This window comes from Coregonus lavaretus (genome assembly GCF_964263955.1).
Source record: "Coregonus lavaretus genome assembly, chromosome: 34".
NCBI classification, from domain to species: Eukaryota; Metazoa; Chordata; class Actinopteri; order Salmoniformes; family Salmonidae; genus Coregonus; species Coregonus lavaretus.
Window position 1 is genome coordinate 4,515,369 of NC_140021.1, and position 143,101 is coordinate 4,658,469.

The window sequence follows — 143,101 nt, forward strand, 5'->3', positions numbered from 1 at the left end:
TGTATTTTGTATTTTTCTGTACTCTTTTATTTACACGCTGCTATTTCCCTGTTTTGCCTTCTTGCCAGGTCGCCCTCGCAAAATAGGTTTTTAACCTCAATGGGTCTTACCTGGTTAAATAAAGGTAAAATAAAATAAAATCTCCCTCTCCCCTATCTCCCAGGCGTGAATGGGAATGTGTGTGGTATTTTAACAAATATGTAGCTCAATCTTAAACCAAAATCCATCCAACTTGCCTAGTTTAATTTGAGTTCAGTAAATTATACCCGGTTCTCACATTATCTTTCAACACGTAAAATAGACTTTGTCAGAGACAGAGTAACTGTAATTGTAGCTGACGGATTATCACACACTCCTCAATTTCTCCTGCACACACTTCCTCTTTCATTGCTTCACTTCTATCTGCCAGGAAGAGCATGGTGGGCTGGGAGCCACAGGAGGGAGCCATCGACCTGCAGGGCCTGGTCAGCAAGGTGGACATGGGCACCCTCTTCAACGGTCATGTCTAGATGGGAAACAGCTTTTGTCAAATTGACGTCAAAAGTTGATTACATGTTTTATTTTAGCTAACCATGAACCTTATCCTTACATTAATTTAATTATCCAAACTACTACGTTAATTATCCTAACCTGCTAAACAAGTTCTACGATTATTCTACTATTTCAAGTTGTGTACGAGTCGTTTAATTGGCGTCACGGCGTGTTTGTGGGAGCCTCTATGAGGTCTGAGGCCACAGCAGCTGCTGAGTACAAAGGTACAGTACCTCATAAACCACATTAAAGAGCTTGTCATATAATTAAATATAACATATTTACATTTTAGTAATTTAGCAGACGCTCTTATCCAGAGCGACTTACAGTTAGTGAGTGCATACATTTTTCATACTGGCCCCCCCGTGGGAAACGAACCCACAACCCTGGCGTTGCAAGCGCCATGCTCTACCAACTGAGCTACAGGAGGGCCTAATTAAAGTGGATATGAGCTGTCTATAGAGTAGAATAGAACAGTAAAAACATCTCGAAGGTTAATATCACCTGATATGATGGCATACTGTTTTCCCTCATTCCTCTCCAGTGATAATGAATAAAACGATGACCTTTTGAATAAAATGTATTTTTTCTCTCCAGGCAAGGTCATAATGCACAACCCCTTCGCCATGCGCCCCTTCTTCGGCTACAACTTCGGGGACTACCTGGCCCACTGGCTGAGCATGGAGACCCGCAAGGGCCCCACCCACCTGCCCAAGATCTTCCATGTCAACTGGTTCCGCAAGGACCCCACGTCGGGTTCCTTCCTCTGGCCGGGCTTTGGCGACAACGCCCGCGTTCTGGAGTGGATCTTCAAGCGCTGCAGCCGCGAGAGGGAGGATGAGGCGGCCAGGAAGAGCATGGTGGGCTGTGTGCCACAGGAGGGAGCCATCAACCTGCAGGGACTGGGCAGCAAGGTGGACATGGGTGCCCTCTTTGACCTGCCCAAGGCCTTCTGGGAGAAGGAGACCCAGGAGCCGAGGGCGTACTTTACCCTGCAGTTGAGAGCCGACCTCCCCCAACAGGTGGAGGGAGAGCTGAAGGCTCTGGAGGACAGGGTCAGGAATGAGAGGTGGAGGGACCAGATGATTCAGAGAGAGAAGAGAGAAAGTATGGACTACTGGACACTACACTATGCTGATGCTGCAATATGGTGGGGATGGGGATATGGTGGGACTGACAGAAAAGGGACTAACAAGCTAATTGCAGTTTGGTGGAAACTGCTTTTCCTATATGTGGGTACATGTAAACCAACGTTTCTAAATTGTAAGAAAATACAATGATATGATGCGACTGCATCACTGACGAATGCAGTTCGGCCGCCACTCACTGTCAGTGGCTATATGAGTAGATATTAGGTGATATTAGCAGAATCAGTGTTTAGCAGTACCTTACTGACATCTTGCAATAAAGGCATTGCATGTTTTCTAGCTATAGCCCAAAGAATCATCTAATCATGACAAGCTTTAATATCCATATTAATTTCAAAATTTTTGCAGAATGTTACCTCAATATCCTTTTATTTGCTCACTAGTCCCTGGGATTACTGAATGGCCATTGGCTACGAACATGTGGAGGAAATACATCTGGTTGGCTCAGGGGGAAAGATTAATTAGCATTTTTTCTCACTTTTATATTAATAAATATGATTATAATCTAATGTTTACACACAAGATATGCAAACTGTTGGACCAATAAAACAGAGATTTAATGGAAATTGAACGTAAAGGTTTTTATTACAGTGCAATTAATAAACATCAAATTCAGCCTCAATTGTGTCTCTTGATCAACACTCAACATAAAAACTGACATAACTCCCCAAAATATGTACATTTAAAATATATATGTAATGGGAATATTTAAGATGAATAAAGTTCACATTCCCAGTCCTAGATGTAGGAGGAGCTGGAGCAGTTTTGCCTTGATGAATGAGCAAAAATCCCAGTGGCTAGATGTGCCAAGCTTATAGAGACAAACCCCAAGAGACTTGCAGCTGTAATTGCTGCCAAAGGTGGCTCTACAAAGTATTGACTTTGGGGCGGGGGGAATAGTTACGCACGCTCAAGTTTTCTGTTTTCTTGTCTTATTTTTTGTTTGTTTTTCAAGAAAAAACATTTTGCATCTTCAAAGTGGTAGGCATGTTGTGTAAATCAAATGATACAAACCCCCCAAAAATCAATTTTAATTCCAGGTTGTAAGGCAACAAAATAGGAAAAATGCCAAGGGGGTTGAATACTTTATCAAGCTACTGTAAAGGGCCGGTCTCCAAGAGGCCAGTTAGACATTTTCTCTGCTTCTATGCTGGATGTTGTCTCCCTGTTGCAACTTGTATTAATCCAGATTGATTTATGATTGACTTTATCTGCGACTGCTCTTTTTTGTTCACCTGGTAATTCCTATTACAGATAATATTGTTATTCTGGTAACTGCACAAAAGATGCAGAGAAACAGTGACTAGTAGATGTTAACACCATTCTAGTGTCATGTTGACTTACTTCACCAACTTCCTGTCTTGTATCAGCCAAATAATTGTGTCATATATCCTCTGTCATCATTGACTTTATATGGCCTTAAACTACATTTGAACTATCAGGTGGCACGGCACTTTTAAACAGTTAAACAATTTTCATACCAGAAAATTCTACAAATATGCAGACAATTGAGGTTCACAAACTTAAGAATACGAAATCAAAAATAACAATAGAAAGCAAATTCACAAGACATACTGTATATATCCAAAATACTTAAAATGCACGTTTTTCATTCACTTGTGCATAAAGCCCATCTATGTAGTTAAGGTGTGGTTCCTGGGGCCCTCTCCTGGTCACATTGACTTCAGCGTACTCACTCTCCTGCCCCTGGACCCTGTTCCTGTCCTGGGCTGCAGCTGGGGTCTCTTTGGGCCGTAGTTTGGAGAAGTCTATGTCACCATAGTGGATCTCTTCAGGCTGGTCTTCTGCAGGTTCCTCTGGTTTCTCTCCGGCTGTGGTCTGGTTAACACACACCGTCCCAACCGGGGAGTTCTGTGGAGAGAACACAGAGAGAGGAACAGGTGTAAAGTTCTAAGCTCAGTCATTTGTAAAACTCTAAAGTCAGCAGGTTACACAACACATACTGAGGGGATGTCAATGACAATGTCAATTAAACTGACAGAAGAAAATTATTACATTTTGACAACAAATGAGCTCCAATCTACAGAAAATACTGTCAAAGTCCAACAGCTATTCTGTTATCATTCAATGTTCTTACAGGATGTGGCATTGCTATCAGTGTGTTCATCTCCCCCTAAACTTCCTCTAAAATTATGTTAACTTCATGGCTTTGGATAGTTTCATCATTAATTCAGTACTTCCTTAGATACACTTTGTAGATGGTTTTTGAAAGTTGAGCCTTATTCCCACCTGTCCCTGTGGATTGTCCGTCCTTTCAAGTCCATCGGGGAGCCTAGAGTTTCTCCTCCTGGAAGACATTTAGAAAGGTATTCTGAATGCACTGAGATGGTTTTCATATGCAAAAGCACAAACACAACATAAATAAATAGTTTTGCATTGATGCCAGGAATAGTTTTTACCATCCATAAAGACTGATCAGGCTGATAAGAAAAAAGGCCCCCAGAGTTCCTGCTGCAACCCCAAACACCATTGGGTTAACAGGCTCTTCTTGCCCTGAAAATACAGCACATATTATGGTCATTTCTCACAAAAAGATCACTAAAGTACACTACATGAACAAAGGTATGTGGACACCTGCTCGTCGAACATCTCATTCCAATATCATGGGCATTAATATGGAATATAGAATGTCATTGTATGCTGTAGCATTAAGATTTCCCTTCACTGGAACTAAGGGTTCTAGCCAGAACCATGAAAAACAGCTCCAGACCATTTGTCCTCCTCCACCAAACTTTACAGTTTGCACTATGCATTGGGGAAGGTAGCATTCTCCTGGCATCCGTCAAACCCAGATTTGTCCGTTGGACTGCCAGATGGTGAAGCGGGATTCATCACTCCAGAGAACGGGTTTCCACTTCTCCAGAGTCCAATGGCAGCGAGCTTTACACCATTCCAGACGATTCTTGGCATTGCACATGTTGATCTTAGGCTTGTGTGCGGCTGCTCGACCATGGAAACCAATTTCGTGAAGCTCCCGACGAACAGTTCTTGTTGCTTCCAGAGTCAGTTTGGAATGGTAGAAAATGCTGCAACTGAAGTCAGATGACTTTTACGCGCTTCGCGCTTCAGCACTCAGCTGTCCCGTTCTGAGAGCGTGTGTGGCCTACCACTTCGCGGCTGAGCCATTGTTGCTCCTAGAGGATTCCACTTCATAATAACAGCACTTACAGTTGACAGGGGCAGCTCTAGCAGAGCAGAAATTTGACAAACTGACTTGTTGGAAAGGTGGCATCCTATGATGGTTCCACGTTGAAAGTCACTGAGCTCTTCAGTAAGACCATTCTACTGCCAATGTTTGTCTATGGAGATTTCATGGCTGTGTGCTCAATTTTATACACCTGTCAGCAACGGGTGTGGCTGAAATAGCCAAATCTACTAATTTGAAGGGGTGTCCACATAATCTAACATTGTGCCCAACGTGCCCGTTTTACCTTTAATAGCCAGCTTCTCTTCCTCTGACTTCCCAAGGCCGTGACTATTTCTTGCATCACAGTAGTACAGTCCTCCATCACCAACAGTCACATTGAGGGTGTAACTCTGTCCAGATGCTACCTGTGTTGTTTTACCCCCACTGATCTGGAACCAGGTGAAGTTTGTCACAGGAGGGTTGGCTGTACTGCTGCAGGTCAGATTAACACAGCTGCCCACTAATACTGGACCAGCTGGACTGATGGAGGCTGAGGTGTCCTTAGGAGAGACTGAGGGAGAAGGGTTCATTTAGAATGTAAATGGATGTGGTATATTGAACAGTCTAATCAAAACCACTCTAGAATAGAATTATCTATTCTACAGGAAACTGGGACTAAATCTTACATGAAACGTTAAACATCATGGTATGTTCAGCTGTCTTGTTGCTTGTCCCTACTGGGTAGACTGCAGTACAAGTGATGTTCTTCTCATGATGAAGGTATGACGGAGTGAAGGTCACCGTGGAGAGAACTGATTTGGTTTGGTCTGGATTCTCCTGCAGTTGGTTCTCAGGTGTGAACTGTGTTGGGAGAGTCCATATCAGCTCAGGGGGGTGTTCGGGACAGGGAGCGACAGCAGAGCAGTTCAAACTGATAGGGGTCCCTTCCTTCACCTCACCTGAGACAGTAATGATGGGACTGGGAGGCAAATCTGTAATACATTAAAAATAAATATATTTTACTCTGACAGGCACACTGCCTACTTGGACGTATTCTACTCATATCATTTTAGAAAAGTTGATAAAAGTTAAATAGTCTCTGTCTCTTCTTACCCCTGACATCTATATTAACAGACTTTTCAGGGTCTGTTGCGCGGAATGGTTGACTTTCAATCCTGAAGAAGTATTTATCAGAGTAACTTGTGGTTACATTGAAGAAGACTGTGGTGCAGTTCTTCTGGGAAATGTTTCCAGTTATCTTCCCTTGATATCTGTTGACCTTCTTACTACTGTTAAATACAACATTGTCCGGACTCTGAGCAAACTGTGGTGATTCTTTAATCCACACTCCAGAGGTAAGTATTGTGCTGTTAAATTTATAGTCATTTTGGTCAGGAATATCAAATGCACATGGGATTTGCACACAGGAGCCAGTCAGTACATCCAGTCTATCTGGCATTGTGGCGATCAAATCTCGTTTGCCAAAACAGGCCAAAACACCTGCAACATAAAGGACAACATCAGGGAGGTTATGTGATCTTTTCAGGTCAGTCACTCTCTCCCAATATTCTGCCTCTGTATCAAAACATATTAATTAATTTCAATGTACAGGTGATTCCTGATGTCGTGACTCCATGCCCTAAACTGGAGCATGGACATATCTGGAGCAAAGAATGTTTGAATCCAGAATATTAAACTGTACTTATCAGGAGTCAACTGTACACTTTTCTACACATTGAGACAGATGGGAATATAGCTCATACCATGAAATATCATCACTTGTGCTTATTCCTCCGTCTGATTCATAACTAGTTGTTGCTGTGTGGAAGACTCACCTGACATAAAGAGGCCAATGAGAAAAAACATGTTCTCAGGACAAGCCATGTGAGAACTCACACACTACTGATCACCTGAAACAGGACAAACACACACTTACTGGTAGAGTAGCTTAACTCACACAACACATTGCATTGAACAATCCCCATATCAAATACACTATATACACATAAGTATGTGGACACCCCAACAAATTAGTGGATTTTGCTATAAATTGAGCACACAACCATGCAATCTCCATAGACAAACATTGGCAGTAGAATGGCAATGCTGAAGAGCTCAGTGTCTTTCAACGTGGCACCGTCATAGGTCCAATTTCTGCCCTGCTAGAGCTGCCCCAGTCAACTGTAAGTGCTGTTATTGTGAAGTGGAAATGTCTAGGAGCAACAACGGCTGAGCCGCGAAGTGGTAGGCCACACAAGCTCACAGAACAGGACCGCTGAGTGCTGAAGTGGGTAGCTCGTAAAAATCGTCTGTCCTCGGTTGCAACACTCACTAACGAGTTCCAAACTGCCTCTGGAAGCAACGTCAGCACAAGAACTGTTCGTCGGGAACTTCATGAAATGAGTTTTCATGGCCGAGCAGCCGCCCACAAGCCTAAGATCACCATGCGCAATGCCAAGAATCGTCTGGAGTGGTCTGAAGCTCGTCGCCGTTGGACTCTGGAGCAGTGGAAATGCGTTCTCTGGAGTGATGAATCACGCTTCACCATCTGGCAGTCTGACGGACGAATCTGGGTTTGACGGATGCCAGGAGAACGCTACCTGACCAAATGCCTAGTGCCAACTGTAAAGTTTGGTGGAGGAGTAATAAAGGTCTGGGGCTGTTTTTCATGGTTCGGGCTAGGCCCCTTAGTTCCAGTGAACAGAAATCTTAAAGCTACAGCATACAATGACGACTCTGTGCTTCCAACTTTGTGGCAACAGTTTGGGAAAGGCCCTTTCCTTTTCAGCATGACAATGCCCCCGTGCACAAAGCGAGGTCCATACAGAAATGGTTTGTTGAGATCGGTGTGGAAGAACTTGACTGACCTGCACAAAGCCCTAACCTCAAACCCATTGAAACCCTTTGGGATGAATTGGAACGCCGACTGCGAGCCAGGCCTAATTGCCCAACATCAATGCCCGACATCACTAATGATGTTGTTGCTGAATGGAAGCAAGTCCCCGCAACAATGTTCCAACATCTACTGGAAAGCCTTCCTAGAAGAGTGGAGGTTGTTATAACAGCAAAGGGGGGACCAACTCCATATTAATGCCCATGATTTTGGAATGAGATGTTTGATGAGCAGGTGTCCACATACTTTTGGTCATGTTGTGTATGTCTTTCAGTTGTGAAGCTAAAACATGAACGGATAACAGTACTTTGAACATATTGAATCTCATTACTTGTAATTCATTTCCTAAATTTAATCTGAACATTAAAATGTAAAGATAAGACAGTGAAGAAGTCGACACTTGCCTTCCAATGATGTAAACGGTCCACAGGAGAGACTATCACACACCCATAGTGTGGTCTGACAAACTAAAGTGATGAAATTTATGTGACACATCTCACATCTCATCAGTGACGTACTTCCTAATAAGTGTGAGAAATTATTTTAAAAGAATACTACAGTATTTATATAACAGGATGCTTGAATAGTCTATGTACTGGGTGTCCTCATCAGTTGTGAAAACACTGTATGCATAAATAAGTGCTCAGAACATTTCCATTTTCTAATGAACCTTCTGCTCTGCTAATGAACCTTCTGTTTCTGTCACTTGAGACATTGCAGAGGTGGCCTTAATCATGTTCCACCAGTTTCAAATGAAATGGGCCTTAGTTGTCCACTGACTGATTCTAAAGACAAATTATGTTTTATCCACTGATTCAACAGCTTTATATGGCCTATACATTTAATTAAATGTGACTTAATGGGGGTAGAAGAACACCTCAACAGCATTTTGAAACAGTCCCCCAAATTGCTAAGTCCGCCCCTGGTACATCAATAAATAAAGGAAACTTTAGGTAATATAACCATCTCCCTCTCCCCTGTCTCCCAGGCTTCAATGGGAATGTATGTGGGATTAAAACATATAGTTAAATCATGAACCAAAATCCACTATTAATTTCTTTAAGACAAAAAAAAAAGTTACAATTGAGTTCGATACAAAACATATGGTTCTCACATATTTTTTTAACATGAAAAACAGACTTGGTATGTAACAGAGTAACTATAATTGTATCTGACTGATTCTCACACACCACTCAACTTCTACTGCACTAACTTCCTGTTTTTCTTGTTTCACTTCCTCTTTGAGGTCTATTTCCCCCCAGGAGTTTACTTACTACATTTAAACCCATTTTGCCATGGTGCAGAGAGAAAAATGTATAGTTTTATAATGCTATTCCACACATTTTGTCCTGAAGCTGATCAGAAATGTTGCTGTTTTTAAGCAAATGTCCTGATATTCAACACATTTTGCTATCATATGCTATCTGGGGCCGTTCGGTAATCGGGCCCTACTCCCAAAATGACTTCTTATTGAAATTTCATGAAAAGAGCATGGCCGTGGTGCCACAGGAAGGAGCCAGTGACCTGCAGGGCCTGGGCGGCAAGGTGTACATGGGCACCCTCTTCGACGATGATGTGTAGATGGGATACAGCTTTTGTCAAATTAATGTCAAAAGTTGAATTTTTTTAGCATTTCAGCTAACCCTAACCCTTTTCTTTACATCAGTCTAATTTTCCTAACCTGCTACGTTAATTATCCGAACCTGCTGCATAAATTGCTTTAAACCTGCTAGCAAAAGTCAATTTTGTCAAAAGCTGTATCCCTTCTAGAATGAAAAAACCTCTTCGACCTACCCAAGGCCTTCTGGGAGAAGGAGACCCAGGAGCCGAGGGTGTACTTTACCCAGCAGTTGAGAGCCGACCTCCCCCAACAGGTGGAGGGAGAGCTGAAGGCTCCGGAGGAAAGGGTCAGGAATTGAGAGGTGGAGGGACCTGATGATTCAGAGAGAGAAGAGAGAAAGTATGGACTATTGGACACTACACTATGCTGATGCTGCAATATGGTGGGATGGGGATATGGTGGGACTGACAGAAAAGGGACTAACAAGCTCATTTCAGTTTGGTGGAAACTGCTTCTCCTATATGTGGGTAAAATGTATGAAATGACAATGAAACGACTTGTCTGCATGCAGTTCAGGCAACCACTCACTGTCAATGGATATATGAGTAGGTATTAGGTGATAGAGCAGAACCAACATTTAGAAGTATCTTACTGCGCTTTTCATGACATAGACTGACAAGGTGAATCCAGGTTACATCTATGATGCCTTATTGATGTCACTTGTTAAATCCACTTCAATCAGTGTAGATGAAGGGGAGGAGACAAGTTCAAGAAGGATTTTTAAGCCTTGAGACAACTGAGACATGGATTGTGTATGTGTGCCATTTATAGGGTGATCGGGCAAGACAAAAAAAATGTAAGTGCCTTTGAACAAGGTGTGGTAGTAGGTGCAAGGCGCACCGGTTTGTATCTAGAACTGCAACACCGCTGGGTTTTTTCGCACTTAACAGTTTCCTGTGTGTATCAACAATGATCCTCCATCTAAAGGACATCCAGCCAACTTGACACAACTGTGGGAAGCATTGGAGTCAACATGGGCCAGCATCCCTGTGGAACGCTTTCGACACCTTGTTGAGTCCATGCCCCGATGAATTGAGGCTGTTCTGAAGGCAAAAGGGGGTGCAACTCAATATTAGGAAGGTGTTCCTAATGTTTGGTATACTCAGGGCCTTCAGAAAGTATTCATACCCCTTGACTTATTCCACATTTTGTTGTGTTAATGCCTGAATAAAACATTGATTATGTATTTGTTTTCTCACCCATTTACACACAATAACCCATAATAACAAAGTGAAAATATGTTTTTAAAAAAGTTTGGAGTTTTATTGAAAATGAAATACAGAAATATTTAATTTGCTTAAGCATTCACACCCCTGAGTCAATGCACTTTTTGCAGCGATTACAGCTGTGAGTCTTTCTGGGTAAGTCTCTAAGAGCTTTGCACACCTGGATTGTACAACATTTGCACATCATTCTTAAAACAATTCTTCAAACTCTTTCAATTTGGTTGTTAATCATTGCTAGACAGCCATTTTCAAGTCTTGCAATAGATTTTCATGCCGATCGAAACTGTAACAATGCCACTTAGGAACATTCAATGTTGTCTTAGTAAGCAACTCTGGTGTATATTTGGCCTTGTGTTTTAGGTTATTGTCCTGCTGAAAAGTGAATTTGTCTCCCAGTGTCTTTTGAAAAGCAGACTGAACCAGGTTGTAACTGCCTCTGTCGCCAGTTTATTTCATGTATTAGCACTTTAGTTATTTCATGTATATGCACTTTTTATTATTTAATTTCTTCTGAATTGTACGTTTACAGCAAGACGGAACTAATTATTGGTTCCGCCCGAGTGTTGTCACCCGAGCGCCTTTAGCGACGCACCGAGGAAACTTTACCGCAAAAAAAAGCGAATTATTTTTCCACTGTTATCGTGTTTAAGTGCATACTTACAAAGAAAGTATACAGAAGAAGATAAAGGACATTTAAAAGGATGTTTAGCACCTCTGTGTGATAAGCAGCAATGAGTTCTCACGGGTTGACCAGCATTAAAGCCCTGTATTCAAATCAAGACCTCTTGCCTCATGCCTGTCACTGGAGGAGCTACAGTGAGAACTCATCTGCTCTGCATGAGTAGACGAGGAAGACAGTACCAAAGAGCCGTGATCCATGGACAAGAAGGGACATCTCTACATCCAAGAGTGTGCATCTGCTCCTGACATTTACACAGCCGCAGCATCCACAAAAGAATCCAGGCGCCTTACCATGAATGCAAAGAAGCTTAAACTATTTCCCACAAGAGACTGACACATTTTTGCCTTCATATTCATACGGTATAGTTGTGTGTATGTTTAAGTGTTAACTAAGCTACAACCAAGAGACTGAATTTTGCATTTCATAGAACAACGTGATATTGATTTGTGTGAAGTAGATGTGAATATGTTCTAAAAAATAATATTAGTGGTAAAAATAGTATAAATGTGAATAGTTAATGGGAGCTGTATCACTTAGCTACAGGCCAAATTAGATTTAACCCAAATTTACACCAAGTAACAATGTCAGAGCCTAGTCTTACCTCTGGGAGAAAGCAGGTTAATGTAGGTGAAAGTATAGAGCAGCAGTGCATAGACATGCAACCACAGGCTACTAAAGGCACAAGAGCTAATGACCACACTTCCTCACAAGAACCACGAAGAAGCCAAAGAGACCGAAAGTTAACAGAAAAGGGCCAAGAACTGTACAATGAGCAAATAAGAAGATTTGCTAACCGTTTCACTGTGAGCTATGAGGAGTGGAAGGCTATTGCTAAAGATGCCAAGCAAGCTTTGAGTGGACAATGCTCAAACAACCTGCTACATGAACACATAAGCAAAATAAGTGCTGCCTCAGAGAATCTGAACATTGCTTATGATGAGTTAAGGCGCATAGACAACCCTGACCATGACACACGTCGCAGAATTGACACCTGTGATGCAGTAACCAGGAAGATCATCCAAACTGCAAAAGATTGTTTGGAGACAGCAGATAACGGTGGAGGAGATGAACAATGTGTCACGGTTTCGGCCGAGGCTGCTCCTCCTCCTTGTTCGGGCAGGCTTCGGCGGTCGTCGTCCCCGGAGTACTAGCTACCACCGTTCGATGTTTCATGTTTGTTTGGTTTTGTCTGTTTGTACACCTGTCCCTTGTTAGTGTTTGATTTGGTTTCCTATTTAGTTATCGTGTGTTGGGTCAGGTGTTATGTGTGATTGGTTATTGTCTAGCTGTTGCTCTCGTTATTACTCTCGTGTTTTGTTGTTTTCGAGAGTCCGCACTGTGTGCGCTATTGTCCTTTTACGCACGTTGTTGTTTGTGCGTAATTTGTATTTTGCCTCCCGGTTGGGTTGGCTGTTCGCCTGTTTGGTGCTGCCTTTATTTTACTAAAGTCTGTTCACGAACGCCCGTGTTTCCTGCGCTTGATTTCCACACCGCATCTACACTCAGCTACTGACAGAATCACACATCCACCCATGGAATCAGCAGGAGCAACCGCGCCAACGGACATCATGGAGGACCGTCTGCGTGGGCAGGAGGACAGGATCAACCAGATCGGTCACGCCCTGGATCGGGTGATGAACACTCTCCACCGATGGGAAAGCAGCGGGGTACCCATGCCCCCACCTACCGGACCATCCCCATCGGTCAGTCCTCCTGTCCCCCTTCCGGAACCCAGCGGGATTCGGCTCTCGCTCCCGAGGGCGTACGACGGCTCCGCTGCCGGGTGTCAAGGGTTCCTGCTGCAAGTGGAGCTCTACCTCGCCACCGTACACCCGGCGCCCTCGGGACACGAGAGCGTCTCCGCCCTCATCTCCTGTCTCACCGGCAAGGCGTTGGAGTGGGCCAACGCCGAATGGAGGAGAATAGACGCCGCTACTATTACCTACGCGGAGTTCTCCCGCCACTTCCGTGCCGTGTTTGACCATCCACCAGAAGGGAAGGCGGCGGGGGAGCGTCTATTCTACCTCCGACAGGGGATGAGGAGCGCACAGGATTTTGCTTTGGAGTTCCGGACTCTAGCGGCAGATGCAGGGTGGAATGAGCGGGCCCTCATAGACCACTTCCGCTGCAGCCTCCGGGAGGACGTCCAGAGAGAGTTGGCGTGCAGGGATACCACGTTGTCGTTTGACAAACTGGTCGACATGGCCATTCGGCTGGACACCCTGCTCGCCACCCGTGGACGTCCCGGGTGGGGGTTGCCCATTCCACCTTCCGGCACCTCCGAGCCGAGCCCTATGGAGCTCGGCGGTGCTGGCGCTAGAGAACGGAGGAGTAGGAACCCGAGGGGGGCCGTTCCCTGCACCAACTGTGGCCGTGGAGGGCACACCGCGGCTAGGTGTTGGGGAAGGTTCCCCGGTGGAGGTAAAGGCAGGCCACGCATTGGGGAGTCCTCCCAGGTGAGTAGGCGCCCTACTTACCCAGAGCTATCTGTCGTTCACATAACCTTGCCTGTTTGTTTTCCACAGGTTGCACCTCGTTCCCAGCATAAGGCGCTAGTAGATTCAGGCGCAGCTGGGAATTTTGTAGATCGCCAGTTCTGTGTAGAGTTAGGGATTCCTCTCCTTCCCGTTGATAAGCCTTTCCCTGTACATGCCCTAGATAGCCGTCCGTTAGGATCTGGGTTAATTAGGGAGGTCACAGCGCCCCTTAGGATGAAGACGCAGGGGGGTCATGAGGAGACGATTCAGCTCTATCTGATTGACTCTCCTGCGTATCCGGTGGTGCTGGGACTTCCCTGGTTGATTACCCATGATCCTACTATTTCGTGGCGAGAGAAAGCTCTTAAAGGGTGGTCTGTTCAGTGTGAGGGGCTATGTCTGGGTGTTTCCATAGGGGCGACCTCGGTGGAGAGTCCAAATCAAATGCCCGCACTGCATATTCCCCCCGAGTATGAGGATTTGACACTGGTGTTTAGTAAGACAAGGGCGGCGCAGCTGCCGCCTCATAGACAGGGGGATTGTGCGATAGATCTCCAGTTAGGAGCAGCACTCCCGCGGAGCCATGTGTATCCCTTGTCTCAAGAGGAGAGGAAGGCGATGGAAACTTACATCGCTGAGTCTCTGAGACAGGGATACATACGGGCCTCCACTTCACCCGCTTCCTCGAGCTTCTTTTTTGTGAAAAAAAAAGATGGAGGTTTGCGCCCGTGTATTGATTACCGCGGTCTCAATCAGATTACGGTGAAGTACAGTTATCCACTTCCTCTGATTGCGACTATGACGGAGTCATTACACGGTGCTCAGTTCTTCACAAAATTGGATCTCAGGAGCGCATATAACTTGGTGCGCATTAGAGAGGGCGATGAATGGAAGACAGCATTTAGCACGACCTCCGGTCATTACGAGTATCTCGTCATGCCATATGGGTTAATGAATGCTCCCTCAGTCTTCCAATCCTTTGTAGATGAGATTTTCCGGGACATGCAGGGGCAGGGAGTAGTCGTGTACATAGACGATATTCTGGTGTACAGTTCTACCCGAGCTGAGCATGTAGCCCTGGTGCGCCGAGTGTTGAGGAGACTGTTGGAGCATGACCTATATGTCAAGGCAGAGAAATGTCTGTTCTTTCAGAAGTCGGTCTCCTTTTTGGGTTATCAGTTGTCTGCGTCAGGGGTGAAGATGGAGGTTGACCGGGTGTCAGCTGTGCGTAATTGGCAAACCCCAACCACTGTGAAAGAGGTGCAACAGTTCTTGGGTTTTGCGAATTATTACCGGAGGTTTATCCGGGGTTTTGGACAGGTGGCAGCTCCCATAACGTCTCTGTTGAAGGGGGTCCGGTGCGCTTGCGGTGGTCAGCTGAGGCGGACAGGGCTTTTGGGAGACTGAAGGACCTGTTTACCTCGGCGCCGGTGTTGGCGCATCCGGATCCCGCTTTACCATTCCAGGTAGAGGTAGACGCGTCCGAGGCCGGTATTGGGGCCGTCCTCTCACAACGGTCTGGCACACCACCTAAGCTCCGCCCCTGTGCTTTTTATTCTAAGAAGCTCAGTCCGGCGGAGCGGAATTATGATGTAGGGGACAGGGAGCTGTTAGCCGTGGTACAGGCCCTAAAGGTGTGGAGGCATTGGCTTGAGGGGGCTCAACACCCTTTCCTCATTTTGACGGACCACCGTAACCTGGAGTACATCCGGGCAGCTAGGAGACTGAATCCTCGCCAGGCCCGCTGGACTATGTTTCTAGCCCGGTTTGTGTTTAAAATCACTTACATCCCTGGGTCCCAGAACGGGAAGGCAGATGCCCTGTCTCGGCGGTATGATACGGAGGAGAGGTCCGTTGAGCCCACTCCCATACTACCAAAGTCTTGTCTGGTGGCACCGGTGGTATGGGAGGTCGATGCAGAGATCGAGCGGGCGTTACGCACCGACCCAAGTCCTCCACAGTGTCCAGTGGGTCGGACGTACGTTCCGCTCGAGGTAAGCGATCGCCTCATTTATTGGGCTCATACGTCCCCCTCCTCTGGACATCCAGGTATCGGCCGGACAGTTCACTGCCTTAGCACTAAGTACTGGTGGCCAACGTTAGCCAGGGATGTGAGGGTTTATATCTCCTCCTGTTCGGTGTGTGCACTGTGTAAGGCGCCCAGACATTTGCCCAGGGGTAAGCTACAACCCCTGCCCGTTCCACAACGACCCTGGTCCCACCTCTCGGTGGACTTTGTTACAGACCTTCCCCCCTCACAGGGGAATACTACCATCCTGGTCGTTGTGGATCGGTTCTCGAAGGCCTGTCGTCTCCTTCCCATGCCGGGTCTCCCTACTGCCCTACAGACCGCTGAGGCTCTGTTTACCCATGTCTTCCGGCATTACGGGGTACCCGAGGATCTAGTGTCTGATCGAGGCCCCCAGTTCACCTCCAGAGTGTGGAGAGCCTTTATGGAACGGTTGGGGGTTTCAGTGAGCCTTACCTCGGGTTACCACCCGGAGAGTAATGGGCAGGTTGAACGTGTCAACCAGGATGTGGGTAGGTTTCTGAGGTCTTATTGCCAGGGCCGGCCGGAAGAGTGGGCGAGATACGTTCCGTGGGCCGAGATGGCACAGAACTCTTTCCGCCACTCCTCCACCCAACTAACCCCTTTCCAGTGTGTGTTAGGGTACCAGCCGGTTCTGGCACCTTGGCACGAGAGCCAGATCGAGGCCCCTGCGGTGGATGAGTGGGTGCGGCGCTCGGAAGAGACATGGAACGCTGCCCACGTTCATCTGCAGCGGGCCATCCGTCGGCATAAGACGAGCGCCGATCTCCACCGCAGTGAGGGGCCTGTATACGCACCTGGAGATCGAGTCTGGCTCTCGACCAGAAACCTGCCCCTCCGCCTGCCCTGCCGGAAGCTGGGTCGGCGGTTTGTGGGGCCATTCAAAGTCCTGAGGAGGTTGAACGAGGTGTGTTACAGGTTAGAACTGCCTATTGATTACAGAAATATTAACCCCTTGTTCCATGTGTCTCTCCTCAGGCCGGTGGTGGCTGGTCCACTCCAGGACTATGAGATAGAGGAGACTCCTCCGCCCCCGTTGGACATCGAGGGGGCTCCGGCGTACACTGTGAGGTCCATCCTTGATTCGAGACGCCGGATGGGGGGTCTCCAATATCTCGTGGAGTGGGAGGGGTACGGCCCGGAGGAGCGGTGCTGGGTGCCGAGGAGGGACATATTAGACCTGTCCCTGCTGACCGAGGTCCATCGGGGTCATCCTACGCGCCCTGCTCCGCGTCGTCCTGGTCGTCCCCGAGGCCGGGATCGGCGCACGGCTGCAGCCGCGCGTCAAGGGGGGGGTACTGTCACGGTTTCGGCCGAGGCTGCTCCTCCTCCTTGTTCGGGCAGGCTTCGGCGGTCGTCGTCCCCGGAGTACTAGCTACCACCGTTCGATGTTTCATGTTTGTTTGGTTTTGTCTGTTTTTACACCTGTCCCTTGTTAGTGTTTGATTTGGTTTCCTATTTTGTTATCGTGTGTTGGGTCAGGTGTTATGTGTGATTGGTTATTGTCTAGCTGTTGCTCTCGTTATTACTCTCGTGTTTTGTTGTTTTCGAGAGTCCGCACTGTGTGCGCTATTGTCCTTTTACGCACGTTGTTGTTTGTGCGTAATTTGTATTTTGCCTCCCGGTTGGGTTGGCTGTTCGCCTGTTTGGTGCTGCCTTTATTTTACTAAAGTCTGTTCACGAACGCCCGTGTTTCCTGCGCTTGATTTCCACACCGCATCTACACTCAGCTACTGACACAATGAGGCAACAGGGCGACATCGTCTATATTCAAGTCTGTAGCCTCAGACAAGATAAGTATCAAATCCCAATGCACTAAGTCCTCTCATGCTCAAAGCAGCTCCAGACATTCAAGTCGGATTTCTGTTAGCAGACAAGATGCCGCTGCTGAAGTTGCTGCCAATGAAGCTACTCTAGAAGTACTACTAGAACAAGAGTGTTGCATTGAGGAATTGGAAAGGCTTGAAGCTGAAGCTGCATAGAGACAAAATGTGCTAGATGCAAAGCGGAGACAACTGGAGCGACTAGAGACAGTTAAAAGGTTAAAGGCTGCTAAGGCACGTCAGCGAGTGTATGATCAGAGTGAGTGCTCAGATAAAGAAATAAGCAGTCTACTCCATCAAAGTGTCTGTATGAAGGAAAAGGAAGAAGTTAAACATGAAAATAATCTGTTGCAGCACCATTCTTCACCACAAGACCGGGCACATTCAAAGCAGGATGACAGCACAGCAGCTGTTGTTAGAGCACTTGCAGAGTCCATCAGTGCAGGTCGTCTTCCTATACCTGAACCAACAATATTCAATGGCGACCCACTCAGATTCAATGACTGGAAGGTTTCATTTCAGACACTCATTGATCGGAAAAACATTCCAGCCGAAGAAAATATATATTACTTGCGAAAGTATGTGGGTGGACCTGCTAAAAAGGCTATAGAGAGCTACTTCCTGCTTGGTTCAGAGTCAGCCTATCACGCAGCATGGAGGATTCTCGAGGAAAGATATGGAAATCCATTCCTCATAGCCAAAGCATTCAGAGATAAGCTGGAGGCATGGCCCAAGATAAGCTCCAAAGGCAGTATCGAACTTCAAGAGTTTGCTGATTTTCTTCGGAGCTGTGAGGCTGCTATGACTCACATCAGAGGCCTCGAAGTACTTAATGACTGCAATGAGAACCAGAAGTTACTTGCAAAGCTTCCAGACTGGCTGACCTCGAGATGGAACAGAAAGGTCATAGAAGTGGAGGAAGAAAGTCACACATTCCCAAGCTTCCAGCAGTTTGTAAAGTTTCTCACACGTGAAGCTAAGCTTGCTAATAACCCAATAACATCTCTCCATGCTCTGAAACCTGCTGAAGGTGAGCAGATCAAGGTTTTAAAGAACAGAGCTCTCGGAGCAAAGGTACTAGCAACTAACTCAGATGAAAAAGCTTCCTCCACAAGCTGTGTTTTTTGTGAGAAGTCAGGTCACAGTCTACACAAGTGTTGGAAATTTATGAATAAAACCATCTCTGAGCGAGTCAAGTTTGTTCAAGGGATGAAGTTGTGCTTTGGCTGTCTGAAGCCTGGCCATCGCTCAAAGGAGTGTGAAAATAGAAGGATCTGTGATACTTGTGAGAAAGGACATCCAACCTGCCTACACGATAATTGCAGCAAAGAAAGAGGAATGTGAACAAGGACTGATGGAGAAATGGAGAGTGACAAGTCAAGAGAAGGAACGACAGATCGTTCACAAGAGAGGGTGACAAAACCACCACGCGAGGTAACATCTAACAGAGTTATCCAGAATGTTAAAGGCACCCATACATCCTCAGTCATTCCTGTGTGGTTGTCCACTACAAGTAAGCCAAATCATGAAGTTCTTGTGTACGCTCTTCTAGATACACAGAGTGACACTACCTTCATCCTTGAAGAGACAGCAAAGGTGCTTCACACTAAAAATGAACCAGTCCAGTTAAAGCTCTCCACAATGGCTTCAAGAAATACAGTGGTGCCTAGCAGAAGGCTGACTGATCTACAAATAAAAGGATTCTACTCCGATAAGATAATCTACCTGCCAGTAACTTACTCAAGAGAATTCATCCCTGCAAACAGAGATCATATTCCCACACCAGAGACTGCCAAGGCATGGTCTCATCTTGAGCACATTGCAGATGAAATTGCTCCTCTGCAGAGCTGTGACATCGGCCTACTAATTGGCTACAACTGTCCTCAAGCTCTTGTACCAAGACAAGTGGTTGCTGGAGAAGAAAATGAGCCCTTTGCTCAGAGAACAGACTTGGGTTGGAGTGTAGTCGGCTATGGCAACCCATGTCTTGACTTTGGAGATGCCTTTGGAATAAGCCATCAAGTCATTGTGAAGCAAGTGACATCAGTTCTTCCAAATCTCCCAAACGAAGTGCACTATGTCTGTAGAACACAGATCAAAGAAGTAGTCCTTCCAACAGACGTCATCAAGGTGTTGGAATCTGATTTTGTAGAAAGGCTTCAGAAGATGAACACCTTTCTCAAGAGGATCTCCAGTTCATGTCAGTTATGGAGAGTGGCATCAGACTCAAGGATGATGGGCACTATGAAATGCCACTTCCCTTCAAGAAAGGAAGACCAAACTTACCAGATAACAAGGTATGTGGCATCCACCGTCTCAGATGTCTGGAGAAGAAGTTAAAGGGAAATGAGCAGTACTGCAGAGACTATAAGACCTTTATGGATGAGACAATAGCTTGTGGAGACGCCGAGCTTGTCCCTGAAGAGGATATTAGCAAGACCCCAGCGTGGTACATCCCCCACCATGGGGTGTATCATCCCCAAAAGCCCGGTAAGATCCGTGTCGTTTTTGACTGCTCTGTAAGGTTTCAAGGGACAGCCTTGAATGACCATCTCCTGACTGGCCCAGAGTTAACAAACACCTTGGTGGGAGTTTTGTGTCGGTTCAGAAAGGGTCGTGTGGCAGTTATGTGTGACATAGAACGTATGTTCCACCAGTTCCATGTTAAGCCAGAGGACCAAGATGACCTCAGATTCTTGTGGTGGAAGGATGGAGATCTTAAAGCCCAGCCCTCCATCTATCGAATGAAGGTCCACTTGTTCGGTGCAGCTTCATCACCTGGATGTGCTAACTATGGCCTGAAGCACCTTGCCGCTCAAGGACAAGGACGCTTTAGAGAAGAAACCATCAGGTTCATCCAGAAGAACTTCTACGTCGATGATGGATTGGCAAGTGTAGAATCTGAAAACCAAGCAATCCAACTAGTGAAGGAAGCAAGAGAGCTTTGTCGCACAGGCAAACTTCGATTGCACAAGTTCATCTCCAACAGCAAAGAAGTCTTAGCCACAATTCCTGAGGAAGAGTGTGCTAAAGCCGTCAAGGACCTGACCATGATGTTGGGAGAACCACACATGGAAAGAGCACTAGGAGTACAGTGGTGTGTAACTTCTGATGAGCTGCAGTTCAGAGTGGTTGTCAAAGAAAATCCACAATCATTCTCCCTCCTCCTGGAAAGTTTGTCAAGGAGGATCTCTACCTCCGCAAAAGATGGCGCAGAGTTCAACTCTTAACCAACAACTTTTGGGTACGATGGAAAAAGAAGTATCTCTTGAATCTCCAACACAGACAGAAGTGGACCAAAGATCGCAGAAATGCAAAGGTCGGTGACATTGTTCTGTTACAAGATGCTGCCACACCACGAAACCAATGGAAGCTAGCAAGAGTCATCGAGGTGTATCCTGGAAGTGATGAAAGAGTGAGGAGACTCAAGTTACTCATCAGTGACTCCTCCCTGGATGGAAGAGGATAGCGTACAGCCAAACCTGTTTACCTGGAGAGACCCATTCAGAAAACAGTTACATTGCTAGAAGCAGACTGATGGTTCTATCATACACTCACACACAGTTTATTAGTTGTTTATTAGGACAGAGTTTCATTTAATTTATTCATGCAGTAGGTTTGTCTCCAAGTTTTAAGAAATCACTTGTGATTTGGTGGGAGTGTAACTGCCTCTGTCGCCAGTTTATTTCATGTATTAGCACTTTAGTTATTTCATGTATTTGCACTTTTTATTATTTAATTTGTTCTGAATTGTACGTTTACAGCAAGACGGAACTAATTATTGGTTCCGCCCGAGTGTTGTCACCCGAGCGCCTTTAGCGACGCACCGAGGAAACTTTACCGCAAAAAAAAGCGAATTATTTTTCCACTGTTATCGTGTTTAAGTGCATACTTACAAAGAAAGTATACAGAAGAAGATAAAGGACATTTAAAAGGATGTTTAGCACCTCTGTGTGATAAGCAGCAATGAGTTCTCACGGGTTGACCAGCATTAAAGCCCTGTATTCAAATCAAGACCTCTCAAGACCTCAAGACCGCCTGTCACTGGAGGAGCTACACAGGTTTTCCTCTTGCGTTTTGCATGTGCAAAAGTGTAATTAATAACTTCACCATGCTCAAAGGGATATTAAATGTCAGATTTGTTTTCTTTTTACCAATCTACCATTGGTGTCCTTTTTTGCGAGGCATTGGAAAAGCTCCCTGGTCTTTGTGGTTGAATCTGTTTGAAATTCGCTGCTCTACTGAGGGACCTTTAAGATAATTGTATGTGTGGGGTACAGAGATGAGGTAGTCATTCAAAAATCATGTTAAACACTATTATTGCACAGAGAGTGAGTGCATAAAACTTATTATGTGACTTGTTAAGCAAATCTTTACTCCGGAAAGAATTTAGGCTTGCCATAAGAAAGGGGTAGAGGAAAGGGGTTGAATACTTATTGACTTGTAAAAATGTTTTAAAACATAATTCCACATTATGGGGTATTGTGTGTAGGCCAGTGACACAAAATCTCAATTTAATCAATTTAAATTAGATATGTAAAAAGGTTGGACCAATAAAATCCAAAAGATTTAATTGAAGTTGAATGTTAAGTTTTTATTTTTATGAATTAACAATATTAAAATCAGCTTAAATTGTTTGTCTTGTTTAAAACTCAACATAAAACTGACACAATAACTTCTAAATAGATATAAAGTTAAAATAGATAATATTATTATTCTGGTAACTGCACAAAAGATGCAGAGAAACAGTGACTAGTAGATGTTAACACCATTCTGCCGTCATGTAGACATACTTCACCAACTTCCTGTCTTGTATCAGACCACTGTCTCTCCAACTAACTGTGTCTTCTCTCCTCAGTCATCATTGACTTTATATGGTCTTAAACTGCCTTCTGTAAGATAGTTGAACTCAGCAGTTCCTCTATACTGGAACCCATTAAACAGATGCTCTGTGAACGCAACACTCAAAATGAATTGGCTCAAAATAAATTATACAAATATGCAGATAATCAAAGAGCACACAAATATAAAGTAACTAAAGTACCAATAGAAAACAGATACAATAATGACATTAATCTACATACACACTTAATACCCATTGGCAAAATACTTAAAATGCACCTCTTTTATTCACTTGTGCATAAAGCCCATCTAGGCAGTTAAGTGGTGGTTCCTGGTCCCCTCTCCCGACTGTGGCCTGGTTAGAGAACACCGTCCGAACCGGGGAGTTCTGAGGAGAGAACACAGAGAAAGGAACAGGTGTCAGGACAGACACTTCAGAAGAAGAATGACTTCATAGTTACAGTTGGTTATACAACACAGTATTCAATCAATTATTCCTTAAATGCACATTCTAGATGGGTTTTAAAAGATGACTCTTTATTTTTATTTTTTTCACCTTTATTTAACCAGGTAAACCAGTTGAGAACAAGTTCTCATTTACAACTGCGACCTGGCCAAGATAAAGCAAAGCAGTGCGATAAAAACAACAACACAGAGTTACATATGGGGTAAAACAAAACAATGTCAAAAAAAATACAACAGAAATACATATATATACAGTGTGTGCAAATTTAGCAAGTTATGGAGGTAAGGCAATAAAATAGGCTATAGTGCTCTAACATTCCCACCTGTCCCTATGAACTCTCTGTTGTTTCAAACCCATTGGAGAGTCTAGATGTTGTCCTCCTCCTGGAAGACAAGAATGAAGGTATTTTGACATCATTTAGGTTTTCATATACAAAAGTACAAATAGCATGATATATATGTTTGCAATGAGACTGGGAATAGCTTATTACCATGCAAAGAACACGATCAGGCTGAAAAGGAAAAACAACGGCAAGGTTTTTCCTATAATCTCATAAACCTTTGGGTTAACAGGCTCATCTTGCCCTGTAAATAAAGCACATATTATGGTCATCTGTTCCAAAAAGAGGAAACATTTTGCACATTGTCTAATATTACAAATTACACGTGTACTGTAGATGTACAGATGTAAGATCTTAATTTGACCAGTATTGTTGCAGCAAAATAATCCTGCAGCAAAAGTATTTTAACTTTTAGTCCATAATGTTGTTCCATTGGTGGTTAGGCTATTAGCTCTCCAAAATAAGGCTACATGAAAAGTGCAATACTATTAATATAACCACTTTTTTGGTGCAGGTGTTTAGTGAATTTATGTAAATCACAAAGCTTATCTGCATTTCCCGCGGTGCAAGAAACTTCTCAGCAACAAAATAGTGATCAAATTAAGATCCTACAACTGTATCATACCTAGATACATATACAGTGGGGAGAACAAGTTTTTGATACACTGCCGATTTTGCAGGTTTTCCTACTTACAAAGCATGTAGAGGTCTGTAATTTTTGAAAATCACATTGTATGATTTTTAAGTAATTAATTTGCATTTTATTGCATGACATAAGTATTTGATCACCTACCAACCAGTAAGAATTCCAGCTCTCACAGACCTGTTAGTTTTTCTTTAAGAAGCCCTCCTGTTCTCCACTCATTACCTGTATTAACTGCACCTGTTTGAACTTGTTACCTGTATAAAAGACACCTGTCCACACACTCAATCAAACAGACTCCAACCTCTCCACAATGGCCAAGACCAGAGAGCTGTGTAAGGACATCAGGGATAACATTGTAGACCTGCACAAGGCTGGGATGGGCTACAGGACAATAGGCAAGCAGCTTGGTGAGAAGGAAACAACTGTTGGCGCAATTATTAGAAAATGGAAGAAGTTCAAGATGACGGTCAATCACCCTCAGTCTGGGGCTCCATGCAAGATCTCACCTCGTGGGGCATCAATGATCATGAGGAAGGTGAGGGATCAGCCCAGAACTACACGGCAGGACCTGGTCAATGACCTGAAGAGAGCTGGGACCACAGTCTCAAAGAAAACCATTAGTAACACATTACGCCGTCATGGATTAAAATCCTGCAGCGCACGCAACGTCCCCCTGCTCAAGCCAGCGCATGTCCAGGCCCGTCTGAAGTTTGCCAATGACCATCTGGATGATCCAGAGGAGGAATGGGAGAAGGTCATGTGGTCTGATGAGACAAAAATAGAGCTTTTTGGTCTAAACTCCACTCGCCGTGATTGGAGGAAGAAGAAGGATGAGTACAACCCCAAGAACACCATCCCAACCGTGAAGCATGGAGGTGGAAACATCATTCTTTGGGGATGCTTTTCTGCAAAGGGGACAGGACGACTGCACCGTATTGAGGGGAGGATGGATGGGGCCATGTATCGCGAGATCTTGGCCAACAACCTCCTTCCCTCAGTAAGAGCATTGAAGATGGGTCGTGGCTGGGTCTTCCAGCATGACAACGACCCAAAACACACAGCCAGGGCAACTAAGGAGTGGCTCCGTAAGAAGCATCTCAAGGTCCTGGAGTGGCCTAGCCAGTCTCCAGACCTGAACCCAATAGAAAATCTTTGGAGGGAGCTGGAAGTCCGTATTGCCCAGCGACAGCCCCGAAACCTGAAGGATCTGGAGAAGGTCTGTATGGAGGAGTGGGCCAAAATCCCTGCTGCAGTGTGTGCAAACCTGGTCAAGACCTACAGGAAACGTATGATCTCTGTAATTGCAAACAAAGGTTTCTGTACCAAATATTAAGTTCTGCTTTTCTGATGTATCAAATACTTATGTCATGCAATAAAATGCAAATTAATTACTTAAAAATCATACAATGGGATTTTCTGGATTTTTGTTTTAGATTCCGTCTCTCACAGTTGAAGTGTACCTATGATAAAAATGACAGACCTCTACATGCTTTGTAAGTAGGAAAACCTGCAAAATCGGCAGTGTATCAAATACTTGTTCTCCCCACTGTAGCAGCCATGCTTTATCTGGTCTGTTCCACAAAAACAAGTATATCTCTTCTTCATTATATATACAGTGGGGGAAAAAAGTATTTAGTCAGCCATCAATTGTGCAAGTTCTCCCACTTAAAAAGATGAGAGAGGCCTGTAATTTTCATCATAGGTACACGTCAACTATGACAGACAAAATTAGATTTTTTTTCTCCAGAATATCACATTGTAGGATTTTTTATGAATTTATTTGCAAATTATGGTGGAAAATAAGTATTTGGTCAATAACAAAAGTTTCTCAATAATTTGTTATATACCCTTTGTTGGCAATGACACAGGTCAAACGTTTTCTGTAAGTCTTCACAAGGTTTTCACACACTGTTGCTGGTATTTTGGCCCATTCCTCCATGCATATCTCCTCTATAGCAGTGATGTTTTGGGGCTGTTGCTGGGCAACATGGACTTTCAACTCCCTCCAAAGATTTTCTATGGGGTTGAGATCTGGAGACTGGTTAGGCCACTCCAGGACCTTGAAATGCTTCTTACGAAGCCACTCCTTCGTTGCCCGGGCGGTGTGTTTGGGATCATTGTCATGCTGAAAGACCCAGCCACGTTTCATCTTCAATGCCCTTGCTGATGGAAGGAGGTTTTCAGTCCCTTTTCCTGGTCCCTTTGCAGAAAAACAGCCCCAAAGCATGATGTTTCCACCCCCATGCTTCACAGTAGGTATGGTGTTCTTTGGATGCAACTCAGCATTCTTTGTCCTCCAAACACGACGAGTTGAGTTTTTACCAAAAAGTTCTATTTTGGTTTCATCTGACCATATGACATTCTCCCAATCCTCTTCTGGATCATCCAAATGCACTCTAGCAAACTTCAGACGGGCCTGGACATGTACTGGCTTAAGCAGGGGAACACCTCTGGCACTGCAGGATTTGAGTCCCTGGCGGCGTAGTGTGTTACTGATGGTAGGCTTTGTTACTTTGGTCCCAGCTCTCTGCAGGTCATTCACTAGGTCCCCCCGTGTGGTTCTGGGATTTTTGCTCACCGTTCTTGTGATCATTTTGACCCCACGGGGTGAGATCTTGCGTGGAGCCCCAGATCGAGGGAGATTATCAGTGGTCTTGTATGTCTTCAATTTCCTAATAATTGCTCCCACAGTTGATTTCTTCAAACCAAGCTGCTTACCTATTGCAGATTCAGTCTTCCCAGCCTGGTGCAGGTCTACAATTTTGTTTCTGGTGTCCTTTGACAGCTCTTTGGTCTTGGCCATAGTGGAGTTTGGAGTGTTACTGTTTGAGGTTGTGGACAGGTGTCTTTTATACTGATAACAAGTTCAAACAGGTGCCATTAATACAGGTAACGAGTGGAGGACAGAGGAGCCTCTTAAAGAAGAAGTTACAGGTCTGTGAGAGCCAGAAATCTTGCTTGTTTGTAGGTGACCAAATACTTATTTTCCACCATAATTTGCAAATAAATTCATTAAAAATCCTACAATGTGATTTTCTGGATTTCTTTCCCTCAATTTGTCTGTCATAGTTGACGTGTACCTATGATGAAAATTACTGGCCTCTCTCATCTTTTTAAGTGGGAGAACTTGCACAATTGGTGTCTGACTAAATACTTTTTTTCCCCACTGTATCTATCTCTATATTGTTCTTAATGTTGTGCCATTGGTGATGATGTCAGATATTGTAAATTCCATTTATATGCAGATGACACAGTGATGTACTCTATTGCTCCAACAGCGGACCAAGCTTTAATGCAGTTGGAGTCTGATTTTAGGATACTACAGGGGTCTCTTTTACAGCTTAAACTTGTTTTTAACGCTAAGAAAACAAATGTCATGTTTTTTTCTAGGTCTAAACTCTCAATTAGAAACACTTTTGTAATCACTAGCTTGGATGGTACTCAAATCAAACAGGTCACTGCATATAAATACTTAGGGGTATGGTTAGATGATAGGCTTTCTTTTAAAAAACATGTTACTGAATTGGGAAAAAAGCTCAAATTCAAGATAGGGTTCCTTTACAGAAACAGGGCTTGTCTGTCCTCCGTAAATAGAAAACAAATTGTGCAGGGTACTTTTATGTCCGTTTTAGATTATGGTGATATTATCTATATGCATGCATCGGCAAACACATTAAAACCACTGGATGCTATTTACCATTGTGCACTCAGGTTTATCACGGGTGATAGTTACAAAACTCATCACTGTATCCTATATCAACATGTGGGCCTCTCTATCTGTGAGGCGAGAGCAACATGCTCTCTTGTTTATTTATAAAGCACTTCTTTTAAAATTACCTTCATATATATCATCATTAATTTCCACTAGATATACTAATTTTAAAACCAGATCACAGATGTGGATTACATTAGAGACTTCTGTGGTCTCCACAGAGTTGGGTAGGACTGCCTTCAGTTCCTTTGCACCTTATTTATGGAACAAACTGCAGATCCAACTTAAGTTAGACACTCTGGTGTCCCTTGCCCATTTAAAAAATGTTATGGAGGATCAATATGATGTTGTCTGTGATTGTTTCTGTTGAATTGTGTTTTTCATTTTGTATGTTTGAAATGTTCTTGTCTGTATGTCTAAAACTGTACATGTCAACATGTTTACACAGGGCACAGCCGTAAAAGAGATCCACGTCTCAGTCTGTTTTTCCCTGTTAAAATAAAGATAAAAATATATATATATATTGAATGTGCCACTGCTTCTACCTTTAATTGCCAGCTGCACTTCCGTTGACTTCCCAAGGCCGTGACTATTTCTTGCTTCACAGTAGTACAGTCCTCCATCACCAACAGTCACATTGAGGGTGTAACTCAGTCCAGATGCTTCCTGTGTTGGTTTACCCCCACTGATCTGGAACCAGGTGAAGTTTGTCACAGGAGGGTTGGCTGTACTGCTGCAGGTCAGATTAACACAGCTGCCCACTAATAGTGGATCAGCTGGACTGATGTAGGCTGAGGTGTCCTTAGGAGAGACTGAGGGGCTCATTTAGAATGTACAGTGAGGGAAAAAAGTATTTGATCCCCTGCTGGTTCTTATAAATGAATATATTCTTTCTACAGCTTGTCAGCGTACACCCAATATGTTCCCCCTGTTGATGATGCTTATTATGCATTATGGTTGAACCAAAAGATTACATGTAACAACATTTAATGAAATTGGAAACAATTACATATATGTGAAATTAAATTAAACAATAATGTATGTTGATGCTAATGTTATGCTAAAGTTAATGATAACAATAGCCTAATATATTCAATATGCTGTAAACTATTGTCTTTTAACAGTTTCACTCAATTCATTCTATTTAACCTCATAATTATGACACACCCCTCACTATTGTCAATGGTTGCACTAATTGCGCTGTTTGTCTACATCACCTGGTTCAAACATTCATGACATTACCCTGAAGAAGGCACAGTAATGCTTTTAGAACTATTCAGACCCTTTACTCAGTACTTTGTTGAAGCACCTTTGGCAGCGATTACAGCATTGAGTTATCTTGGGTATGACGCTACAAGTTTGGCACATCTGTATTTGGGGAGTGTCTCCCATTCTTCTCTGCAGATCCTCTCAAGCTCTGTCATGTTGGATGGGGAGCGTTGCTGCACAGCTATTTTCAGGTCTCTCCAGAGATGTTCAATCGGGTTCAAGTCTCTAGAACCCTAACTCTAGAGCTCTGTCAGAGTGACCATTGGGTTCTTGGTCACCTCCCTGACCAAGGCCCTTCTCCCCCGATCGCTCAGGTTGGCCGGGCGGCCAGCTCTAGGAAGAGTCTTGGTGGTTCCAAACTTCTTCCATTTAAGAATGAAGGAGGCCACTGTGTTCTTGGGGACCTTGAATGCTGCAGACATTTTTCTTACCCTTCCCCAGATCTGTGCCTCGACACAATCTCGTCTTGGAGCTCTATGGACAATTACTTCGACCTCATAGCTTGGTTTTTGCTATGACATGCACTGTCAACTGTGGGACCTTATATAGGCAGGTGTGTGTGCCTTTCCAAATCATGTCCAATGAAATGAATTTACCACAGGTGGACTCCAATCAAGTTGTAGAAACATCTCAAGGATGATCAATGGAAACAGGATGCACCTGAGCTCAATTTCGAGTCTCATAGCAAAGGGTCTGAATTCTTATGTACATAAGGTATTTCTGTTTTTAATTTTTAATACATTTGCTAAAATTTCTTAAAAACTGTTTCCGCTTTCTCATTATGGGGTATTGTTGTAACGTAACAAAATGTGAAAAAGTCAAAGGGTCTGAATCCTTTTCGAAGGCACTGTATGTATAGTGTGAAACTCTATTTGTTTTTGTATCTTCCAGTTTATTCTCTGTTAGTCAGCACCTCAGTAATTCTCTCTGGGTGTGACAGCTCATGCTTTTTATATGACCTGAACATTAAAAATAAAAAAATAAACATGTAAATACATTAAAGTATTTTTTTTATAGAGTACTAATTTTACCGTCCCCTCTACAACAAAATACTTAAATACATGTAATTTTGTCCTTGAAACATATGATTTAAATAGTGTAGAATTTCATTAATTCTTATGGAGGATGCTTCTTCTGGGGGTACCAATATAGCGACCGGTGGTTTCAAAGCCTCTCATTGGCTGTTACATAGCATCAGCGATCCAGGTTTTTTATTTTTTATTTTTTTTATTTCACCTTTATTTAACCAGGTAGGCCAGATGAAAACAAGTTCTCATTTACAACTGCGACCTGGCCAAGATAAAGCAAAGCAGTGCAATACACATCATTGCTACAGTTTCTCCCAATAATAATAACATTAACTTATTTCAATGTACAGGTGATTTTTCAATTGGTTGGTATGTTGTCAAGGAGTGCGATGACGTGTGTTTGGGAGCAGATGACCACTAGGTTGATCCCGGTATGGGGATAGGGACAGTGGAGGAAGCTATACTGTTAGCAGCATACTGACGTTGGTTTCACGTGTAGAATTTCATTAATTCTTATGGAGGATGCATAATATTAATATGATAATAATATTAACTTATTTCAATGTACAGGTGATTTTTCAATTGGTTAGTATGTTGTCAATTAGTGCGATGAATGCTAAGGTGCAATGGACCTCTCTCTCCAGCAGGAGGCTAAAGCACTGGTACACTTTTGTGTACAAAGTATTGATAGGACAACTCCCTTTGTATTTCTGTTCCTTACTGACCAGATCAGTCACTCAATACAGTCTTCGTTCACAGTCGCTGCTGTCCTTGTCTGTTCCTAAGGCTAGAACTGAGATGGGGAAACAGTATTTTTCCCATAATGCCCCTTCATCCTGGAACATGCTTCAAAAGATATTAAAGTTCAGGGAGTTAGTGTCCTTGCCTGTTTTTAAGACTCTGATCGACAACACTGTTTGTGATAGCTGCAGTTGTTTCTAATCTTCAATTGTATCTGGAACTTGTGACACTTTGTCTTTTGTGTGTATTTTGTATTTTTCTGTAATATTTTATGCACACGCTGCTATTTCCCTGTTTTGCCTTCTTGCCAAGCCGCCCTCGCAAAATAGGTTTTTAACCTCAATGGGTCTTACCTGGTTAAATAAAGGTAAAATAAAATAAAATAAAATCTCCCTCTCCTCTATCTCCCAGGCGTGAATGGGAATGTGTGTGGGATTTTAACAAATGTAGCTAAATCATAAACCAAAATCCATCCAACTTGCCTAGTTAAATTTGAGTTCAGTAAATGATACCCGGTTCTCACATTATCTTTCAACACGTAAAATAGACTTTGTCAGAGACAGAGTAACTGTAATTGTAGCTGACGGATTATCACACACTCCTCAATTTCTCCTGCACACACTTCCTCTTTCATTGCTTCACTTCTATCTGCCAGGAAGAGCATGGTGGGCTGGGAGCCACAGGAGGGAGCCATCGACCTGCAGGGCCTGGTCAGCAAGGTGGACATGGGCACCCTCTTCAACGGTCATGTCTAGATGGGAAACAGCTTTTGTCAAATTGACGTCAAAAGTTGATTACATTTTTTATTTTAGCTAACCATGAACCTTTTCCTTACCTTAATCTAAGTATCCTAACCTGCCACATAAATTATCCTAACCTGCTAAACAAGTTCTCCTAAATTTGCTAGGAAAAGTCAATTTTCACAAAAGCTGTATCCCTTCTATAAATAAACCCTCTTCAACCTGCCCAAGGCCTTTTGGGAGAAGGAGACCCAGGAGCTGAGGGCATACTTTCCCCAGCATGTGGGAGCTGACCTCCCCCAACAGGAGGAGGGAGAGCTGAAGACTCTGGAGGACAAGGTCAGGATTGAATTGAATCAGAAGGGAATGTTTGAAGAGAGAAAGCTATGACTATTGGACACTACATTACACACTGATGCTGCAATATGTTGGGGATGGGGATAGGGTGGGACTGATAAAAACAATCACTGACAAGCACATTGCAATTTTGCATTGAGTATATGTGGGTATGTAACCCAAAGGTTCTAAAATGTAAGAACATACAATGAAACGAGGTGTCTGCATGCAGTTCATGCTACCACACACTGTCAGTGGCTATATGAGTAGATATTAGGTGATAGAGCAGAATCAGTGTTTAGCAGTACCTTAATGACATCGTGCAATGAAGTATAACGGCATTGGATGTTTACAAGCTATAGCCCAAAGAATCATATCTAATCATGACAAGCTTTAATATCCATATTAATTTCAACATTTCTTGCAGAATGTTACCTCAATATCTTTTTATTTGCTCACATGTCCCTGGGATTACTAAATGGCCATTGGCTACGAACATGTGGAGGAAATACATCTGGTTGGCTCAGGGGGAAAGATTCATTAGCATTTCTTCTCACTTTTGTATTATTTCCAATAAAAATCATTATGATCTAATGAGACATGCAACATGTTGGACCAATAAAACTGAGACTTCATGGAAATGTAATGTAAAGTTTTTATTACAGTGCAATTAATAAACAAACATCAATTTCAGCCTCAATTGTGTCTCTTGATCAACACAACATAAAAACTGACATAACTCCCCAAAATATATACATTAAAAATATATATGTAATGGAATATTTAAGATGAATAAAGTTCACATTCAGGTTAGAGTAATTAACATAATGTTTGCAATATTTATATAGTTTCCCTTTCTGTAACACATGATTTCCAGTATTCTGTTTCTAACACTTGGGATGATGGTCACTAGAATCAATGCTGTATGTTATGGATTAAACTCATAACTGTTGATAGTGATTGACTCCAGACTGGAGGTCCAAGGACCGAGGACACACTGATTATTATTGTATTCTGTGAAACACTGATTCTGTAGTAGCTGACAAAGCCACTGCCTTTTCTTTTGACTTCCTACAAGCCTCTCAGGCTGGTGTTGACAGAACATTTGTGTGTCTGATTAGGATATAAAGGGCCGGTCTCCAAGAGGCTAGTTAGACATTTTCTCTGCTTCTATGCTGGAAGTTGTCTCCCTGTTGCAACTTATATTAATCCAGATTGATTTATGATTGACTTTATCAATGATTTCTCTTCTCTTTTGTTCAGAGAGGCACAAATATCATACACCCAAGACATGCTAACCTTTCACCATTGCAATAACATGGGAGGTTAGCATTTTGGGGGGGGGGGGGGGGGGGGGGGGGAGTATGATATTTTCTCACTCATCATTTTTCACAATTCATTTAGGATTATCCGTCCTCGTGGTAGCATCCACATTAATGTACAGTAGAAGTGTTTAGAAACATATTCTATTCTTATTTGCAAAAAAAGTGACTGGAAAATGACACAATACATTATTTACCATTCATTTCTATTGGGCACAAAATAATCTGAAACAAAGCCAAAACAAACAGCAAATGCATCCAACGAGTGTGTACAGTCACAAGCTTGATGTTGTCATTGTGTGCTAATATGGGACTAAATACTACACTTTTTACTACTTTAATACACATAAGTGAATTTGTCCCAATACTTTAGGTCCCCTAAAATGGGGTGACTATGTACAAAACGTGCTGTAATTTCTAAACAGTTCACCCGATATGGATGAAAATACCCTGGAATTAAAGCTGACAGTCTGCATTTTAACTTCATAGTAACTGTTTCATTTCATATCAAAAGTTCTGGAGAACAGAGACTAAAAAGTTAAATAAATGGCACTGTCCCAGTACTGTTGGAGCTCAGTGCACACAATACATACTGTATATACCCCAAATACTTAAAATGCACCTCTTTCATCTCTTAAAGACCATCTAGGAAGTTAAGGTGTGGTTCCTGGGGCCCTCTCCTGGTCACATTGACTTCAGCGTACTCACTCTCCTGCCCCTGGACCCTGTTCCTGTCCTGGGCTGCAGCTGGGGTCTCTTTGGGCTGTAGTTTGGAGAAGTCTATGTCACCATAGTGGATCTCTTCAGGCTGGTCTTCTGCAGGTTCCTCTGGTTTCTCTCCGGCTGTGGTCTGGTTAACACACACCGTCCCAACCGGGGAGTTCTGTGGAGAGAACACAGAGAGAGGAACAGGTGTAAAGTTCTAAGCTCAGTCATTTGTAAAACTCTAAAGTCAGCAGGTTACACAACACATACTGAGGGGATGTCAATGACAATGTCAATTAAACTGACAGAAGAAAATAATTACATTTTGACAACAAATGAGCTCCAATCTACAGAAAATACTGTCAAAGTCCAACAGCTATTCTGTTATCATTCAATGTTCTTACAGGATGTGGAACTGCTTTCAGTGTGGTCATCTCACCCTAAACATTCTCTAAAATGATGTTAACCTCATGGCTTTGGGTAGTTTCATCATTAATTCAGTAATTGCTTAGATACACTTTGTAGATGGTTTTTGAATGTTGAGCCTTATTCCCACCTGTCCCTGTGGATTGTCCGTCCTTTCAAGTCCATCGGGGAGCCTAGAGTTTCTCCTCCTGGAAGACATTTAGAAAGGTATTCTGAATGCACTGAGAGGGTTTTCATATGCAAAAGCACAAACACAACATAAATAAATAGTTTTGCATTGATGCCAGGAATAGTTTTTACCATCCAAAAAGACAGACCAGGCTGATAAGCAGAAAGACCCCCAGAGTTCCTGCTACAATCCCAGAAAACATTGTGTTATCAGGCTCTTCTTGTCCTGAAAATACAGCACATATTATGGTCATTTCTCACAAAAAGATCTCTAAAGGACAGTACATGAACAAAAGTATGTGGACACCTGCTCGTCGAACATCTCATTCCAATATCATGGGCATTAATATGGAATATAGAATGTAATTGTATGCTGTAGCGTTAAGATTTCCCTTCACTGGAACTAAGGGTTCTAGCCAGAACCATGAAAATCAGCTCCAGACCATTATTCCTCCTCCACCAAACTTTACAGTTGGCACTATGCGTTGGGGAAGGTAGCGTTCTCCTGGCATCCGTCAAACCCAGATTCGTCCGTCGGACTGCCAGATGGTGAAGCGTGATTCATCACTCCAGAGATCCGGTTTCCTCCTCTCCAGAGTCCAATGGCGGTGAGCTTTACACCACTCCAGACGATTATTGTCATTGCGCATGGTGATCTTAGGCTTGTGTGCGGCTGCTCGGCCATGGAAACCCATTTCATGAAGCTCCCGACAAACAGTTCTAGTGCTGACGTTGCTTCCAGAGGCAGATTGGAACTGGGTAGTGAATGTTGCAACTGAGGTCAGATGATATTTACGAACTATGTGCTTCAGCACTCGGCAGTCCCATTCTCTGAGCTTGTGTGGCATACCACTTCGCGGCTAAGATGTTGTTGCTTCTAGAAGATTCCACTTCAGAATAACAGCACTTACAATTGACCGGGTTAGCTCAAGCAGGGCAGAAATTTGACGAACTGACTTGTTGGAAAGGTGGAATCCTACGACAGTGCCACGTTGAAAGTCCCTGAGCTCTTGAGTAAGGCCATTCTACTGCCAATGTTTGTCTATGGAGATTGCGTGGCTGTGTGCTCGATTGTATACACCTGTCAGCAACGGGTGTGGCTGAAATAACCAAATCTACTACTTTGAAGGGGTGTCCACATACTTTTGTATATACAGTGATTGTGTACTAAGATTGTGCCCGACGTGCCCGTTTCACCTTTAATAGCCAGCTTCACTTCCTTTGACTTCCCACGGCCGTGACTATTTCTTGCTTCACAGTAGTACTGTCCTCCATCACCAACAGTGAGGGTGTAACTCTGTCCAGATGCTACCTGTGTTAGTTTACCCCCACTGATCTGGAACCAGGTGAAGTTTGTCACAGGAGGGTTGGCTGTACTGCTGCAGGTCAGATTAACACAGCTGCCCACTAATACTGGACCAGCTGGACTGATGGAGGCCGAGGTGTCCTTAGGAGAGACTGAGGGAGAGGGGCTCATTTAGAATGTATCTGGATGTGGTATATTGAACAGTCTAATCAAAACCACTATATGACAATCATCAGTGAGAACATGATAGAATGATCTATTCTACAGGAAACTGGGACTAAATCTTACATGAAACATTAAGCATCATGGTATGTTCAGCTGTCTTGTTGATTGTCCCTACTGGGTAGACTGCAATACAAGTGATGTTCTTCTCATGATGAAGGTATGACGGAGTGAAGTTCACTATGGAGAGAACTGATTTGGTTTGGTCTGGATTCTCCTGCAGTTGGTTCTCAGGTGTGAACTGTGTTGGGAGGGTCCATGTCAGCTCAGGGGGGTGTTTGGGACAGGGAGCGACAGCAGAGCAGTTCAAACTGACAGGGGTCTCTTCCTTCACCTCACCTGAGACAGTAATGATGGGGCTGGGAGGCAAATCTGTAATACATTGCAGATAAAGATATTTTACACTGACAGGCACACTGCCTACTTGGTCGTATTCTACTCAAATCATTTTAGAAAAGTTTATAAAAGTTACATAGTCTCTGTCTTCTTACCCCTGACATCTATATTACTAATAGCTAAACTGTCCACTTGTTCTACTCTTATCTTTGATGCAAGGAATCTAAACTGGATGAAATAGTTGGTAAACAGTGAAATAGTCTCTTACCCCTGACAGTTATATTAACAGACTTTTCTGGGTCTGTTGCACGGTATGGTTGACTTTCAATCCTGAAGAAGTATTTATCAGAGTAACTGGTGGTTACATTGAAGAAGACTGTGGTGCAGTTCTTCTGGGACATGTTTCCAGTTATGTTCCCTTGATAGCTGTTGACCATCTTACTAGTGTTAAATATCACATTGGCCGGATTGTCACCAAACTGTGGTGATTCTTTAATCCACACTCCAAAGGTAAGTATTGTGCTGTTAAATTTATAGTCCTTTTTGACAGGAATTTCAAATGCACATGGGATTTGCACACAGGAGCCAGTCAGTACATCCAGTCTATCTGGCATTGTGGCGTTCAAATCTCGTTGGCCAAAACAGGCCAAAACACCTGCAACATAAAGGACAACATCAGGGAGGTTCTGTGATCTTTTCAGCACAGTCACTCTCTCCCAAAATTCTGCCTAGCACACAAAACACAAAGAAACAACACACCCTGGCTCAACATAACAGAGTCCCAGAGCCAGGGCGTGACACTCCCCCAATATTCTGCCTCTGCAGCAAAACATATGAACTCATTTCAATGTACAGGTGATTCTTGATGTCGTGACTCCATGCCCTGAACTGGATCATTCATCCAGCATTGAATCCAGACTATTAAACTATACTTATTAATGGGGAATATATTATCTATTATGCTGTGAGAGAAAGATCACGTATTTACCTGATTTGTTTAATATTAATAGTTAACAATTAATATGCTTAACAATAGCAGAGACATTTCTTAACTACCAATGCTGTGCTTTTCGTAAGGATGGTTCCCTCCAGCTCCCTGCAGCTGGTCTGGGCGTGTAGTCAAGGACATGGGATAGAGATAAACTTGAGGAACAGAGACCTGTATTGATTCAATTTCTCGTTGCTTACACATAGCCACAAGAAGAAAACAAGGTGGCTCCTGATCTGCCAGGGAGGGGCGTGCATGTACGAAAAGCAGAGATTGTTTTGGACACTTTGCAGAACTTATGAAGAGCTACATTTCGCTGTTGACTCAATATTAACGTCTGCCTACAATTGCATAACTAAATATATTTTACATATACTCAGTGTCTGTGTCATTTTCTAAAGTTTAAAGTTTGTTTAAGAATAAGAGAATATCAGCACTGTGCAAAGAACCCTCTACATTATCAGGAGTCAACTTTACACTTTTCTACACATTGACACAGATGGGAATATAGCTCATACCATGAAATATCATGACTTGTGCTTATTCCTCTGTCTGATTCATAACTAGTTGTTGCTGTGTGGAAGACTCACCTGACATAAAGAGGCCAATGAGAAAAAACATGTTCTCAGGACAAGCCATGTGAGAACTCACACACTACTGATCACCTGAAACAGGACAAACACACACTTACTGGTAGAATATCTTAACTCACACAACACATTGCATTGAACAATCCCCATATCAAATACACTATGTGTACAAAAGTATGTGGACACCCCAACAAATGAGTGGATTTGGCTATAAATTGAGCACACAACCATGCAATCTCCATAGACAACAATTGGCAGTAGAATGGCAATGCTGAAGAGCTCAGTGTCTTTCAACGTGGCACCGTCATAGGTCCAATTTCTGCCCTGCTAGAGCTGCCCCGGTCAACTGTAAGTGCTGTTATTGTGAAGTGGAAACGTCTAGGAGCAACAACGGCTGAGCCGCGAAGTGGTAGGCCACACAAGCTCACAGAACAGGACCGCCGAGTGCTGAAGTGGGTAGCTGGTAAAAATTGTCTGTCCTCGGTTGCAACACTCACTAACGAGTTCCAAACTGCCTCTGGAAGCAACGTCAGCACAAGAACTGTTCGTCGGGAACTTCATGAAATGAGTTTTCATGGCCGAGCAGCCGCCCACAAGCCTAAGATCACCATGCGCAATGCCAAGAATCGTCTGGAGTGGTCTGAAGCTCGTCGCCGTTGGACTCTGGAGCGGTGGAAACGCGTTCTCTGGAGTGATGAATCACGCTTCACCATCTGGCAGTCTGACGGACGAATCTGGGTTTGACGGATGCCAGGAGAACGCTACCTGACCAAATGACTAGTGCCAACTGTAAAGTTTGGTGGAGGAGTAATAAAGGTCTGGGGCTGTTTTTCATGGTTCGGGCTAGGCCCCTGCCGTGTAGTTCTGGGCTGATCCCTCACCTTCCTCATGATCATTGATGCCCCACGAGGTGAGATCTTGCATGGAGCCCCAGACCGAGGGTGATTGACCGTCACCTTGAACTTCTTCCATTTTCGAATAATTGCGCCAACAGTTGTTGCCTTCTCACCAAGCTGCTTGCCTATTGTCCTGTAGCCCATCCCAGCCTTGTGCAGGTCTACAATGTTATCCCTGATGTCCTTACACAGCTCTCTGGTCTTGGCCATTGTGGAGAGGTTGGAGTCTGTTTGATTGAGTGTGTGGACAGGTGTCTTTTATACAGGTAACGAGTTCAAACAGGTAGAGTTAATACAGGTAATGAGTGGAGAACAGGAGTGCTTCTTAAAGAAAAACTAACAGGTCTGTGAGAGCCGGAATTCTTAATGGTTGGTAGGTGATCAAATACGTATGTCATGCAATACAATGCAAATTAATTACTTAAAAATCATACAATGTGATTTTCTGGATTTTTGTTTTAGATTCCGTCTCTCACAGTTGAAGTGTACCTATGATAAAAATTACAGACCTCTATATGCTTTGTAAGTAGGAAAACCTGCAAAATCGGCAGTGTATCAAATACTTGTTCTCCCCACTGTACTTTTGGTCATGTTGTGTATGTCTTTCAGTTGTGAAGCTAAAACATGAACGGATAACAGTACTTTGAACATATTGAATCTCATTACTTGTAATTCATTTCCTAAATTTAATCTGAACATTAAAATGTAAAGATAAAATAGTGAAGAAGTCGACACTTGCCTTCCAATGATGTAAACGGTCCACAGGAGAGACTATCACAGACCCATAGTGTGGTCTGACAAACTAAAGTGATGAAATTTATGTGACACATCTCACATCTCATCAGTGACGTACTTCCTAATAAGAGTGTGAGAAATTATTTTAAAAGAATACTACAGTATTTGTATAACAGGATGCTTGAATAGTCTATGTACTGGGTGTCATCATCAGTTGTGAAAACACTGTATGCATAAATAAGTGCTAAGAACATTTCCATTTTCTAATGAACCTTCTGCTCTGCTAATGAACCTTCTGTTTCTGTCACTTGAGACATTGCAGGGTGGCCTTAATCATGTTCCACCAGTTTCAAATGAAATGGGCCTTAGTTGTCCACTGACTGATTCTAAAGACAAATTATGTTTTATCCACTGATTCAACAGCTTTATGTGGCCTATACATTTAATGAAATGTGACTTAATGGGGGTAGAAGAACACCTCAACAGCATTTTGAAACAGGCCCCCAAATTGCTAAGTCCGCCCCTGGTACATCAATAAATATAATAAAGGAAACTTTAGGTAATATAACCATCTCCCTCTCCCCTGTCTCCCAGGCTTCAATGGGAATGTATGTGGGATTAAAACATATAGTTAAATCATGAACCAAAATCCACTATTAATTTCTTTAAGACAAAAAAAAAAGTTACATTTGAGTTCGATACAAAACATATGGTTCTCACATAATTTTTTAACATGAAAAACAGACTTGGTATGTAACAGAGTAACTATAATTGTATCTGACTGATTCTCACACACTACTCAACTTCTACTGCACTAACTTCCTGTTTTTCTTGCTTCACTTCCTCTTTGAGGTCTATTTCCCCCCAGGAGTTTACTTACTACATTTAAACCCATTTTGCCATGGTGCAGAGAGAAAAATGTAGAGTTTTATAATGCTATTCCACACATTTTGTCATGAAGCTGATCAGAAATGTTGCTGTTTTTAAGCAAATGTCCTGATATTCAACACATTTTGCTATCATATGCTATCTGGGGCCGTTCGGTAATCGGGCCCTACTCCCAAAATGACTTCTTATTGAAATTTCATGAAAAGAGCATGGCCGTGGTGCCAAAGGAAGGAGCCAGCGACCTGCAGGGCCTGGGCGGCAAGGTGTAAATGGGCACCCTCTTCGACGATGATGTGTAGATGGGATACAGCTTTTGTCAAATTAATGTCAAAAGTTGCATTTTTTTTATCATTTCAGCTAACCCTAACCCTTTTCTTTACATCAATCTAATTTTCCTAACCTGCTACGTTAATTATCCGAACCTGCTGCATAAATTGCTTTAAACCAACCTGCTAGGAAAAGTCAATTTTGTCAAAAGCTGTATCCCTTCTAGAAAAAAAAAACCTCTTCGACCTACCCAAGGCCTTCTGGGAGAAGGAGACCCAGGAGCCGAGGGTGTACTTTACCCAGCAGTTGAGAGCCGACCTCCCCCAACAGGTGGAGGGAGAGCTGAAGGCTCTGGAGGACAGGGTCAGGAATTGAGAGGTGGAGGGACCAGATGATTCAGAGAGAGAAGAGAGAAAGTATGGACTATTGGACACTACACTATGCTGATGCTGCAATATGGTGGGGATGGGGATATGGTGGGACTGACAGAAAAGGGACTAACAAGCTCATTTCAGTTTTGTGGAAACTGCTTTGCCTATATGTTGGTAAAATGTAAAATAATACGATGAAAAGACGTGTCTGTATGCAGTTCAGGCTACCACTCACTGTCAATGGATATATGAGTAGGTATTAGGTGATAGATCAGAACCAACGTTTAGCAGTATCTTACTGCGCTTTTCATGACATAGACTGACAAGGTGAATCCAGGTTAAATCTATGATGCCTTATTGATGTCACTTGTTTAATCCACTTCAATCAGTGTAGATGAAGGGGAGGAGACAAGTTCAAGAAGGATTTTTAAGCCTTGAGACAACTGAGACATGGATTGTGTATGTGTGCCATTTATAGGGTGATCGGGCAAGACAAAAAAATGTAAGTGCCTTTGAACGACGTGTGGTAGTAGGTGCAAGGCGCACCGGTTTGTATCAAGAACTGCAACACTGTTGTTTTTTTTCGCACTAAACAGTTTCCTGTGTGTATCAACAATGATCCTCCATCTAAAGGACATCCAGCCAACTTGACACAACTGTGGGAAGCATTGGAGTCAACATGGGCCAGCAACCCTGTGGAACGCTTTCGACACCTTGTTGAGGCCATGCCCCAATGAATTGAGGCTGTTCTGAAGGCAAAAGGGGGTGCAACTCAATATTAGGAAGGTGTTCCTAATGTTTGGTATACTCAGTGCCTTCAGAAAGTATTCATACCCCTTGACTTATTCCACATTTTGTTGTGTTAATGCCTGAATAAAACATTGATTAAATGGATTGGTTTTCTCACCCATTTACACACAATAACCCATAATAACAAAGTGAAAATATGTTTTTAGAAAAGTTTGGAGTTTTATTGAAAATGAAATACAGAAATATTTCATTTGCATAAGCATTCACACCCCTGAGTCAATGCACTTTTTGCAGCGATTACAGCTGTGAGTCTTTCTGGGTAAGTCTCTAAGAGCTTTGCACACCTGGATTGTACAACATTTGCACATCATTCTTAAAACAATTCTTCAAGCTCTTTCAATTTGGTTGTTAATCATTGCTAGACAGCCATTTTCAAGTCTTGCAATAGATTTTCATGCCGATCGAAACTGTAACAATGCCACTTAGGAACATTCAATGTTGTCTTAGTAAGCAACTCTGGTGTATATTTGGCCTTGTGTTTTAGGTTATTGTCCTGCTGAAAAGTGAATTTGTCTCCCAGTGTCTTTTGAAAAGCAGACTGAACCAGGTTTTCCTCTTGCGTTTTGCATGTGCAAAAGTGTAATTAATAACTTCACCATGCTCAAAGGGATATTAAATGTCAGATTTGTTTTCTTTTTACCAATCTACCATTGGTGCCCTTTTTTGCGAGGCATTGGAAAAGCTCCCTGGTCTTTGTGGTTGAATCTGTTTGAAATTCGCTGCTCTACTGAGGGACCTTTAAGATAATTGTATGTGTGGGGTACAGAGATGAGGTAGTCATTCAAAAATCATGTTAAACACTATTATTGCACAGAGAGTGAGTGCATGCAACTTATTATGTGACTTGTTAAGCAAATCTTTACTCCGGAAAGAATTTAGGCTTGCCATAAGAAAGGGGTTGAGGAAAGGGGTTGAATACTTATTGACTTGTAAAAATGTTTTAAAACATAATTCCACATTATGGGGTATTGTGTGTAGGCCAGTGACACAAAATCTCAATTTAATCAATTTAAATTAGATATGTAAAAGGTTGGACCAATAAAATCCAAAAGATTTAATTGAAGTTGAATGTTAACTTTTATTTGTATGAATTAACAATATTAAAATCAGCCTAAATTGTTTGTCTTGTTTAAAACTCAACATAAAACTGACACAATAACTTCTAAATAGATATAAAGTTAAAATAGATAATATTATTATTCTGGTAACTGCACAAAAGATGCAGAGAAACAGTGACTAGTAGATGTTAACACCATTCTGCCGTCATGTAGACATACTTCACCAACTTCCTGTCTTGTATCAGACCACTGTCTCTCCAACTAACTGTGTCTTCTCTCCTCAGTCATCATTTACTTTATATGGTCTTAAACTGCCTTCAGTAAGATAGTTGAACTCAGCAGTTCCTCTATACTGGAACCCATTAAACGGATGCTCTGTGAACTCAACACTCAAAATGAATTGGCTCAAAATAAAGAGTAGCCTACATCATCGTATCACCACTATAGTAGCAGTTAAACTATTTTCATCCCAGCAAATTCTACAAATATGCAGATAATCAAAGAGCACACAATTATAAATGTATCAAAAGTACAAACAGAAAACAAATACACAACGACGATACTGTACGTAAAAACATTTACTACCCATTGGCAAAATACTTAAAATGCACCTCTTTTATCTCTTAAAGCCCATCTATGTAGTTAAGGTGTGGTTCCTGGGGCCCTCTCCTGGTCACATTGACTTCAGCGTACTCACTCTCCTGCCCCTGGACCCTGTTCCTGTCCTGGGCTGCAGCTGGGGTCTCTTTGGGCTTTAGTTTGGAGAAGTCTATGTCACCATAGTGGATCTCTTCAGGCTGGTCTTCTGCAGGTTCCTCTGGTTTCTCTCCGGCTGTGGTCTGGTTAACACACACCGTCCCAACCGGGGAGTTCTGTGGAGAGAACACAGAGAGAGGAACAGGTGTAAAGTTCTAAGCTCAGTCATTTGTAAAACTCTAAAGTCAGCAGGTTACACAACACATACTGAGGGGATGTCAATGACAATGTCAATTAAACTGACAGAAGAAAATAATTACATTTTGACAACAAATGAGCTCTAATCTACAGAAAACATTGTCAAAGTCCAACAGCTATTCTGTTATCATTCAATGTTCTCACAAGACGTAGCATTGCTATCAGTGTGGTCATCTCACCGTGAACTTCCTCTAAAATGATGTTAACCTCATGGCTTTGGATAGTTTCATCATTAATTCAGTACTTCCTTAGATACACTTTGTAGATGTGTTTTGAAAGTTGAGCCTTATTCCCACCTGTCCCTGTGGATTGTCCGTCCTTTCAAGTCCATCGGGGAGCCTAGAGTTTCTCCTCCTGGAAGACATTTAGAAAGGTATTCTGAATCCACTGAGAGGGTTTTCATATGCAAAAGCACAAACACAACATAAATAAATAGTTTTGCATTGATGCCAGGAATAGATTTTACCATCCAAAAAGACTGATCAGGCTGATAAGCAGAAAGACTGCAACCCCAAAAACCATTGGGTTAACAGGCTCTTCTTGTCCTGAAAATACAGCACATATTATGGTCATTTCTCACAAATAGATCTCTAAAGTACACTACATGAACAAAGGTATGTGGACACCTGCTCGTCGAACATCTCATTCCAAAATCATGGGCATTAATATGGAGTTGGTCCCCCCTTTGCTGTTATAACAGCCTCCACTGTGGCATTAAGATGTTCCTTCACTGGAACTAAGGGTTCTAGCCCGAACCATGAAAATCAGCTCCAGACCATTATTCCTCCTCCACCAAACTTTACAGTTGGCACTATGCATTGGGGAAGGTAGCGTTCTCCTGGCATCCGTCAAACCCAGATTTGTCCGTCGGACTGCCAGATGGTGAAGCAGGATTCATCACTCCAGAGAACCGGTTTCCTATTCTCCAGAGTCCAATTGAGCTAAGCCTTACACCACTCCAGACGATTCTTGGCATTGCGCTTGTTGATCTTCGGCTTGTGTGCGGCTGCTCGGCCATGGAAACCCATTTCATGAAGCTCCCGACAAACAGTTATTGTGCTGACGTTGCTTCCAGAGGCAATTTGGAACTCGGTAGTGAGTGTTGCAACTGAGGTCAGATGATATTTACGAACTATGTGCTTCAGCACTCGGCAGTCCTGTTCTCCGAGCTTGTGTGGCTTATCGCTTCGCGGCTGAGATGTTGTTGCTCCTAGAAGATTCCACTTCACAATAACAGCACTTACAGTTGACCGAGTTAGCTCTAGCAGGGCAGAAATTTGACAATCTGACTTGTTGGAAAGTTGGCATCCTATGACACACGTGGCACACGTTGAAAGTCAATGAGCTCTTCAGTAAGGCCATTCTACTGTCTATGGAGATTGCATGACAGTGTGCTCGATTTTCTACACCTGTCAGCAACGGGTGTGGCTGAAATAGCCAAATCAACTAACTTGAAGGGGTGTCCACATACTTTCGTAGATATAGCGTATGTCTAATCTAAGATTGTGCCCGACACATGCGTTTTACCTTTAACAGCCAGCCACACTTCCTTTGACTTCCCACGGCCGTGACTATTTCTTGCTTCCCAGTAGTACAGTCCTCCATCACCAACAGTCACATTGAGGGTGTAACTCTGTCCAGATGCTTCCTGTGTTGTTTTACCCCCACTGATCTGGAACCAGGTGAAGTTTGTCACAGGAGGGTTGGCTGTACTGCTGCAGGTCAGATTAACACAGCTGCCCACTAATACTGGATCAGCTGGACTGATGGAGGCTGAGGTGTCCTTAGGAGAGACTGAGGGAGAAGGGTTCATTTAGAATGTATCTGGATGTGGTATATTGAATAGTCTAATCAAAACCACTCTATGACAATCATCAGTGAAAACATGATAGAATTATCTATTCTACAGGAAATTGTGACTAAATCTTACATGAAACGTTAAGCATCAGGGTATTTTCAGCTGTCTTGTTGCTTGTCCCTACTGGGTAGACTGCCGTACAAGTGATGTTCTTCTCATGATGAAGGTATGACGGAGTGAAGGTCACCGTGGAGAGAACTGATTTGGTTTGGTCTGGATTCTCCTGCAGTTGGTTCTCAGGTGTGAACTGTGTTGGGAGAGTCCATATCAACTCAGGGGGGTGTTTGGGACAGGGAGCGACAGCAGAGCAGTTCAAACTGACAGGGGTCCCTTCCTTCACCTCACCTGAGTCAGTAATGATGGGGCTGGGAGGCAAATCTGTAATACATTAAAAATAAAGATATTTTACACTAATAGCTCAACTGTCCATTAGTTCAACTCTTATCTTTGATGCAAGGAATCTAAACTGGAAAAAAATAGTTGGTAAACAGTTAAATTGTCTCTTACCCCTGACATCTACAGGTAAAAGTCAGTAAATTAGAATATTTTGAAAAACTTGATTTATTTCAGTAATTGCATTCAAAAGGTGTAACTTGTACATTATATTTATTCATTGCACACAGACTGATGCATTCAAATGTTTATTTCATTTAATTTTGATGATTTGAAGTGGCAACAAATGAAAATCCAAAATTCCGTGTGTCACAAAATTAGAATATTGTGTAAGGGTTACATTTTGAAGACACCTGGTGCCACAAAATAATCAGCTGATTAACTCAAAACACCTGCAAAGGGCTTTAAATGGTCTCTCAGTCCAGTTCTGAAGCCTACACAAACATGGGGAAGACTTCAGATTTGACAGCTGTCCAAAAGGCGACCATCGACACATTGCACAAGGAGGGAAAGACACAAAAGGTTATTGCAGAAGAGGCTGGCTGTTCTCAGAGCTCTGTGTCCAAACACATTAATAGAGAGGCAAAGGGAAGGAAAAACTGTGGTCAGAAAAAGTGTACAAGCGATAGGGATCACCGCGCCCTAGTCAAGATTGTGAAAAAAAACCCATTCAAAAATGTGGGGGAGATTCACAAGGAGTGGACAGCTGCTGGAGTCAGGGCTTCAAGATCCACCACCAAGAGACGCTTGAAAGACATGGGTTTCAACTGCCGCATACCTCGTGTCAAGCCACTGTTGACCAAGAAACAGCGCGAAAAGCGTCTCACCTGGGCTAAGGAAAAAAAGAGCTGGACTGCTGCTGAGTGGTCTAAAGTCATGTTTTCTGACGAAAGCAAATTTTGCATTTCCTTTGGAAATCGAGGTCCCAGAGTCTGGAGGAAGACAGGAGAGGCACAGGATCCACGTTGCCTGAAGTCTAGTGTAAAGTTTCCACCATCAGTGATGGTTTGGGGTGCCATGTCATCTGCTGGTGTCGGTCCACTCTGTTTCCTGAGATCAAGGGTCAACGCAGCCGTCTACCAGCAAGTTTTAGAGCACTTCATGCTTCCTGCTGCTGACCTGCTCTATGGAGATGGAGATTTCAGGTTCCAACAGGACTTGGCGCCTGCATACAGCGCAAAATCTACCCGTGCCTGGTTTACGGACCATGGTATTTCTGTTCTAAATTGGCCAGCCAACTCCCCTGACCTTAGCCCCATAGAAAGTCTGTGGGGTATTGTGAAAAGGAAGATGCAGAATGCCAGACCCAACAACGCAGAAGAGTTGAAGGCCACTATCAGAGCAACCTGGGCTCTCATAACACCTGAGCAGTGCCAGAAACTCATCGACTCCATGCCACGCCGCATTAATGCAGTAATTGAGGCAAAAGGAGCTCCAACCAAGTATTGAGTATTGTACATGCTCATATTTTTCATTTTCATACTTTTCAGTTGGCCAACATTTCTAAAAAATCCCTTTTTTGTATTAGCCTTAAGTAATATTCTAATTTTGTGACACACAGAATTTTGGATTTTCATTTGTTGCCACTTCAAATCATCAAAATTAAATGAAATAAACATTTGAATGCATCAGTCTGTGTGCAATGAATAAATATAATGTACAAGTTACACCTTTTGAATGCAATTACTGAAATAAATCAAGTTTTTCAAAATATTCTAATTTACTGACTTTTACCTGTATATTAACAGACTTTTCAATGTCTGTTGCACGGTATGGTTGACTTTCAATCCTGAAGAAGTATTTATCAGAGTAACTGCAGTTTACATTGAAGAAGACTGTGGTGCAGTTCTTCTGGGACATGTTTTCAGTTATCTTCCCTTGATATCTGTTGACCTTACTACTGTTAAATACAACATTGTCCGGACTCTGAGCAAACTGTGGTGATTCTTTAATCCACACTCCAAAGGTAAGTATTGTGCTGTTAAATTTATAGTCCTTTTTGTCAGGAATATAAAATGCACATGGGATTTGCACACAGGAGCCAGTCAGTACATCCAGTCTAACTGGCATTGTGGCGATCAAATCTCGTTGGCCAAAACAGGCCAAAACACCTGCAACATAAAGGACAACATCAGGGAGGTTCTGTGATCTTTTCAGTACAGTCACTCTCTCCCAATTTTATCCCTCTTCAGCAAAAAATATGAACTCATTTCAATGTACAGGTGATTCCTGATGTCGTGACTCCATGCCCTAAACTGGATTATGGACATATCTGGAGCAAAGAATGTTTGAATCCAGAATATTAAACTGTACTTATCAGGAGTCAACTGTACACTTTTCTACACATTGAGACAGATGGGAATATAGCTCATACCATGAAATATCATGACTTGTGCTTATTCCTCTGTCTGATTCATAACTAGTTGTTGCTGTGTGGAAGACTCACCTGACATAAAGAGGCCAATGAGAAAAAACATGTTCTCAGGACAAGCCATGTGAGAACTCACACACTACTGATCACCTGAAACAGGACAAACACACACTTACTGGTAGAGTAGCTTAACTCACACAACACATTGGTATAGTAACTCACATGACACATACTGTATCGCATGTAAGCTTTAGTCCCAACATCACATAGGTATTTCAGTTGTGAAGCTAATACATGAACTAACAGCCGTACATTGAACATTTTGAATCTCATTACTTGTAATTAATTTCCTAAATTTAATCTGAACATTAAAATGTAAAGATAAGATAGTGAAGAAGTCGACACTTGCCTTCCAATGATGTAAACGGTCCACAGGTGAGACTATCACACACCCATAGTGTGGTCTGACAAACTAAAATGCTGAAATTTGTGACACATCTCACATCTCATCAGTGACGTAATTCCTAATAAGTGTATGAGAAATTATTTTAAAAGAATACTACAGTATTTATTTAACAGGATGCTTGAATAGTCTATGTACTGGGTGTCCTCATCAGTTGTGAAAACACTGTAAAAATAAGTTCTAAGAACATTTCCATTTTCTAATGAACCTTCTGCTCTTGCACAATTTGTTTCAGTCACTTGAAACATTGCAGAGGTTGCCTTAGCCATGTTTCACCAGTTTCAAATGAAATGGGCCTCAGCTGCCCACTGACTGATGTTTAATGGTTAAGTGAGTGTTAGCCACTGATTCAACAGCTTTATATGGCCTATACATTTCATTACTGCCAGAAATGAAACAATTATATACAATACGTTTTTCATTGTGGGATAATAACATTAATTGCAGTTAATGTGGGGGGGGGGGGGACATTGTATGAAAAATCATGTTCTCAGGACAAGCCATGTGAGAACTCCCACACAACTGATGAACCTGAAACAGGACAAACGCACACACTTTTAGTGTAGCAACTCACAAAACACATCGCCCCTTCCTACCTTCAGGCTGAACCCCTACACCCGAGCACTCCGTCCTCCAACCCCTACGGGAGGACAGTTCCCGCTCAGCTCAGTCCAAGCTCTTCTGTCCTGACACCCCAATGGTAGAACCAGCATCCCCCTGAAGCGAGGACAGCAGAGTCCCTGCCCATCCTCCGAAAACCTACCTTTTCAGAAGGTAGAGTCCCCCCCCCACCCCACCCCTTATAGCACTGACTTTGCTGATAGCTGCTTTAAGGAACAATATACTTACCGTACTATGAATGTGATATGTGGTTGTCCGACCCATCTTAAGATGAATGCACTATCTGTAAGTCCCTCTGGATAAGAGTGCCTGCTAAATAACTACAATGTCAAATGTATTACACTGAACCTTAAATCCCAACATCACATACTGTATGTCTTTCAGTTGTGAAGTTAATACATGAACCAACAGCAGCACTTTGAACATTTTAAATCATTACTAGTAATTACATTTCATTTAGTCTGAACATTAAAATGAAAAGATAAGTTAGATAAGAAGTCGACACTTGCCTTCCAATCTTGAAAACCGATCATTTACATTTACGTCATTTAGCAGACGCTCTTATCCAGAGCGACTTCCAGTTAGTGAATACATATTTTTTTAAATACTGGCCCCCCGATCACAGGAAAGGAGATACTATCTCACACCTGTTGCAGGTTCTGTCAAACTGAAGAGTTGCAATTCAAATGGGACAAGTGTCACGATAGTGATGACTTCATATTCCTAATAAGTGCACAAAATGGTTTGCTTAAATTATTTTCATTTTCAAAAGCAAGTAGTGTATTTTCTAATTATATGCATAATATATAAACTACAGTATTTATTTAACAGGATGCTTTAAATGTCTATGCAAGTATGCAAATGAATGTGCTATAAAAACATTTCCCCTTTCTAAAGACTCTACTCTTGCACATTTTGTTTCAGTCATATCTATAATGCAACAACAATAAATGCAACAAACAATGGTGTCAGCAATAGAAGCATCTCCCTCTCTCCTAGCTCTCAGACTTGAATGGGAATGCATGTACGATTTAATTTGTTTTTGTTTTTAAATCACAAGCCAAAATCCATTATTTATTTTATTCAACAACAAAAAAATAACATTAATAAAACTTGACTAGTTCAATTCGAGCTCAACATGAAAAAAACAGACATGGTCAGATGCACTATAATTGTAGTAACTAATCGTAGCTAAGTGATTCATACACTCCTGCACTAACTTCTGCTTTTCTTGCTTCACTTCCTGTTTGAAGTCTATTTACCCTTCTTAAATTTGCCTGGGGTTGCACCGGTCTTCTGTTTCTTCTTAGCAGATCCCTTTATCTCAGGTTCCTAAATAAGGAGGAAGTAGAGAGGATTATTTTAACATGTATACAGTATGGTCAAGAGACTTCATGTTTGTTTGTTTTTCTCTAAAGACAATCTGTAATAAAACCTGTTTCGAATGTACAGGCGTTGTAGAAAAAAATCTGCTCTTGTAGTCGAGAAAACCGTTAATAATTCCCCAGGGTTTATTCAATAGCGACCGGCGCAGGGGAGACCTTTTCTGGACGCAGCCAGCATTGGACTCTCTTAGACATAAATACATTTTAACTTATATAGTCAAGGAACATCTGGTTCAGATCAGCACTCTCCTCTCTACTGAGTTTTCTTGGCAAGCGTATCTATTATATAAGACATACTGTACATATTGGCATCCAAGTGATTCTCTCCCCCCCCCCCCCTCCCCCTCCCCCTCCCCCTCCCTCTTCAATGTATAACACGTGGGATTGCCACGTTCCATACTCCCCTTCATCTTAGATGATAGACAACTGTACTGTGTGCTTTAAAGCTAACACAATTGTCATTAAGCTTAATTTTTCCTTCCTACAGGTTTATAGCGCCACACACACACTTCTCTCTCTCTCTGAAGCCCATATGTGTACCATGCTGTCAAGTATGTGATGTAGTGTCCTAAGCACCTTGCGCTTTGATGACAGAGACCCGGTGATGGTGAAGAAGGAGTCCAGTCGTCCCTGTGTGCTGCCCTGTCGGCTCTTCATAATCTTCTTACAGCCGTTCTTGATGCGGTCCTCACTGAAAACACATCACACACACACATCTCACAGGATGTCAAACTTCATCACTCATAACAACCATGACATAACATCATGTGGTGTGAGATTGGGGTGGCAGATAGCCTAGCGGTTAAGGGCGTTGGGCCAGTAACCGAAAGGTTGCTGCTTCGAATCACTGGGCCAACTAGGTTAACAATCTGCAGTAGTACTTGAGCAAGGCACTTAACCCTAATTGCTCCTGTAAGGTCGCTCGGGATAATAGCATCGGCTACAATGTAAATGTTAACATTTCAACAGTGAAAAAGCAGTGCTAGTCTCTGATTTAGAAAACAGAAGTGTGACTGAAGTATCAATTCCACGATTTACACCATTTGGGGCAAATCCCAACTTCCACTTAAGTCAAATTTCCCCTTAGTCATGCATTGACCTCAATGGGAGAAATTAAGATTCGCCCCTGCCATTCTAAACTCACATAAATCATTGAGTTAAGAGTATTAAAGCTCTGTTTGACACAGGTGTTACTCTTATGCCATGTAAAAATGGGGCCAATGAGGTTAATTGTTCATACTATCAATCATCGAATCAATCACCTGAACTGTTTCTCTGCACACATGAACTGGATGAGGGCGTCCTCGTCAGGCTCGCTCCATTTGAGGTCTACGGTGGAGCAGTCCACCACGTCAGGCTGCAGGAACAGACCTCTGGCCTCCTTATACAGCCAGTCCTCTGGGGCAGGGTGCTTCTGCAAGGGGCCAAGGAGACAGACACTCAGATTGACTTCTGGGACTGGGAGAACTGCTGCTTCATTGTTTTGAAATTAAACTAAGGACTGTTAGTAATGTGGGAGTGTCGTGAATGTGTGCGCTGAAGAGGAGCAAGTCATAACAACAGAGAATGTAACACTGTGAACACTATTTAGCTACAGCAGGTGAACTCACAGACGGGTCGATGTTCTCCAGAATCTCCTCGATGGAGCCGTGTTGTCTGATCAAGTCGATGGCTCTCTTGGGCCCGATTCCCTTGATGGTACCACAGTAGTCACAGCCCAGCAGTATGCACAGGTCAATGAACTGAGACAGAGGCAATACAGAGGGGAGAGTGACTGGGATAGAAGACACTTACAATCAAAAGGTCATGCTCGGATGTCACATCATCACATTAAAATGACAAAACACTGACAGTTCTTGACAACAGAAGACAGGGTATGTTTGGAGATACCTGCTCATGGGTCAGATTAATGTCCTGCAGAAGGCGAGTGAACTGGAACTCCTGGATAGGAAGCTTTCTAGGATAGAGAAACAGAAATGTTTTAAGAAACCTCAAAAAACGAATATCCAGCACACGCCGAATCCAATAACATACACCGCTTCTTCTACTGTTAAAATAGAGTCACAAACTGTATGGCTGTGATGCTGCACATACTGTATAATGGGAGGAAAGATGGGTAATGATTAAGGTAGTATAGAAACTGCAGTAGTACTTTGCTTCGCTGGCGGTGAGGTGCCTTAGTAGGACGCCTGTTCCAAAAGTCAGACCGTCCATATCCTCTGTTGCTGTGGCAAACACCTTCCCAGCCTTAACCAGAGCAGCGCAGCTCGCCTCTGCCTCACATGGAGCCTAGTGGGTGAGATGGAAGATAGACCCCAGATAAGATACATTCAAAACAGAACGAATGGACTCGGGCTGTCCGTGAAAAAATAAATAAAGAAATTGGTCGACCGAAAGGCTGTTCTTTCGACCAATTGATTGTTGGAAATGTTTAAACGTGTATTTTTCCATATATAGACACACCCTATGTGTTTTAATAAATTCAACTATATGCATTGAGCTTGTCTGATGCTTTAAGATTAGGGTTTGATGAAATAAGACAAATGCCTCAAGAGGGCGCCAGAGATCTAGATAACCAGAAGGGAAAAAAACCTGACCGAACTATTCTCCTCCCGCTCCTGCTGGCTTTCACAGATTCTGCCATTACTCTCCTGAAGTTCCTGGTAATAGGCTACACAAGGAGTCTGCAACCATTCTCATGTGGAATGCCAATTTATCTGACCATTTCTACCGATCTGCGTGCCAGTTATGGTTTTCATATGCACATTTTCGTGGAACAGTTTCATTTAATTTATAATAATGTCTTAATATCTCTAAATCATTGTCATGTGGTTAATCAATTCTATCTAAATGAAAGTGATAAACCTAAAAAGTAACTTCTATTGTCATTGCCAATTATGTAAAAATAGCCTACATAAAGCCAAACAAATAGAAACTGCAGCCTGCAGGTAGAAAATATCCTGATAAAAATAAATATACTATAAATCACATTGGCTACGCATGGCCTGTCTGCAACGAACTTGAAACATTGTATCAATTAAGTTGGGTCCGACAAAGCTTGCACAAGCGAACTTGCAACATTGTATGAAATATTCTGGGCCCTCAAGAGTTTCCTGTGCCAGTGAGCTCGGGACAGACACAGCTGTAGGCTAGTTGCGCAAGGGATAAGAAGCAGTGCTTGGACTTGGACAGGAGCTCACCGGAGCTGAGTACCGACACCTCAAATGTTCTACTGATTGAGCCCCTGTTCCTCTTATAGAATACTAGCTCAAAAGTATTGTGGAGCTCCTGCACCTACATAAGCAGCACCAGCACCCAAAATGAGTACAGGAACCTATTTCAGTCCAAGTCAAGCACTGATAAGAAGTAATCAGGTAGGCCTATTTTATGACATTTCCACTGGATCAGAGCATGACATTTTTCTCTTTCACGCCGAGTGGTTATCCTAAGGGAGAGCTGGAAAGATTTTTCAACTACATTTTAAATTTTTTTGTCATTTAGCAGACGCTCTTATCCAGAGCGACTTACAGGAGTAATTAGGGTTAAGTGCTTTGCTCAAGGGCACATTGACAGATTTTTCACCTAGTCGGCTCGGGGATTAGAACCAGCGACCTTTCGGTTACTGGCACTACGCTCTTAACCACTAAGCTACCTGCCGCCTACATTGAGGAACTATGGTCATTCTCAATGGATGTAAAAACAGACTTTGTTCACTTGCGGTTTGAGTTGAAGAAAACATTACTTTGAGAAGCTCCACAGCTCATTAGTTGTGTTGTGTTAAGCCAAACAGAAATACTATCAGATCCCCAAATGGGCACATTTACGCCTACTTTTGCACACAGAACAGGTAGCATATAGGCCTACTTCACAGAACAGGTAGCATATAGGCCTACTTCACAGAACAGGTAGCATATAGGCCTACTTCACAGAACAGGTAGCATATAGGCCTACTTCACAGAACAGGTAGCATATAGGCCTACTTCACAGAACAGGTAGCATATAGGCCTACTTCACAGAACAGGTAGCATATAGGCCTACTTCACAGAACAGGTAGCATATAGGCCTACTTCACAGAACAGGTAGCATATAGACCTACTTCACAGAACAGGTAGCATATAGGCCTACTTCACAGAACAGGTAGCATATAGGCCTACTTCACAGAACAGGTAGCATATAGGCCTACTTCACAGAACAGGTAGCATATAGGCCTACTTCACAGAACAGGTAGCATATAGGCCTACTTCACAGAACAGGTAGCATATAGGCCTACTTCACAGAACAGGTAGCATATAGACCTACTTCACAGAACAGGTAGCATATAGACCTACTTCACAGAACAGGTAGCATATAGGCCTACTTCACAGAACAGGTAGCATATAGGCCTACTTCACAGAACAGGTAGCATATAGGCCTACTTCTAAGCATAATCGGGTGCGCGTCCTTACACAACGTTGACAGCACTCCAAACAAAAGACAATGACTAAATTGAATTGACAAAACTCTTAAATGGAATTAAATAAACCTAAAATTGTTTCTCACAAGTGTAGCATAGGTTGTGCGCTCTTCAAACAATGTGTCCACTCCGACAACGAGAACGGTAAATGGAATAATAATATATTGAATGTATTTACAGAAATTACCGTAGCCAAACAAACATTGCAGATTAGAAATTATAGGAATTAACGGTAAATGTACTACTGGTGATATATGTAACGGGGAATTGATATACACTAACAATCAAACGCCAACAATTCACAAAATGAAGTTATGAAACAATTAATGTGCACAAATTGGCGGGAGAGAAGTGCATTCTGGAGAGAGAAGAGCATTCTGGAGAGAGAAGTGCATTCTGGAGAGAGAAGTGCATTCTGGAGAGAGAAGTGCATTCTGGAGAGAGAAGTGTATTCTGGGGAGAGAAGTGCATTCTGGAGAGAGAAGTGCATTGTGTATTTGGGTGCTGCATGGTCAATCTGACATCTGCATTGGCCATGCAGCCTTTACGGTGATAGGGCCTCTGCAAAAGTCAGGCATTCAGTGCAGAGCAGTTGTGAAGGAAGTGAGTTTGTGTTTATACAGGATGTACCGCCCTCACCTACCATCAACCAATCATGTCAATGCGGAGCTATACAGTGCTCTCTACATTGTTACAACATTTGGGAGGCGCATGGCGATGCGGTACAGAGCTCGAGTTGGCCTCTGCATGCCTCTGGAGGCTCCGCAATTGCATCACACCCTCCATATGGAGCCACCGACGACATTTTCAGCTCAAGCATAAATTGGCTTTTAGTCTAGGCCTCACGATGGATTAGTTCACTGAGATTGGCGCAAATACAAATATATATTATTTGCTACTGCTCGACAAAAAAATTAATCTGTCGACCAACAGCCTATCGGCCAAACGATCGACCAGTCGACTAATTGGTGTCAGCCCTAGAATGGACATAGGTGTAACCAACTACATTCACATGAGATTTAACTGTTTATGCTTGGCTAAGGAAAGGAACTGAACAGAGATCTGGACAAACCTCGATGTATGGCACCCCCATCAGGGTGAGCAGCTTCTTGCACTCGTCATTGTGCTGCCGGGTGACTTTCACCAGACGTTTACTGAACTTATCAATGTTCTCCTGCTCCCCTAGTGGTGAATAGGAAAATAGGTAGTCATTACACACAACGCCATGGTGTAATTTCTGTATGCATGCAAACATTATGTAAATCAATGTTTGTTTGGTGTGGGTGATTTGCTCTACCTGCTTCCTGGGCCTGGGCCAGCAGTTTCTCAGCCTCTGCTCTCCTCTCACCTCTCTTCTCCAGCTAGAACCACACACACAGACAGAGACAGAGAGACAGACAGTGATTGACACATTGTTAAACATTTGAGTAAATACATGTTGACTAACCTTTTATCATACAGTCATTGATACAGAGTAAGTTAAAATGAAGTTTATTCTACATTCTGAATTGTAAAGGGACTGTTTGAAAAAATGTGTATCTAAAAGTTAGAGACAAGAGTGGAGGCTTGTCCAGTCCACACTCGGATTCATAGGGGCTAATGTGACCCCAGCCTGTCTCACCTCTCCTGACTTCAGCTGTGGGGGCTTGCCATCAAACACATAGACAGGCTTGATCCCGTGCTCAAGCATGCGGATGGTCCGGTAGAACATGCCCATGAGATGGCTGAGGATGCAAGAGAATTCACATGACAAAACTGACTGAAAATACCATATTAGAATGGGGTTAGACTTTGTTAACGTTATATATCGCACACATGCACGAGTAGATCAGTAGGCATGCGGGAACATGTAGCTAACTACCTACCTTGTGGTCTCTCCATCCTCGTTTTGCAGCACATTTCCATCCTGTCTGACGGCGACAAGGAATTGATACATACACATGGAGGCGTCTATTGCAATCTTCCGCCCTAAAGTAGTCAAGAGAACATGACAACATTGCAATGGCACGATACACTCCAAACAACCACTGCTTGACGAGAAAGCTTGGTTGCCAACAAAAATAACAGTAATTTTAGGTGGTTACCAAAGTAGTTCTTGATGTCTTGTTCTTTTATGGCAGATGGTGCCTGGTCTGCAATCAACTTTGCAAGCCCGTGAATTCCCATGGTGGAATGTTCTCTGCATAACAATGAATGCGAGAGGTAGCAGAGTGAGAGCAAGTTAGCTAACATCAGCAGCTAGCTAGCTATGCATTGTGTACAGGGAAGACTGCTTGTGTCCTCCTCGCGCTCTAGTATGATATTTTACTTGGTGTTGCATGATAACATTTTAATGTTGATATTTTATGCAAAATTGACGTTCATAAAATGCATATTTATCATGACTCACCGACTGTTCTACTCGTAACACTTTCCCGGAGTCCGCTGTTTCGGGCGCGAAGAAAATGCGTCAATTTCGCGCGAAATCCAAATCCAGGCATTACAAATCGAGTGTTCGAATAAAGCGGCATGAACTATCCTTCATCGATTGACCGATAGCTGATTAAAATGCCTGTGTCTTTGGCAGAAAGTAAATAATCATATTTGATTGGTTAGTGAGATTAAGGGAAGTCCGGTCGAGAGAAACATCAGTAATTCAGGAAACACATTACCGTTCTTATTATAGCTCAGTGCACAGGACACATCACAGCAGTGACTATGCACACACGAAATAATTATGTTTATTATATATTATTTAAATGGTAAAATATTAGGGGTTACTGAATAATCATTTGAAGATAGATTAAAGAGGTGGCAAAGACAGGTTTAGAAACTCTGTAGTGGAGGTGTGTTTTTTGCTTCTTCATCCCGACCACTCCGGAAAAGTCAGCCGTCGTTATTTGAATTTTTTAAGGTGACGTGGTGGTCCCATTCGATTCATGTGTCTTGAAAAGTACGATACATATCTGGATTTCTAGATAACCGAAGTAGCACAATTGAACCTAAATGAAATATTAAAAATGTTTATCAATATTTAGATTAATCCCAGCAGGACATTGCTGAGGAGGAGAGAGGACGCGAGTAAGTATTATTGGGCCTGGAATCTGAGGAATCCAGCGGACAGAGAGGTTTGATACCATAGAAATAAGTCTGTTCTAGAGCTAGTAGATGCACGGTACGATAGCTAGTTCCTCGATGTAGCTAGAGATCTTTAGATGAAAGCAAGTACTATGCATGTTTATGAAACTGTAATAACGTAGTTAGTAGAATCAACACTGACTACAGACTCTTTGCTTAGAGTTCACTCCTGCAATGCACTGTCGATGTGTTGTTGTTGTTTCACGGTAGCTAGGGACAGTTGCTAAATGGGTGATGGCTGTTGAATTGGCTAAATACATGTACACTGAGCATACCAAACATGAGGAACACCTTCCTAATATTGAGTTGCCCTCAGAACAGCCTCAATTCGACGGGGCATGGACTCTACAAGGTGTCGAAAGCGTTCCACAGGGATGCTGGCCATATTGACCCCACAGTTATGTCAAGTTGGCTGGATGTCCTTTGGGTGGTGGACCATTTTTGGTACACACAGGAAACTGTTGAGCGTGGAAAAACCCAGCAGTGTTGCAGTTCTTGACACAAACTGGTGCGCCTGGCACCTACTACCATACCCAGTTCAAAGGCATTTAAATATTTTGTCTTGCCCATTCTGAATGGCACACATACACAATCCATGTCTCAAGGCTTAAAAATCCTTCTTTAACCTGTCTCCTCCCCTTCATCTACACTGATTGAAGAGGATTTAACAAGTGACATCAATAAGGGATCATAATTTTCACCTGGTCCGTCTATGTCATGGAAAGAGCAGGTGTTCTTAATCTTTTGTATACTCAGTGTATATGAACCTATGGTGAAATGCTAATGTTTTGCAATAGTTTGCTATAATCACTGAATATACGTCTAGGCTTTTTGACACTTGACCTGTTCAACTCTTGCGGTACTGTATTCTTAATAAATTGAAACTCTATTTATTTTCAACAGGGCTCATGATGGCTGAAATGGAACATCCTACCCAGCAAGGAGTCTGCAGGATGATAGGCTATTGCATCTTGGTCCTGTGTCTCCTACCACAGATGACATGGGCTACAGTGAGCTACAAGCAGGGGGATCCCGTAACCCTATACGTCAATAAAGTTGGTCCTTACCATAACCCCCAGGAAACATATCATTACTACATGTTGCCTGTTTGCAGGCCAAAAGAGGTCAGTGAATACATATGCATATGCAAATATATGACTAATGATTTTATGCTTGTACGGCTCTTCAGTGAAATTAAATGTATGTTTGCAGTACTGTATATAATATCTCTATTAGGACTTGGCATACAATGTCTGAGAACCTTTTTTCCCCAGGTGCACCACAAGTCCCTTAGTCTGGGAGAAGTGCTTGATGGAGATCGGATGGCAGAGTCCCTGTATGAAATCAAATTCAGGGAGAATACAGAAAAAAAGTCGCTCTGCCAGCTAAGATTAACAGAAAAAGAGGTATTTGCATTCGGACAAAATACACACAACTTCACAGTACATTGCATAAATGAAAGGTGTACCTGAGTCTAATTGGTGACGTTTTTCCTTTATGGCTCCTTTCTTGTAGGTGGACCAGCTCCGAGACGCCATAGAGGAGCTGTATTACTTTGAGTTTGTTCTGGATGACATTCCCACCTGGGGCTTTGTGGGGTACATGGAGGAGAGTGGCTTCCTGCCTCATAGTCATAAGGTGGATCAGTCGTTCGTCCTTTAGTTCTCTCTCCCTTTACATCCCAGTACAGACCCATGGCTTAGCCCAGATACATGTCTATCTGCTCTCACTGTGTGTCTGTGTGTCTGTGTGTGTGTGTGTTTGTGTACACAGGTGGGGCTGTGGACACACCTGGACTTCAACATCGAGTACAACGGCGACTCAGTGATCTTCGCCAACGTCTCAGTGAAGGACTCCAAGCCAGTGCCCCTGGAGGAGGGTGGCGGTGGTGCCGGACACGGGGCGGTGGGGACAGGTGGCGGGCTGGCACTGTCCTTCACCTACAGCGTGCACTGGTTCGAGAGCCCTCTGACCCACGCCCGGCGGGCAGAGAGGCTGAGGGACTACTCGTTCTTCCCCAAGACCCTGGAGATCCACTGGCTGTCTATCATCAACTCTCTGGTGCTGGTGGTGCTACTGCTGGGCTTCGTCATCATCATCCTCATGAGAGTCCTCAAGAACGACTTCGCCAGGTGACCAATTAGGGGACGGACTGGGGATGATTAGACATTGTAATGATACTCTGTTTCACCGGAGAGGTCATATTGGTATTGAATGCAACAGTTTGGGCATGTAAGAGTAGGTCTATTTGTGGCTATGAATCATGTTTAAATGGGATTATGTCTGGAAATGGTAGCTAAATTGTGTGGGAATTACTTTTCCATTGCTCAAGCTCTTTCTTGCTTCCTGTTGTTCCTGTAGGTACAATGTTGAGGAGGGCAGCTGTGACGATCTGGACCAAGGGGATAATGGCTGGAAGATCATCCACACGGACGTCTTCCGGTTCCCCCCTTATAAAAGCCTGCTGTGTGCCGTGTTGGGAGTGGGGGCTCAGTTTCTAACCCTGGCCACAGGTAACCATCAACACACCGGTTTAACACTCAGAATCATACAATTACTGCCTCTCAGAATACAGAATCGTAATCCAGGAAAATCTAAGAGCAGATCAGGTTGAATTTGACCGTTTGTTTATGGTTGTGTGACGTTTGACACCTAGTTCTAGCGTTCAGCAAATGCGATCGCATTCCTTTCCCCTTGTTACTTCCCATTGCACGGGGATTGAATGTCTGTGTGACATAAGAACTGGAAATCTGATAAGCGCACACACACAGAACATGGGTGTGAATGTACACGGATATGCCAGTGACAAAGTAGTCAGTAGAAATTGAGAGGTATTGTTATCACGACAGACTCCTTCCCCCAAGCTCTCCCATTTGACCCCTGTGTGTCTTGTTGCTGTAGGGATCATCGTCATGGCGCTGCTGGGAATGTTTAACGTGCATCGCCATGGTGCCATCAACTCGGCTGCCATCATGCTGTACGCGTTGACGAGCTGCGTGTCAGGATACTGCTCCTGTAGCTTCTACACACAGATACATGGCCAGCGCTGGGTCTGGAATATCCTCCTCACCTCCTCACTCTTCTCAGGTGACTGGACAGATTTGGTCTTATGTATCATGCCATGCATATCGTAAATGTTATGTTATATTCCATATATATTTTTGTTAAGTCTGGTAGAGTTTCAATTACGATAAAACTTTTACACAGTATGTGTGTATTTACTTTTCAGCAGGATGTGTGCACAGTGCCTTGAACTGTTCAGTCTCAATTAACCTAAAGCTTCTCTGTCTCTTCTCTCTGTCTCTGCTTGCACCTGACTCTCTGCCCTCTCTTTCCCTCCCTCCCTCCTTTTCTCTCCCTTCTTCCCTCTCTCCACCCATCTCTCCTTGCTACCCACCCTCTTTTCCTCCTTCCTTCATTCCCTCCCTCCCTCCCTCCCTGCCACCTAACCCTCCATCCCTCCTCCAGCTCCCCTGTTCCTGACTTGGAGTGTGGTGAACTCAGTCCACTGGTGGAGTGGCTCCACTCAGGCCTTGCCTGCCTCCACAGTGTTGCTGCTGCTGGGGGCCTGGGTCCTGGTGGGTTTCCCTCTCACCGTCATCGGGGGTATCGTGGGCAAGAACCAAGCAGGCAACTTCCAGGCGCCCTGTCGCACACGCAACATTGCCCGCCAGATCCCCACGCAGCCCTGGTACAAGCACATGGCCGTGCACATGGCCATAGGGGGCTTCCTGCCTTTCAGGTGTGTGTGTGTGTGTGTGTGTGAATGCGTGTTTGTTCCTAGTGAAATTAAGATCAATATAACACAGAGTTCCATTGCTGAATCGTGAGTCAGTGTTTTCCCCCGTCTCAGTTATACGACTGTCGCTCTGAGCTTGTCTAATCTCCCTTCGGTGGCAACGACTCATTACATATAAAACTAATCGATCACATTTTATTTGTGGTCTGGCTTTTTAGTAGCTCAGTTATTTGTCACAGAACGCTGAACACCGACAATCCATCTATTGTGTATAGCCTTGTCTTGTTGCTAAACATTTCTCTCCCTTTCTCTATGACATAAAGAGTGTATATCCTGCCCAATCTCTCCCTCAGTGCTATCTCAGTGGAGCTGTACTACATCTTTGCCACCGTGTGGGGCCGTGAGCACTACACCCTGTACGGCATCCTCCTCTGCGTGTTCGCCATCCTCCTCTCAGTAGGCGCCTGCATCTCGGTGGCGCTCACCTACTTCCTGCTGTCGGGCGAAGACTACCGCTGGTGGTGGCGCAGCGTGCTGTGCACGGGTTCCACGGGCCTCTTCATCTTCGTCTACTCCGCGTTTTACTACTGCAACCGTTCTAGTATGAGCGGCCTGGTGCAGAGCGCAGAGTTCTTTGGTTACTCTCTCCTCACAGCGATGGTCTTCTCTCTCATGCTGGGAACGGTCTCCTTCTGGACCTCGCTGGTCTTCATTCGTTACATCTACCGCAGCCTCAAGATGGACTAAGGGAAGGGAATGTACACATAACGGCCCAGTTTGAATGTCTGTTTAAGGTTGGGTTCCCCTGCTCAGACATTGCATGCCACATCATTGACTGTGCTGTCGGGCACCAGATAACACGGAGGTGGTTAGCAGATGCGTTAAATACCTACCCAGGCGCTGTAAGATCTGGCGTGCGTCAGCCAAATGTGTGTCCTGTCATTTTGTTATTAAGGTAGTCAATCTGATTGGTGGAAACAAAGTGAAAGTGTTTGCTCAGCCAATCACATACAGGCCAGTGATTGCCTCAAGTGGGGATGGATGCATTTGGAAATGACTGTGATGGGGCTGTGTACACACCTCCTGTGGGGGGGAAACAGGATCCAGGGGCCCTCTAGAAATATGGATGAAAGACAGACTGCCATGAAGGCTGAAACAGGCTTTATCTTAAGGGATCTATAAGGGGATGGACGTATCCCGTGAGTATGTGAAAGTGTGAATGTGCCAGTGTGATGATGCAGCCTTGCAGTTTGGCAGAAGGATCAGTTCTAGAATAATGGCATGCCAGTGATGGCGCAATATTGTGTACTATATAGTTGCCATTGACTGAGTTTGGTTCCAATGTAAATACAATCTTTTCAATAAAGACATCTATTACAACTTTCCACTATAAAAATACTTACAATGAGCTAGCTATAGCGAGTAAGACGCAGCTGCAGTAAAGTTAGTCTCCATTTACTTGGGACAGCTTTGGGATTAATACAAAAGCAGCAAAGAATGAAAATGGCTGCTGAAATCCTATCCAATCAAAGTTACTGTTTACCTGTACGTCCCACTCTGAACATGGCTGCCCTCTTAATACCGCACACGTTGTAGAGGTCCAACCTCAAACCAAGTATCGAGTTAGTGTTTGCTGGGATAAGACATTCTTTATTTGTACACCCAGTCCAAAAACCCTGGTCAAAGCATTCGGTGTGGCTCAGTGTGGAGCTATTAACATTTATACCAGATCAGTTGGCAGGTTCACCAAACACATCTGCCTTAAAAAAAAAAAAGGCCCTGTGTAATCAAGACAGAAAAGTCAATCCCAGCACCAAGACCACATCATTTCATTACAGGTGGCCTGTGCACCAACAGGGTTTATGATACAAATAGTAAAAAAAAAAAAAAAAAAAAAGCATAACTTTTAAAATCTGGGAAATGTTCTGGGGCACAAAACATTGAAAACTGGAGAGGCAGTACTTGATTTTACCCAATCTGAACACATGTCAGTTCCAATACATTTTCCAGTTTTGGGCCTACTGAACAAAACCCTAACATGGAGGGCAAGGCAGTGCCACACACTTAAAACAAAACACATAGAAGTAATATTGAAGATCATACTGCTGCAGCTTGGAACCACAAACCCTCAGTGCAGTGAGAAGTGTCCCACGTAGCAGCAGTAGTTTAATAGTGATGGAATAAAACCTTGCCACTTCCAACAGACACAGCAACATTTTGTCAGAGTTGGGAGTGTCAAAGCACAAGGAGCAAAGAACCCTTCAACGATATTAAATACTCTGGTAAGAACTCTGGAAGGTATATAAAAATAAGGCCACTTTTTTTGTGATAAAACATATGAACAAGGGATAAAAGTTCCTGCAAATGATTAAGATGGATTGATATAATTAGCCAACACCCCGGGCATCATTTGAGAATGACCAGTGTCTGAATCTCAACATTAATTGTAAGAATCTTTCAAAACAAATTGTAATACGTTTACAAAAACAACAGTCGATTTACCACCGAGACGTTCACCTGTGTGGGTTATTGGCTAGCATAGTGAAAACAGGGTCATGCGCATGGAGCCGTTTGTGTGAGTAGGGTTCCCTTCGTCACTTGATGCTGGAGTGGTGTTTTACACTGCCCATGCTGTGCTGTAGAAACCATCTAGGTACTTAGTGGGTCACAGCTGGGGGCCAGTTTCCCGGGGGCTGGGGGGGAAAGGAGGATGGCTGAGGGTATCCACCAGTGTAGTAAGGCAGGTTCTGCTGAGGGCTCTTCTTGAACATGGCCTCTCGGAACTCTTGGTCCTGGCGCTGCGTTTGGGGTTCTCCCTGAAACTAGAAAAGAGAGATGGTGGTTAATATCACCAAAGGTCAGCGTGAAGCTAAAGCGCTGATGTGTGTAACGATGTTGCATCCTGCCGTTAAGACATTGTCCAGACTGGGGACAGGTCTCGTCACTATGTCCAAGCCTATTGCCTCTGTTACCGACCAACAGCATGCACAAGCTAGACAACTGGTGGAGCAATAATAGACTGTAGTTTGAGTTAAATATATAATTTATTATAAATGCAAATTTAGTATTGTACAACATAACCAAACATTTCAACTAGGAAAGGAACACGTCTATTTTGCAGGTTTACACAGCATTATAATTGTGCTCACCTGAGGGCGTGGTGGCATGTTGAGGTAGCCAGCCGATTCCCAACTGTTGTCTTTCTGGTGCCTCTTCAGTTTCATCCTGCGATTCTGGAACCATGTTTTTACCTACAAGAGGGGAAAAAACATGCATATAAATTAGTCCAACATCTGAAGCAAATACCAGCTAAATGTATGATTTGATTGACACATTGGTGAAGAGTGGGTTATGCTCATAACAGTAGGCTAATCAAGAAACGCACCTGTTTGTAAGTTAGCCCCGTCAGCTCAGCCAGGGCCTTCATCTCAGCAGGGGAGAGATACCTCTGCATGTTAAACCGATGGGTCAGGGCATCCATTTGGCCTGTTGAGAAAGCAGTCCGAGCTTTTTGTCTGGGGTTGTTTTTGCCAGCTTTCTCTGGGAGAGAAGGGGGCAATGACTGCACGGCGTTGTCCTCACTCCCCATAATTTGTAAGCTTGTGTTCTCCTCTGGGTAGGAGCTGGAGACATGCTCACTCCCATCTGGGCTTACACTGTCAGTCTCCTCGTCCAACTCCTTTTTCACACAGGTGGCGGGGTTGGCTTGAGGGTTGCTGTTCTCCGAACTCCAAGAATCTGAGCGAGAAATTAGGAGAGAAGGTTGTACACTTGTCGGTACATAGTCTGCATTTTGGCTTGGTTGAATTTGAACAGTTCACGATGACGCCACAGCGTGGCACCATTGTCCACGCAGTCAGACCAACCGTAAACCCTCGCGCCAGAGTGGACACTTTTGGCGGTTCGTAAGCACAAACATGTAGTTAGCAAGATGGCGTTTGATACAAACATACGGACCTTGTTTGAGAGGGAGATCGTTACTTTAGCCAGAGACCCAGCAAATGCAAGTACAGTACAATAACTACCACTGTGTCGGCAATACATTTACATTTTAGTCATTTAGCAGACGCTCTTATCCAGAGCGACTTACAGTTAGTTTTCATACAGTCTGCTTCATAGACAAACTACCTAGAGTACGGTAGGCCATATTTACAAGGAAAGACACCTGCTCTTAACCAGCTAGCACAAAACAACCAATGTAATGTTAACTAACTTAGCTAGCTATTTACCTGGTGATCTGTGCGACTCGGATTCGCTTGGAGTGTTGCTACTTGGCTGTTCCGTCTCCTTCGGCCGCTGATCATATGGAGGCCGGTTATGGGAAATGAAAAGGCGCCCACTCGGAGTATGGCTGTGAGGGTCGCCGAGATACATGACAGAACCTGGGTAGTGGGAATTGCTAGCTCCAATGTTGTATTCGGGACTCTTGGGTGGTGATTGATGCTGCGCTTGCAAGTGGTAGCCGCCGCTGACCCCAGAGTTGTACACCGCCTCTGCCCAGCCGGAGAAGTTGGGATGATTTTGCTCAGCCCCTGCTTGGTACATGAGACCATAGGCAAAGCCGTGGTAGGATTGGTTGTAGCTTACTGGTAACTTCCAATCTGCCATTTCTTCCACTGGCCCTCTTCTTTGCAAGCAAGAAATGTCCAAACTTGTCACGGTCGCCCAAAAAGCCACACACAAAAAAAATTAGAGGATGCTGCAGCTAACCTTGCAGAATTTTTATAGCTTCTTGGTGTAGCTAGCTAGTATAAACTAACTTTACCAACACCTGGAAACCACCAAAGTTGTAGTAGTAACAGCGTTTCCCTTGCATTGAAGAAATAATTTTAATATTGTACTCGCCATCGATTCTGGGGTGGTATTTATAGGGAAAGGTGTGGGTCAGGTCTCAGCCATTCCGGTATCGTGGCGTTGAGGCCGCGCCCCTTGAAAGGTCCATTCAGAAGAAATGACATGTATTTATATTGTAGTCATTTAATCATTTAATCACTCCCCTAAAGTTTTACTGTATTTCTTGAACGAGTCATTTGAAGAATCAAAATAGTTTTCTCAGAATGTTTTTTAAAATGTATTTGGCAGAAACTATTTGATGGTTGGTTTATTTTGGTGCAATTTATTAGTCATTATCCAACATATATATCAGATATCCGTAAAATCATCACCATTTATATTTTAAAACATATATGAGTTCAAAAGTTTCATTAATAAGAAGTCACACAATGAGTGGACACTTAATGGTCAAAGTATTTTGTAATAGTGTGTCTGTGTAGTATATCTCACATTTCATCCCCTCTTCACCTTGAAAAGACTACGTTTGATTCATGTGGTGATTAACTTTAATGAGTACAGTTTTGTGCAGAGTCTGCTTCTCTTATATTTTAATTTGATAGGCCCTACACATTTTTTATAGTCAACTTTTGAATTGTTAACACTATAAGTGACATGTCAATCATAGTGTCATATCACTTCTATGTGTAGGCCTAATTTATAACACATGTCAATCATAGTGTCATATCACTTCTATGTGTAGGCCTCATTTATAACACATGTCAATCATAGTGTCATATCACTTCTATGTGTAGGCCTCATTTATAACGCATGTCAAACATGATTACATTTCTCCTCAGATCAGAATGTTCATTCTCTTACATCTCTGCCATAAAGTGTCTCTTCAGAGCTGTCCCATTGTTGTTCAGGTAGCCTCAAGGCAATAGGGACCTCAACTGCTGGTGGTGCATTATGCTTGAATTATAGAGAAAGGCTACACAAATGTGTTTAGCAATGGTGGCTGTGAGTGGTAGAAATACTGTAGATGTATTCATTTAACCTACAGAAATGTATTGAATTTGCTATTGGAATTCAATGCCAACATTGACTAGTATGTATCCTACAGACTGTTTTAATCTCCCAAGTTTTGCCCAGACATAGGACATAGACCCGGGTCAGGGGACAACTCCACTTGGTTAGATGTGATTATCACTCCATTATTTAATCTATAGGTCTTGTAATGTATCTGTATTGTTTGGCTTAAAAGTGCAAATTGAAGCCAGAATCTACATGTCTCTCACAGTGTGCTGTTGACCATGCTGTACAACTCAAACACAAGGTAGGTGATCACTGATCACTTTCTACCTGAGACATTTTCCCTCCTCAAATACAGATTTTTGTTGCTCACTTCGGGCAATTTGGAGACAATCGGCTACAATGGCTGGACATGTAGACAATCGGCTACAATGGGTGGACATGTAAATGAAGTCAACACCTGGTAGCAATGCTTTCACAAACGGGACCAAACTGGGCCAAGAATTACCATTCAAATGCTTGTTTTTAGTCTACCTCCTTGGCTGCATTGAACTTGTAATTGTTCAGTTAGTGGTGAAAATATGTGATAATGTTGAGCCTATGGGACTATTAGCATAGCTACTGATCTTTACCTGGGCAGAGTGAGTTGATAGGTGTGGGGTGTGTATGTGTTTTGGGGGGGGGGGGGGGGGGGGGTAGTTGTGGGGGTAGGCAAGTGAATAGAAGATGTAGCTAAAGTAGTATCCTAAATGCTTTTTTTATTCTAAATGCATTTAGTATTTAAATCATAGGGCTATTTTATTTGAATTGCATTTAGTATCCTTTGTAGATGCCCAAAACAACATGGACAAATGTAACTGCATGTAATGGCATAGGTCAGTGTGTCGTATATCTAACTGCATGTTATGGCATAGGTCAGTGAGTCGTCTATCTAACTGCATGTTATGGCATAGGTCAGTGAGTCGTCTATCTAACTGCATGTTATGGCATAGGTCAGTGAGTTGTCTATCTAACTGCATGTTATGGCATAGGTCAGTGTGTCTCTATCTATTATCAGCAGTTCGTGGGCAGGTCTTTATTTGATTGTTAAAAGGTGAAAATAGGATTGTGTGAAAGTCTTGTTTTGTTTTGCTGCACCAAGGGAGAAATACCTATTATAAAGAAAAGTGAGTTCCTCACCTTGTGCATACAAAAAATATTGTGCCAATGAAAACAACAGCTAGGAACAGGAATCTCGGTATGGGTGGCAGGTAGCTTAGTGGGTAAGAGCGTTGTGCCAGTAACCGAAAGGTCGTTGGTTCTAATCCCCGGGCCGACTAGGTGAAAAATCTGTCGATGTGCCCTTAAGCAAGGCACTTAACCCTAAATGCTCCTGTAAATCGCTCTGCATAAGAGCGTCTGCTAAATGACTTAAATGTCAGGCAAGTTGTTTTTTCGGTAATGGATTTTTTCAGTGTCACGGTGTGAGACGAGGGACGCTCTCTTTTGTTGCCTAAAAGTGCAAATTTACACCTCATACTACTATGCATGTCAATTGAGACATGCTCAACTACAACAACAACGTTTTTACAACTTGAAAACGTGTAGAATTAGACATGCACTCATGCAACAATATTATACTGTAGTTTGCTCACTAACAATGGTGATCATGTTTGCCCTCCGCCCAAAAGCAGGCGCTGTACACTTGTGTAACTGGTTTTGGTGTGTATTTCAATATGTGCCCTTAACACTGTTCACGTGGAACACTCCATGGCTTGGTACTGTCCCGCGTGGCAATTTAATGGAATGAACCAGACTGGGATTGACACTCGAACCTCAACCGCCGCCTATTTGGGTTCCTAAAACCGGTGGAGAACATTTACCCATAACTATTTTGATACGCTAGCTAGCAAAGTTGCTAACTAGTTAGAGATAATTTGTTGACGTATGAGTCAAGTTAAGCGCACTGTCTAAACTTGACCATTCAGAGCGCTCTCCCAGTTTAGCCCTGTCAAGGATCATATTTTAGCGTGACAGTTTGCGCATAATTTTGAATAATAACATAAAATCTCAGAAGCACTGAGATTTTGGAAGAGCCAAGATGTCTGGGGAACTAGAGCAGATTCTCTTACAGCTCACGCAGCCTGACAATGCGGTTATTCAGCAGGTAAGGAGTGGACTCTCCTGATTGAGCCTGTGAAATTGGGATTGACAGTTAACGTTACCCTGGCATGCTTTGATAACAAGCACCAAGCGGCTATCTAACGTTAACTGTTAACGTTAGTTATCAAAAATGGACAGCTATTGCTAACGTAACGTTAGCAAGCCAAATTATGTCACGAACGAGTGTGGCTAACAGACAATTATTTTCCTACACTGTCCATCACTTTATAAACTTGACAGTTCACTAACGTTTTAGCTGCCTGGCTAACTTTCTTTATTCAGTTAGTATTCGCCATATCCAACATGTTTTTTCCCTACAGGCCACCGCCCAGTTGAAGCTGGCTTTTAAAGACCCAGCCATCATCCCAGCGTTGTGTGCTGTCATGACTGGGTCCCAGAACTCACAGGTATGTAGGTTACACATGAGTTACACTAACCATCTGTGTGAAGATGCCAGCTATATGTGATATATATGTGGAACCCAGGGGTTTGCATGTGGTGTTCTCTTTGTGCGGCTTATTGCAGGCTCTCATCAGATAATTAATTGTTGTTCCCCCCCCCCCCTCTCATCAGATCCGCCAGTCAGCCGCAGTAATGTTGAGGATGAGAGTGAAGAAGCATTGGAAGAAGATTAGCCCTGATCACAGAGAGAGGTTGGATGCCCTTTGTTGTCTAATTCCCCAGCAATCAGCCATTTTCAAGTCCTCTGTATTGGACTGTTGAATTAAGTTTGATTTGTTTTACATTTCAATTGTATTTGAGATGGGGTTTTTCTTTCTTCATAGTCTGAAAGCAGTGGTCCTACAAGCTTTCCAGCAGGAGACAGAGTAAGTATCTTTGATCCTTTACATAAAAACACAGTCACATATTTTTTTTGAGGTGGAAAACTAGACATACTAGAAATACAATGGGTTATCATACAGATGTATAGCTAGAAGCTATATCGGACCATAACCACTAACTCATCCGTACACACCAATTAAACTTGCTACATCTGAACTTGACAATAACACCTGTCTCTGTTTCCAGACACGCAGTGCGCCACTCCCTCTCGCAGCTCAGTGCAGTGATGGTCAAACACGAGACGCCAGACCGCTGGCCTGCTCTATTCGCACTCCTTAACCAGTCCACCAAGAGCAACAACCCAACGGACAGACAGGTACCAGCTTCTATAGGTAGAACTAAAACACTGCAACCTATTCGTTGTAATTCATGGGATAATAAAGAATGACTTCCGTTGGCTTGTCCTGACAACGTAAACACAGAGAGGTTGTGCTGTATGTGGATTTGATTGGAGCTCTTGATGGTTGCTCACTGATTGGTCAGGATATGCATAGATCAAAATGTTTCTCTCAGGTGGGTCTACTCTTGCTCAGCAAAGTGGTGGAGTCCAACCCGGAGTCCTTCAAGCCCCACTACCGCCAACTGCTGCAGCTGTTTGGCACCGTGCTGCAAGACCTGGACAACCCCACAGCCATGTACTACAGCATCCTCACCCTCACTGCTATGACTGCCTACACTGGCACAGAGGAGATGGTGAGGCCAGAATCAATCTATTTGATGCCCTTTTGGAGTGAACAGAAGTTTAGTCTACCAGTATCCTTCATGGCTGTGTTGAAATGAAATATCTTGTGTCTTTCAGAACCTAATGCGCTCCCTCATCCCAACACTGATCATTGCTCTCAAACACCTCATCAAGGCAGACCAGGTAGGGGATAGTTCAATATGTCAGCCCTTAATAGCTGCACTGATGATTGCACCAGTCTTCAGGGATGACTGTTAAATGGAGCCTTGAAAGCACTATTGTCCCAGTGAGGCCATGGAGGTGTTATTGGACTGTTTCTATGTGTTGACCAGGATCAGGCCAGTGTGGTGTTATTGGACTGTTTCTATGTGTTGACCAGGATCAGGCCAGTGTGGTGTTATTGGACTGTTTCTATGTGTTGACCAGGATCAGGCCAGTGAGGCCATGGAGGTGTTGGATGAACTGATGGAGAGTGAGGTTTCCATCATTGTCCCACACATCGCTGAAATTGTCCACTTCTGCTTGGAGGTGAGAACAAGAAGCTCTAATAATATTTCTAATGACTTTTAGCTTATATGCCATTGTAGGAAATGTCATGGTTTGTCTTGTTGACAATGAAATGTGTATATGTGTGTCTCAGGTCAGTGCAGACATCACTCTGACTGACTCCCTGCGTGTGAAGGCTCTGTCCTGCATCGCTTTTCTCATCCGTCTCAAGAGCAAGGTAAAGTCACCCGATATAAATGGATGCCCTACATTCACCCTCCAATGAGCTTGTTTGTCCTTAAATTGAGGTATATGTCAATAATGTCTCTCAAGTGGCATCATCCCATGTCTCCTTTCCCCCTTCTCACCAAATAAAAGGACAGGTGAACGCAAATTCCCTAGCCTGTGTTTTCAGAGGAGAGGAAACCACTTCAGACCATAGAGATGAACCTTTCTCCTTAAAATATGTGGAGCTTGTCAAGTGATGTATGCTTGGCTGTTCTCTCTCTCCCCTTCAGACAGTGTTAAAGCAGAAGTTGCTCAATCCCATCCTGCAGACAGTGTTCCCCGTGCTGAGTGCAGCGCCCCCACCTGGGGAGGAGGACCCTGAGGACGAAGAGAACAGCAATGAGGACGACACTGACAACGAGAGTCCCAAACACTTTGCTGCTCAGGTCAACTTCCCTTCTGTTGTTGGACTGGCATACAGCAAAGAAAATAAAGAATAGCAGAATATAATGCACAGAAAATAGGGGAGGTTGTTTTGGAGAGCAACACATTTTGTGCGTGAATTTTAATGTCTGTTTGAAATAGAATGTGTTTTTGTTTGCAGGTTATTGACACCATGGCTCTTCACATGCCCCCTGAGAAACTATTCCACCAACTGGTTAGTGAACACACTCACTTCCTTCATATATCATTTGCCTGCCAATCAGTCAATTCAATTGACGTTATTATCATCTCCCTGACGTAGCGGTATGATTGTAGCAGCAGCAGTAGTATTTATTACTAATTTGCGGTCTTGTACTGAGGTACACCTATTTCCATGCATAGAAGTACATATGGTTTTATTAAGTATGTATGTCTGACCCATGGTGTGTCCATCAGATGCCGCTGACTCAAGCGTGCCTGGCCAGTGAGAACCCTTATGAGAGGAAAGCTGGCCTGATGTGTCTGGCAGTGTTGGCTGAGGGCTGTGCCGACCACATACGGACCAAGTGAGTCCCCTGTGCAATGCTGTTTCTGATGTGTATTCAGTGGCTTCCTGTCCAAAAACCAGTTTATTAAATGTTTTAAAGTTTTACACCTGGCAATGTCCAGTCCTTCAGTGTGTAAGGTAGCTATAAACCAGAGGCATGGTTTGACTTTTTCCGATTATTCAAATGGTGAGATTGTATTTTTCCTGCTAATCCCACTCTGTCTGTCTGTCTGTCAGGATGCTGGCCTCCATGTTGCAGACAGTGTGCCAGAGTCTGTCAGACAGTAACCAGGTGGTCCGCAGCGCCGGCCTCTTTGCCCTGGGCCAGTTCTCGGAGCACCTGCAGCCCGAGGTCAGTAAGTACTGTGCTGAGCTGATGCCTCTGTTGCTGGGCTACATGTCTGCTCTGAACCAGGCCAAGATCGGACACGTCACCAAGGCCTTCTACGCCCTGGAGAACTTCCTGGAAAACCTGGGTGAGGATCCTCCCGTTCACGTTATCCTGATCCACACCCATCTCTCTTGCTATTATTTGGTTCTGTTATGTTCTATAATAGATAAACTGTAGCTAGGTAAACAGTCACCGACTCTCTTGTTCTTTAGTCTCGTCCTTAGACTACTTTCAAGGAACCCATAAGATGAGGTTGAATTAGTCTTCTCCTCTGTTCTGTGCTGATGTTTTCACTAACAGTGTTTCATCCCCCTATCAGGTTCGGAGATCGAACCCTATCTGCCCACCCTGATGGAGACCATGTTGTCTGCCCTCAGCAACGCAGAGAACCTGAAGCTCAAAGAGCTGGCTGTCAGTGCCATAGGAGCTATAGGTAACACACTGCAGAAGTCCATTTAGGATTGGGCCTTTCAACAGAGCATGTTACATCTCAATAATCTAGCTCTTGTGTCTTCCTTCATCCACACTGATCTGAAAGGTAAAAGGTAGTCCCGGTTGTTTTAAAAACGATCCTATGTTTTCAGATCAGTGCAGATGGAGAGGACACAAGTATAAGGAAGGCACTTGAGACTGTCGAGATGCAAGTGGTGTGTATATCACTAACTCTATTAACCCTTCATCCCTTCTCTTCCTTTCAGCCAATGCAGCCAAGGAGAAGCTAGTTCCTTACTTCCCGCCTGTCATTGAGAGTCTGAAGGGCTTCCTCACTGACACCAGGGATGAGATGAGATCTCTGCAGACACAGGCTCTGGGTAGGCTAACTATCTCTAAGGCTTAGTCAGTTTGATGTGGTCACTCAGCAGACACTTTTAGTCAATACGACTGACAGCTTAGATTTGATAGTATACTGTATGTTGACCCTGGTAGGTTTCAAACTTAAAACTCTCATATTTCATAGCACTGTGCTCCAACTAACTGAGCTATCAGAACCCGTCTTGTGTAGTAAAGATTACTTAACTGTGAGTCACCTGTGAATGGGGATTGATAGGTATACATTGTCCTTTCAGATACTCTGTCAGTGTTGGCCCGCACCATAGGTAAGGAGGTGTTCAGCCCCCTGGCTGCAGAGTGTGTTCAGCTGGGACTCAATCTCACCAACGCCATCGACGACCCAGACCTGCGCCGCTGCACGTACGTGGTTAACGGGTGTCTGTGTGTGTCTGAGATACTCACGCTCTCTAGTAGAAGTCCTGCCAGCCTTTTGGGGTGGGCTTTCAGAGTTCATGGCTGTTTTCTGACTTGTTGATGACTTTGTGTTGGATCCATCTCTCCATCTTCCCCCCCCCCTCTGTCTCTCTCTCTGTGTGCAGGTACAGCCTGTTCTCGGCCGTGTCCACAGTGAGTCCAGACTGTCTGAACCCCCACCTCACTGCCATCACCACCATCATGCTTCTGTCCCTCAAGTCCACAGAGGGAGTCACGGTCAGTCAATGGGCTTCATGGCTCCAAACCCTTCCTATTATCACCACTCAGGACTTGGCAGTGTATTCCATTTCAACTCAGCCAATTCAGGACGTTAAATGAAATGCATGAATTAAAAGTCCACAGATACATAATGGCATTTTCAATGGACTGAATTGAAATGGAGTTGATCCTGGTATCCTGGTATGTCTGAAAGAATATATCCTCTGATGAACTCTTTATTTTCTCCCTGATCAGGCTCACCTTGAGGAGGACAAGGCGTTTGTCCTGCTGGATGATGATGATGATGATGATGACGAGGCTCAGGGTGACACCATTTTGGATGACGAGGTGACTGACACTGTGGACCCAGACATCGCCGGGTACGTGTCTGAGATGATGGTCTTTTTTAGTTCAGGCACAATGCAAAGGTTCCCAAAGCAGCCTTCAAGGCAGCTGTCATAAAAGGTGTCAATTGAAAACATGTTGTTTTTCCGGAACTGAGCTAGGCAGAGGGACCTCTCCATCCCCATCCTAATCCGTGTGCTCTCTCTCCATTCCCCAGGTTCAGTGTAGAAAACGCCTACATTGATGAGAAGGAGGATGCCTGTGATGCCCTGGGAGAGATTGCCTTCAACACCGGGTAAAGACTCAAGAGCATAGAGATCTTTAGTGGTGGTTGTCAGCCATGCAATCTCCATAGACAAACAATGGCAGTAGAATGGTCTTACTGAAGAGCTCAGTGACGTTCAATGTGGCACCGTCATAGGATGCCACCTTTCTGGACAAGTCGGTTCAACAAATTTCTGCCCTGCTTGAGCTGCCCTGTTAACTGTAAGTGCTGTTATTGTGAAGTGGAAACGTCTAGAAGCAACAACGGCTCTGCCGCGAAGTGGTAGGCCACACAAGCTCACAGAACTGGGCCAATGAATGCTGAAGCACGTAGAGCGTAAAGATCTGTCCTCAGTTGCAACACTCACTACCGCGTTCCAAACTGCCTCTGGAAGCAACGTCAGCACAATAACTGTTCGTTGGGAGCTTCATGAAATTGGTTTCCATGGCCGAGCAGCCGCACACACTCCTAAGATGACCATGTGCAATGCCAAGTGTCGGCTGGAGTGGTGTAAAGCTTGCCCCCATTGGACTCTGGAGCAGTGGAAGCACGTTCTCTGGAGTGATGACTCATGTTTCACCAACTGGCAGTTCGGCGGACGAATCTGGGTTTGGCGGATGCCAGGAGAATGCTACCTGCCCCAATGCATGGTGCCAACTGTAAAGTTTGGTGGAGGAGGAATAATGGTCTGGGGCTGTTTTCCATGGTTCGGGCTAGGCCCATTAGTTCCAGTTAAGGGAAATCTTACAATGACGTTCCAGACAATTCTGTGCTTCCAACTTTGTGGCAACAGTTTGGCCCTTTCCTGTTTCAGCATGACAATTCCCCCATGCACAGAGCGAGGTCCGTACAGAAATGGTTTGTTGATCGTTGTGGAAGAACTTGACTGGCCTGCGCCTGACCTGTTCGATGAGCGGGTGTCCACATACTTTTGGTCATGTAGTGTATTTCCCCTCGTATACAATGTCAGCACTTTGAGCACCGGGAAAAGCGTCAAGTCCATTAGTAGTTACTGTCTTTTTTCTTTCCTGTTCACCCCTTCAGTGCTGCCTTCCAGCCCTTCCTGGAGTCCAGCTTTCAGCAGGTCTATGAGCTGCGTGATGTAAGTACTGTAGCGCTGCTCATCCACCCCCTCTCCCTCTGTGTAATGAGCCATGAAGGCCATTCAGTCAGTGTGTGTGTGTGTATCTCTGACCATGCATTCTGTGTCCCCCTCCCCTCAGTTTCCCCACGAGGATGTGCGCAGGGCTGCCTTCGGGGCCATGGGCCAGTTCTGCCGAGCTCAGCACAAAGTGTGGCAGGAGAATCCCACTGAGGCCAACCACCAGGGTATCTCGCTCACACTCTCTCTGTGCACATCACATATATCTATACCTCTCTTGCTCTCTCTCTCTTATATTTATCTCTCTCTCTCTCTCTCTCTCTCTCTCTCTCTCTCTCTCTCTCTATACCTCTCTATACCGCTCTCTATACCGCTCTCTCTCTATACCTCTCTCTATACCGCTCTCTCTCTATACCTCTCTCTATACCTCTGTCTCTCTCTATACCTCTCTCTCTCTATACCTCTCTCTCTATACCTCTCTCTATATCTCTTTACCTCTCTCCCTCTATACCTCTCTCTATATCTCTTTACCTCTCTCCCTCTATACCTCTCTCTTTATACCTCTCTCTCTACTTGTCTCTCTCTCTCTCTCTCTCTCTCTACCTGTCTCTCTCTCTCTCTCTCTACCTGTCTCTCTCTCTCTCTCTCTCTCTCTCTCTCTCTCTCTCTCTCTCTCTCTCTCTCTCTCTCTCTCTCTCTCTCTCTCTCTCTCTCTCTCTCTCTCTCTCTCTCTCTCTCTCTCTCTCTCTCTCTCTCTCTCTCTCTCTCTCTCTCTCTCTCTCTCTCTCTCTCTCTCTCTCTCTCTCTCTCTCTCTCTCTCTCTCTCTCTCTCTCTCTCTCTACCTTTCTCTTTCTCTCTGTCTCTCTCTCTAAAACAAAAAATGGAATTGTGCTTCTCTTCCTCCGTCCATCCCTCAGCTCTGCAGAAGCTGCTGGGTGTGGTACTGCCCAGCTTCCTGGAGGCGGTCCACAGTGAGCGTGAGCGCCAAGTGGTGATGGGCGTGCTGGAGGCCATGAACGCCGTGCTGAAGGCCTGCCAGGGGGAGGCACTGCAGAGCCCCGGGCTCCTGCAGGAGATCAGCCAGGCCATCCGAGACGTGCTCAAGAAGAGGGTGAGCCCAGACCAACCAAGCTGGGCCTGAGCGCACTTCAGACGGGATCTCCCAGATTAATTAATTGAGGATATCTGAAATCAGGATATGTGTTTGTATTTATTAAGGATGCCCATTAGTTCCTGCCAAGGCAGCAGCTACTCTTCCTGGGGTCCAAACACATTAAGGCAGTTATATACAATTAAAAAAAACATGACATTACATTTCACAACAGATTTCACAACACATTATGTGTGTTCCCTCAGGCCACTATTCTACTACCACATATCTACAACACAAAATCCATGTGTACGTGTGTGTGGAGTGCGTATGTTATCATGTGCCTGTGTGCTTCTCTTCAGTCCCCGCTGTTCCATAAGGTGTATTTTTATCTATAGAGCGTCATAGCCTAAAATGTCTACAGTAAAAATAGGAAAATATTCTGATAAGCCTTTGACCTTTGACCCCCCCGTCTCTCTACAGACTGTCTGTCAGGACGGAGGAGGAGACGAGGCAGAAGATGACGAGCAGCAGGTGGGATTTCCTCTCTTTTATCACACTCCATCACTGGCAGGATCGGCTGTACTTTCAAGTCTATGGTGTGTGTGATATGAACGTGGTGCGTATGATATGAACGTGGTGCGTATGATATGAACGTGGTGCGTATGATATGAACGTGGTGCGTATGATATGAACGTTTTAGGCGGAGTACGACGCCATGCTGCAGGAGTTTGCAGGCGAGGGTATCCCCCTGCTGGCCTCTGCCGTCCCAGCGGACACCTTCCAGCCCTATCTCAACGAGCTGCTGCCGCTCATCATGAACAAGGCCGTGAGTCCCACTACCCTCACTACACCCTTTCTCCCTTAGCATCGTGTTAAAATAACAATAAGTCATTAACTCCAGTTGACAAGCCATCCATATAGACATGAATAGACCTAATTCCTAGTTCATTTTGTGTTGAAATTCTACAATTTATTTTGAGTTTGCAAAAAAAGTCACCATAAGCACAGAAAGGATAAACCTTTAGTCAGATACGTAGTTAGATACGTAGTTAGATTGAGTTAGATATGTATTGAATGAGTGGATTTGTTCCTCTTCCTCTAGAAGTCGTCGTGCACGGTGGCTGACCGTTCCTTCTCCGTGGGTACGCTCGGAGAGATCCTGCAATCCCTGGTCAACGTGTCTGGGGGCAGGGCCTGTGCCGGCAAACTGTCCAATCAGCTGCTGCCTGTCCTGGTGGCTGGGGTGAGAGACAGCGACAGTGAGGTTCGCAACAACAGCGTGTTTGCACTGGGAGCTATGGCCCAGGCTGCTGGACCCCTCGTCGCACAGTATCCCTCAATAATGATGAAGTGTATGTGTGTGTGTTCAGGATTGATCACTGATAACTCCATGCTATGGTTCAGATGAGTAGCTAGACCCATTGACCAGCACTGACCATATCATTAGAATCTGTTACTATTGTATTGACCTGTCCCAGAAGAGCAGGGTCTTTTCCTCAACTCCTGTCCCTCCCAGAGACTACCCCATGATGCTGGCCCTCTTCTCCAACCTGCTGTCCAAAGAACAGGACAGGAGGGTGATTGACAACCTGTGTGCTGCCCTCTGCAGGATGATCATGAGCAACATGGAGGGTGTTCCTCTGGAACAGGTACTGTCTATGCACGTTCGGTCATGGGATTTAATACCGGGCCACTGCCTAACTGGAGGTGTGTGCAAGACTGGAAGATTTGGGCCCTCTGAGAATATCTGCGACCTGTGTCTGTAGACTTGTCTCCAGTTCTTTAATGTCCCAAATGCTGTACGTTAGATTTCCAATGTAAGAGTTTGCCACAGGCTTATTGACATACAGACACATAAGTTGATGAACTGAGTGTCCTCAGTGATGCTCGCTTAGCTAACTCCTCTCTCTGTCCGTCTGTCCGTCCGTCTGTCCTAGGTGTTCCCTGCCCTCCTGGCTCGCCTCCCTCTGAAGGAGGACATGGAGGAGAATAAGACTGTGTACAGCTGCTTGGCCATGCTCTACTCACAGAACCCTGCACTGGTACCATGATCTTCCATGTTGACTAATGTCATTGTGTTGTTACATACCCATCTGTTGTATTTTAGTACTGATATTTATGTTGTGTCCTTAGGTCCTGAGTCACATTCAGCCAATAGTATCTGCTTCCAGCCACGTCCTGGGAACCAAGGATCTTGACACAGGCGAGAACTTTAAATCCAGACAGGTTTCCTCACCTCGTTGTGTAGCAATTTTGTCTTATGTGGATATAACAACGTTATAACAATGTAATAACAATGTTTTGTCTTATGTGGATATAACAACGTTATAACAATGTAATAACAATGTTTTGTCTTATGTGGATATAACAACGTTATAACAATGTTTTGTCTTATGTGGATATAACAACGTTATAACAATGTAATAACAATGTTGGACTTTGTCTTCCAGAAACCCAGAACACCCTGGTCATGCTGCTCCGAGACGTCGCTCAGCGCCACTCCCAGGAATTCGAGGGCGCCATGAGGTCACTTCCTGCTGAGCAGAAGATGAAGCTGACAGGGGCCGTTAGCCAATCCTAGCACACCCCGCCAACCAGCTCTTCCACTCCAGTCAAAGCCAGCGAAATGTAGGATTTGTTTTACTACAGATAACAAATGGGACAGTAGTTGGAACACATTCAAATTGGGAAAACTCCAGCAAACTCCTGCACTTGAACCATTATACTATTAGTATTCTATAATTATTCAGAGGTTATGTTCCAAGCATTCACTTTTTAATTTATATTGTCTGTGCTTTTTTTAGAATTATTTTTATAATGAAATGTGATTTCATTTTTTTGTGTCACTAGAATGTTGTTTTTGTTTGTTTGTTTCTAGTCTGATACCAGTTTAACCTTGTTGTAACTGTGAACCTCCCATCTATTTGCTGCTGTCCCCCTTTAACCACACATTTGATCAACTGGCATGACTAGTATTGAGTGTGAAGCAATGATCTGAACTCATGATAAATGCCTTTTTCTCAGACTTGTCGGTGTCACGCACTGTTCTCTGCCTTTCCCCTCACGTGTTATCAAACCCCTTTTTTCCCCGGTACCATTGTTTCTCTTTCCGCTGTCCCTCATTCAGAGAGCTTCCCATCGTGCTTAGTAAGGTGGTTTTGTGAATCGGTGCAAATCTGCCACAATGCGCTCGTGACCTCCAGGGCTCGTGACGTCCAGGGTGTGCATATTGTCCAGGTCTTCCTTTGTGCCCAAATGACAGGATTATAATGACTTATTTTTATTTTTTACATCGGACACAATTGGCATCATATGCTTGCTTACAGATAAACACTCAACACACTTGCCTAACAGCTAATTATTTTTATTTTTTTTCATTTGTCATTTAACAGACACTCTTATCCAGAGCAACTTACAGTTAGTGAGTGCATACATTTTTTTTTTCTGCTGGGTTCAGCAATCAAATCTACAAACATGTCTTCCATTTTTTTTCTGAATTATTCATTCTGTTTCATTCTATCAACAGCTCTTTTAGCCCACAATCAGTAACTAATAGTTACATCACCTACTGAAATCCATCTTGATTGTGCATATTACAAGCAATAGCTGGACAAACCAAGTCTATAGAGACGCAAAATATTACATAGCAAACAATGTTTATAAAATAATATTACAACAAATACTTGGAAAGAAATATATATATATAAGGCACGATTTAGATCAGGGATGTGCAACTGGCGGACCTTTTTGAAGGCCCTCGGATCAATTTCCTTAGTTGGGGTCTCAACTTACTCTTGCGAGTTAAAATAGTAGAATATACAAGGTGCGATTTTGAAATTTGTCCATCAGCAGTTTTCCATCAATTAGCCCATGTCAGCTAAAATGTTTAAGATTGGTGAATTAATCTAGCGGCCCGCTATCTAAAGTTGTAGTGATCATGGTCGAATTAGTGGCTGGGGGGCCCCCATTGATTTTGTTAGTCAGTCTCACGCTGATATATTAAAAACTGCAAACATTTCTCTCCACCCTATGGGAAAATGTGTAGAATTGCAGCAAACTTGCTTTAAGCAGCAACATTTTCAGCGGTTCAGATTTTGTGGCCCCCACCCCAATCAAAGTTATCCATCCCTGATTTAGATGTAGAACATGGTATAACAGCGAAGGCATAGATAGCTTACGGTCGACTTTGCTTATTATTTTTTTTGCTAAATGTTTATACGACTCAAAGCCCTAGTGGCTGATCCATGTGTAATTGCACTGATCATTAAGTTATAGCTTTTTCTGCCGATGATCCTGAGTGTTCCCTCACACCTCTCGAATCTCCTCTTTGGGCTGTGACTCGATGTCCAAGGCCATGGTCATCTCCACTGGCTGGAAGCCCTTCTCCTCTGAAACAAGCACAAAAGACTTCAATACAGGCATGCCAATACATCAAAACATTTCTATGAGCAGAATGATATTGAGTGTCAGCTTGAGGAATTTGCTTTGCCATCTCAGGAATGTGGTACTAGGGTTAAGTATGAGGTCATATCAAATAGGAAACCACAGTCGACTATGTAAAGTCTATGCTGAGTGGGCCAAGTACCACAAATGCCCACTGAGAGAACACCATTCTGAAGCTATGCAGACCAGAGGGGCAGGGTCAAAGTGTGAGATATCTGGGTGGATTATTAATGATGCAAAGGCATGCAGCATGATCTCATCTTCGATTCTTGTCACAGGAATTGCCGGCTGGTGCATGTCTAAATCCACAGCACCTTGAGAACTCGGCAGCTGAACATTTGTCATGTCCGTGACCAGGCCAAGGGGATGGGTGGCATTGGCATTGATAAATTGAGACATTCATATTGAGAACATGGGTGCCTTTTAGTTTGACAACAAAGCCTAAGCCTATGCTAGCCTGGTTGTCAGTCTGTTTATCTAACATTCCACTAAGTCATGTGTCAAACACGGAGTACAAGGAGTGGAATGTAGTTAAACATACTGGTGACCAGGCTAGGGCTATGCCTGGTTCCAAACCAACTCCTTACCTCATGCCATATTCCCTATTCCGTCTGTGATTACACATCGGAAGGAACTGGATCGGTGGAAAGCAATACGGCAAAAGCTCCAGGAAGACTACATAGACCTATCATCATTTTACTCACACCTATCCAACTGTATAGCTGTTGACGAGAGTGTGTCCCAGACCTGTCTGTGTGTGACTCTTCCAGGGCAGGATGTCCACTCCGGTCCGGCAGAAGGAGCGGTCTGTGTGGGACTCTGTGCTGTAGAGGACCTCCTGGGTCTTGTTGTCTCCGGGGATCTGGGCCTTGACCCGTACCTCCAGGATGGTGATCTCCTTCTCCTTCAGTTTGCCTGACTTGCTCTTCACCTGCGTCCGCTTGGTGTCCACCCACACCACCCGCTCCTTCACTGCGGATCTGAGCACACAATTCACAATTCAGACCAGAACCTGGCTTCCCCCAGACCGATCAACATCGATACACATCTGAGAAAAACTATGTAAAGAAAAAGAAAACATCCAACACCATCTCAACATACTCCATGTGTACAGCATATTGTGTATTATTATGTGGTGTCAAATGTCTTGCAACACTTCGAGTACACACTGATCATCTCACTGGTCATGTAGAGATGTCAACGGCACACACACTCAAACCTGCCACTTGCGGACTCACTCTTCGATGCCCAGGTCTGCCAGGGTGGTGTCCAGGAACGGGAAAGGCTGGTCAGCACTGATGACCTCGATGGGCAAAGGGACACTCATGGGCACGTCCCATTCCAGCTCTGCGCGTACCATGTTCCCCAGGCTGGGGGAGTCTGTTGGCCTGTGTGGTTGTCTGTTGGTCTGTGCCTCCTGGGGCTCCGAGGTGTGGTTCGTCTCTTCCGCCATGTCAGTGTCTTTGGCCAGCCTGACTGAAAAAACAGACCACTATGTAAAATGGGACTACTCCTTTACCACCCTTCTCTTATTTTCCTTTCTCTGATTACCTCTCAGTATCTATCTAGTAGACTGCTGTAGTCTTCAGTTACTTCTACACTTGCTTTGGTCAGAAGAATAGAAAGGCTAGTCTGTGATACTAAAGTCCAAGTGGATGGTTCAGAATGACAGCAGGTCCTTTTTCCTCGTCTATGAGCAGGGTGGTAGAGACTGGTCGGTGTGGTGGTGCGTACAGGGTTGTTCTCTCCCTCCTGATGATTTAAACGGTCGGTGTGAATGTGTGTAATGTGACGGTCAGATGCAAAGTTTATTAGGCTGTCAGGGGCATGCTGATGGACTGACGTTGTTTTTATTGCCAGGGGATTCTACCCCGTCTTTGTATTCATGCTGTTCTTCCTGTGTGTGTGTGTGTGTGTGTGTGTGTGTGTGTGTGTGTGTGTGTGTGTGTGTGTGTGTGTGGTGTGTGTGTGTGTGTGTGTGTGTGTGTGTGTGTGTGTGTGTGTGTGTGCGCGCGCGCGCGCGCTATCAACTCAGGGGTCTCCCTTTGTGAATCATAGCACTGCCAATGTATCCATGGTTAGTGTTTCAAGGTCAATGGCTTTTAGGTCAAAAGTTGAAACAAAATACAGTCTGCACTGTTCAGAATGGTTTCTCAGGTGTGTTTGAACACCTAGCGATCCTATGTACACGTCAGATTGATGGGCCAACGGGCAAACCTGTTATGTAGGGTCAAAAGGGCATGTTACCACATGTTTCATTTTACAATTCACTTTTGGCAGATTTATGCTTCTCAATAATTAAACGTAGCTTATTTGTGATATATGCAGTGAGTGACTTTGGCTGACCTCTTGTAAATATTTGGACCATAACTGATTGTTAGCCTCCCTCCTCTCTCCCTCCCTCCCTCCTCTCTCCCTCCCCCTCTCCCTCCCTCCCTCCCCCTCTCCCTCCCTCCCTCCCTCCCCTCCCTTCTCTCCCTCCCTCCCCTCCCTTCTCTCCCTCCCTCCCCTCCCTTCTCTCCCTCCCTCCCCTCCCTCTCCCTCCTCTCCCTCCCTCCTCTCTCCCTCCCTCCCTCCCTCCCTCCCCTCTCCCTACCTCCCTCCCCCCTCCCTCCCCTCTCTCCCTCCCTCCCCTCCCTTCTCCCTCTCCCTCCTCTCCCTCCCTCCCCTCTCCCTCCCTCCCTCCCTCCCTCCCCTCTCTCCCTCCCTCCCCCCCTCTCCCTCCCTCCCCTCTCTCCCCTCCTCCCTCCCTCCCCTCTCTCCCTCCCTCCCCTCTCTCCCTCCCTCCCCTCTCCCTCCCTCCCCTCTCTCCCTCTCTCCCCTCCTCCCTCCCTCCCCTCCTCCCTCCCCTCTCTCCCTCCCTCCCCCCTCTCCCCTCCTCCCTCCCTCCCTCCCTCCACTCTCCCCTCCTCCCTCTCTCCCTCTCTCCCCCCCTCCCTCCCCTCTCTCCCTCCCCCCTCTCCCTCCCCTCTCTCCATCCCTCCCTCCCCTCCCTTCCTCCCCTCCCCTCCCCTCCCTTCCTCCCCCTCTCTCTCTCTGGCGGTGTGACAGGTGTGTATGAGCCATGATCGATTTACGGAACATTGGCAGTGTGGTGTCACATTGTAAGCGTTAAAAAAACCTGTTTGCCCAATAACCCTTACAAGTCTCTCCTGTGTGCAGGAATGTGTGGCACGTGTGGTTGCATGCCTGTGTGTGTCGTGTGTATGTTCCATAACTGTGTGTGTGTTCAGTCCCCAGTATAGAAAAGGGGGAGTTCCTTTTCAACTAACACACATGCTGACTGGCCCATGCAACATACCAGAGTTTCACGACAAGTCCTATCACCTACATACCACACCAACAACCCAATATAAATTCTACATGGACGTAAGATTATTTTCCAATGCCAAGACATTTTAGCGATCAATTTGTGATGCATTCAGTCCCCTCCCCTCTGTGAAATGACAATTGGAGAGAATTGTTGATTTTCATGTTGTGTACTGGTCAGCGGTCACACATTGCACAGACATCAGAGAGGAAGAAGGTGAAGTCAGTATACAGTGGGGGAAAAAAGTATTTAGTCAGCCACCAATTGTGCAAGTTCTCCCACACATCATAGGTACACGTCAACTATGACAGACAAATTGAGGGGAAAAAATCCAGAAAATCACATTGTAGGATATTTAATGAATTTATTTGCAAATTATGGTGGAAAATAAGTATTTGGTCACCTACAAACAAGCAAGATTTCTGGCTCTCACAGACCTGTAACTTCTTCTTTAAGAGGCTCCTCTGTCCTCCACTCGTTACCTGTATTAATGGCACCTGTTTGAACTTGTTATCAGTATAAAAGACACCTGTCCACAACCTCAGTCACACTCCAAACTCCACTATGGCCAAGACCAAAGAGCTGTCAAAGGACACCAGAAACAAAATTGTAGACCTGCACCAGGCTGGGAAGACTGAATCTGCAATAGGTAAGCAGCTTGGTTTGAAGAAATCAACTGTGGGAGCAATTATTAGGAAATGGAAGACATACAAGACCACTGATAATCTCCCTCGATCTGGGGCTCCACGCAAATCTCACCCCGTGGGGTCAAAATGATCACAAGAACGGTGAGCAAAAATCCCAGAACCACACGGGGGGACCTAATGAATGACCTGCAGAGAGCTGGGACCAAAGTAACAAAGCCTACCATCAGTAACACACTACGCCGCCAGGGACTCAAATCCTGCAGTGCCAGACGTGTCCCCCTGCTTAAGCCAGTACATGTCCAGGCCCGTCTGAAGTTTGCTAGAGTGCATTTGGATGATCCAGAAGAGGATTGGGAGAATGTCATATGGTCAGATGAAACCAAAATATAACTTTTTGGTAAAAACTCAACTCGTCGTGTTTGGAGGACAAAGAATGCTGAGTTGCATCCAAAGAACACCATACCTACTGTGAAGCATGGGGGTGGAAACATCATGCTTTGGGGCTGTTTTTCTGCAAAGGGACCAGGACGACTGATCCGTGTAAAGGAAAGAATGAATGGGGCCATGTATCGTGAGATTTTGAGTGAAAACCTCCTTCCATCAGCAAGGGCATTGAAGATGAAACGTGGCTGGGTCTTTCAGCATGACAATGATCCCAAACACACTGCCCGGGCAACGAAGGAGTGGCTTCGTAAGAAGCATTTCAAGGTCCTGGAGTGGCCTAGCCAGTCTCCAGATCTCAACCCCATAGAAAATCTTTGGAGGGAGTTGAAAGTCTGTGTTGCCCAGCGACAGCCCCAAAACATCATTGCTCTAGAGGAGATCTGCATGGAGGAATGGGCCAAAATACCAGCAACAGTGTGTGAAAACCTTGTGAAGACTTACAGAAAATGTTTGACCTGTGTCATTGCCAACAAAGGGTATATAACAAAGTATTGAGAAACTTTTGTTATTGACCAAATACTTATTTTCCACCATAATTTGCAAATAAATTCATAAAAAATCCTACAATGTGATTTTCAGGAAAAAAAATGCTCATTTTGTCTGTCATAGTTGACGTGTACCTATGATGAAAATTACAGGCCTCTCATCTTTTTAAGCGGGAGAACTTGCACAATTGGTGGCTGACTAAATACTTTTTCCCCCCACTGTATACCATGATCTTTGGTGACATCCACCTTTGGCCTTAGCAGGATGTGGAAAGTAAATGGTAAATGACCTAAAAAGACTAGTAAAATAGACCAATAATGATCTTGGCTAAGGGGTTTACACTGGTAATGTCAGCTCTCTTCTAGTTCAGTGCTAGCTTAGAACATGAAACACGTCTTCTCTATCCAAACATGAACACTCACTAACACTCCCATTTTGTCCCCTGGGCTGCTCTGCATTCAGCGGAGAAACAGGCGGTCACCATTACCTCACGAACCACAGCAGTGACCTCTGCCTCTTTTGTTTATTGCAGCCCGCCGCTACATTTGCGCGGTGTGACTCAGCGATACAGGCTGCACAGCCCCTTCTCCTCCTGCCCACAAGTTTCATTGTATTGAGTAATTCAGCCATGAGATCAGATGTTGATTTTTTCTGCCAGCCAGGCACAATGACGTCAAGGGGAGAGAGGAGAGGGATGAGGTCATAGTTCAGAGTAGACCTCTGCTGTTGAGTTTCCGAGTCTGACTAGCCATCCTTTACTGTCCCTTATTGTCCCTTTGCAGACGATTCCTAAATTGTACTCTACTGTAAAGCAAACTAGCTAGTATCTAATTCAATTTATTGACCAGAAATTTGAAGGGATTGTTCAGCCCCAAATCAAAGTTAGTCAGATGTTCATGTTTTCGTATCTCAGATGTGGATGAGTCCACGTTCAACAACACAAACTCTTCAGTAGATCACAAATGAATGGTACATAATGGTTCCAATAATAGAATTACATTTGTAGACTCTTTTTTAAAGAGTAATACATCTCATAAATGCTTCACCGTAAGAACAGAGCAACCTCATACCACAATATTATAGAAAAACCATCTGAGAAAGGTTCATTAAAAACGTTTCTGTCAACAATATCAACTTGCATGACAGTTGACAAATAAATTATAAAAAAATATATCCCCTGCTAAATATATAGTATTAAATATATTAATAAATACACTTCAATAGATATGAATAATATAAATACCAACTTTGAATAAAGAATCACAATATTAACAGCTTTACCTTTCAACAATACAAACTCCTCAGTAATTTCACTTTTTATAAAAAGGCTTCACTTATAAAAAGTTGTACAAAATGTTACAAAACTCAAAGAGGTCATCATGTGTGCTACAAAACAGTTTGAGGTGATGATCTCATAGGAATGAAATGTTTGACTTGAATGAACATGATCAGTTTTAAAAGTATGGCCAAACGCCCCCTGTGTGTGTAAGACAGACGTCCTCTGTGTGTGTGTGTGTGTGTGTGTGTGTGTGTGTGTGTGTGTGTGGACATCCTCTGTGTTCCTCAGGCGTGCACGGTGCTGAGTGGTCCAGGGATGACGGTGATGGGGCTGAAGGGTTCAGCCTGATGCAGACACCAGCTCTGGACAAACACACACACACACACACACACACATATGTCACAATACAACACACACACACACACGTCACATTACAACACACACAAAATGCATGCACGTTTGTTAGTGAAGTATTATACACAATATTGGAATGCGATTTCTATTTTTCTGTTCTCTCTGTCAGCTCTGGCCTAGCAGTTTGGAGAGCATGTGAACTGCAGTACTGCAGTCTGCCTCCAGGGGCAGAAGAGAGTAGAAGGTGACCTTCCCAAACCTCAGGAGGTAGGAGGACACCACACTGAAAGGAGCAGAGAGGGAGAGGATAGCCATGTCTAAAACACTGCCCAGACTGTAACAGTTAGACAGAATAGATGGAGCGGTAGAGTACAGTACAGTAATGGGTGAGTTAGATAGATATAGAGAATATTTTATTTAATTTATTTTACCTTTATTTAACTAGGCAAGTCAGTTAAGAACAAATTCTTATTTACAATGACGGCCTACACCGGCCAAACCCGGACGACGCTGCGCCGCCCTATGGGAATAGATGGAACAGTACAGTAATGGGTGAGTTAGAAAGAGTATTTCAGTGACTAGAGGGGTGATTATTAAGACCTTATGTCAACAGACCCTCAGCAGTGACCTCTCTAGTCTCTGTCTCCTGTTCTCTGTCTGGTAGAGCCACATGTTCCTCCACTATATCCTCCATAGGACACCTGAAAATAGCAGACACTGAGCTATCTAACCAAGACCAAGACAACTACTACTGCAAACGGTGATACCAAATATATCCTCCTCTTCTCCTCCTCCCTCTCTCTGTCCCTCTTTCCATGTCTCTGCTTTGATCTAGGGAGGGATTCCCAGCATCCGTTTCTCTCTTTCTCTCCATTCCTCACCGTCTGCTCACAGGAGAGATCTGCTCTAGGGATTTGACCTCTTTGGACGCATCCAGAAGAACCTCAGCTGAAAACAGAGAACACATAACAGATTTCAAAAATGCAATGGTGTCATCATAGAAATAAAAATCTCATTCTAGTTCTGTGGGTGTCATTCTAGAATTTTTAAGTAACTGTGACATGGAAACAATGTCCGACCTGATGCTTCAGATGGAGGGGCTGCTGCTGACTCCAGCAACTGTCGTGGGATCTGGGGATACAGGAGAGAAAATACATTTAATCTAGACATCTACAGTGTCAGCATGAAAAACGAAGCAGTGTAGACTAGATCCTACCGATCCTTGACTTCGGCGATGTCATTTACAAATTAGCCTCCAACACTCTACTCAGCAAATTGGATGTAGTCTATCACAGTGCCATCCGTTTTGTCACCAAAGCCCCATATACTACCCACCACTGTGACCTGTACACTCTCGTTGGCTGGCCCTCACTACATATTCGTCGCCAAACCCACTGGCTCCAGGCCATCTATAAATCACTGCTAGGCAAATCCCTGCCTTATCTTAGCTCATTGGTCACCATAGCAACACCCACCCGTAGTATGCGCTCCAGCAGGTATATCTCACTGGTCATCCCCAAAGCCAACACCTCCTTTGGCCGCCATTCCTTCCAGTTCTCTGCTGCCAATGACTGGAACGAACTGCAAAAATCTCTGAAGCTGGAGACTCTTATCTCCCTCACTAACTTTAAGCATCAGTTGTCAGAGCACCTTACCGATCACTGCACCTGTACACAGCCCATCTGAAATTAGCCCACCCAACTACCTCATCCCCATATTGTTATTTATTTTGCTAATTTGCACCCCAGTATCTCTATTTGCACATAATCTCTTGCACATCTATCATTCCAGTGTTAATTATAAATTGTAATTGTTGCACTATGGCCTATTTATTGCCTTACCTCCATAACTTGCTACATTTGCACACACTGTATATATATTTTCTGTTGTATTTTTGACTTTGTTTTTTTTACCCCATATGTAACTCTGTGTTGTTGTTTTTATCGCACTACTATGCTTTATATTGGCCAGGTCGCAGTTGTAAATGAGAACTTGTTCTCAACTGGCTTACATGGTTAAATAAAGGTAAAATAACAAAAATAAAAAATATGTTATTCCAGACTATAAATTGTTACGTTTGGTATGGTATGTATTCATTTCGTATGATATGTTACGAATTACATATCGTATGATATGTTACAAATTACAATTCGTACAATATGTTACGAATTGTTAGGGTTAAGGTTAGGGTTAGCTAACATGCTAAGTAGTTGCTAATTAGCAAAAATGCTAAAGTTGTCCATGATGAGATTTGAACACACAACCTTTGGGTTCCTAGACATTCGCGTTATACGCCCACCCATCCATCCCGACCAACCAACCACTCTAACATATCATACTAATTTGAGTGTTAGATCTAGTCTATGAGACCAGCCTGGAGCTATATGAACATATCATCAGTATTCATTGTCCTTCTGTTCAACTCATCCCCTGGGTATGTTAGAATTCCCTGTCAAGTCTTTATTATGTAAACTAATGTTTAGAGATTTCCCCTGGCGGCATTGGTAACATAGAAGAACACGGTGTCACATGACCTCATTTGTTTATAAAGGAAACAAAATCAAAAAGGCACTCGCATATCTGAGTTATCTTTGTTGCAGGTGCATGGTAACAGTTGAATAAGATGAGAAAAAATAAGAAACCGGCAACTGCTTGATAGTATCACTGCTTTTGATAGTATCACTGCTCTTGACAGTATCACTGCTCTTGACAGTATCACTGCTCTTGATAATATCACTGCTCTTGAAAGTATCACTGCTCTTGACAGTATCACTGCTCTTGATAGTATCACTGCTCTTGATAGTATCACTGCTCTTGATAGTATCACTGCTCTTGACAGTATCACTGCTCTTGACAGTATCACTGCTCTTGATAATATCACTGCTCTTGACAGTATCACTGCTCTTGACAGTATCACTGCTCTTGATAGTATCACTGCTCTTGATAGTATTACTGCTCTTGATAGTATCACTGCTCTTGATAGTATCACTGCTCTTGATAGTATCACTGCTCTTGACAGTATCACTGCTCTTGACAGTATCACTGCTCTTGATAGTATCACTGCTCTTGACAGTATCACTGCTCTTGACAGTATCACTGCTCTTGATACTATCACTGCTCTTGATAATATCACTGCTCTTGATAGTATCACTGCTCTTGATAGTAAGACTGCTCTTGATAGTATCACTGCTCTTGATAGTATCACTGCTCTTGACAGTATCACTGCTCTTGACAGTATCACTGCTCTTGATAATACCACTGCTCTTGACAGTATCACTGCTCTTGATAGTATCACTGCTCTTGATAGTAAGACTGCTCTTGATAGTAAGACTGATCTTGATAGTATCACTGCTCTTGATAGTATCACTGCTCTTGACAGTATCACTGCTCTTGATAATATCACTGCTCTTGATAATATCACTGCTCTTGACAGTATCACTGCTCTTGATAATATCACTGCTCTTGATAATATTACTGCTCTTGACAGTATCACTGCTCTTGATAATATCACTGCTCTTGATAATATCACTGCTCTTTATTAAGCTTTACATATCGTCCTCAAGGCCTTCGTCAGAGCTTTTGGACACAGAATATATTACAGCTTCAATTGTTTTATTGTTCATTGATTGATAGCCATGATGAAAACAAATGCAGAAAGTTACATAGCAAATATAGACCTACTCACCTCTCGCATGCTAGAGTCCCTCCTCTTCCTCTCCTTCTCCACCTCCGTCTCCTCCCCCTCTCCATCTCTCTGTCCAGCTCGGACCTTCCCTCCTCCTCCGTCTCCTCCCCGCTGCGTCTCTCCCAGGAGCGAGTGAGCATTGTGAGGGCGGCACACTGTTTCCATAGCGACAAGAGGTCAGAGTGCAGGAGAGGTGTGTTGGGGCAAAGAGGGAAAAAAAAGACACAGTGATACCTTCATTATCCTCACAGTGTGGCAGTTCTGAGGTGGCTCAGTTGGTTGGAGTATGGTGCAGGCAACATCAGGGTTATGGGTTTGATTCCCACATGGAGCACAGTGCTGACAACATCAGGGTTATGGGTTTGATGAGCACCGTGCTGACAACATCAGGATTATGGGTTTGATTCCCACATGGAGGACAGTGCTGGCAACATCAGGATTATGGGTTTGATTCCCACATGGAGAACGGTGCTGACAACATCAGGGTTATGGGTTTGATTCCCACATGGAGCATGGTGCAGGCAACATCAGGATTATGGGTTTGATTCACACATGGAGCACAGTGCTGGGAACATCAGGGTTATGGGTTTGATTCCCACATGGAGCATGGTGCAGGCAACATCAGGGTTATGGGTTTGATTCCCACATGGAGCACGGTGCTGGGAACATCAGGGTTATGGGTTTGATTCCCACATGGAGCACAGTGCTGATAACATCAGGGTTATGGGTTTGATGAGCACCGTGCTGACAACATCAGGGTTATGGGTTTGATTCCCACATGGAGCACGGTGCTGGCAACATCAGGGTTATGGGTTTGATTCCCACATGGAGAACGGTGCTGGCAACATCAGGGTTATGGGTTTGATTCCCACATGGAGAACGGTGCTGGCAACATCAGGGTTATGGGTTCGATTCCCACATGGAGCACAGTGCTGACAACATCAGGGTTATGGGTTTGATGAGCACCGTGCTGACAACATCAGGGTTATGGGTTTGATTCCCACATGGAGCACGCATACAATAATACTATATAAGAACTATGAGCTGCTTAGAATCAAAGCATATTACTACTATCTGCAGAGGAGCTATAATACTCACAGCCAGAGGGGGGCGCTGTAGAGCTCTGCTGAGGAGCTATAATACTCACAGCCAGAGGGGGGCGCTGTAGAGCTCTGCTGAGGAGCTATAATACTCACAGCCAGAGGGGGGCGCTGTAGAGCTCTGCTGAGGAGCTATAATACTCACAGCCATAGGGGGGCGCTGTAGAGCTCTGCTGAGGAGCTATAATACTCACAGCCAGAGGGGGGCGCTGTAGAGCTCTGCTGAGGAGCTTCTGGGTAGGGAGGTTTATCAGCACCTGAGGCTGAAGAAGAGGCACAGACAAGGCAATGAGAACAGGGACTGTCTTGTTCCAACACTTTTGTAACGTATCCTCCCTTCCTTCTTTGAATTAATCACTAATCTCATCTCTCAGTGAAGTAGTGGAAGACTTGAGTCCTACCAGGGGCAGAGTCTCAGCCTTGTTGTCCTTGATCTACATCCGTATGTCATCCTGGGAGATCTGCACCTGCCGTCTGCGACCCCGCCTCTTCCGTTTCTATAGCTCTTATTATCTCTCCTAACTCTTTGCTCTCCCTCTTCTCTCACCATCATGGAATTGGTCCTGCTGCTCCAGAAGCATGTCAATCTCTTTGCATGTGGCTTCAGGAAGCTCAGCTCCTTCAAACTGATGGTGAGGGAGACGGAGAGGGAGACGGAGAGGGAGAGGGAGACGGAGAGGGAGACAGAGAGAGAGAGAGAGACATAGAGACAGAGAGAGAGAGAGACAGAGACAGATAGAGAGATAGAGAGAGAAAAAAACATTAATAATGCAGATTTCTTGCTGAGGATTTTGAATCACAAATCAGACCCTCACTCGGTCTAACCTCCGTCCTCTGGTGCAGTTCTAGGACTGGTCCCTAGGGAGCACTCTGGAGTCATGCTCCGCATCAGCTGCCATGGCTGTAAGTGAACGAGATACAGAAGAATGAGACACATAGAGGGAGTGTTGTAAGAACAGTGTTCAATCAATAAACACATTATCAACTCACAAGGTGATTCAATGAGGGTAAAGTTCAATTTGTGTCGTGAAAAGGCTTTTTGTGTGCTATGTGTACATTGTAATTAACTGTGGTTTTATGGGGGTTAACCATGTTTGTATTGTATTGTATTTTTGTATTTTATTATAGATCCCCATTAGCTGATGCCAAGGCAACAGCTACTCTTCCTGGGGTCCAGCAAAATTAAGGCAGTTATACATTTTTAAAAACATTACAATATATTCATAACAGATTTCACAACATATTATGTGTGTTCCCTCAGGCCACTACTCTACTACCACATATCTATAACACAGAATCCATGTGTACGTGTGTGTATAGTGCGTATGTTATCGTGTGTTTGTATGCACGTGTCTATGTTTGTGTTGCTTCACAGTCCTCACTGTTCAATAAGGTGTATTGTTATCTGTTTTTTAAATCTAATTTTACTCCTGGCATGAGTTACTTGATATGGAATAGAGTTCCATGCAGTCATGGCTCTATATAGTACTGTGCGCCTCCCATAGTCTGTTCTTGACTTGGAGATTGTGAAGAGACCTCTGGTGGCATGTCTTGTGGGGTATGCATGGGTGTCCGAGCTGTGTGCCAGTAGTTCAAACAGACATCTCGGTGCATTCAACATGTCAATACCTCTCACAAATACAAGTCAATCTCTCCTCCACTTTGAGCCAGGAGAGATTGACATGCATATTATTAATGTTAGCTCTATTGGAATTAACTGTGGTTGTATGGGGGTTACACATATTTGACGTGACATACTGTTGAAAATGTGTTAACTAGGTTGGTAGAAATGGTTGTACTGTGGTTGTATTATTGACATTCCCTGAGGAATCCTATAGGGACTAGGCAGCTCGTGCTCAAAGGTCCTGTGCCCCCACTGCCTCCTCCAGCAGGAACAGGGAGTCTGGGACATTCAAGGCTTGCCTGGGGAAGGAAAGGCTGCTACTGTTATTACCAGAACGTAGCTGCAAAATAGCTGTTATGTATCACCCAGGTGGGTGCTACACATTGGTGGTGAATGCTATACTATGTACACAATGTACCTTGAGACCTGATGAAAAACACTACATAAACCCAATCCATTATCAACATACAGTATATGTGACAGTTATAAACACTACATAAACCCAATCCATTATCAACATACAGTATATGTGACAGATATATCTGACAACTCAAGAGGACGTGTGTGTGTGGGACATAGGGGTGACCGTGTGTGTGTGGGACATAGGGGTGACCGTGTGTGTGTGGGACATAGGGGTGACAGTGTGTGTGTGGGACATAGGGGTGACCGTGTGTGTGTGGGACATAGGGGTGACTGTGTGTGTGTGGGACATAGGGGTGACTGTGTGTGTGTGTGGGACATAGGGGTGACTGTGTGTGTGTGGGACATAGGGGTGACTGTGTGTGTGTGGGACATAGGGGTGACCGTGTGTGTGGGACATAGGGGTGACCGTGTGTGTGTGGGACATAGGGGTGACCGTGTGTGTGGGACATACGGGTGACCGTGTGTGTGTGGGACATACGGGTGACCGTGTGTGTGTGGGACATACGGGTGACCGTGTGTGTGTGGGACATACGGGTGACTGTGTGTGTGTGGGACATAGGGGTGACCGTGTGTGTGTGGGACATAGGGGTGACCGTGTGTGTGTGGGACATAGGGGTGACCGTGTGTGTGGGACATACGGGTGACCGTGTGTGTGTGGGACATAGGGGTGACCGTGTGTGTGTGGGACATACGGGTGACCGTGTGTGTGGGACATACGGGTGACCGTGTGTGTGTGGGACATACGGGTGACCGTGTGTGTGTGGGACATACGGGTGACCGTGTGTGTGTGGGACATAGGGGTGACCGTGTGTGTGTGGGACATAGGGGTGACTGTGTGTGTGTGGGACATAGGGGTGACCGTGTGTGTGTGGGACATACGGGTGACCGTGTGTGTGTGGGACATAGGGGTGACCGTGTGTGTGTGGGACATAGGGGTGACCGTGTGTGTGGGACATACGGGTGACCGTGTGTGTGTGGGACATAGGGGTGACCGTGTGTGTGGGACATACGGGTGACCGTGTGTGTGTGGGACATACGGGTGACCGTGTGTGTGTGGGACATACGGGTGACCGTGTGTGTGTGGGACATACGGGTGACCGTGTGTGTGTGGGACATAGGGGTGACTGTGTGTGTGTGGGACATAGGGGTGACTGTGTGTGTGTGGGACATAGGGGTGACCGTGTGTGTGTGGGACATAGGGGTGACCGTGTGTGTGGGACATAGGGGTGACCGTGTGTGTGGGACATACGGGTGACCGTGTGTGTGTGGGACATACGGGTGACCGTGTGTGTGTGGGACATACGGGTGACCGTGTGTGTGTGGGACATAGGGGTGACCGTGTGTGTGTGGGACATAGGGGTGACCGTGTGTGTGGGACATACGGGTGACCGTGTGTGTGTGGGACATAGGGGTGACTGTGTGTGTGTGGGACATACGGGTGACCGTGTGTGTGTGGGACATAGGGGTGACCATGTGTGTGTGGGACATAGGGGTGACCGTGTGTGTGGGACATACGGGTGACCGTGTGTGTGTGGGACATATGGGTGACCGTGTGTGTGTGGGACATAGGGGTGACCGTGTGTGTGTTCTGACGTCAGGCTCGGCCAGGTCGACGCGTGTGTCTCTCGGAGAGCATCATGCACTCCATGGCCTGCTGGATCTCCTCTGGAAGAGAGTGGGTGAGGTCAAGACATACATTATATATTGTCTCTAATTACAGCTAGGGTTGCAAAGTTCCCAGGTTTTTCAGAAAACTTGGGAATTTTGGGAAAGTTACTGGAATTTTGCAACTCTAATTACGGCCTTTATCGACAAGCATCTCTTTACATGGTGTTAGTCTGAATGCCATTAATTGTATCTAGTGTCTGAAATGAAGTGTCTGAAATGACCCTTTCCCTCTCTCTCCTTCTCTCTTTCTCACCCAGAAGGAAGTCACATTGGCGGTGGTAGACGATGTCCACCCCATACTGCAGCTGGGAGGACAGGTAGAGGGAGAAGCGAGGCCGAAGGAGACCGGAGCGGAGCCACCTGGACCGTCACGTAGTCCATGATGTGCTCACTGCAAAAGATACACACACATACACAACAACTAGCCAGTGGCGATTTTAGCATGTAAATCTTGGTGGGCCAAACAAAAACAAACATTTGGGGATGCATGCCAGCAAAGCCACTACACAACACAATACTAAACAATACATTAATTGCACTATAACGGCGACAAACGGTGCCCACAAACTGTTAGGGCCAACATAAAGCTGTCCCAACAGCAGTCCCAACACATTTCTGAGGCTGGTAACTCTAACGAACTTATCCTCTGCAGCAGAAGTAACTCTGGGTCTTCCATTTCTGTGGCAGTCCTCATGAGAGCCAGTTTCATCATAGCGCTTGATGGTTTTTGCGATTGCACTTGAAGAAACTTTCAAAGTTCTTGAAATGTTCCGTATTGACTGACCTTCATGTCTTAAAGTAATAATGGACTGTCATTTCTCTTTGCTTATTTGAGCTGTTCTTGCCATAATATGGACTTGGTCTTTTACCAAATAGGGCTATCTTCTGTATACCCCCCCATACCTTGTCACAACACAACTGATTGGCTCAAACGCATTAAGAAGGAAAGAAATTCCACAAATTAACTTTTAAGAAGGCACACCTGTTAATTGAAATGCATTCCATGTGACTACCTCATGAAACTGGTTGAGAGAATGCTAAGAGTGTGCAAAGCTGTCATCAAGGCAAAGGGTGGATATTTGAAGAATCTCAAATATAAAATATTACCACTGCTACACCTGGCTATCAGCGGAGCCTTGTCTGGCAGCTAAACAGTTTATTTAGCCTCACTTACTAAAAAAACATAGTTGATATGGCTGACTTGCTTAAACAAATGTTGTTTCTACTGACAATTGAGATGTGCAAACTATGGCATAAGGGATGACAAGCGGATAAGAGGCAATCCGTAATTTCGATTAAGACATTAATGAGCGAGCTAGGACGGACGTAGTCAATATAACTATTTGTTCAGCACTTTTTAAATGTACAGCGACAGAATTCAGAACATGGGCCGTTCTTACAGTGTTCTCCCTCTACACCAAGTCCGAACCGTAGGATAAATAAAGGGGACATACAGTATAAGCAGACAATGAAATCTCTTACAATATTCAATGATTACATTTCTCTAAAACAGGTTATAGGCTACATGTGCACCACCAAGTCAGAACAGTAGGCGAAATTAAGAGTAGTAAATATACCAAATTATTAGGGTGAGGCACATGGGCTACTAACATCTTACTACACAACATACACTTAGTGTTACTTTCTTAGCTACAGTATACACATCTCCCTGGCATACAATACATTTTTGGACTCACCTTGTTGTGCTCACTTGAACAGGAAGGTGGCGCGGCGGTCCTTCGTGGGCAAATTTTGTCATCAAAGTCTGGCATTCTCTGGATTTATGGTGCTTTCAAGACAACTGGGAATTCTGAAAAAAAACAAGTTTGAATCATGATGACATCGGTATTCTTCAGGTCGTAGCTCTAGAAAGAGGCCAGAGTTATTGACTTACAATTCCGAGTTGGATGACCGTTCAAAACGTATTTTCCCAGTCGGAGCTCAATTATTTCCCCGAGTTCCCAGTTGTCTTGAACTCACTGAAGTCAGATTTCCCAGTTCTGAGTTAACAGTTGATTTGAGCGCGGCAGAAATCATGCTGGATTGACACCATGGCCAATGTTGAATGTTTATCATTTTAAGCTTGGAAAAGAGACTCTTAAACCCAGTCTTGGGACCACACACCCACTACACTGAATAGCAGGCTAGTGATTGCTTTGCAATGCTTGCAGTTAACCACTGATTGCTTCCAAACCACTCATTGTTGAATTTGCGATTTCCAACTTGTTGTGTAATGTTTATGTCCAATGGCCGATGAGCACCGATACGTTCTATCTATAATTTCTCTACATTATTTCTCTTCATATGACAAGGATTAAAAAGGATTTGCCAGTAGATTGTCGACTTGATTCTTGATGATGACTGCTAGCTAAGATTTTGAAAGTATGATGTTGACATGATCAGTCCAATCAAAGCTACTGTAGATATAACGTGATTTGACGTCATTTTATCTGTGGCCAATGACCTTGAGCCTGACATTTACATTTACATCATTTAGCAGACGCTCTTATCCAGAGCGACTTACAAATTGGTGCATTCAACTTATGATAGCCAGTGGGACAACCACTTTATTTTAATTTTATTTTTTTATGGAGGGGTGGGGGGCAGAATGATTACTTTTATACCATTCCAGGTATTCCTTAAAGAGGTAGGGTTTCAATTGTCTCCGGAAGGTGGTCAGTGACTCCGCTGTCCTGGCGTCGTGGGGGAGCTTGTTCCACCATTGGGGTGCCAGAGCAGCGAATAGCTTTGACTGGGCAGAGCGGGAACTGTGCTTCCGTAGAGGTAGGGGGGCTAGCAGGCCAGAGGTGGATGAACGTAGTGTCCTCGTTTGGGTGTAGGGTCTGATCAGAGCCTGAAGGTAAGGAGGTGCCGTCCCCCTCACAGCTCAGTAGGCAAGCACCATGGTCTTGTAGTAGATGCGAGCCTCAACTGGAAGCCAGTGGAGTGTGCGGAGGAGCGGGGTGACATGAGAGAACTTCGGAAGGTTGAACACCAGACGGGCTGCAGCGTTCTGGATAAGTTGTAGGGGTCCTTCTTGGATGGGCACTTCTAATGTAACTCTATGGCAGCACCCAAGGGGATTGAATTTCGAGCTATACCCTTAGACTTGGCAGTGAGGTAGTGTCCCCATGAGTGACAGAACACTGAGCCAATCACAGCGCAACTAGAGAACATTATCAACCCTACGCTCCGTATTTTCTGCTGGCTGCCCCACCACCACAGAAAGCACTGAGCTAGGCTGAAACACCTGCATTTTGGAGCTGCCTTACTCAAGAAAGCAAAAAAGAGACCATGTATGGAAGCTTTATTAAATCATTTATTATTATTTTTACATTGTTTGCAAACTGATATGTGACACGTAGTAATGCCAAAATGACATGCAAAACAGGCCAAGAGTATGCAAAGCTTTCATCAAGGCAAAGGGTGGCTATTTGAAAAATCTCAAATATAAAATCTATTTTGATTTGTTTAACACTTTTTTGGTTAGTACATGATTCCATATGTGTTATTTCATAGTTTTGATGTCTTCACTATTATTCTACAATGTAGAAAATAGTAAAAATAAAGAAAAACCCTTGAACGAGTAGGTGTTCTAAAACTTTTGACCGGTAGTATATATATATACAGTTAGGGGAAAAAGTATTTGATCCCCTGCTGATTTTATATGTTTGCCCACTGACAAAGACATGATCAGTCTATAATTTTAATGGTAGGTTTATTTGAACAGTGAGAGACAGAATAACAACAAATAATCCAGAAAAACGCATGTCAAAAATGTTATAAATTGATTTGCATTTTAATGAGGGAAATGAGTATTTGACCCCTCTGCAAAACATGACTTAGTACTTTGTGGCAAAACCCTTGTTGGCAATCACAGAGGTCAGACGTTTCTTGTAGTTGGCCACCAGGTTTGCACACATCTCAGGAGGGATTTTGTCCCACTCCTCTTTGCAGATCTTCTCCAAGTCATTATGGTTTTGAGGCTGACGTTTGGCAACTCGAACCTTCAGCTCCCTCCACAGATTTTCTATGGGATTAAGGTCTGGAGACTGGCTAGGCCACTCCAGGACCTTAATGTGCTTCTTCTTGAGCCACTCCTTTGTTGTCTTGGCCGTGTGTTTTGGGTCATTGTCATGCTGGAATACCCATCCACGACCCATTTTCAATGCCCTGGCTGAGGGAAGGAGGTTCTCACCCAAGATTTGACGGTACATAGCCCCGTCCATCGTCCCTTTGATGCGGTGAAGTTGTCCTGTCCCCTTAGCAGAAAAACACCCCCAAAGCATAATTTTTCCACCTCCATGTTTGACGGTGGGGATGGTGTTCTTGGGGTCATAGGCAGCATTCCTCCTCCTCCAAACACGGCGAGTTGAGTTGATGCCAAAACGCTCGATTTTGGTCTCATCTGACCACAACCCTTTCACCCAGTTCTCCTCTGAATCATTCAGATGTTCATTGGCAAACTTCAGACGGGCCTGTATATGTGCTTTCTTGAGCAAGGGGACCTTGCAGGCGCTGCAGGATTTCAGTCCTTCACGGCGTAGTGTGTTACCAATTGTTTTCTTGGTGACTATGGTCCCAGCTGCCTTGAGATCATTGACAAGATCCTCCCGTGTAGTTCTGGACTGATTCCTCACCGTTCTCATGATCATTGCAACTCCACGAGGTGAGATCTTGCATGGAGCCCCAGGCCGAGGGAGATTGACAGTTATTTTGTGTTTCTTCCATTTGCGAATAATCGCACCAACTGTTGTCACCTTCTCACCAAGCTGCTTGGCCATGGTCTTGTAGCCCATTCCAGCCTTGTGTAGGTCTACATTCTTGTCCCTGACATCCTTAGAGAGCTCTTTGGTCTTGGCCATGGTGGAGAGTTTGGAATCTGGTTGATTGATTGCTTCTGTGGACAGGTGTCTTTTATACAGGTAACAAACTGAGATTAGGAGCACTCCCTTTAAGAGTGTGCTCCTAATCTCAGCTCGTTACCTGTATAAAAGACACCTGGGAGCCAGAAATCTTTCTGATTGAGAAAGGGTCAAATACTTATTTCCCTCATTAAAATGCAAATCAATTTCTAAAATGTTTGACATGCGTTTTTCTGGATCTTTTTGTTGTTATTCTGTCTCTCACTGTTCAAATAAACCTACTATTAAAATTATAGACTGATCATTTCTTTGTCAGTGGGCAAACATACAAAATCAGCAGGGGATCAAATACTGACTAAATACAAAAAAGTATTTAGTCAGCCACCAATTGTGCAAGTTGTCCCACTTAAAAAGATGAGAGAGGCCTGTAATTTTCATCATAGGTACACGTCAACTATGACAGACAAATTGAGATTTTTTTTCTCCAGAAAATCACATTGTAGGATTTTTAATGAATTTATTTGAAAATTATGGTGGAAATAAGTATTTGGTCACCTACAAACAAGCAAGATTTCTGGCTCTCACAGACCTGTAACTTCTTCTTTAAGAGGCTCCTCTGTCCTCCACTCGTTACCTGTATTAATGGCACCAGTTTGAACTTGTTATCAGTATAAAAGACACCTGTCCACAACCTCAAACAGTCACACTCCAAACTCCACTATGGCCAAGACCAAATAGCTGTCAAAGGACACCAGAAACAAAATTGTAGACCTGCACCAGGCTGGGAAGACTGAATCTGCAATAGGTAAGCAGCTTGGTTTGAAGAAATCAACTGTGGGAGCAATTATTAGGAAATGGAAGACATACAAGACCACTGATAATCTCCCTCGATCTGGGGCTCCACGCAAGATCTCACCCCGTGGGGTCAAAATGATCACAAGAACGGTGAGCAAAAATCCCAGAACCACACGGGGGGACCTAGTGAATGACCTGCAGAGAGCTGGGACCAAAGTAACAAAGCCTACCATCAGTAACACACTACGCCGCCAGGGACTCAAATCCTGCAGTGCCAGACGTGTCCCCCTGCTTAAGCCAGTACATGTCCAGGCCCGTCTGAAGTTTGCTAGAGTGCATTTGGATGATCCAGAAGAGGATTGGGAGAATGTCATATGGTCAGATGAAACCAAAATATAACTTTTTTGGTAAAAACTCAACTCGTCGTGTTTGGAGGACAAAGAATGCTGAGTTGCATCCAAAGAACACCATACCTACTGTGAAGCATGGGGGTGGAAACATCATGCTTTGGGGCTGTTTTTCTGCAAAGGGACCAGGACGACTGATCCGTGTAAAGGAAAGAATGAATGGGGCCATGTATCGTGAGATTTTGAGTGAAAACCTCCTTCCATCAGCAAGGGCATTGAAGATGAAACGTGGCTGGGTCTTTCAGCATGACAATGATCCCAAACACACCGCCCGGGCAACGAAGGAGTGGCTTCGTAAGAAGCATTTCAAGGTCCTGGAGTGGCCTAGCCAGTCTCCAGATCTCAACCACATAGAAAATCTTTGGAGGGAGTTGAAAGTCAGTGTTGCCCAGCGACAGCCCCAAAACATCACTGCTCTAGAGGAGATCTGCATGGAGGAATGGGCCAAAATACCAGCAACAGTGTGTGAAAACCTTGTGAAGACTTACAGAAAACATTTGACCTGTGTCATTGCCAACAAAGGGTATATAACAAAGTATTGAGAAACTTTTGTTATTGACCAAATACTTATTTTCCAACATAATTTGCAAATAAATTCATTAAAAATCCAACAATGTGATTTTCTGGAGAAAAAAAATCTCATTTTGTCTGTCATAGTTGACGTGTACCTATGATGAAAATTACAGGCCTCTCTCATCTTTTTAAGTGGGAGAACTTGCACAATTGGTGGCTGACTAAACTGTATATATATCTTTTTTTTTTGTTGCTAAAATTGTGGGGCTCAAAACAGGTGGGGCTCAGCCCCCACTGCAACTAGCTATGATCAGAGCCATGACACAATACATCTAACTTTGCTAGCTATACATGTTTTGTCTCGAAGTTTAGGGACCATAAAGGTTGGTTAGCATAACATATTCCCCTCAGTCTCTCAGACATAGAAAGGAGAGAGGAAGGGTTGTTGTCACCATGTCCGCCCAACCTTGACCCTCAGAAGCTCTCTGCGCGTTATCCTGATCCCTTCGGTGGCTGCCAACCTACAACACAGAGTCAAACAGCATGATAATAAATACCAGAATTTGTCTAAATTGAAGGCCTCTGATGACGATGACCCATACACACATTACATTGACTAAGATTGACAAGCTACAAAATATTAAACTCAGCCAAAGAGTATGTTAGCCTAGGTGAGCTAGCCACAAGTGGAAAAGCAGCCGGTGTGCCTCTGAAGAATGTTTGGATAGTAAAACATCTTTCCTCAATTCTTGCAGAATTATTTTTGTCTTAATTTGGTGTCTAGAACTTGCTTATAGAACATAAACAGATCTTGATTAGCTAGCTAGATCAAGAAAAGGGTCATGGTCAGCTGCTAGCTTCAGATTCTCCACAGAGAGCAGCATTGAGCATGATCGAAATTCGCGACCAAACTTAGAATTGACGACGTTTAGGCTTTTGACCAATCACGGAGAGTGTACTAGTCCAAGATAAAAGCAAATACAGGCAAACAGCATTTCTGAGGTAAACAGCTGTTTTAGTTCTTAGAAGTGAAAATCATATTTATCATATTGGAAATCATTTAAATCTTTAACGTTTAATTATGTTGCTACATTTTAGATTACTTTACTTTTGTTTTTGGTGTTAACAAGATTAGTCAAAGTTTAAAATAGCATGGTGTTTTACTTTTTGTGGTTCTCCAGCAAAAAGTGATTTTGAAATTCACACAAGAATGCATTGAAGGGATTCGATTTATTTGGCACGAATTGCCCAGGTGGGAGGATTTTGTAGTGGGTGAAAAGTGTTTGCATTTGTTTGGAACTGGGCTGCCTTCGGGGCGTGAGCCAGGTGCCCCGGCTAAATTGGCTCAAAACAAAAGTGACGTAGGTTACACGTGGATTAATGAGAAGGATTTTGTGTTTTCACTTGCAAAAGTGATTTATTTTGATAAAAACGCTTTATCTGCCTTCCCAATGAAAACTCCTCCCTCACCGCTTTTACCCGTTCACGTCACGGGACCGGTTTACCCACCGCGGTTGAGCTTAATTGAACTCCCTCATTGGTAAATCACTGGGCCGGGCAGAAGACCAATCAAAACGTGTGAAAGTAGAGTAATTGTCACTAACGGACGCAGGATGTAGCTCTATGGTGTTTCCACATTTCTTATGGGAAGTGGTTACATGCCACGCCTCTGCGCGAGGAATGTCAGGTTGTCACTAGTTACCACAGCCACAAAGTCGAAATTGGCTCTATTGTAAAATGTCATGAAAACAAAAATGTGCTTTTTGGTCTTCATTTATGCTTAGGCATAAGGTTAGCAGTGTGTTTAAGGTTGAGGTCAAGGTTAGATTTAAAATCCGATTTTAAGAAGATAAATTGTATAATTGGGCGGGGTTGTGTCATAGTTATGACTTTGTGGCTGTGGTAACTTGTGACGACCGAACGTCAGTGTCACAGATGAAAACGAGTACAGGGTTGTGTAGCACAAATTTTAAAGGTTTTAAAATGGCATATCATTCCGGTAGTCCGTATAGAGGAGCTCCACAACAACAATACAACAACGCAGCGCCGGCCCCGGCGCCGGATCAAGGTTTTCTTTGGAATATATTTCAGAGGTGAGGTAAAATACGTCTTTCGTGGCGATCGAAATACTCCGCTTTGGTTTGAGCTTCATTTTGAAAACTGCTGCCACAGCGCATAATTGGCAGAGATAGTAATAGCACACTTTATATGTTCGCTTCGGTACGCATACAAAGTTATTGTTTTCATATTATAACCATGGTTCGATGAGGACATTTATTTGACAGACTGGTTTTAATTTCTTAAAGAAAAATGTAGGATTTTGTATTATTATTATTGGGATGTATTTTGCCAGTCATTTGGTTCTAGTAAGCACGTTTTTTCTCTCTTCCTATTTTACTCTCTTGCATTTTGACATTTTTCTACCACACATACAAGGCCTTATTGTTGTTCAAAGGACTTCTTGGAGTTGATTTAGTCAATGGCATCTAATGAAAATAATCTTATTTACTATCGTTTTCTATTTTGTCGGGCGGTTATCTTATGAGAATGGCTTTGAATAAACTTTATTTTACAAGAACTGACGAGAGCAGGCATGACAATTCACATACAGTAATAACTGACGAGCTGGCATAAGGTTGTAGTAGAAAAATAGGAAGTTGCTCTTGCCCCTGGTGGTAGTATTGAGTTATGTAATACTGCAGAGGACCCATGGTGCTTTGCTTTCTCACAACATTAAAATGCTGGAGGCACGCAAGAAAGACCCGAAACACCTTTTTTGAATAATTTATAAGAAAGAGATCTAGGTCTTATCTGGCAATCTGTATTCCACCACACACTCCACAACCAAGCAACTCACTGGGGCTGGCACTCCCTCCCTGGGTCATATGACTGGAGTGGTCAAAGTGAAAATCCATGAGTCACTAGCAACTTGGTGCCTTTCTTAGCATTTTGTTTGGCTTGAGTCATAGAATGTTCCTTTTCCACTCTCCACCTATAGGATCATCAGTTTCCATTACACTGGCTTGTGAAAAATGTGGGCCACAAAGACAGCCTAAAATAGAACAGCAAAGGATCTAGGCCTAGGTCAACATCTCTGATGTGGCAATACAAATAATTGCTTTCACTGTCTGGTTTAGGGTCATGTTGGCTGAAAACCGGTCTCCTGTTCAGAAGGGCTACTCCTCTTCCCCCTACCATGAGAACCAGCATGACATAAGCTGCTAAACCATTTGAATGGGAGACTATGTTCTGCCAGGCATGTCATAACTTGAATCGCTCCGCAGGAAAAACTGAGACAGATTGGGGAAATGTTAGGATTCCAATGGCTGCTGTGCTGTGCTGTGTACATAATGTTTTGGATCTGTTCTGAACACCAATCAGCAAATGGGCAGATGGTTCCAACTTCTGCTTCAGGCCAGGGAAAGGAATGTTAATGATGCTCTCCCACTTCACCTCATTTTGTGTAAAACCCAGTGAGGTAAGTTAACCTGAGGTAGAGAGAGAGAGAAAAAAAAAGAAGAAATGGAGTGTGTAGTTGGACACAGCACAGACCCTACTCTAAAAGTGTTTGGTTAATGTTAGGTACCCCCTCTGACCAACCTTTCCCTTTTTAAAGTCTGTAGGAAGTCACAAAGCGTGCCTTCATGGAAAGGTCAGGATTTGTCCCGTCTTGCTATGCAAAGACTGCGGTTTAGTTGGTGTGTTGTTGGGTTGGAGGGGTTGCTATGTGAGTCATTCAGGGTGGGAGGATTGCGCTTCATTTCACAGAGAAGAAGGTTATTCCAGAACTGGAAGGCAAGGCTTCTTATTTCTGTTCATGTTCAACCCACAAAACGTCTCCCACGTCTAAATAGAAAGCTTGTACCATTCTTATACTGTTCAATTGGAACACGATACAAAAAATTAGGCTAATTCGTTTGTGATACAACACTTCTGCGACAGACAGCGCATGGGTATTGTGCTGAAAGGCGCTGGGTTCAGAGATTCTACAATAGAATGCTTTACGATATTTGTGTCTATTGTAAATTCAATGCGAAAACGTTCAGTGCATCTTTAATCTATTTTCCCTTGATGGAAAAGCCTCCTTTCTTTGGCATTGCATTCAAAATATAATAGCTAGCCTGATCCCAGATCTGTTTATGCTGTACCGTAACCAACTCCTATGCTTGTTGTCATGCCAAACATCGTTGGCAAGACTGCACAAACAGACCATAATAGCCCTCTTGCCAACAATCAGGCTATTACATCACACACGAGTATAGCACTAGTAACCCGTGTCATCAGCCTGTTTGAATGCAGTTGGTTCGTTTTGGTTTCACCTTTCACTGATCTGTGATGGTGGCACGGGGCGTCCCTGTAAAACGACACTCGCCACCATCCCCACAAGCCGTTGTCCCTCCCGTCCCTAGACCAGCCCACACACTCCCATTGAATGGAGTGTTGAGATCTTGACAAGGGGCTTACAGCGTAGCATGGCTATAGGGTTTCAACAGGGCTGTATTGTGTGTTAATACCGTCTGTCTGTCTTGTTTCCTCCCAGAGTGGACAAGGACAGGAGCGCCGTGATATCAGACACAGAGCTGCAGCAGGCCTTATCGAACGGTACGTTCCTCCTCCTCTAGAACTCAACACTTCCTCCTCTCATTTCAACACCTGGTTAAGGACAGAGATGAGAGAAGCTTGGTGTGGAAAGTTGGTGGTCTGAACTTGAAATGGACACGTTTTGTTTTTACCTCAAAATGTCCGACCATCAGGTGAAAAGGTTGTCTGGTGACACAGGGAGAGTACTTCCTGTATGAGGCAGGAAGTGTCTGACAACAGCTACCACCTGATTATCAACTCAAAACCCTCTGGTTGTTGAGATATGACAGAGAGGAGTGGCTTAACCAACGCCATGAGCACAGCATGACATTCATCTTTCCACCAGGCTGGATGGCGAGATATGCTCATGATTGAGTCATTGCCATGACTGAACATCGTGTTTACCTTTGGGCACTTGTTCCAGCAAAGCAAACATTGAGACCATGTTGATAATAACAATTTATTCTGAACCTCAACATTTTGAATCGATCGAGGACTCTGCAGTTTTTGAAAAGGATTGAATGGATATTCTTCTCTCCGACTGTTTTTGGACACTAAAGATGCTCAGGAGCGGTGAAAGGAGCTGTTATCTGGCCGTAGCCCTGGTTCAGAATACTGATGACCAGGCTGTGTGGAAGGAAGGCAGGCAGGAGCCGTGTTCACACAGTCAGTCCAGTTCATTAGTAGGGCTGTGTCATGATGAGGATGTGACTGTGACCAAGCTGCTGACTGAATGCAAGCTGTGCCCCATCCTCGGCCGTGCGCTTCACTGACCATGCCCATGGTGGTCACTCACTCTATCACTCACTCTGACACTCACTGTTCCTTTCCTCTTTCCTGTTTTTCTTCTTCTCTTATCGATCCTTCGCTCCTCTCCTCTCCCCACTTCTCGTCTTCCCTGGTTTCCTCTCATCCTCTGCTCAGAGCTGACATGCCGTCTCTCTCCATCAGACCCTGTGGCAGTGCCGCTCCCTGACATACATCACCAGTCTTTCATTAAAGGGAATATTTTATAGGTGCCGGGACCTTTTTGCTAGCTCTTCATATTTAACTGTCCTCCTAGCACCTGCTCTGTCTGCACCAAGCACCTGCCAAAATGTGTCCAGACTGATATTTATGTGCTTTGATTAATTTTTTGGTTTCGGAGCCACCAACCTAGTAGTTGCTGAAATTGGCAGCATTGCATTCACTGTGCTGAGTAGTTTGAATGGCAGGTCTACCTACGTGCCAAGGGAATCTAGGCCCATCTACTAATGATTAACTCCTGCATTGACTCCTCCTGAATCGCCTCATGAACACACAGACTAATAATAACACAGAACAATCATGTCTGGCTTTGACAGGGAACATGCACAATTAGGCTAGGTCCCATGTGGCTCAGTTTGTAGAGCATGGCGCTCGCAATGCCAGGGTTGTGGGTTCGATTCCCACGGGGGACCAGTACGAAATAGTATGATAAATGTATGCACTCACTACTGTAAGTCACTCTGCTAAATGACTAAAATGTCATGTTTGGCTAGGGGCAGATTGTCTGGTTTCTGTGGCGAAGTGGCTCAGCCCTCTGCCTGCACTTGGTGTCGGAGAGGAAAGAGGGCGAGAGGGGTGATTTTCTGTCTCAAGGTCGAGCTCAACCTTGCACATGCTGTTTTAGTCTGCCTAGAGCAGTTAGATGTAAGTGAGAGTGTTACTATGTTTCAATTCAAACCTGTGTGAGGGCCTTTCGATGTGTGTGTGTGTGTGTGTGTTATTATAGAGCTGTTTTCTTACAGAGCCTCTCCTGTCGGTCACCCTGTTCTTTTTCTTCCATGTCCCCCCCTCCCTGCTCCCTCTTCATGAGTGGGCACCGGGCAGCACAGTGAGAAGGCCCAGTGTGTTGCACATAGGAAGCTTTGTCTCACAGGCTGTAAAAGCAGTACAGACCCAGTCCCTTTCACAGCCAGTCCCACCCAGCTGTAAAACCAGACCCAGTTCCGGTCCCACCCAGCTATAAAACCAGTCCAGATCTAGTCCCACCCAGGTGTATTACCAGAGTGGTCCCAGCCCAGACCCAGTTCAGCTGTATTAGCAGAGTGGTCCTTGACCTAGTCCAGTCCAGTGCCGTTGCAGAGTAAAGGCTTAATGACAAGTGGTTCACTTTACTGCACTGCAAAGCTAGCTCGCTAGCTCTCTCTCTCTCTCTCTCTCTCTCTCTCTCTCTCTCTCTCTCTCTCTCTCTCTCTCTCTCTCTCTGTCTCTGAGCAGTGAGGGTGAAATGGTGAGTCAGCAAGCTTTAGGGAACCCTGATAAATCTCCAGCTCTTTCTCCGGGGTAGCAGTTCTGCTGTTACCCAAAATACTGTCTTGGTACTAAGCATACCCAAGATAAGAACATAACGGTTGCTTAAGTCACCAGAGTTCTCCACTACTAACTCCTGGCCTAATTCCCTCTTCTTCTTGTGCTGTTATGAATGGCCTGGTTCATTTGAAGTCCAAAGGTATTAACTTGGCAGTCATCCAGTACGATTGAACTCTTAGCGGCTGAAAGTCCTCATTTGTTTCACCCATCTTATCTTCTCTCTATAGGTACATGGACCCCATTCAACCCAGTGACGGTCCGATCAATCATATGTGAGTAGTTGTCTCTCATTGACCCTTGACACACAAAAAAAACTTGCACAACGACGGCCCATAATAATGGCTGGAACGGAACGAATGGATTGGCATCAAACCATATGTTTGATTGTATTTGATACCTTTCCGTTCCAGCCATTACCACGAGCCCGTCCTCCCCAATTAAGGTGCCACCAACCTCCTGTGCATGCAGCTATCAGCAAAAGGAGTATTTATTTCCCACAAACCGGAGGATGTTTGTTTGTCTCAAAAGGCATATCCATCTAGAATCACCCTGTTGATAAATTAACACACTTTATTACACCTTCACCAACTGGATCATTCTGGAGTCTGAGAAGTGTAGTGGAATGTGAATGGAAAATACACTGCTCAAAAAAATAAAGGGAACACTAAAATAACACATCCTAGATCTGAATGAATGAAATAATCTTATTAAATACTTTTTTCTTTACATAGTTGAATGTGCTGACAACAAAATCACACACAAATTATCAATGGAAATCAAATGTATCAACCCATGGAGGTCTGGATTTGGAGTAACCCTCAAAATTAAAGTGGAAAATCACACTACAGGCTGATCCAACTTTGATGTAATGTCCTTAAAACAAGTCAAAATGAGGCTCAGTAGTGTGTGTGGCCTCCACGTGCCTGTATGGCCTCCCTACAACGCCTGGGCATGCTCCTGATGAGGTGGCGGATGGTCTCCTGAGGGATCTCCTCCCAGACCTGGACTAAAGCATCCGCCAACTCCTGGACAGTCTGTGGTGCAACGTGGCGTTGGTGGATGGAGCGAGACATGATGGCCCAGATGTGCTCAATTGGATTCAGGTCTGGGGAACGGGCGGGCCAGTCCATAGCATCAATGCCTTCCTCTTGCAAGAACTGCTGACACACTCCAGCCACATGAGGTCTAACATTGTCTTGCATTAGGAGGAACCCAGGGCCAACCGCACCAGCATATGGTCTCACAAGGGGTCTGAGGATCTCATCTCGGTACCTAATGGCAGTCAGACTACCTCTGGCGAGCACATGGAGGGCTGTGCTGCCCCCCAAAGAAATGCCACCCCACACCATGACTGACCCACCGCCAAACCGGTCATGCTGGAGGATGTTGCAGGCAGCAGAACGTTCTCCACGGCGTCTCCAGACTCTGTCACGTCTGTCACGTGCTCAGTGTGAACCTGCTTTCATCTGTGAAGAGCACAGGGCGCCAGTGGCGAATTTGCCAATCTTGGTGTTCTCTGGCAAATGCCAAACATCCTGCACGGTGTTGGGCTGTAAGCACAACCCCCACCTGTGGACGTCGGGCCCTCATACCACCCTCATGGAGTCTGTTTCTGACCGTTTGAGCAGACACATGCACATTTGTGGCCTGCTGGAGGTCATTTTGCAGGGCTCTGGCAGTGCTCCTCCTGCTCCTCCTTGCACAAAGGCGGAGGTAGCAGTCCTGCTGCTGGGTTGTTTCCCTCCTACGGCCTCCTCCACGTCTCCTGATGTACTGGCCTGTCTCCTGGTAGCGCCTCCATGCTCTGGACACTACGCTGACAGACACAGCAAACTTTCTTGCCACAGCTCGCATTGATGTGCCATCCTGGATGAGCTGCACTACCTGAGCCACTTGTGTGGGTTGTAGACTCCGTCTCATGCTACCACTAGAGTGAAAGCACCGCAAGCATTCAAAAGTGACCAAAACATCAGCCAGGAAGCATAGGAACTGAGAAGTGGTCTGTGGTCACCACCTGCAAAACCAGTCCTTTATTGGGGGGTGTCTTGCTAATTGCCTATAATTTCCACCTGTTGTCTATTCCATTTGCACAACAGCGTGTGAAATGTATTGTCAATCAGTGTTGCTTCCTAAGTGGACAGTTTGATTTCACAGAAGTGTGATTGACTTGGAGTTACATTGTGTTGTTTAAGTGTTCCCTTTATTTTTTTGAGCAGTGTATATACTAAGAAAATACAACTAGTTTTATATAAGCTCACTCTGACTGTCCAGAAGCATGCAGTGTAGTGTCCACCCAGACCTTCCATGTGATGAAGCCCTTTGTTAGGACATCATTGGATTAAACCGCAAGGGAGAGTTCAAACAGGCAAGACTTCTTTAACTCTGTGTCACAACACATCGTGCGAGACCTTAATTCATTGTGTTAGTGTTACAGCATTAAACTACACTTCCCAGCTGCCCTTTCTTCTTAGTTGTAGTTCTCAGGGGTCTAGACCTATTCAGTTAAAATAATTCAGGACGTTTCAGATAAAAATGTAATGTATAAAGATGACATGGTGCCCGATTCTATAAGACAGAAAAAACATACCTATTCTACAAAGTGCATTTCTATCAATGTTATTTTATAACGTTGCACCGTACTGAACAGACCCCACTTGAGCTCACTCATGTCTCCTCTATTGGCTTCCCTCTCACAGCCATGTTCGACAGGGAGAACAGAGGAGGGGTGAACTTCAACGAGTTCGCGGGCGTGTGGAAGTACATCACGGACTGGCAGAACATCTTCCGCACTTACGACAGAGACCACTCGGGCTTCATCGACAAGAACGAGCTCAAGCAGGCACTGACTGGATTCGGTGAGCAAAGTATGCTTTCTCTATTTGACCACACTGGTGGAGGGCCAACCGCTGCATGTATGTGATTCACAAGGTCAGCCCCGATATTCTAATGCCCTTCCTTAAGGTCAAATAAGGTCAACATGCATGATCCTGGATAAAGCTACTGTATGTGCCAAAATAGTTGTGTATATCAGTGGAGGCTGCTGAGGGGAGGACGGCTCATAATAATGGCTGGAACGGAGTGAATGGAATGGCGTCAAACACATGGAAACCATGAGTTTCATGTATTTGATATCATCCCACTCATTCCGTTCCAGCCATTACCACGAGCATGTCCTCCCAAATCAAGGTGCCACCAACCTCCTGTGGTGTAGATATAGACATGCTTTGTTGTTATTTTTTGTCCTTGTATTATTAAAATGAAGTAGTGCTTAGTCCTGTATGTGAAGTGAACAGGAGAAAGCCCTATGGATGTTACACATTGGGTAAGGGTTATTGTGATGTTGACTGTTCTCTGTCCTCCTCCCCAGGGTATCGTCTCTCAGACCAGTTCTACAACACTCTCATAGAGAAGTTTGATAGGCAGAGGAAGGGACAAGTGGCCTTTGATGACTTCATCCAGTGTTGTATTGTTCTACAGGTAACCCTTTTTTAATGGGCTTACTGTGCACATACCACTAGTGGTGTAGCACTGTAGAATGTAGCACTGTAGAATGTAGCACTGTAGAATGTAGCACTGGGTGTGTAGCACTGTAGAATGTAGCACTGTAGAATGTAGCACTGGGTGTGTAGCACTGTAGAATGTAGCACTGTAGAATGTAGCACTGTAGAATGTAGCACTGTAGAATGTAGCACTGTAGAATGTAGCACTGTAGAATGTAGCACTGGGTGTGTAGCACTGTAGAATGTAGCACTGTAGAATGTAGCACTGGGTGTGTAGCACTGTAGAATGTAGCACTGGGTGTGTAGCACTGTAGAATGTAGCACTGTAGAATGTAGCACTGTAGAATGTAGCACTGTAGAATGTAGCACTGTAGAATGTAGCACTGGGTGTGTAGCACTGTAGAATGTAGCACTGTAGAATGTAGCACTGGGTGTGTAGCACTGTAGAATGTAGCACTGGGTGTGTAGCACTGTAGAATGTAGCACTGTAGAATGTAGCACTGTAGAATGTAGCACTGGGTGTGTAGCACTGTAGAATGTAGCACTGTAGAATGTAGCACTGTAGAATGTAGCACTGTAGAATGTAGCACTGTAGAATGTACCCCGGGGTGTTTAGCACTCTAGAATGTACCACTGGTTATGTACCACTGGGTGTTTAGCGCTCTAGAATGTACTACTGGGTGTTTAGCGCTCTAGAATGTACCACGGGGTGTTTAGCACGCTAGAATGTACCACTGGTTATGTACCACTGGGTGTTTAGCACTCTAGAATGTACCACTGGGTGTTTAGCGCTCTAGAATGTACCACGGGGTGTTTAGCACTCTAGAATGTACCACTGGTTATGTACCACTGGGTGTTTAGCGCTCTAGAATGTACCACTGGTTGCGTAGCACTGTAGAATGTACCACTGTAGAATGTACCACTGGTTGTGTAGCACTCTGGAATGTACCACTGGTTGTGTAGCACTCTGGAATGTACCACTGGTTGTGTAGCACTCTGGAATGTACCACTGGTTGTGTAGCACTCTGGAATGTACCGCTGGGTGTTTAGCACTCTGGAATGTACCGCTGGGTGTGTAGCACTCTGGAATGTACCGCTGGGTGTGTAGCGCTCTAGAATGTACCACTGGATGTTTAGAGCTCTAGAGTGTACCACGGTGTGTTTAGCGCTCTAGAATGTAACACAGTGTGTTTAGCACTCTAGAATGTTCCACTGGTTGTGTACCACTGGGTGTTTAGCACTCTAGAATGTTCCACTGGTTGTGTACCACGGGGTGTTTGGCACTCTAGAATGTACCACGGGGTGTTTAGCACTGTAGAATGTACCACTGTAGAATGTACCACTGGTTGTGTAGCACTCTGGAATGTACCACTGGTTGTGTAGCACTCTGGAATGTACCGCTGGTTGTGTAGCACTCTGGAATGTACCGCTGGTTGTGTAGCACTCTGGGATGTACCGCTGGGTGTTTAGCGCTCTAGAATGTACCACGGGGTGTTTAGCGCTCTAGAATGTACCACGGGGTGTTTAGCACTGTAGAATGTACCACTGTAGAATGTACCACTGGTTGTGTAGCACTCTGGAATGTACCACTGGTTGTGTAGCACTCGAATGTACCGCTGGTTGTGTAGCACTCTGGAATGTACCGCTGGTTGTGTAGCACTCTGGGATGTACCGCTGGGTGTTTAGCGCTCTAGAATGTACCACTGGGTGTTTAGCGCTCTAGAATGTACCACGGTGTGTTTAGCGCTCCTAGAATGTACCACGGTGTGTTTAGCACTGTAGAATGTACCACGGTGTGTTTAGCACTGTAGAATGTACCACTGGGTGTGTAGCCTACATTGTCACCCCAGTATATACAGCCCATATTGAGATTGGACTTTGGGTTGGTTCAACATGGCATCTTTTCATTTATGTACATGACATTTTAGAGACTCTTTGCAAATTAGATTTCTTACTCTTGTCTGTAAATTAATTAAGATGTTTTGGGCTGGTTTCCCAGACACAGATAAAGCCCAGTCCTGAACTAAACTATTTCAATGGAGAATCTCAATTTTGAATGCTTTTTAGTTCAGGACTAGGCTTAATTACATTTCCATTTTAGTCATTTAGCAGACGTTCTTATCCAGAGCCACTTACAGTTAGTGAGTGCATACTTTATTTTATTTTTTCATACTGGCCCCCCGTGGGAATCGAACCCACAACCCTGGCGTTGCAAACGCCATGCTCTACCAACTGAGCTACATCCCTGCCAGCCATTCCCTCCCCTACCCTGGACGACGCTGGGCCAATTGTGCGCCGCCCCATGGGTCTCCCGGTCGCGGCCGGCTACGACAGAGCCTGGATTCAAACCAGGATCTCTAGTGGCACAGCTAGCACTGCGATGCAGTGCCTTAGACCACTGCGCCACAATCTGTTTCTGGGAAAGCGGTCAACAAGGTTTATTAACCAACATGGCAACTGTACTGGCTAGTATGTTTAAGTCAAGATCTATGGATCTCTAGATCCACTGTAATATATTATCTTAGATTTTTTTTAATAGTTATTTTTCATTTGTCACTTTCAGAGGTTGACCGACGTGTTCAGGAGGTACGACACGGACCAAGACGGCTGGATCCAGGTGTCCTATGAACAGTATCTATCCATGGTTTTCAACGTTGTATAGTAGAAACAAGAGCACAACTGGACACAACACTGTGCCAAATCCTTCCCACCTCCACAACGTGTCTTCCTGGATCAAGCGGACTGGGACTCTGGGACAGGATATAACAATATTACGTTCTGTCTGTCTGTCATTTTTCATAATGTTTGTTTAATATCTGACTCATATCTTGATAATGGTAAAGACCTGAATATCTGTGTTTAAGGTAAACCTGCATTGTACATATTATTTAGGACGAATAACTGCATGCTTCCGGGGAACTTCTGCCAATGTTCAAAGCATGCCCTCTATCTCAGATCTATTTTGCTGAAGCCATGTTTACAAATACTGTGAAAGCAGGTTATGGTCGGGCACAAACGCCTGCTTTTAGATTCACTGACATGCCAGCTAACGCCATATTTGTATAGTCTTATTTTTAACCAGCAAATCTATAAATAAAAGTTAGAGCCTATTAGGATTTTAGGTAAAATAAGCGTATGCGTTTGTATTGCTTTGTGTGTGCATGATGCCTTAAACTGTATAAATGCAAGAGGAACCTCATTTATTAAAAAAAGAAACCTGAATCAATGTGAGCTCTGAATTGAATGTGTGGTGGACAAAGACCAAACAGTTTGCTGTTGAAACACAACAGTATAAATTATTACTGTATACAATTATTGACAGAAAATGGTCAATATAGTCCTCTGTAGTTCAGTTAGTAGAGCATGGCGCCTGCAACGCCAGGATAGTGAGTTTGATTCCCGGGACCACCCATACAGTACGTTAAATATATGCATGACTAAGTTGCTTCGGATGAAAGTGTCTGCTAAATGGCACATTATAAGATGCATAGACAATTGTCATGATTTATCGTATGGGTAACAATCTTTGAAAGATTTGTGAAGAGGTAGATTTAGTCAGAGAGGAATAGAGCCCCACAGTGGAGGTGTCACAATACCCATAAAACCTAGTGTTGAAACAGGGAAATAGTTCCAATCGTTTTTCCAGGGGATTTTGAGAAACACTTAAAATAAGGGCTGTGTTTCGTGTAGGCTTACCCTGGCGTAACGTTTCGATAACCATGTAAATCTCTTTCAAACAAGGTGACTTTTATCAATAAATTCAGCTCTATTTACTTTCAGATTCGAAAACGCTACTTGCCATCAAAGTAGACATCATGCAAGACAACACATCCTAGCAAGCTCCTGCACGTCATCTCTAGCTGGCACCTTTGCTAACGGGTACATTTAAATACATTTTGCCAATTTATTAATTACTATATTTAGCTAACATTAGATAGTTAATCCAGAGATTCTTACCTTTGCCTCGATTCGGCATTCTCGTCCAGATCATGGCATTTGTAGTTCTTTGTCATAGCCACATTAGCAGCTAATTAGCGTTTCATTTGTTGGCGGTAAATAGAGATGAATATATTGATAAAAATCACGTTGTCCGAGAGAGATTTAGAAGGTTATCAAAACATCACACCAGGGTAAGCCTACATGAAACACATACCTTTTTTTAAGTGTTTCTAAAATCCCGTATGGGAGAAATGAATGGTGGAAAAACGATTAGAACAATTTCCCTATTTGACTGCTACGTTTATGGGTATTATGACTCAAATTGTGGTACTCTCTAGGTGGTTAAACCAAAGGTACTTCTAACTAACGCCTATTCACATGTAAAGCACTTTATTTTTCTACAGAAAATTAACCAATGTGCAAGAAATGGCTCAACTTTGCCCTCTACTGTCTGCTTTGGTGTACTTACACCGGTGCATGCTCCAATTATATGCAGAACTTTACTTCCACGTTTGCGTAGTTTCTGGGGAACTACATTATTAGTAAATATTTGAAAGTTTGCCATTTTAAGATGTTTTGTTTGTAGATGTGCACAAGGAACATTAACTTGGAATACATTTTGTTCCTGTGAGTTCAGCAGTTTGAGTTTCTATTTTTGCTTGTCAAGCACAACTATGGCTCTGAGCGTGTCAGAGTACGACACGTGTTTTATTAGCTAGAAATCTGAGCTGTCAAGTTGCTACTGCCATAGGCAGGTTACTTGGCAAGAAGTATTCTGAGACACTTCAGCCGGAGAGGAATCAGAGAAAGGTTGCTACGTTGAACAACACAGCTGTGTCATATATGCAATGACATGTCTCTGGCAGAAGAGGGCAGCAAATACTTGCTTTCAGACCAGACGACATGGGGCGGTGGAATGTTGGTTCAATGTACTGACTAAGGAGTCTAGTATAATATTTTAGACGTCCTCAAAACAGGTGCCACTATGTATCACTTTGTTACACAACATGCATATTAGATGTGGATTTGTGTGTTGAGTTCTGCACTCAATTGACTGACCTTGACTTCCCTTGAGTTGGAATATGAAATTGCAGTGTACATTGAACAACAACAGGCTACAGATAGGCTACTTTAAATCCTATACAACACTACATTATTGTATTATATGGAAATGTGTTTTGGCTCATGAACTGTTTTACGTTATGATTGTAGGGTGGCTGGGGTGATGTAGGATCTCCCATCACTTTTGGATGCAGCTGTGTTTCTTTCTGACCCTTGTTCTTACCATAAACATGTAATGTCAACTATACTGTCTTTGCCACAAGTCATATAGATTCATCCCCGGCCATGCGCTGTCCCAGTTCCAGTGATTGGGGCCATTTCTAAGTGCTGTGGTCTCTTGGATCGAATCCCCGAGCTGACAAGTTAAAAATCTGTCGTTCTGCCCCTGAGCAAGGCAGTTAACCCACTGTTCCCTGGGCGCCGAAGACGTGGATGCCGATTAAGGCAGCCCCCCGCACCTCTCTGATTCAGAGGGGTTGGGTTAAATGCGGAAGACACATTTCAGTTAATTGCATTCAGTTGGTCAACTGACTAGATATCCACCTTTACCTTTTCCCTCCCATTGTTGTGCAGTGGACTGTGATGACGGAGCGGAGCGGTTCAGTGGTCACCGTGGCGATCGACCGGCACGTAACATTGCTGGAAGAGCTGACTGTCTTCGACAGCGACCCCGACCTGACTGTAGCAGTGCTCCATGGCAACGGTGAGACACCCTGGACCCTGCACAGACAGGAGACTACAGACAGGAGACTACAGACAGGAGACTACAGACAGGAGACTACAGACAGGAGACTACAGACAGGAGACTACAGACAGGAGACTACAGACAGGAGACTACAGACAGGAGACTACAGACAGGAGACTACAGACAGGAGACTACAGACAGGAGATCAGCTAATTCTGACAAAGGGTCACTCTGAGTTTCTCTACTATTGTTGCTTTTTCACAGGCATCCCAATTTAGATTTGTTCCCCAGTTATTGACAAAATATCTGATCTGATTGGTCAAAAGACCAATTAGTTGCAAATATATCATAATTGGGCTTCCTGTTTAAACACAGCTATGACAACACCTGATGATGAGGATGTGTTGTCTTTCCACAGCTCACTTACAGTTATACATACAAAACATGACACTCATCACTCCACCCCAGACATACAGAACAGTAGACAGCATCACTCTATCCCAGACATACAGAACAGTAGACAGCATCACTCTCCTCCAGACATACAGAACAGTAGACAGCATCACTCTCCTCCAGACATACAAAACAGTAGACAGCATCACTCTATCCCAGACATACAGAACCGTAGACAGCATCACTCTATCCCAGACATACAGAACAGTAGACAGCATCACTCTATCCCAGACATACAGAACCGTAGACAGCATCACTCTATCCCAGACATACAGAACAGTAGACAGCATCACTCTATCCCAGACATACAGAACAGTAGACAGCATCATTCTCCTCCAGACATACAGAACAGTAGACAGCATCATTCTATCCCAGACATACAGAACAGTAGACAGCATCACTCTATCCCAGACATACAGAACAGTAGACAGCATCACTCTATCCCAGACATACAGAACAGTAGACAGCATCTCTATCCCAGACATACAGAACCGTAAAAGCATCACTCTATCCCAGACATACAAAACAGTAGACAGCATCACTCTATCCCAGACATACAGAACAGTAGACAGCATCACTCTATCCCAGACATACAGAGCAGTAGACAGCATTACTCTATCCCAGACATACAGAACAGTAGACAGCATCACTCTCCTCCAGACATACAGAACAGTAGACAGCATCACTCTCCTCCAGACATACAGAGCAGTAGACAGCATCACTTTATCCCAGACATACAGAACAGTAGACAGCATCTCTATCCCAGACATACAGAACCGTAGACAGCGTCACTCTATCCATGACATACAGAACAGTAGACAGCATCACTCTATCCCAGACGTACAGAACAGTGTACAGCATCACTCTATCCCAGACATACAGAACAGTGTACAGCATCACTCTATCCCAGACATACAGAACCGTAGACAGCGTCACTCTATCCCAGACATACAGAACAGTAGACAGCGTCACTCTCCTCCAGACATACAGAACAGTAGACAGCAAATTAGCAGTGAGGCAATGAAACCCCTTTTGGGGGGGGGGGGGGGGGATAGTAGCTTCCTCTACGGTCTTTGACAACAGAATAATAATTCAGGTTTTGAGATATATATATCTTATTCCTCCCAAGCAAGGTGTTGATAATACACCTTCAACATGATATTCTTTTAATTTCAGCAGAATATAATTATGGGGGTAGGCTCCCCACAACACACTATACCAGTCACCAATTATTTAGATTCTTAATTACGCATGTAGAAACACAGTGGCCCAATTAGCTGGGGCGAGAGATCAAACACTCTTTGAAGCGTTTCGCTGGCTGACTGCAGGCACTAGAAGATCAGAGTGGGAAACACATCCTCCAATCCTCCTCATCCCCATCTCACACTGCCTAATTAGCCCTGATTTAACAGCGTCCGGGAGGGGCTTCACCAGGGTCCTGAGAGCCAGCCGTGGCAGGCCTCCGCAGTCCTGTATTAACATATGTACGCTCACAGCTTCCAGGGGGCGAGAATTAAAACCCCTTCTTAATACCTCTCCAAATAATAATCTCTCCCCGTCCAAATGAACTCCCTCAATGGAAATAATTTGTTTGACCTGGATCAACTCTCCCCCTCTCTTAGAATGTAGCATTGTCCCGAAAGGCTTTATTTGAATGCTTCTACACTTCAAAGCTGGATCCCGGCCAAATGCAGGCTGCTAAATGTTGCTCGCTTCAGCACTGAACTGAAAACAGTGTGTGGGTAAATGCCTTGTGGTAAATTGGTTACCTTTGGCCAGTGTAAACATTTGACCAGTGTAAACCTTTTACCAGTGTAATGTCAAAGTGCACTGGGATTCCTGCGTTGCTGACCACAAATATGATTAGGAATCCCTCTACTTGTGAAGATGACAGCTAGACAAGTCCAGTCTGGAATACTAATTATGCAGTCATAAGGAAGCCATTTTGTAAAATTTAGTCCAAAACATAATAATTTTCATCTCCATTTTGGGAGAATTGTTTCAGTACTTTCCACTAAATTATGAGTAATTACAGTACATTCGGAAAGTATTCAGACCCCTTCACTTTTACAGCCTTATTCTAAAATGGAATAAATAAACCATTTTCCTCATCAATCTACACACAATATCCCATAATGACAAAGCAAAAACAGGTTTTTAGAAATGTTAGCAAATGTATATAAAAAAAATAATTAAAAAAATACATTGTCTACATAATTATTCAGACCCTTTGCTCTGATACTTGAAATTAAGCTCAGGTGCATCCTGTTTCCATTGATCATCCTTGAGATGTTTCTACAACTTGATTGGAGTCCACCTGTGGTAAATTCAATTGATTGGACATGATTTGGAAAGGCACCCACCTGTCTATATAAGGTCCCACAGTTGACAGTGCATGTCAGAGCAAAAACCAAGCCATGAAGGAATTGTCCATAGAGCTCCGAGACAGGATTGTGTCGAGGCACAGATCTGGGGAAGGGTACCAAAACATTTCTCCAGCATTGAAGGTCCATCATTCTTAAATGGAAGAAGTTTGGAACCACCAAGACTCTTCCTAGAACCGCCCGGCCAAACAGAGCAATCGGGGGAGAAGGGCCTTGGTCAGGGAGTTGACCAAGAACCCGATGGTCACTCTTGACAGAGCTCCAGAGTGCCTCTGCAGCACTCCACAAGGCCATTATGGTAGAGTGGCCAGACGGAAGCCACTCCTCAGTAAAAGGCACATGACAGGCCGCTTGGAGTTTGCCAAAAGGCACCTAAAGGACTCTCAGACCATGAGAAACAAGATTCTCTGGCCTGAATGCCAAGCGTCACGTCTGGAAGAAACCTGGCACCATCCCTACGGTGAAGCATGGTGGTGGCAGCATCATGCTGTGGGGAAGTTTTTCAGCGACAGGGACTGGGAGACTAGTCAGGATCGAGGGAAAGATGAACGGAGCAAAGCACAGAGAGATCCTTGATGAAAACCTGCTCCAGAGCTCTCAGGACCTCAGACTGGGGGCGAAGGTTCACCTTCCAACAGGGCAACAACCCTAAGCACACAGCCAAGACAACGCAGGAGTGGCTGCGGACAAGTCTCTGAATGTCCTTGAGTGGCCCAGCCAGAGCCCGGACTTGAACCTGATCGAACATCTCTGGAGAGACCTGAAAATAGCTGTGCAGCGACGCTCCCCATCCAACCTGACAGAGCTTGAGAGGATCTGCAGAGAAGAATGGGAGAAACTCCCCAAATACAGGTGTGTCAAGCTTGTAGTGTCATGCCCAAGAAGACTCAAGGCTGTAATTTCTGCCAAAGTTGCTTCAACAAAGTACTGAGTAAAGGGTCTGAATACTTATGTAAATGTGATAATTCCGTTTTTTATTTTTAATACATTTGCTAAAATGTCTAAAAACCAGTTTTTGCTTTGTCATTATGGGGTATTGTGTGTAGATTGATGAGGGCATTTTTTTCATTTTTTAGATCAATTTAAAAATAAGGCTGTAACGTATCAAAATGTGTAAAAAGTCAAGGGGACTGAATACTTTTCTGTAGGCAGAAATGTTTTTTGGGGGGGAATCATATTTAAATGTTTTTGTGGTAAGGGGGGATGGGGGAATCTGAAGGTTTGTTAACAGTTGAAATAACTGCTAAGGTCACTTTTGTAGCACCTTTCAATGAAGGCCATATTATCCCCATAGTAGAGAACATATGATAATGTGTAGTCGAGTGGGGCCATGAGATATGGGCATGTAACTTTAACTCTTTCACAGGATTTCCATTTATATCAATAATACATGTATTTCTAAGTGCTTTTTCAAAACACCCAAAGAGACCTGTGTGCACAATTTGAACATTGGTTCCAGCTTGCTTCTCTGATTCGGCCTTTAAACACACAATTAAGTCACAATAAGGTGTACTAATCAGATTTAAAAACAGTAATATTATGTCTCCTGAGATGGAGTCCTTTTACAATATGTCATCATTCAGATTCATTCAAACCTAGGAGGCTCCAAGACATAATCACACAGACACAGCCTTTTACAGAGGGGTGGAGTTGTAAGCACATTTCTCATCCTTAATCTCATTACAGTCAGAAACAGAACCGCCACACCGTTTTACAGCCCTCCGCCTCAGCGCCTGTGACATAGTGTTTGTAGGCCTCCTGGGTAATGTTGTAATTACCACATTAATCCAACGGAAGGGTCTTTGGTCAGGGTACGTTATTCTACCATTAATGAGAGCATTGTGCAGTAAAGAGAGACTGAGCCCACTCCAAGAGCAGAAAACCATTTGTGTGCCAGCAAGCCAGAGTATCTCCTCCAGTTCTGTAATTGCAGCCCTGCCTCATTTAAAAAAAGATATATATCCTCATCATTTCCCTCTTCGGTTGCCAGCTGCCATACTTTGTAATTTTGTGGTCTCTTCCAGAAGGGAATTTCTGTGCTGGTCCATCACACTGGAGCAAGACATCACCAAAGGTCCCGCTCCTATGGTGTGCGCATCTGCAAAAACCTTCCCCAGCTTTACATCACCCTCACATGCTATCAGTGATGACTGATAACACACAACCTAACTTTCAATGTATGTGTATCAGTGGTCTGTCTTTCATAGATTTGGCATGGGTCCCCAGATCCTCAAAAAGTTCTACAGCTGCACCGTCGACTGCATCCTGACCGGTTGCATCACCGCCTGGTATGGCAACTGCTCGGCATCTGACCGTAAGGCGCTAGAGGGTAGTGCGTATGGCCCAGTACATCATTGGGGCCAAGCTTCCTGCCATCCAGGACCTCTATACCAGGCGGTATCAGAGGAAGGCCCAAGAAATTGTCAAAGACTCCAGTCACCCAACTCATAGACTGTTCTCTCTGCTACCGCACGGCAAGCGGTACCGGAGCGCCAAGTCTAGGTCCAAAAGGCTCCTTAACAGCTTCTACTCCCAAGCCATAAGACTTCTGAACAATTACTCAAATGGCCACCTGGACTATTTATATTGACTGTTTATTATCTATGCATAGTCACTTTACCCCTACCTACATGTACAAATTACCTCGACTAACCTGTACCCCCGCACATTGACTCGGTACTGGTACCCCCTGTATATAGCCTCGTTACTGTTATGTAAGCTTATTGTGTTACTTTTTAGTTTATTTTTTACTTTAGTTTATTTAGTAAATATTTTCTTAACTCTATTTCTTGAACTGCATTGTTGGTTAAGGGCTTGTAAGTAAGCATTTCACGGTAAGGTGTAATCGGCGCATGTGACGAACACAATTTGATTTGATTTGATACATCATCCCAATCTCTAATACCAGTAATTTTTTTTAAATGCCAAGGTCCTTCCTTGTTTGTGCAGGAAGTTTCGTTGCAACCTTGTTTAGTGAGTGTTTTTCTTTCATGCCTCACTCGGTGTGTGTGTGTGTGTGTGTCGTGTGTGTGTGTGTGTGTGTGTGTGTGTGTGTGTGTGTCGTGTCCTTCCTATGGTCCCTCCCGGCTGATGCTGTCCAAGCCGTTGATAGCGGCGGTCAGGGGTTACGCGGTGACCAGAGAGCTGGAGCTGGCTCGGTTGGCTGACCATCAAATCAATGTGTTTTATTTGTCACATACACGTGTTTAGCAGATGTTATTGCGGGTGTAGCGGAATGCTTGTAAAAAGTTTCCTAAGAGCTAGTCGCGAGGCCGCCATCCTCTTCTGATGCAGATTTGGTGCATTCCACCTACTAGATGACCCCTAGCCACCTCCCTGAGCCTGTCCACCCCCTACTATTACCTAGTGTGTGTGTCATGTGATCTCGTAACCCCACCAGTGGAAGTCCAAATCGTTACAAAGTACCTGTTTTGTCTTCATGTTCAACAGCAACGTAGCCTTTTCAAGCCGCTATCACTTTAGCCTTTCTCCCGTTTGGGTTTTGAGTAACTCTGCAGTTGCAGTAATGACCGTGGCCTTTAAAAGCATTGCATGTACCGACACCACTGCTGTACAAGCTGCACTCCCTGATGACCAGAAGGAGAAGGAACGAATGTAGCGTGTAGTATCATCTCCCATCTCCACACCAGTCTGCCTCCGGGGCAACAAATAGGACCTCTGCGTTTATAAATAGGACCGGCTGTACTATAATTACTGGCAGCAGGTCTGGGCCTATTTTCTCTGAACAGGGCTTATCATTGTGGTTCTGTAAATAAACAGAGCATCCTGGCAGTGCCCTCGTCTGACTCGCGCCAGGCCCACCTTCCAGACTGTCTGGTGGCAGGGGCATGGCCACCACGTCTCGCCTCCGTCACCTCTATCATATATCATACTGACTCCGCTGAGTGTGTGAGGGATACATCTCAGTTGTCTTAAGTGGCTTCATCAAGCTCCTCACATTGTCTCCTATCCTTCATCTGCACTGATCTGAAATAATTGGATAGCTGAAAGGGGAATTACTAAGCGTCCACCTCAGATCTCCTTTAGCAGCCCAGAGTGGAGTGTTGGAAGGTTTTGACACTGTTGGCAGCAGAGGTACATTTCCTCCCAGCTGCTTATGTTCAGCCACCCCACCATGTTGGCTATGCCTCATTCTACAAACCCCTGAGTTGTTTGGCAACACATTTTCCGGTCGTTTCCTCAGCTTAGTTTGGCCACTGTGGCTCGTTTTTACCATGGGATGTGAGTTTAGCGCTGTAATTGTTATTTTGACCGGTCCGTTCTTGCCCCAACCAGCCATACCCAGTTATCAGCTTTGTTCCTCTGATCGGGAGTGTTTAGCATCATCATCATCAAAAGTAAAGCTACTCCTCCAGTGTAGCGCAGTTGGTAGAGCATGGCATTTGCAACGCCAGGGTTGTGGGTTCGATTCCCACGGGGGGCCAGTATGAAAATGTATGCACTCACTAACTGTAAGTCGCTCTGGATAAGAGCGTCTGCTAAATGACTATTTATTTTATTTATTTTTTATTTATTTTCAGATCTCTCTGGTAGGTAGGTTTGCTCTTTAGTTTTGATGAGAGAAATCTGTAAGCGTTTTTGGTGGAGAAACACATTGGAACAGCAGCCTGAGGTAATCCATGGTGGTTTGAATGAAAAACTAAAAATCCTACGATGTCTATGTGATGTGGCCTAATGGAAGCCACAAGTGAGTAACAGCTTCCTGTCACGACTCACCCGAGCCCCCGCCTCATGTGGAAAGATGAGGAAGGCCAAAGGAAGGATCATAGGATTGCCCACATGTTTAGAGTACAGCCCGGTCCAAAGCTGACATCAGGTTGGCCCATTCAAACAATTATCCAATAACTTTTTTTTTATTGATGACATGCCAATGATGACATGAGGATACCATATCAGAACCCTCTGCTAGGTGAAGCTGCATGGCTGAACACCTGCTCCTCTAAGCAGTGTGAATGGCACAGTTAGTCCAACCCCTATAGGGAGTCCTATGCAGAACCTGAACGGCCACTGTCCAGTTCCGATGTCCCGGGTGTTATTGGACCATGGTGTGGAGAACCTCTGGACCTTGGCTCCGGACGGTTCCGGCTGCGCTCAAAGACCCAATTAGTAAGACGGATGGGGTGGCGGGGAGAGACATAGCTGCCAGAAACTGTGTGTGATACTGGACTGGACCTGCCCCAAGTCTGAAGAGAGAGTAGAGAGAGACGACACCCGAGCCCTAAGACTGGAGGATCTGGCTAGTGGTTAGAGAGGCACCTGCAGCACCGTGTGTCTCTGTGGTTAAACTAGCTCTCTGAACAGCCTTTGCTTTCTTCGGAGCCCATACGGAGGCCTTCATCAAACAATTAACTCACGAACACCAAAAAAACGTCACAATATTTATTTGATGTGCTGGGAAAAGCCCAAAATATTTCTCCAAGTTGGAGAGTCTTACATTTACATTTTAGTCATTTAGCAGACGCTCTTTTCCAGAGCGACTTACAGTTAGTGCATGCATTTCTTTTTTTTCCCTTCTTTTTTTATACTGCCCCCCCCCCCCTGGGAATCAAACCCACAACCCTGGCGTTGCAAGCTCGATGCTCTACCAACTGAGCTACACAGGGCCTGAGCGTGTCGGAGAGTGTATGAAAGTTAACCGCCTTTTAGGTTCACGTTCTCATCTCTGTATCAGTTTGTCCGGATATGGCTGGAAATCTCTAATCTGCATGGAAGTTAATGGCATTAACCCTCATGAGAGTCCATTATGGACAGCTTTGCTTTGAAGTACTGCAGATGCTTGTATTGCCAGTACAGCTCAGTTCAGACTGGAAACAATGTCTACTCTGCCCAAGCTGTTTCATAGAGTTCAACACTTCACTGATTTACTGGCCATTGTTCCGACCAACATGCATACAAATCCTACGTAAATAGTAATGGTTAACCTCCATCTCCCCAGTATAGCTGCATTTAAGAAAAAGCAGTTGTTCCCATATTAGTCATCCATCATTATGCACTTGTTGAGGAGTTATTGTGACTACATAAGATTATATTGAAAGTCTTTGGGGATTTCACAATTTGAGTTGCGTCCACTATCTGCAGTTTGGCACTAAAGTGTAATGTTTGCTTAGAGAGCTCCTATCACTCAACTCTTGCCTCTCCCCTGTGAAGAAATGGAGTCCTGAGTGACTAACTACCTCTCTTTGCATAGAACACTCAAGAGAGTGGGCAGTGGTGGAAAAAGTACTCAATTGTCAAACTTGAGGAAAAGTAAAGATACCTTAATAGAAAATGACTCAAGTAAAAGTGAAAGTCACCCAGTAAAATACTACTTGAGTAAAATTCTAAAAGTATTTAGCTTTAAATATACTTAAGTATCAAAAGTAAAAGTATAAATAATTTCTAATTCCTTATATTAAGCCAACCAGACCGTACATTTTTCTCCGCACATAGAAGATAAAACAGTTATAACAGGCACAGTCTCCTGCAATCAGAGGAAAAGGCTGACAGTCAGGAAGGGAACCACCACCTATATCTATAATTGGACGATAGGCTCTACTAATTGAATTATCTGCTTTGAATAGATGAGAAATGAAGTGAACATGGCCTTTCCTTTCTCAGTTTCAGGTCTTTCCAGCCAAATCTCCAAAGTGTCCTTTTTGTTTGAGACATTTTTTAAGGGGAACATTGCATTGTCCAACACACTGGCTTCCATTCAAAGGGGAACAAAGGATGGGCTGGTGTGTAAATGCAAACAGGACATGTTTGAGACAGGGAGAGTGGATAAGAGCGTCTGCTAAATGACTTAAATGTAAATGTAAATGTATCAGCAGGCTTTGAGACGGGTGCTGGATAAGAGAGGACCCTTCCGGCGACTGATAACACTGTGCCAACAGCACTAAAGACAATCTGGCCCAACTTGCATGGCTCCTCTCTCTGTCTCCAATCTGGACACGGGCTGAAGAGGCTCTCTGCACCGCAATCTAATCTAGCCTCCAGCCCCGAGGGAAGCTAGGGGTGTGTGTGTGTCTTTGTGTCTGTGTCTGTGGGTCGGTCGGTCAATATAGGGACTTCTCATTAGTATTTGGGGTGGAATTGCTCAAAACTCAAACTGCCCACCTTGCTCAAGAATATCTAACAAATGGACTTAAAAAGCTGTCTGTAATGTGATTTTATTATTGTGATGCCTTTTGTAAAAAACAAAACAAAAAAAATGTCTCATTTCATCAGCTGGATCTATTGGCAGAACACTCTGTCATAGGAATGTTAAACAGAACCGACCTAACCGGTGGAAACAGGGAGAGATGTATTCGCTGACAAAGAGCTTCCTCCCAAAGAGCTGTCTTGTGTCAGGCTGCCATATGTGTTGAGTGTCGGACCTTAGGCCTCTCGATTGGTTGCAGATGTATTAACACTGGTATTCAATGTATTCAAATGTGATTTATTTGAAGGACTCGAGAATGTAGTGGGGAGTATTAATAGAATTACAGTGTTTCGGCCTCCCGAGTGGCGCAACGGTCTAAGGCACTGCATCGCAGTGCTTGAGGCGTCACTACAGACCCGGTTCGATCCCAGGCTGTGTCACAACCGGCCGTGACCGGGAGTCCCATAGGGCGGCGCACAATTGGCCTTCGCCTCTCCTGAGCCCATTGGGGAGTTGTAGCGATGAGACAAGATCGTAATTGGATCGCAATTGGATATCACGAAAAAGGGTGCAAAATAACATTACAAAATAAAATAATTACAGTGTTTCCGACAACCCAGAGATACAGTATGATTTCAGGTTATGAAAATATGTTAGACTCATGCTCTTAATAATGGGTGGTCAAGCAGAATCTATGACAGAGGATTTGAGGAGACAAGTGTTAATGCGTGCTGGCATTCCTCCTCAGAATGATGTCATTCATGGATTATTCCCTTGTCTCCTCAGGCGTCCTCCTGATTGATGGGGGTACAGTCGGACTCCCACATCTAATTGGTCTGTCCTGGCTCAGGCCCTGGAACTGATTCTGACTGGATGGCCCATTGGGGCACAGGAGACCCTGGCCTTTGGATTGGCTAACAGAGTGGTACCGGGTGGCCAAGGTAAAGCCCTCCCTTGAGTTTTTGACCATAAATTCCTCTCCTCGCTCAATCTTCCCTGTCGGTGCATTTTGAAGCCTTCTCATCTATTCCACTGTAATGGCTGTGTTAGATGAGGCAGAATTATGTAAGCCATTTTAATCAGGGTTATCAGACCTGTATGCCATTTCATTGGTTAGATCAAACCTTACCAATAACTAATTCGTCAAATGAAGTGAGGAACGATAGTTGAATTGGACTATGTACTGTGTCATTTCCCAAATGGCGTTTTCTGTATGAACATGTGAACTCCAACTCCTACATCCCTACCAAAAAACCTCTCGGTTAAAATTCCTCAAAAGACATTAGAAGATGAAGTTAATTTTTGGGGGGAAGTCATTCCCACAGCCACAGCCAAGTCTGGCTAATTAGACTCTGAGGCTGTTCACTTTGGTTAGAGATAGCTCAGAGAGAGAAGGGGCACTTGGGCATCAAAGTCTAAGATCAGCCACACAGGTTTCCATAGGATATTTGGATGTGGTCCAGTGCTTTCATGTGGCCCAGTGAACAAAGTGGCTTGGCTCCGGCACAGAGAGGCAGGAAGTGCAGGAGGAAGGGAGGCAGGAAGTGCAGGAGGAAGGGAGGAAGCATCAGCAGTAGCTACAACCTGAATAGCTGCCAAGTGCCCTATGTAATGAATGAAACATACTGTATAGATGCAGTATGTATCCTGTGTGTCTCTCTGTGTGTTACGGTAGTGTGTGTGTGTGTGTGTGTGTGTGTGTGTGTGTGTGTGTGTGTGTGTGTGTGTGTGTGTGTGTGTGTGTGTGTGTGTCAGCTATGCAGGCGGCCCAGGAGCTGTTTGAGCAGATCAACTCCTTCCCCCCAGCAGTACATGTGAGTAGTATGTTATTATTTACAACTCGTGCTTGCGGACCGCTCGTCTGCCCTCTACAGTGCCTACGTGGCCATGAAGTATGAAATGGACCATGGAACGCCAATCATCCAGGCTGAGTCCGTCGCCGGGGCAACCAGGTTCAGCTCAGGGACAGGAAGAGGCGGGACATTCTCCTCTAAGCGCTAGTAATACTTTATATGTTATGCTTATGAACATAACTAATGACATAGTGTCTGTCTACACAGTGTTCTGTTTAGTACTAGATGAGGTCCACTAAATGGTTCATAGATGGTAAACCCTTATAAACTCTGTACTGATGGTTAACTAAACTAATTCGTAATGGTTTAGAAGCTGACGGTCCACCTTTCTGCATCGTATGGTGTAATACGTCAGATATCAATGGCCTTTTTAAGTTAACAAAGTGCAACCTCCCTGGACCAAATAACAACATTATACAAACAATGAAAAGATCCTCAGCTGCTATAATCCATCCTCTATGCAGCCTCATTCATAATGATCCCACACATCAAGGTTCTTTACAGTTAAACCCCTGTGCTCAACAATTGTGGTTGGTAAACAACCCTCATATATAGAGGAATTAGAGGGAGGGCTAGTAGCGATGTTTATCGAAATAAAAAAGACACATTTGAAAAGACAAAGACTAGAAAGCAGCAATGGCATCAAAAATGGCACCTTAACTTGCATGGTTTCAGGTTGGAGTTGGTGGTACTATGGTCGTGTGATGTGTGGGGTCATGGGTCTGCTACCTGACTATACTGGTGATGGCTGGGGAGGACGTTGGTGTGGAAATGCCATGTTTAGAGGAAGAATTACTGTGGGAGGAATGACTGTGGGAGGAATGACTGTGAGTGTATTTATGCCTGTGTGTATGTCTGTGTGCCCACAGGTTTATGGCTGAATAATTAGTGTGGAAGACTCAGCAGTCCAAGTGTTCTTGGTGTTATGAGTGAACATTCCTCTGATGGACGGCTCCCCCTCAATTATCTGTGTGTGCGAGAGATGATTCAGCTTGGAAGCAGAGAAAGTAGTACCCTCAGGTAGTATTTTCTGTGTGTTTGTCTCTAAACTGTCCGTTAGCGAACACAGTAATATCCAGTAACATCCAGTAATATCCAGTAACATCCAGTAATATCCACAGGTTGCAATGAGACCATTGCACAGCATTGATTTTCACTGCTACGCAGACGATACACAACTTTACATTTCTCTGTCACCAGAGGATTTTAGCTCCACAGATAAATTATTAGACTGTATTGGTGATTTAAATACTTGCATGGCTCACAACTTCCTCCAGCTAAATCAAGACAAGACCGAGGTACTTTTTATTGGAGCCAAAGCAAAGAGAGAGAATCTGGACGCACATTTTAATTCACGGGCAATAAAGATAAAAGACCAGATAAAAAACCTAGGTGTCATTTTAGATTCTGAACTCAATTTAGCTTTTTACCACCTGAGGAACATTGCCAAGGTGCGGCCGTTTCTCTCTCAGGCTGATACAGAGAGACTCATCCATGCTTTTATTACAAGCAGGCTTGACTACTGTAATGCTCTCCTGTCTGGTCTTCCCAAGAAAGCCATTGGTCAACTGAAAAACATATAGAAAGCTGCAGCACGGGTACTGACCAAGACCAGACGGAGAGCACACATTACACCGGTTTTAAAGTCTCTGCACTGGCTGCCTGTGAGTTTTATAATTAATTTTAAGATTATTCTATTGGTTTTCAAATCAATCCACGATTGTGCACCCCAATACATGTCAGACATGCTTTTAAGTTTATGTACCCAGTAGGTCCCTCAGGTCCTCTGGCACTGTCCTTTTAACTATCCCAAAGCCTAGGACCAAGACGCATGAAGAGGCAGCCTTTAGTTATTATGCCCCCAGCCTCTGGAATAGCCTGCCAGAGAACCTGAGGGGGGCCAAAACTGGACATTTTTTAAAGAGATGTTAAAACACACGTTTTTAGCTTTGCTTTTCCGTACGGTGCTTTTTAGTCATTGTTTTTATTGTTGTTCTTTAGTTTTTTATCCTCTTATGTTTGTTGTCTGGTAAATATTTCATATTTTCGTTGTTTTTTCCTGTGAAGCACGTTGTGTTGCATTCCATGTCTGAAATGTGCTGTATAAATAAAGCTTGATTTGATTTGATTACAGTCTCGGAGCTCTCTCTGTGTGAATGAGAGAGACCAGTCTCTCTCCTCAGGGTGTGTGTGTGTTTGTGTGTGTGTGTGTGTGTGTGTGTGTGTGTGTGTGTGTGTGTGTGTGTGTGTGTGTGTGTGTGTGTGTGTGAGTGTGAGGAGAGGCTCTATCTAGACGCCATGATGACAGGACACAGCCCCTGTTTAGCCCTCCCTCTGCTTCGTACTGCCTCCTCACCCACGGCCAATACACTCAGCCTGCTACACAAACACACACCTTGTATATCCCTCGAAGTGGACGTTTTAGGTTGAATAGTTGTCAATAGCCAGACACTAATCGTGGCATGCATTTACAATGATATAATAAATATATTAAAACTGCTGGTCTAGTTTGATTTGATTTAAAAGTACAGTTTATTATTTTTGTCATCCCCTGTTTTACTCAATTGCTTGCAAATGATCCCTAGTTATTTATTTATTGCCAAATGGTTATTGGTTAAAGGCTTCTATATTTAAGCAATCAATAAGGCCCGAGGGGGTGTGGTATATGGCCAATATACCACGGCTAAGGGCTGTTCTTACGCATGACGCAACGCGGAGTGCCTGGATACAGCCCTTAGTCGTGGTATATTGGCCATATACCACACAACCCCAAGGTGCCATATTGCTATTATAAACTGGTTACCAACGTAATTAGAGCAATAAAAATAAATGTTTTGTCATACCCCTGGTATACCACGGCTTTCAGCCAATCAGCATTCAGGGCTCGAACCACCCAGTTTATAATGAATTATATACTTACTTCTCCAAAAGGTAATTCTACAAGACTGCAGACAAGTTACAGACTAGTTCAATCAGACGAGTTGAAAGAGAGATGGAGTGATCTCTCCGATCAAAGGAAAGGAGAGCAGGTACCCTTCTATATAACAGCCAGACCTCTTCTACTTTTCCCCGCTGTCTGTCTCGTCTGTCTGTCTGTCTGTCTGTCTCGTCTGTCTGTCTGTCTGTCTGTCTGTCTGTCTGTCTGTCTGTCTGTCTGTCTGTCTGTCTGTCTGTCTCGTCTGTCTGTCTGTCTGTCTGTCTGTCTGTCTGTCTGTCTGTCTGTCTGTGTCTCGTCGGTCTGTCTTTCTTGTCTCTTCCCCCTGGTCCTGTAGATAGTTGTGTGGAATCTCATTCCTCTATTTCGTCTGGACCTCAGCCAGTGAATGAGGTGGGGAAGGGGAAGGAGGGAGAGAAGGGGGAGGGGAGGAGAGGTAGCATCTGTGGCTTTGATGCTGCTACGCTCTTCAAGCTTCCAACAGATAAGATAGGCTGCAGAGAGATAAGGACACCCTACATTCCTATCAGAGAGATAAGGACACCCTACATTCCTATCAGAGGGATAAGGACACCCTACATTACTATCAGAGAGATAAGGACACCCTACATTCCTATCAGAGGGATAAGGACACCCTACATTACTATCAGAGAGATAAGGACACCCTACATTCCAATCAGAGGGATAAGGACACCCTACATTCCTATCAGAGAGATAAGGACACCCTACATTCCTATCAGAGGGATAAGGACACCCTACATTACTATCAGAGAGATAAGGACACCCTACATTCCTATCAGAGGGATAAGGACACCCAACATTCCTATCAGAGGGATAAGGACACCCAACATTCCTATCAGAGGGATCTGGGCACACAGACAGACACAAAATGGGGGGGGGGGGGGGGGGCGCTCCCTGTGACTGTATTCATGATACAGCACCGCCTTCTGTGCCTTTTTGCTTTTATAAAACTGTTACCAACATATATATTTTTTTAAACAATGAATGACATATTGTAATTCAAGCTTTATCTTGATAAGTCAAAACATACAATTTAATTATTCCACCTGAAGGTATAGTCCAGACAAAAATCAGGTTGTTAGTTATTTTGGTCATGTTGCTACAGATGCGACCCAGTTGTTAATTGTTTTTGAATAGTTGCTATGCAAAAGGATTGGTATTCCGTTCTAAACAAAATGGTTGCTATGCAGGCTAACGTTATTGTTACTAGCTAGCTAGCCAACTTCAGCTAACTCAGTCATGTCAAACATTGAACCTGGAATGACAGTACACTAGCTGCATTATGGTTTTCATTTTTTTCTACTGGCATTTACTGAACAAAAAGAACGCAACATGTAAAGTGTTAATCCCATGTTTCTAATGAGCGGAAATAAAAGATCCCAGAAATGTTCCATACGCCAAGATAATCCATCCACCTGACAGGTGTTGTATATCAAGAAGCTGATTAAACAGCATGATCATTACACAGGGGTCCCTTGTGTTTGGGACAATAAAAGGCCACTCTAAAATGTGCAGTTTTGTCACACAACACAATGTCACAGATGTCTAAAGTTTTGAGGGAGCGTGCAATTGGCATGCTGACTGCAGGAATGTCCGCTGGAGCTGTTGCCAGATAATTTAATGTTCATTTCTCTACCATAAGCCGCCTCCAACGTCGTTTTAGAGAATTCGGAAGTACGTCCAACCGGCCTCACAATCGCAGACCACATGTATGGCATTGTGTGGGCGAGCGGTTTGCTGATGTCAACTTTGTGAGCAGAGTGCCCCATGGTGGCGGGGGGTTATGGTATGGGCAGGCATAAGCTACGGACAACGAACACAATTGCATTTTATCTGTGGCAATTTGAATGCAATACCGTGCCGTTCATCCGCCGCCATCACCTATTGTTTCAGCATGATAATGCACGGCCCCATGTCGCAAGGATCTGTACACAATTCCTGGAAGCTGAAAATGTCCCAGTTCTTCCATGGCCTGCATACTCACCAAACTTGTCACCCATTGAGCATGTTTGGATTGCTTTGGATCGACGTGTACGACAGCGTGTTCCAGTTCCGGCCAATATCCAGCAACTTCGCACAGCCATTGAAGAGGAGTGGGACAACATTCCACAGGCCACAATCAACAGCCTGATCAACTCTATGTGAAGGAGATGTGTCGCGCTGCATGAGGCAAATGGTGGTCACACCAGATACTGACTGGTTTTATGAGCCACACCCTACTTTTATTTTTAAAGGTATCCGTGACCAACAGATGCATATCTGTATTCCCAGTCATGTGTAATCCATAGATTAGGGTCTAATTAATTTATTTCAATTGACTGATTTCCTTATATGAACTGTAACTCAGTCAAATCTTTGAAATTGTTGTATGTTGCATTTAGATTTTTGTTCAGTATACTTGGATATGTCCATGATAATGACACTCATGCGTGATTTCGACTAGCTCAGAAAAAGTATTCTGGGCACCGTTCACTCTATCTATGGTGCTAAAGATCGAAATTCAAAAGCGATTTTTTTTTTCAGAGGTCAGACAGGCCTCCGCTGTACCAAACTAAATGCTAGGCTGGAAGCAAGGGGAAATAATGTGCGAGTTGAGAGAAATACAAGAGATGATTGGAACAGTAACATGAACATTTATCACTGGAGGCGCATTGATAAAGATGGAACTGTTAGCAGGAATAGGTGTGTCTGTGACGGCCAATACAGCAAGGCTTGGAACGCTGCTCATCCAATCAGCATCTAGGATCCAAACAACCAGATTTATATACAGTACCAGTCAAAAGTTTGGACACACCTACTCATTTTTTATTATTTTCTACATTGTGGAATAGTAGTGAAGACATCAAAACTATGAAAAAACACATATGGAATCATGCAGTAACCAAAAAATTGTTAAACAAATCAATATATATTTCAAAGTTGAAGTCGGAAGTTTACATACACTTAGGTTGGAGTCATTAAAACTTGTTTTTCAACCACTCCACAAATTTCTTGTTAGCAAACTATAGTTTTGGCAAGTCGGTTAGGACACCTACTTTGTGCATGACACAAGTAATTTTTCCAACAATTGTTTACAGACAGATTATTTCACTTATACTTCACTGTATCACAATTCCAGTGGGTCAGAAGTTTACATACACTAAGTTAACTGTGCCTTTAAACAGCTTGGAAAATTCCAGAAAATTATGTCATGGCTTTAGAAGCTTCTGATAGGATAATTGACATAATTTGAGTCAATTGGAGGTGTACCTGTGGATGTATTTAAAGGCCTACCTTCAAACTCAGTGCCTCTTTGCTTGACATCATGGGAAAATCAAAAGAAATCAGCCAAAAAAATTGTAGACCTCCACAAGTCTGGTTCATCCTTGGGAGCAATTTCAAAACGCCTGAAGGTACCACGTTCATCTGTACAAACAATAGTACGCAAGTATAAACACCATGGGACCACGCAGCCGTCATACCGCTCAGGAAGGAGACTCATTCTGTCTCCTAGAGATGAACGTGCTTTGGTGCGAAAAGTGCAAATCAATGCCAGAACAACAGCAAAGGACCTTGTGAAGATGCTGTAGGAAACAGGTACAAAAGTATCCTTATCCACAGTAAAACGTGTCCTATATCTACATAACCTGAAAGGCCGCTTAGCAAGGAAGAAGCCACTGCTCCAAAACCGCCATAAAAAAGACAGACTACGGTTTGCAACAGCACATGGAGACAAAGATTGCTCTTTTTTGAGAAATGTCCTCTGGTCTGATGAAACAAAAATAGAACTGTTTGGCCATAATGACCATCGTTATCTTTGGAGGACAAAGGGGGTTCTTGCAAGCCGAAGAACACCATCCCAACCGTGAAGCACGGGGGTGGCAGCATCATGCTGTGGGGGTGCTTTGCTGCAGGAGGGACTGGTGCACTTCACAAAATAGATGGCATCATGAGGAAGGAAAATTATGTGGATATATTGAAGCAACATCTCAAGACATCAGTCAAGAAGTTAAAGCTTGGTCACAAATGGGTCTTCCAAATAGACAATGACCCCAAGCATACTTCCAAAGTTGTGGCAAAATGGCTTAAGGACAACAAAGTCAAGGTATTGGAGTGGCCATCACAAAGCCCTGACCTCAATCCTGTAGAAAATGTGTGGGCAGACCTGACTCAGTTAAACCAGCTCTGCCAGGAGGAATGGGCCAAAATTCACCCAACTTATTGTGGGAAGCTTGTGGAGGCTACCCGAAACGTTTGACTCAAGTTAAACAATTTAAAGGCAATGCTACCAAATACTAATTGAGTGTATGTAAACTTCTGACCCACTGGGAATGTGATGAAAGAAATAAAAGCTGAAATAAATAATTCTCTCTACTATTATTCTGACATTTCACATTCTTAAAATGAATGGTGATCCTAACTGACCTAAGACAGGGAATTTTTACTAGGATTAAATGTCAGGAATTGTGAAAAACTGAGTTTAAATGTATTTGGCTAAGGTGTATGTAAACTTCCGACTTCAACTGTATATTTTAGAATCTTCAAAGTAGCCACCCTTTGCCTTGATGACAGCTTTGCACGCTCTTGGCATTCTCTCAACCAGCTTCATGAGGTAGTCACCTGGAATGCATTTCAATTAACAGGTGTGCCTTGCTAAAAGTTCATTTGTGGAATTTCATTCCTTCTTAATGCGTTTGAGCCAATCAGTTGTGTTGTGACAAGGTAGGGTTGGTATACAGAAGATAGCCTTATTTGGTAAAAGACCAAGTCCATATTATGGCAAGAACAGCTCAAATAAGCAAAGAGAAACGACAGTCCATCATTACTTTAAGACATGTATGTCAGTCAATCCGGAAAATTTCAATAACTTTTAAAGTTTCTTCAAGTGCAGTCACAAAAACCATCAAGCGCTATGATGAAACTGGCTCTCATGAGGACCGCCACAGGAAAGGAAGACCCAGAGTTACCTCTGCTGCAGAGGATAAGTTCATTAGAGTTACCAGCCTCGGAAATTGCAGCCCAAATAAATGCTTCACAGAGTTCAAGTAACAGACACATCTCAACATCAACTGATCAGAGGAGACTGCGTGAATCAGGCCTTCATGGTTGAATTGCTGCAAAGAAACCACTACTAAAGGACACCAATAAGAAGAAGAGACTTGCTTGGGCCAAGAAACACGAGCAATGGACATTAGACTGGTGGAAATCTGTCCTTTGGTCTGATGAGTCCAAATTTGAGATTTTTGGTTCAAACCGCCGTGTCTTTGTGAGACGCAGAGTAGGCGAACGGATAATCTCTGCATGTGTATTTCCCACCGTGAAGCACGGAGGAAGAGGTGTGATGGTGTGGGGGTGCTTTGCTGGTGACACTGTCAGTGATTTATTTAGAATTCAAGGCACACTTAACCAGCATGGCTACCACAGCATTCTGCAGCGACACACCATCCCATCTGGTTTGCGCTTAGTAGGACTGTCATTTGTTTTTCAACAGGACAATGACCCAACACACCTTCAGGCTGTGTAAGGGCTATTTGACCAAAAAGGAGAGTAATGGAGTGCTGCATCAAATGACCTGGCCTCCACAATCACCCAACCTCAACCCAATTGAGATGGTTTGGGATGAGTTGGACCCCAGAGTGAAGGAAAATCAGCCAACAAGTGCTCAGCATATGTGGGAACTCCTTCAAGACTGTTGGAAAAGCATTCCAGGTGAAGCTGGTTGAGAGAATGCCAAGAGTGTGCAAAGCTGTCATCAAGGCAAAGGGTGGCTACTTTGAAGAATCTAAAATCTAAAATCTATTTTGATTTGTTTTTGGTTACTACATGATTCCATGTGTTATTTCATAGTGTTGATGTCTTCACTATTATTCTACAATGTAGAAAAATAGTAAAAAATAAAGAAAAACCCTGGAATGAGTAGGTGTGTCCAAACTTTTGACTGGTACTGTATATATAAAAAAGTGGTCTGGTGCATTAGAAATGCATAGGAATAAAGTGTTATTTTGAGCAACCTGTGGTATTGAAGTCTATCTGTTGACAGGGTCATTAATTAAGCAAACGGATCACAATATGATTGAATTTGCTTAAAGGCATAAATATAATAATAAGGATGATTTATAAAAAAAATAACATAACGTGTCTGAGATGTTGCTGTTTTTCATTTCATCGTCAGGGGTCGTGGCTAACCAAGATAAAATTATTTCCAAACGGACTAGTTCCCTAAAGAAAATCCTAGATGACATTTAAATGGCTAAAACCTTTTAACAACTTAAAAATGAGACTGTTCTGACCCGTCTAGCCTAATGGAATACCATATATCACTATTTTTCGGCAGAGAAAGTTTTACATTTGGTGCAAAGGTTATTGCTACTGTATGTGTGCTGGCAAATGGTCATAAATATTAATTTAAGTATTTTTAAGTATTTCTCATAAGTATGAAAATATGTACGGCTTTTGATGGGCACTTTCTACATATAAATCAATATGTCATGAACTTTATGACGATATAATTGTCCCCAAAGCCCCACCTCTCCTCTGCCTCTGTGCGCACTAACTGGGCGTGTACAGTGGCTACACGCACGCGCTTTACTACCTGCTAATGCCGGTTAGCCAGAACAACTCTCTCACACACACGGCAGATACACAGTGCAACCGGTGGAATTTGTGAAACTTCAAGTTAAGGGGTAATTCTACGCAACTTTGGAAACTATTTTATTTAAGAGTTAAATACATACACTAAAGTAAAATGGTTTCTTTCAGAGTAGTTTTTATTCTTTTACCAGAAAACTTGGAATATAACTTTGACTTTTGACTGGGTCTGATTTGGACTTACCGTAGCGCTCATAAGTACATTTACTTTGTGCCTTTTGACGCAGAAAGCCGGGCTGTCAACTTCATGTAGGCTTTTCAGAATCAGAAATGATAAATAGGCCTACCAATTTTACCCCCAAAAATATTGGATAGTATTGCATAATGCGTAAATGACTTTCTATTACTTTTAAAGGAACTACTTCAGCTTATTTCAGTGAGAACCAGGAGCGCATTTGAAGACAGTTTTACGCGCAAAATATTGAATTATTGAAACCGCACGTCAGAGACACTCTGACTACAAACTGGACATACAATGACAAGCTGTTGGTTTGCCTTTGTGGGGTTGTGGTGGAGCGCTTATTGCATCTTCCTTATTGCAGGTAGCAATTATTTATTCGATGGGAACAACGAGGTGCACCCGAGTTTTATTCACCGGCGGTTGCGGACACACGAAAAGAGAGAGATGCAGAAGGAGATCCTCTCCATCCTTGGACTTCCACACAGACCTAGACCTCATCTGTCACATGGAAAGTACAACTCCGCTCCGCTCTTCATGCTGGATCTTTACAATACGATATCAAGCGAGGAGAAAAACGAAGTGGAGGGCATGCTGGAACAGTACCAGTCTATGTACACCACCCAAGGTCCCCGTTTAGCGACATATCAGGAAAATTCCTTCCTAAATGACGCCGACATGGTGATGAGCTTTGTCAATTTGGGTAAGATATACAATTATTCTATCGTTACACATTTAATTTATTTAACCTTATAGTCATTTAACTCCATTTGGAGATGTATCAATAATCCGATCGTAAATTGGAAACGTATGCTCATACGTAAAAAGCAGTTTCGCGAACATAATGCTACTCCGGTGGTTGAAAAATAGATAGACATCCTATAGTGTATCAGACTACGTGTTAATTACAGGTGTTCGGATGAGCCTGTATTGCGCGGTCGATGCATGCGCCATTGCACGCGCTCTCACGAACCACGGAATTATTTAGTCTAAACTCTTCTCAGTCCTCTTCAGTGGGAAAACAGTAAACCGATTAAATGCTGTTGTTTTTTTAATACTCTGTTGCCTATGAACTTAACGCTCAGGATATTTTATGCACAGGGATAAATAGGTTAATTTAGTCCAAATTCTGAAGCCTCAGAATGTTGTGGAACCGGTTCCATGATTTACGTCTGAGGGATGAATATGGAAAACATATCCATAGCAAACTATACTGAACAAAAATATAAACCCAACATGCAACAATTTCAACGATTTGAATGAGTTACAGTTCATATAAGGAAATCAGTCAAATTAAATGAATTAATTAGGCCCTAATCTATGGATTTCACATGACTGGGCAGAGGGGCAGCCATGGGTGGGCCTGAGAGGGCACAGGCCCACCCAC

At 43.9% G+C, this 143,101-nt stretch overlaps 10 protein-coding genes and 1 pseudogene across 18 annotated transcripts in view; 4 read left to right on the top strand and 7 right to left on the bottom strand.

Annotated features, from left to right (window-relative positions):
* Positions 1-416: 416 nt before the first annotated feature.
* On the top strand, positions 417-2,880 carry LOC311109246 (phosphoenolpyruvate carboxykinase [GTP], mitochondrial-like; the record flags this gene model as incomplete). Its single annotated transcript, XM_084152085.1, has 4 exons — positions 417-498; positions 669-755; positions 1,129-1,553; positions 2,869-2,880. 4 exons carry the CDS (start codon positions 417-419, stop codon positions 2,878-2,880), a joined length of 606 nt encoding a protein of 201 aa, XP_084008211.1.
* Positions 2,881-3,023: 143 nt separating this feature from the next.
* Positions 3,024-6,669, bottom strand: LOC311109247 (sialic acid-binding Ig-like lectin 13; the record flags this gene model as incomplete). Its single annotated transcript, XM_084152086.1, has 7 exons — positions 3,024-3,551; positions 3,930-3,987; positions 4,100-4,193; positions 5,132-5,398; positions 5,514-5,819; positions 5,941-6,327; positions 6,663-6,669. The coding sequence occupies 7 exons, from the start codon at positions 6,667-6,669 to the stop codon at positions 3,273-3,275; spliced, it is 1,398 nt and encodes a 465-aa protein (XP_084008212.1). The 3' UTR covers positions 3,024-3,272.
* Positions 6,670-22,709: 16,040 nt separating this feature from the next.
* LOC311109248 (sialic acid-binding Ig-like lectin 13) lies at positions 22,710-37,789 on the bottom strand (the record flags this gene model as incomplete). Its single annotated transcript, XM_084152087.1, has 9 exons — positions 22,710-22,796; positions 33,730-33,924; positions 34,303-34,360; positions 34,473-34,566; positions 35,072-35,075; positions 35,443-35,798; positions 35,935-36,240; positions 36,473-36,859; positions 37,783-37,789. 9 exons carry the CDS (start codon positions 37,787-37,789, stop codon positions 22,710-22,712), a joined length of 1,494 nt encoding a protein of 497 aa, XP_084008213.1.
* Positions 37,790-43,430: 5,641 nt separating this feature from the next.
* Positions 43,431-48,465, bottom strand: LOC311109249 (B-cell receptor CD22-like; the record flags this gene model as incomplete). The annotated part of the gene is made up of 7 exons (XM_084152088.1): positions 43,431-43,679; positions 44,058-44,115; positions 44,228-44,306; positions 45,289-45,555; positions 45,692-45,997; positions 47,737-48,123; positions 48,459-48,465. 7 exons carry the CDS (start codon positions 48,463-48,465, stop codon positions 43,431-43,433), a joined length of 1,353 nt encoding a protein of 450 aa, XP_084008214.1.
* Positions 48,466-49,802: 1,337 nt separating this feature from the next.
* fen1 (flap structure-specific endonuclease 1) lies at positions 49,803-57,783 on the bottom strand. The gene is made up of 12 exons (XM_084151822.1): positions 57,695-57,783; positions 57,390-57,484; positions 57,171-57,273; positions 56,927-57,029; positions 56,603-56,666; positions 56,378-56,487; positions 53,005-53,141; positions 52,743-52,809; positions 52,463-52,594; positions 52,115-52,266; positions 51,429-51,543; positions 49,803-50,799 (listed from the first exon to the last, which is right to left on the bottom strand). The coding sequence occupies exons 2-12, from the start codon at positions 57,469-57,471 to the stop codon at positions 50,722-50,724; spliced, it is 1,143 nt and encodes a 380-aa protein (XP_084007948.1). The 5' UTR covers positions 57,472-57,484; positions 57,695-57,783; the 3' UTR covers positions 49,803-50,721.
* Positions 57,784-57,957: 174 nt separating this feature from the next.
* Positions 57,958-81,003, top strand: LOC311109420 (transmembrane 9 superfamily member 1-like). 5 transcript variants are annotated; one of them, XM_084152299.1, is made up of 29 exons: positions 69,752-70,112; positions 70,429-70,515; positions 70,682-70,761; positions 70,894-70,935; positions 71,138-71,267; positions 71,465-71,644; positions 71,751-71,816; positions 72,060-72,161; positions 72,274-72,357; positions 72,638-72,793; positions 72,952-73,005; positions 73,227-73,336; positions 73,555-73,793; positions 74,028-74,141; positions 74,407-74,520; positions 74,776-74,899; positions 75,079-75,190; positions 75,428-75,552; positions 75,735-75,812; positions 76,827-76,884; positions 77,006-77,111; positions 77,803-77,996; positions 78,459-78,509; positions 78,679-78,804; positions 79,081-79,307; positions 79,495-79,627; positions 79,916-80,020; positions 80,112-80,181; positions 80,429-81,003. In XM_084152299.1, exons 1-29 carry the CDS (start codon positions 70,047-70,049, stop codon positions 80,557-80,559), a joined length of 3,264 nt encoding a protein of 1,087 aa, XP_084008425.1. In that variant the 5' UTR covers positions 69,752-70,046; the 3' UTR covers positions 80,560-81,003. The 5 variants fall into 5 exon arrangements, 4 of the variants coding, with proteins under 4 accessions (XP_084008427.1, XP_084008426.1, XP_084008425.1 ...); XM_084152298.1 differs by having other exon boundaries at positions 69,959-70,112; positions 71,435-71,644; XR_014610595.1 differs by lacking the exons at positions 69,752-70,112; positions 70,894-70,935; positions 71,138-71,267; ... (22 more) ...; positions 80,112-80,181; positions 80,429-81,003 and adding exons at positions 58,278-58,365; positions 59,326-59,546; positions 59,697-59,828; ... (3 more) ...; positions 61,324-61,509; positions 61,891-62,164.
* LOC311109202 (uncharacterized protein) lies at positions 64,819-66,769 on the bottom strand (the record flags this gene model as incomplete). Its single annotated transcript, XM_084152051.1, has 4 exons — positions 64,819-64,983; positions 65,311-65,412; positions 65,547-65,899; positions 66,391-66,769. The coding sequence occupies 4 exons, from the start codon at positions 66,767-66,769 to the stop codon at positions 64,819-64,821; spliced, it is 999 nt and encodes a 332-aa protein (XP_084008177.1).
* A 358-nt stretch (positions 81,004-81,361) lies between the features above and the next one.
* LOC311108961 (uncharacterized protein) lies at positions 81,362-87,780 on the bottom strand. Its single transcript, XM_084151742.1, has 4 exons — positions 87,731-87,780; positions 83,660-83,897; positions 83,169-83,401; positions 81,362-82,366 (listed from the first exon to the last, which is right to left on the bottom strand). Exons 2-4 carry the CDS (start codon positions 83,872-83,874, stop codon positions 82,284-82,286), a joined length of 531 nt encoding a protein of 176 aa, XP_084007868.1. The 5' UTR covers positions 83,875-83,897; positions 87,731-87,780; the 3' UTR covers positions 81,362-82,283.
* A 6,087-nt stretch (positions 87,781-93,867) lies between these two features.
* On the bottom strand, positions 93,868-104,822 carry LOC311109250 (meiotic recombination protein REC8 homolog; the record flags this gene model as incomplete). Its single annotated transcript, XM_084152089.1, has 6 exons — positions 104,706-104,822; positions 104,474-104,534; positions 97,695-97,801; positions 97,371-97,438; positions 94,274-94,352; positions 93,868-93,989 (listed from the first exon to the last, which is right to left on the bottom strand). The coding sequence occupies exons 1-6, from the start codon at positions 104,755-104,757 to the stop codon at positions 93,868-93,870; spliced, it is 489 nt and encodes a 162-aa protein (XP_084008215.1). The 5' UTR covers positions 104,758-104,822.
* Positions 104,823-105,655: 833 nt separating this feature from the next.
* On the top strand, positions 105,656-117,658 carry LOC311109413 (programmed cell death protein 6-like). 4 transcript variants are annotated; one of them, XM_084152281.1, is made up of 6 exons: positions 105,656-106,114; positions 108,562-108,623; positions 111,164-111,208; positions 113,633-113,791; positions 114,304-114,413; positions 117,000-117,658. In XM_084152281.1, the coding sequence occupies exons 1-6, from the start codon at positions 105,957-105,959 to the stop codon at positions 117,096-117,098; spliced, it is 633 nt and encodes a 210-aa protein (XP_084008407.1). In that variant the 5' UTR covers positions 105,656-105,956; the 3' UTR covers positions 117,099-117,658. The 4 variants fall into 4 exon arrangements, with proteins under 4 accessions (XP_084008407.1, XP_084008406.1, XP_084008409.1 ...); XM_084152280.1 differs by having other exon boundaries at positions 105,937-106,114; positions 113,633-113,800; XM_084152282.1 differs by lacking the exon at positions 105,656-106,114 and adding an exon at positions 107,335-107,499.
* A 24,353-nt stretch (positions 117,659-142,011) lies between these two features.
* The window catches only part of LOC311109017 (bone morphogenetic protein 7-like), a 48,417-nt pseudogene continuing 47,327 nt past the window's right edge, over positions 142,012-143,101 (top strand). Inside the window, exon 1 of the transcript in view lies at positions 142,012-142,534. The product of the transcript in view is annotated as a bone morphogenetic protein 7-like (transcript). The remainder of the gene's footprint in view (positions 142,535-143,101) is intronic.

Excerpts from the sequence above, each read along its gene's own strand:
- fen1 (XM_084151822.1), bottom strand. The coding sequence starts at position 57,471 with ATGGGAATTCACGGGCTTGCAAAGTTGATTGCAGACCAGGCACCATCT. Across the intron at positions 56,488-56,602 it reads GGCCCAGGCCCAGGAAGCAG|GGGAGCAGGAGAACATTGAT; the intron begins GTAGAGCAAATC and ends ATTCACCACTAG. Across the intron at positions 52,267-52,462 it reads TGGAGAACATCGACCCGTCT|AAGCACCCTGCCCCAGAGGA; the intron begins GTGAGTTCACCT and ends GGCCCCTTGCAG.
- LOC311109420 (XM_084152298.1), top strand. The coding sequence starts at position 70,047 with ATGTCTGGGGAACTAGAGCAGATTCTCTTACAGCTCACGCAGCCTGAC. Across the intron at positions 72,162-72,273 it reads TTGTCCACTTCTGCTTGGAG|GTCAGTGCAGACATCACTCT; the intron begins GTGAGAACAAGA and ends TGTGTGTCTCAG. Across the intron at positions 73,337-73,554 it reads GCCGACCACATACGGACCAA|GATGCTGGCCTCCATGTTGC; the intron begins GTGAGTCCCCTG and ends TCTGTCTGTCAG.
- LOC311108961 (XM_084151742.1), bottom strand. The coding sequence starts at position 83,874 with ATGGCGGAAGAGACGAACCACACCTCGGAGCCCCAGGAGGCACAGACC. Across the intron at positions 83,402-83,659 it reads GCAGACCTGGGCATCGAAGA|ATCCGCAGTGAAGGAGCGGG; the intron begins GTGAGTCCGCAA and ends TTGTGTGCTCAG. Across the intron at positions 82,367-83,168 it reads GAAGAGTCACACACAGACAG|AGGAGAAGGGCTTCCAGCCA; the intron begins GTCTGGGACACA and ends TGCTTGTTTCAG.
- LOC311109413 (XM_084152280.1), top strand. The coding sequence starts at position 105,957 with ATGAAAACGAGTACAGGGTTGTGTAGCACAAATTTTAAAGGTTTTAAA. Across the intron at positions 108,624-111,163 it reads GCAGCAGGCCTTATCGAACG|GTACATGGACCCCATTCAAC; the intron begins GTACGTTCCTCC and ends TTCTCTCTATAG. Across the intron at positions 114,414-116,999 it reads AGTGTTGTATTGTTCTACAG|AGGTTGACCGACGTGTTCAG; the intron begins GTAACCCTTTTT and ends TGTCACTTTCAG.